This window comes from Rattus rattus, chromosome 4 (genome assembly GCF_011064425.1).
Source record: "Rattus rattus isolate New Zealand chromosome 4, Rrattus_CSIRO_v1, whole genome shotgun sequence".
Taxonomy (NCBI): domain Eukaryota; kingdom Metazoa; phylum Chordata; class Mammalia; order Rodentia; family Muridae; genus Rattus; species Rattus rattus.
This window is the reverse complement of record NC_046157.1, coordinates 6983869-7113527: the sequence shown is the minus strand read 5'-3', so window position 1 is coordinate 7113527 and position 129659 is coordinate 6983869. Positions and strand designations below refer to the sequence as shown.

At 46.1% G+C, this 129659-nt stretch overlaps 1 protein-coding gene across 2 annotated transcripts; it reads left to right on the top strand.

The window, feature by feature from the left end:
* The first annotated feature begins 10595 nt into the window (after nucleotides 1-10595).
* On the top strand, nucleotides 10596-68768 carry Etv5 (ETS variant transcription factor 5). 2 transcript variants are annotated; one of them, XM_032900012.1, is made up of 13 exons: nucleotides 10596-10758; nucleotides 14360-14482; nucleotides 14612-14699; nucleotides 14824-14871; nucleotides 14963-15013; nucleotides 38755-38884; nucleotides 39773-40060; nucleotides 50367-50626; nucleotides 52868-52927; nucleotides 58449-58517; nucleotides 58681-58850; nucleotides 64313-64414; nucleotides 66294-67310. In XM_032900012.1, exons 1-13 carry the CDS (start codon nucleotides 10747-10749, stop codon nucleotides 66513-66515), a joined length of 1623 nt encoding a protein of 540 aa, XP_032755903.1. In that variant the 5' UTR covers nucleotides 10596-10746; the 3' UTR covers nucleotides 66516-67310. The 2 variants fall into 2 exon arrangements, with proteins under 2 accessions (XP_032755903.1, XP_032755904.1); XM_032900013.1 differs by lacking the exon at nucleotides 10596-10758 and adding an exon at nucleotides 11423-11551 and having other exon boundaries at nucleotides 66294-68768.
* Nucleotides 68769-129659: the final 60891 nt, after the last annotated feature.

Below are 129659 nucleotides of genomic sequence, written 5' to 3'. Positions count from 1 at the left end.
ACATACTTTCAGGATAGTCTTTTATTTCTTTTTTAGAATATTTAATTTTATTTACGTGCATGTGCATGTGTGTGTGTGTGTGTGTGTGTGTGTGTGTGTGTGTGTGTGTGTGTGTGTGCCCTGAAGAGGGTATAAAGGTTATCAGATCCCTGCCTGGAGCTGGAATTATAGGCAGTTGTAAGCTGACTGATGTGGGTGCTGGGAACTGAACTCTGGTCATCTGGAAGAACAGCAAGTGCTGTTAACCTCTGAGTCCTCTTTCCAGCCCTTAGTGATAATAGCATGGTGCTCTGCTTAGAAAACCATGATTGGCAACAATTGTGTCAGACACTACAGCCCCCCCCCCCGCAACATGTCACACACTAAATACACAGTTGAGCCCTTTATCACACATTATATCCCTATCACTGTGCTCCTTTCCACATCTGCAGGATCCCATCGCCCGAGGGTCTTCTGCCTCAGGACGGACCCTACAGAGCGCTTTGCACTTCTTTTGGTTCTTTTTTTTTTTTTTTTTTTTTTTCCGGAGTTGGGGACCGAACCCAGGGCCTTTGCGCTTCTTTGGCAGTCTGTGAAGATGAAGAAGACACAAAGCACCAGGGGAGGAAAACCCTGAGATGCCGCTTTCTACAGGAAGCGTCCCTCTCAGAAGGACGGCGAGCTATGCAGGCGCCTTCCTCCAGACTCCTGTCTGGAGCGATTATCGCATTACCATACGGATTACCTAGTTACCATTCACATTTACAAGGTGTACACAAGGGCGTGAGTGAATGCTACCCACGTTCTCATCAGGAATGCGTGGGCCAGAACAGGTAAGTGGTGGATCTTGTAATGAAAAACTATGAAAAGCAGTGTAACATGTAGGGAGGAAGGGGAAAGCCCATATTTAGCGTTTATATCCTATCACGACACAGGCAGGCTCTGTCAGAGCAGGCCCTGAGGTCAGCCTCCACATTCAAGGTAAACATTCCTGAGGGGAAAAGTCCAGATGAAACTCAGATAAATATACAAAACAATTAGGTTCTGGAAGGAACAGGAAAGTGGAGGACGAGCCAGAGGGGGTTCCAGAAGGGCGTGTGCAGAGGTCTCCCAACCCGGATGTAACTTGACGGACAGGTGGGGCGGAACATCTTAGGATGCTCGCTCATCTTGCCTGGCTGCGTGCTCCAGGTGCACTGGGGTCTACGTGAGGGAAGCCAGGAGCCCCCACAGCCTCCTGCTCTCTTCAGGTAAGGACACTGGGGAGTGGTTCTCCTACCTTTTCATTTTTGCCAAGACCTGGATGGGGAGGGGAGGTGGGAGACAGAGGTTGGTCGAGTCCCTCAGGAAGCTGAGCCAGTCCTTTGAAACAGCACTGAGGTACCGTATGGATTCTCCCACGTGACTACAGGCTGAGGGGAGGCTTTACAGGCTTACCGAGCTCCGTTTCACCTCAGCTGTGACCAAAATGAATTTCATTTCTCAGGACCCGGGTCTTGCTGCTAGGAAGTGAAGCGGTTCCCTGGGTACACATATCAAGCCTTTGAAAGGCCCGGTTACCAGTACTTCATTCCTTTCCCACTATGTGGGCAGAACAGAAAGGCGAGTGCTAACCACAGTATCCTCAAAGGGCGGTCGCTGCCTCCTTTCTCAGGGTCAGTGTTTTGTGGTAGCAGGAAGTCGCTTATTCATAAAGTCATTCAATCTTTGGTGGCCACCGGCAAAGTACTGCATGATGGAGTTGCGAGGTCCGGACAAAATTGTAAGAGGGCCCCTGATGAACAAAGTGTGAAGCAGAGACTGAAGGAAAGGCCATCCAGAGACTGCCACACCTGGGGATCCGTCCCATATGCAGTCACCAAACCCAGTCACTATTGCTGATGCCAAGAAGTGCTTACCGGCTGTCTCCTGAGAGGCTTGGCCAGAGCCTTACCAATACAGATGCAGATACGTGCAGTCAACCATCAGACTGAGCACGGGGACCTCAATGGAGGACTGAAGGAGCTGAAAGGGTTTGCAACCCCATAGGAAGAACAACAATGTCAACCAACCAGACCTCACCAGAGCTTCCAGGGTCTAAACCACCAACCAAAGAGTACACAAGGACAGACCTGTGGCTCCAGCTGCGTATGTAGCATAGGATGACCTTCTCTGACATCAATGGGGGGGAGGCCCTTGGTCCTGTAAAGGCTTGATGCCCCAGCATAGGGGAATGCTAGGGTGGTGAGGCATGCGTGGGTGGGTGAGCACCCTCATAGAAGCAGGGGGGCAGAAATGGAATAAGGGGTTTCTGGAGTCGCTATGGCCAATGACCTTCCGAGATATCTAATGTACTGTCCTCCACTTCCATCAAGCCCTGTCTCCAGCCATGGCTTCTCCTAGCCCTACTGTCTTACTAGTTAGACATGTAAGAGGAATCAGTTGGCAGTCTGGGGAGATAGTGACTACTGCCAAGCCTATGCATGCTGATGTGAGCCATTCCCTCTACACGGATCACCCTTTCTGCCTTAATCCAGGGCTGGTCTATATGCTAGCAGTCTCCAGAGTCTTCCTGAGCCCTTACTGGAAATATTCCATGTGTACTGCCAGAACCCATCTCCATGCCTTTCTGATACTACCTGTAGCCAGTGTACAAGAGCTAGTCACTCCTGTGCCTTTCTCCCACCTCCCAGCAGACTGCTAGCTCTTCTTAGACAAGCCCCAGGCTGAGGATGCCAGCTCAACCATTGTCTATGTGAGAGGAAATGAAACTCACCTCTCCATGTACTCCCATGCCTTGTTCTCTTAGTTAGGGTTTCATTGCTGCGAACAGACACCATGACTAAGGCAACTCTTATAAGGGCAGTGTTTAATTGGGGCTGGCTTACAGTTTCAGAGTTTAGTCCATTATCATCATGACAGGAAGCATGGTAGCCTGCAGGCAGACATGGTGCTAGAGGAGCTGAAAGTTCTACATCCTGATCTGCAAGCAGCAGAAGGGCACTTTCTTTGCCAGGAAGCCAGAGAGAGGCTCTCTTCTTGAGCATAGAACCTCAAAGCCCGCCCCCCACAGTGACGCACTTCCTCCAACAAGGCCACACCCACACCAACAAGGACACACCTCCTAATAATGCCACTTCATATTCATGGGCCAAGCATATTCAAACCACCACACTTACCTTAGGAAGTGCCTCTAACAGTGATAGTCTGGCATCCTCTGACAGAGGAGGAACCATTCAACTGCTGTGCCCAGATACTCCTTGATCACTTACTGCTGGGGCTCTATAGTGGGTGGTCAGTGTGGAAAGGAGACAAGAGGACATGAATACAGCACAGTAAAATCTAACTTGTGGTTTTTGCAATAGTCGTGATGAGTAAATTTACCTGTGGAAACAGAAAATACCCATGATGCTATAGAATAAACCTTAGTAGAGAGTGATGATGGATATAGGCAAGAAAGAAACATTGGGGACTTTTCTTTGCATTCTATACCTTTTTAATAATAACATATTGTCAGGAGTCCCTGTTATTTCAGAGATAAAAAATAAGAATGAACCCTATAAATAGACTTTACTTGAACCAATTAAATTGTGGTTGATGTTAACCAAAGTCCACATGCAAACGTCTCACTAGAAAGTGCATAGCAACTACCCATTCCTCCATCAACACAGTAAATGGTCAGACCAACTACAAGCTAGTTATACAATGGGTTATTACATAACAAAGAACAGAACCGGGCATTTATACAATGGACTATTGTACAGCGAAGAAAAAGGATGAAGGACAACTACAAATGACTCCTCTAGACACAAAGTCGTGAAGCCAGACGTAAAAATGTGATGGGTGATTCTGTTTATAGGTAAAAAAAAAAAAAAAAAACAGATACAACTTTTCTACAATTTTTTTTAGAAGTTAAGATGGTGGCTACCGAGGCAGAAGAAGGGAGGAGGGTGTTTGCTGCCTAGAGGTGGAGTAGCTTTCTGTTAGGGTGAGGAGGTAAGCTAGTGAAGTTTTCTTAGCCTGCTGTCCTGGTTAGTTTTTTTGTTGTTGTTGTTTGGTTGGTTGGTTTTTTTTTTGTTAGCATAATATAATCTAGAATCCTCTGGGAGAGGCCCCTCAACTGAGAAATGCCTCCATCAGACTGACTTGTACACAAGTCTGCAGGGCATGTTCTTTTTTTTTTTTTTCCCCCTTTTCTTTTTTTAGGACCTGGGGACCAAACCCAGGGCCTTGTGCTTGCTAGGCAAGCGCTCTACCACTGAGCTAAATCCCCAACCCCAGCATGCTCTTTATTAACCATTGATGTGAGAGGGCTAAGTTCACCAGGGTGGTGCCACCCTGGGCTGGTGGTCCGAGGGGGTATAAGAGAGCTGGCTGAGCAAGCCGGGGGAGCAAGCCAATAAGAAGGTTCCTCTATGGCCCCTGCGTGTCCGTTTGTTCCTGCCTTGAGTTCCCACCTTGGCTTCCCTCAGTGTGTTGTGACTCAGGATTTGTAAGTCAAATAAGTGTTTTCCTCCCTGTGTTGATTGGGGCCATGCGGTTTTATAGAAATGTGTGAAGAATGCAGACACAGAGGTTCCCTACATTGGGAAAACTTATTTCATCCACACTTAAGAATCCATGCACTTTCCTATACAAAATAAAAGGTTTATAGATCAAACAGGCCACCTCAGAAACATCTACACCTTCTCTGAAAGACCCACGTGAGAGTCAGAAGCCAACCGTTCAGCCTCCCAGATATCCTGCAATGCATGCCATGGTGGCTCGGATAACTGTGGATTCTTGGGGTGCAGTGAGCCCCCGGTTCCTGCCATGAGACACAGCCAGGGAACAGGGAAGAAGAGACAGGCTGAGCACGTCAACAATTCTACACACCAGGGCTGGCCCAGGGTGGATTTCTATAGTGTTTTGAACCTTTAGGCCTGGGCTGGCCTCAGACTCACAGAGATCTGCCTGTCCTTGCTTGCCAAGTGCTGGGATTAGAGGGGTGGGCCACACTAGGCCTGGTTTAGCTTCTCGATGGGAATGAATGCATAGGAGGGAGCCGGAGAAGAAGGGAGGTGTTTGAGAAGGTTCCCATTTCAATCAATGCTACCTTCCCCCCAGAGTCAAAGCACACCAGACAGACAGTTAGCAAGAGACAATGAGGAAGGAGATGTTTATTTGTTTCTCATACCTACTGTGGTGGTATTAGATGGGGCAACAGATGGGAAGCCCGACTCAAGCTAAAAGGGCAGGGTGGATGTCTCATGTCAGGCCAGGTAATCAAATCCACTGACGGAATATTTCATCCACTACCAGTCCGTCATTGTTTAGTTCTTCATTGTTCAACTCAAAATACACGCAGCCCACTCACTAGATCCCGCAGAACGCCAGTCTCTCAGTAATGCTGTTGGGGGATGCTAAAGCAAGAACTCTCACAGCTCCAGGCAAACAAAAACAAACAAACAAACAAAACAAACAAACAGAAAAAAAGTGAACTACCCTGCTTTTAAGTTGGGAATAAAGTCTGAAAAGATCCCAGTAAGGCCCAACTGCTGCTCATATGAAACTCACCACCAAGGGCATAAAAGGAAGCAAAAAGCAGACTCTAGGGCAGTCAGAATAGAATCTGCCAAGTCCACACATCAAGTTCCTCTACAGAGTCACACCGGACCTCGCTCGGAACCCACGGACTCCTTCTCCACAACCACTTCAAACTCACTTGGTCTAAAGGTTTCCAAAGGGATGGGGGCTGCATGCATGGCTACCACGCCTGGCCTGGTGTGGGGTTTCTAGGCTGCCAGATCAGAGGCAGAAAACTTAAGATGAGCATAAGGTACCAAGGGGCTGGAGACTCCTTTCAACACTGCAAGTTCTGGTTGCCAGTAGGAGGTGCAGAAGAAGGGGAAAAACTCTAAAGAGCAAGGCACAGGTTCCCTCCAAAGCCTTGTAGCCTGAGGGTCCCTCGTGTGGGCAGGCAAGTCTTGTGATCTTCAGAGAGAGAGAGAGAGAGAGAGAGAGAGAGAGAGAGAGAGAGAGAGAGAGAGGGAGAGAGGAGGAAGCTTGGCATGTGACTGATTCCACAAGTAGGCATGTCTGCAGTTAGAGGTGGGGGATGGGCTCAAAAGAAAATCATGGGATTGCTGATCTGCAGATCCTGTTTCAGAGTGGGACCTGGTTATGAAAGGCAATGTGAAGCCATTTATGTATTTATGTATGTGTGTATGTATGTATATATGTATGTGTGCATGTATGTATATGTGTATACATGTATGTGTATATGTATATATGTGTGTATGTGTATGTATATATTGTATGTGTGTATGTATGTATATATGTATGTGTGTACATACGTACATATGTAAGTATGTATGTACGTACGTATGCATGTATGTATGTTTGTGTGTACGTACGTATGTATGTACTGGTGGAGGGGTGGGGCTTAAAGAAGACATCCTCTCCTTGCCAGAAGTCTTAATTTCTCATGTTCCCTGATTTCCCTGTGAATGATTGTTTCAGAACATCTAGGACTGGAGTGTTAGCAGAAGACAGGAGGGAGACTGTCTCAGGAAATAAGGCAGGAGAGGGATATGGGCTTCTCCCAGCACTCCAGTCACATGGTCAGGAACATGGCATTCAAGCTGCCATGCTGCTTCACATGAGAAATCACAGACTACATGTGTGCATGTTCCAGTGCATGCGTGTGCATGTGTGGAGAGGAGAGGACATTCATCAGTATTTAGGCATGGTGTACACCTTTCTTTCTCTTTCTTACTCATTTTTGTTGTTGTTTGTTTGTTTGTTTGTTTGTTTGTTTGTTTAGGACCTGGTCTCTGGCCTGGGACTCAGCACTTAGGCTAAGCTGACTCTCAGAGAGTCCCAGGGAGCTCTCCGCCTCACCCCTTCAGCACCAGGAATACATGTTTGCGCCGCAGTGCCCAGATTTCAGACATGTTTTTGAACATCTCACACTGAATCTCTGTTTTTCCAGCGGCAAACTGTGCTTTAGTGCTGCCTGTGAGAGGGGTCGGGGACACGGAATGGGACACTGCCCGTGGAGTGTCTGGGACATGGAAGATGCGCAGGAAACACAATTTCTTTTTCTGACGTGGGCTTCATGAACGTGTGTACTGCTGCTGGCCCAGGATAATTCCAAGGTCTGGGTGGGATTCCTGGAGCAAGTTTCCAGGGAACTGCTCTGGTGAGAGTGGCAGAGGAAAAGCCAGAACCCCAAAGGCGAGATGGGACATACCTCAGGAGCGTGCCAGAGGATCTACGTTCAGCGCCCGCGTCTCTCTCTTACTAGCTACATGCCCTTGAAAATAATTTCCCAACCTTTGTGTCTGACTTCCCACATCTAGCAATGGGAGACTGATGGTATCCATCTCACAGAGCTGATAGAAGGGTCAAGCGGGCTAATTTAGCCAAAGCCTCCAAATAGAGTCTGGTTCTACAAGGCAGGCAGTTGTCTTTAAGCCTACAGCTGTAAGGGACTGGGCTGCTCAGCCTAGTGACTAAATGGCGGGCTCTGTGGAAACCCTGTATGATACACTCACTGTATTAGTTAATTTTGGGGTCACTGTGACCAAATTACCTCAACTGAAACAATCGAAGGGAGAGAAGATTCTTTTGGCCTTTGGCTTAGTGAGTTCTGGTCTGGCTGAGCAGGAAGGGCGGGTGGCTCTGTCTATGGCCCAGGCGGAGCACACACACCAAGAAGTGGTGAGGATGCTGTGAAACCAGGGCCTACTCTGTAACGTTTAAAAGCCTGTCCCCCAGGACCTACTTCCACCACCTCCTAAAGATTTTTGCTGCCCTCAAAATAGAAGCTGAGACCACTTGTTAAGACACGAGCCACTTGAACCATAACACCATCCTGCCCTGTGCTGGCTCTGGGATATTTCTGTGCCTCAGTTTCCCTACCTACAGAAAGTGGAGGTGATCATTACGGTGCACCCCACTTTAGTGGGGGTACAGGCTGAAATGATGCTGCGTATGTGGAACTGAACACAGGACGGTCCCAGGAACTGTGGGATCTCACTGTCCCCTGGCTGGAAGGGGTAACAGGGTCCCTATTTGGTTTTTTGGTTTTTTTTTTTTTTTTCCTTTTTTTTTTTTTTTTTTTTTGGAGCTGAGGACCAAACCCAGGGACTTGCGTTTGCTAGGCAGGTGCTCTACCACTGAGCTAAATCCCCAACCCCCTATTTGTTTAAAGAGACATAGACAGTGGAATATTTTCTTTTCTTCTCTCAGGTCTCAGGGCACTTACTCCTAAGTCTTAGAAAGGAAGACTGACTTCTGGACCTTCCCCTTGAAGAAGACATCTCTGTACCATTTAGTGCTTGTCTTCAAATCCTTTCCTCCACACTATAAAAGAAGAAAGAAACTTGGGGTTATGTGCCTGAATCCCAGGGCCACAGTCGCCACAGCACTTCTAACTGAAACAGGATAGAGGGACAACAGGAGCACACCCCAGCTTGCTTTGGCATTTTGCAGGGGACCGTATAAAAAGCAGATCTCAAGAAGGAAGTGAGGGACCGTGTAAAAAGCAGGCCTCTAAAAGGAAGCAAGCACCCAGGCTTGGGGCCTCCTCTCTTCGCTCCCCTCACCCTCCACGTCTCCTTTAACTGACACTGCAAACTGAACGTGGAGAAGTCTAGTTTCTCTTTGTGACCGAGTTTTGCTACTGCCCAAGGACAAAGGCTAGATTGACACAAGAAGAATGTCCCAGGGGGCAGGTCTCTTTTTGTTTCCTTTCCCAATTCTGTTTCTCTCCTGGAGGGGAAGGAATGATAATTACAGCACTTGTTCTACAAATCCCCCTGTGTAAATATGTTCTTAAGAGCGTAGATCCCGCTCACTAGACAAGAACCTTCTTAGCCCTAACCTTAACTCTCATATCTGGCAGAGATAACAAGAGAAAGAGTGGGTGGGCACAGGGATGGAAAAGCCACAGAGAAGTCGAACCCATTCTGGCCTCTGGACTCTGTTCAGATGTCCTTGCCCAGTGGCTAGCTAACCCAGTCACAGATGGGACGCCTTGGGGGTGCGGGGGGCTCTGGAGTGTGACCTCTTCTTATCTGCTTTCAACAATGGACAGACTAGCGCGAGCCTTAGTTTCCCATTTGTAGAATGGAGATATTAATAGTTCTCACTTCGGAGAAATAGATAATCTGTGGAGAGTTGTGTGACCATGGGCCATCCAAGGCAACCCCTGTCGCATTCATCACTATAACATTTATTTTATTATGGCCCAGCACAGGATCTGGCTGAATATTTGGTACAACCTAGATGTTTGCTGGATGATTAAGTTACTAATCAACAAAAGCAGCCACAAACCATAATTCCCCACATATGATACTGTAGTTATCAACTTCTCTCTTTTCCATGGTGCTGGGGCTATAACCCAGGACCTTTGTCTTCTAGGCATGTTCTCAGTAATCTTCCCAAACTACCATAACCACCCAGGACTGCTGGCACAGAACTGCATTCCTGACAGTTAGGAGGAGGGGAAGAATAGAGAACTCAGGGTGAGTTTGGGTTACATGTTACGGCCCTGCCCCAAAAAGTACCAAATAAATAAATCAAGTAGGACACACAATACTCCCCTCATCCCTGTTAGCCCGTTTGTTGCTACACACCCTATACATTTCCAAATTTCTCTTCCCAAGGAGGAATGCAAAGCTTTGGTCCGAAGCAAAGGTCACAAGAGCCACACTCCAGGCTGGGAGTAGGAATGTGAAGGAACCACTATGAGGTGGCCTGCACTGGTCTTAGTGAGCCACGAGCTTTTAGAGGACTGGAACCCGAGACAGTTAAGCAAATGGGGAGTAGGAAACTCTTGTAGAAAATTCAACCAGGTTGGCCTGGGTTGAGAATAGGGCGGGATGGCGGTGGGGAGTAGACCGTGCTGGTGAGGGAGGATCTGGAACTAGTGTAGGCTTTACAAGAAGCTGCACAGAAACAAGCTGGGAACGCGGGTACGAAAGGACAAACTCTCCAGCCACCAGCTAGAATTGGTACTAAAGGAAGCACAGTGCTCAAGCAGGAAATTAAATATCAAGGAACTGCTCGTTAAAAGTTCAAAGCACCTGCCCACACTTCAACTGGTGCCCTTCCCTGTCTCTCCGGGCGAAACCGATAACTTAGCCCCCTGAGCCTGGGTTCAGGTCTCATCCCAGCATTCAAACTGGTCAAGGACTGTAATGAAGGGCCGGCTCTGATACACAAGCTTGGGAGGAGGGCAGACCACGGACACTAGAAATCCATACGTGGCGCACTCGTAGTGTAACAACTTGAGACCCCCCTTTGCGGAGGTTCTCCAAACTTTGACCCCTTGCTCCAGGGCTAGTACAGAACAGAACTCGCTCGCAAGCATCCTAATAGCATCCTTGGGAAAAGAAGAGAAAGGTCGGTGTCGGTGGCAGGAGCAGGACGAGGAGGTGGGAAGGGATAGAGGATTGTTTTATTTGTTTCCTGGAACACCCTGTTAAGAATCTCAGCAATTGCAGTCAATACCCGCTCCTTTGGCAAGCAACGCCGCTTCTCCCGGTTCCCAGCTGCACGGGATCTAATTCGCAAACACACCATCTTGCATTCAACACTTAAATGGAAAACAAGCAGCCCGGGAAGGAAGCAAGCGGTCTAACTGCTCGCACGTTTCAAAGGGATTTGTGCTTCCAAGGCCCTCTACCGGTCCGGTGCGGTCCGCGAACCGGATTTCTGGCTGTAGCCTCTTGCTTGCAGAGCTCAGAGCCAATTAGCCCCAGCAGACGCGATCGGAGTCCGGCCTTAGGCTTTGCCAACATGAAACATCAAGTAAGATCTGGAAAAGCTCATGTTTTAAAAGGAAGATAACTGCTTATTCTTTCCACTGGAAACCTGGTTTAAAAAAAAATTAAGGCCTCTCTTCAAGGTAGCTAAGATTAGAGGGCTCGGTTTCCGTTTTCTGTGTTTCTATGGGCCGAACGCCCAGGCGGGTCAGCGAGTTTCTGTGTGTGGAATGACGAATTCCTCTCGCCTGAGTTCTAAAATGATAACTTAGCTCGCTGCTGCAGCTGCGAACGCCTGGCGCCAATTGGCCCCCGCGCGGGGGTGGCGGGAGGAGCGGCGCAGGCCGAGGCCAGGGGGAACTTCGCGAGTGGCCCCTTTAAGAGCTTCACTGACTCAGCTAAGCTCCCCCTCAGGTCGCGTTTTTTATGAATGAAAAACGTCCTTACATTCATTATATAAACAAGCCGGTGCTGATTGGTCAATGGCGCCCAACGCATAAATTATGTAAAACAGACCTCTGAGGGCGTTGAGGGAGGCCGACCGTTAGCCAATGGGCGCCGCAGTTGATGGGGCGGCCCAGCTGGATTTGCCTGAAGACAGGGTAAACAAGAGGTGATGGGCAGCCGCGGGGACGGCCGCGGACCAATGGGAACGTGTGTGCTCTGGGCCGCGGGCCAATGGTGGCGGGCGGAGCCGGCGGGGGCCGGGCCAGTGCTGCAGCGGGTTGCAGGGCGGCGCAGAGTCCGGAGGCCGGCGCGCGGAGCGGTCCTCAGCCCCGATCGCTGCGGCCCAGCCCGCCACCGAGGCGCGCAGGCGGGCGCACGAAGTGACCGCTCAGGTGCGGGCTGGTTCTGGGTCCTCAGTTGGGAGTGCTTGGGATGACTCCCGGAGCTAGCCGCCCCCTCCCCCCGAGGCCCGGTTCGGTTCGGTTCCTGGGAGGCATCGGGCGGGGGCGGCTAGCGGTTCCGGAGCGAGCGGAGAACGGGTTTCCGCACGTCGCGGAGGAGGCACCCGGGGTGCTGGAGCGGTGCAGGGAGCAGGGTGCGGGGCGCAGGCTGCCGAAGCGGGGTGCAAGAATGGGGTGCGGGGCGCGGAGTTGTGGGCCCCCGAGGGCCCTGGGAGGCTCGCGAGAAGAAACGCTCCGCGACTCTTCTGTGGGAGAGGGGCGGGCAGCAGTTTCTGGGGTGCTGCTTCAGGACCCCGAGAGTTAAATGACACCGACATGTGCAGGCTGCGGGTGCAGGGTCTGCTTGAACTTCTGCAGGCCTGGCAAGTTGGAGTCTGGGCAGCGGGCCCGCAGCCCCCCACTCCCTCCTCTGAGGGCTTGAGGGTGTTGGGGCCGCTTGAGCCACGGCCTGGGGAGGACAGAACTGGTGCCGAACCGGCCCAGAGTGATGCTGGAGCCTCGTGCATGATTCGGGGTCTGCCTCGCAAAAGGGGTAGTGATTGAGTAGGGGGTGATGAGGGGAGGAGGCGTGTGGGATCGGGAGTAAATTAGAGGCGGCTGGTATCGCCCAGCGCTGCACCTCGTTTTCTGAATGTGGGTGACTTTATGAATGAAGCAGGTTTCTTTCTTGGTCGCTGAGCTCTGAGGCTTTTTTTTTTTTCCTCCCTTTTTTGTGAATGAAGCATTGAGCTTCCTAAAACGCTGGGGTGAGGGGCCTGCGTCGGAGGCTAAGCGTGCGTTGGGAGTGGGGGCGGGGGCGCAGCTGAAGGAGTTTTCATGAATGGAAAGGCTGGGAATTGGGTGGAAGTGTGTCTTGTTTTGTGAATGGGGCCCGACGCGAGGGATCCAGTTACAGCCTCTACCTGCGGTGGCGGCCGAGGCTCGTTCTCCCATTCATAAAACCATGCTCGCTGCGCGCCACGGGGAGGGGCCTCGATTCGGTCGCTGCGCCCAGTTAAAGTTTTCCTGGGGGCACCCGGGATTTGGGGGCTGGGGGGAGCGACTACGACGACACAAAGGAAGTGGTTTAAACTCCAGGATGAATCGAAGCCTCCCCTGCAGGCTTTTAAAAGATACTTTGAACACGTTGTTTCCAGCTCTTGAACTCTAAGAGCTGCTTAGAAGATCCTCGATGCTGCTTTTGGAATCTCTCAGGGCAGTTTCTTTTAACCAATTTTTTCAAAGGATATTTTTTGCGCATCATGAGATTCTAAAAATATTTTATCCTCTGGTTTCCTACACGTTGTTCTCTTAACCCACAACAGACATTTAAGAATTTCTGAGGCCACAGCTTAGGCAGATTTTTTTAAAAATACAATACAGAATTCTTTCATGCTGTCTACCAAGGTTTCTCAGATTTGGGTACTGGTTGGTGACATTGAAGGGAGGCCTCATTCTGAACGATGTTTGCACTGTGTGGAAGGCAAGCTGGCAGGAGTGTTTTTCTAGGAAGTTGTGAACTCTCTTTCCTTTGACTTTGAAAATATCTGATTACTTGGGCCAAGTGCTGGCTGTGAAGGGTTTTCTTGTATCCTGCTCACTTATGAAAATTTGATATGGCGCTCACAGCGTGAAAAACAAGTCAGATGGAAATGGCTCCTGTAAAAAAAAAGTTGCGTAGTTTGTGTACTACTTAAAAGAAAATGCCAGTTAGGCCTTTCTATTGTTTAGGACTGAGGCGAATGGATTCTTGTTATGCCCCCATTATTTTGACCTAAGTTTTTAGTTGGAAAATAAAGTGTTTGGAAAGGTGACTCCTAACCTAGCTAATTCCTACCACATTAGAAAAGTGTCTTCCCTCTTGATTTTATAACTCTCTTCCAAGCCCAGCTCTTGCCAGTGCTTGACTGTTTTTGTTGAAGATTTGAAGTCATTGTTAGAACAGAGTTTTCTTTCCATGGTTATTTTTGCACTGAAAGGTTTTTATGGTGTTTGCTGTTTTGTCTCCCCCACACCCCCAATCCCCAACCCCTTTTGCCTTTTGGTAAAGATATTTAAATACGTGCAAGTGGGATTGAGTTTCCTTTATCTCGTTTTTATAGATGCTTTATTTTAGAAGTTGACTAGACGGCAGCTAATCTTTGTAGGTTACCATGGAGATGCTATGTCATTTCAGGTATACACACCTGTTTGGACAGACGGTTTGGGTTTAAAAATAAAGACTTGTGTTTGTGAAGAAAGTATACCTTTGGTCAATTTGTTCCTGCAACTGTACTTAGTATTTTTACTGTACACCTCCAGAAAGACCTACAAAATGCTTTGAGAAACACCATGCATATTAGTGTCTTAATTGCCGATAGTTTGGAATGTGTAACACCCAATTTCTCTAGTTCTTGTCACAGAAAGTGGCAAATCTTAATTAAAAACTTACCTTTAAAAAACAAAACAAAACAAAATAATAAAAAAAACAAAAAACAACCCTGCAACAGATGTCTTAGAAAGTCACTTTTCAGTGCAAGTTAGTTGAAGGATTTGGTTGGTTGGTTTTGGCTTTTGTGGTAGACAGGCAGGCAATACTAAAGAGTGTGTGTGTGTGTGTGTGTGTGTGTGTGTGTGTGTGTGTGTGTGTGTGTGTGTTGAGAGAGAGATTGTTTAGAGACCTCAGAGGTGAGGAGGCTACACAGACCAAAAGGAAAAATTGTATAAAATGACTCCAGCCCACCCCCACCACAGTTTAAATCTCCCAAATCCGTGTTACAGGAGGATCTCTTTACCACCCCCAAGGAACTACTCCATGCTGAAGCCTTTCAAAGTGACATCAGAGACTTTGGAAGCACCATGGATGGCTTTTGTGATCAGCAAGTCCCTTTTATGGTCCCAGGGGTGAGTTGGCTTCCCTGTTGTTTTGTCCTTGACCCCTGTGGTGTGGGTCTTCCGACCTGGAGAAGCGGGTGAACCTTCTCTGCGCCTCTTTCCTGCATTCGAATCTCCGTTTTTTCTGGCCTCTTTCAGAAATCTCGGTCAGAGGACTGTCGAGGGCGACCTGTGATTGACAGAAAGAGGAAGTTTGTGGACACAGATCTGGCTCACGATTCTGAAGGTAGTGGCTGGCGCTTTCCGAGTGCGCTGTGGCTTCCTCAGATCACACAGATCGCTGATGTGCAGACTGCTGGAGAAGCACAGAGATGGCCCCATTTTGAGTCTTTTTGTTTGTTTGTTTACAGAGTTGTTTCAGGATCTCAGCCAACTTCAAGAGGCTTGGTTAGCTGAAGGCAAGTTTCCTGACTGTCCCGTTTTCCCGTGTAAAACATTTTACTGTACCTTAGCAAAAGGCAGAGATCTAAAACAGAACTCTCTTTCCAGCTCAAGTTCCCGACGATGAGCAGTTTGTCCCAGATTTTCAGTCTGATAACTGTAAGTACCTCTGTGTTGGTGACACATTTGTTCTGAAATTGTTTGGTCTTGGATTATTTCCATCTGCACTGTGTTCATTCTTCAGCGATAGCCGGAAGACTTGGACAGTGATGTGCATGCATTTTAATAATTCAGGGTTAGTCCTGAAGACGTGTCTCATGTTTTTATTGATAAGAGTTTCTGGCTCTGTTGAATGCGGGACTCAACGTAATTTCAGTAAAGCTTGTATTTACCTTAACAGCTTGAACTCCAGATTTTAAGTTAGGATACTAGCTTAGAGTCTGTGTCAAATAACTGCTTGTTTTTAGATTTGTCTGGGTGGGACACACACACACACACACACACACACACACACACACACACACTCACACACACTCTCAGTCACTCTCTATTGTGTGGGGTGTAGGTTCTTACAGAGCCCAGAAGAGGGCGTCAGGTCCCCAGGAACTAGAGTTACAGGTGATGATGAGTGGCCTTTTGTGGGTGCTGTGAACCAGACTCAGGTCCTCTGGAACCAGAGAAGCAAGTGCTCTCCACCCCTGAGCCATCATTCCAGCTAGCTCCCAGTGCCTACAAATCAACATTTGTTTTCAAATCCTTTTTTTGTTTTGTTTTTAAATGAAGTCTTTGGGTTCAGGATACAGCTCAGTGGTGTAGAACCTGCCTCGCATGAACAGTGGATGTTCCAAGCTCAGTCCACTAGCTGTAGAAGAAGGGTTATTTATAAAGTAAGGCAAAGCCAGTGATGAATCTGACATTTATTTTTTTTCCTTTGAATGGTACAGCACGGCATTTCCTGGAGAATTCCTGTTGGTTGTGGTCCCACCTAACATGTCGGTTTTCTTTCTTCTAAGCTAGTAAAGGGTGGGCCTAGAATGACTTGGTTTTGCTCTGGATTCTCACATGGTGGTTGGGCCCTCGCTGTTGAGTAAAGCCTTTTTCTGAATTGTCATTGGGTGCCCGTTCCTTAAGATGATAATTGCAGTGAGGAGTCCCACAAACTGCTTGGGAGGCTGGCAGGGCGTAGTTGGCTTTGTCCTGCTTGCCCTCCTCTTTCTGGGCTGTCCTCAACACATTCGGGGGCTTTATGGACCAGGCACAGCTACCAAGGACAAAGCTGGCTGATGAAATTGGAGCAGCACAGAGCTGCTCTAGAGAGCATTAGTCACTGGCGAATGAGCAGGTTTAAGAGCGGTCTGGAGAACGCTGCCTCTCTTGAGAGTTGCATCATAGAGAAATTCATGTCTCTTAGTCATAGTTTATAATAGCAGGCACCTGAGCCAGGCTGGGGTTTCATTTCTCATTTTGCACCAACGGATCCTTCTCAGCTCCGTTTTCTCCCTGGGGTGTCTGTGTGCAGAAAAATGTCACGGGGGGAGAGGGAGTATCTGGGTCTGTTTAAAAGCAGGGTATTCTAAATCTATTAGCTGAAGGAACAGAGGTTCTGTAATGACAGCCCTTGAGTTCAAGGCGGAGTGAAGCATTGAAACTTGGAGAAAAAAAAAAAAAAGAACGGAAAAGGCTGCAAGCATGGATGAATGGCTACCTTAACATGCTGTGGAGATTGTCTGTGCAAAGGGAAATGCTCGTTACTGCTCTTTGATTGCTTCGAAGTGATTGGCTGGCCTTTGAAAGGCTGAATATCGATAACCCGTGTGGCCCGGGTGGGGTGGGGGTGGGGGTGTGTTTGGATGATGTCGGAATCTGAACTCAGACTTGTCCCCCTCATCTTGGCAGTTTGGCTCTGCTTTTTCGGCTCTTACCAGAGCAGCCTGCCTGGGAGGTGGCTTTCAAGGCAGAGGTTCTTTGAAATGCTTTTATTACACTGTTTGTTTCTCTGGCCCACAAAAGTTAAAAGGGGAGGTGAGACAGCTGGGCTTAGATTGATTGCACGCTTTGCCCACTCTTCAAGGAGGGGGATGTCAGGGAGCAGAGTTTCCATCTGCAGAGATTCCTATCTGCGGGGCTAGGCGAGCGCAAAGAAATCAATACATGCCTCTTGGTGCTCTAGAAAGAAGTCCTGCTCAGTAGTTAGAATGTGCTAGGTTCTGAGATTAAAATACCGTCCCTTGAGTGCAGGTGCTTTGGGACCTCTCCTGCCTACCAAATATGATAGGTTTGTTTGTTTTATTTAGTTGCTCTTTTTGTTTTTTTTACTTTTGTTTTGCTTTTTGTTGTGACTGCTTAAGGTTGAGCTTGTCTTATTTTAAGGATAAAATGGATGGTTGAGGAGCCTTAAAAGGCCTCTTCAGTAATTCTCTCCCCTGACTCTTCTTGAGGTAGAGTTTGGGAAGGGTGGGGTCAGATAGACTCTAGGCTTGAAGCAGGAGCCTCAAGGATGGCCTGGCTAGCCTGGAGCTCTTCACTCAGGCTGTTGTGTTTGGTTATAATTGAGGTTCTGACTACTACGGGAATCCTGGAGGAGCTGGTAGAGCCCACAGGTGTCAGTCCACACACCTCACTTCCCTGTGAGCACTTTTCCATGTTCTTGTGTGGAGGACCAGCCCTCCTGGCTGTCTTCTGGGAAAGCCATGTTGGGGGGTGGGGACCAGTATGGGCCAAATTTCTAAGAGGTTATATTAACGCTTCCAGACTTGAATAACGTGCCTATAGACATTTGCCTGTAAATGTGATTTAAAGTAAGTTTACGGAACTGCCCAGCTTGCCTCTAGCCATGTCGAACTTACCTGTCTCATGAGTACACACTCAGTAATGGATGCCTTGCCTTATATTTTATTTATTTGTTTGCTCAGCGTGTGCGCGTGTGGCGCGTCCGTGTGGCGCGTCCGTGTGGCAGGCTTTCTTATGGTGGTTAGAGGATAATTTGTGGGGGTTGGTTCTCTCTTTGCATCCTGTGTGTGTGTCATCAGGCTTGGCGACAAGCACTTCTATCCTCTGAGCCATCTTGCTAGCTCCTTGTTGGAAATTTTAAAAATTAAAGTGCATCCTCTCGCACTCAGTTCCTCCCTCGTGATAGGGAGACCCCCCACACACTCCGTAAAATCACTTTGTTGCTACTTCGTAACTAATTTTTCTACTGTCTTGAATTGTGATGTAATGTCTGATATGCAGGCTATGTGGTATGTGACCCCTCCCCCCAAAGGGGTTGTGATCCCCAGGTTGAGAACTGCAGCTCTAGCGCCTAGGAGCTCTGTCAGTGCCCCCTGCCCCACAATAATCCATTGTTCCTAGGGTGTGACTTGAAGATCCAAGATTGAGCCAGGAATCCCTAGAAGGGATAGTTTGAAAATACCGACGTATAGTTTGGGTGAAAATGGAAGAATTCAGTGAGACAGACAGTAAAGGTTTTTTTCAATAATGATCGAGTCCTTCAGGAAAAGGCTGTTGTCCTGTTTAGTTTGAGGTCGCAGAGGTGGGTTTCAGGGAAGGGCTGGGGAAGCCACTGACCATTCTGCCCACATGCAGAAGGCGCCTGCATAGATGCGCATGTAAAGGTTTTCCATTTAGTTCTTTAAGTGTGCTTTAGTATATGGAAAGGTATAAAACGGTGTGTGTGTGTGTGTGTGTAAAATAGTATATCACAGACCACATGTTATGCACCCCATGAGCTCTGCAGTCTCTGTAGACATCTATCTCCACCCGTTTCCTACGTATTTTCACAGAATTCAGTCAAACCCACAGATAGGACTGATGTCCGAGAGTAAGTACTCTGGTACTATGCCGTGGAGATGAGGAAGCTGTCGTTTCTCTGAGCTGACTTCCTGGGTACTTCCTTTTTTTTTTTTTTTTTTTAATGAAGGTTTCGTTTTCAAGTCTTTTTTTTTTTTTTTTTAAATTTTATTTTAACATCTCATTTGTTTCCATGGTGGCCTTGTAGTAATTACCAGCATCTCGAGTAAACCGAAATAGTTTATGCTAAGGAAAGGGAGTGTTAAATCTCATTGTAGAGTCATAGCTCTGCACCGAATTCACAAACTTTGTATTAAAATTCAGATGACCCCATTTTCCCCTTGAATTAAAAAAGTGGGGGAGGGGTATGACTTTGGAAGTAGAGTAATTTCCCCGAGGACCAGCTAATTAACTGTTAAAAATCAGCTTTTCCTGAACTCGGTGCTGTGGAAGACTGGGCACTAGGGTTAACATTTACGTTAGCCCTGGGTCCTCAACCACAGATAGGACAGTGACCTGGGGCCCTTACCACTGTGGTCAAGCCACAGCCTGTTGGGAGGGGGTGCTGGTGGCAGCTCTTGCTGTGGCTGAGGCCTCTTGGAGCTAAAAGGAAGGCGTCCTGAATGTGTTGTTAGAGGAGAAGAAAGGAAAAGGGGCCGCCTGGCAGAGTCAAGACTGTTTCTCAGGAGGCTGGGGTACTGAAGCGGGGAGGGGGCGAGGAAGCTGATGGAGAAGTGTAAGGGAAAGCATAAAACACGGAGGAAAGATGACTGACCCCTCCAGGCCCCCCAGGCATAGGTGACTCTCAGAGAATTTACCAGCCAGCCCTTGCTGCCAACAGGGCCCTAAAAGCTCGGCGATCATTCCTAGCATCAGGAGAACTGTTAGTGACCTAAGACCATTGATCTAACCATACGGTATTTAAAACAATGTTTTTTCCTCTTACTCTTGTGTGTCCAGTAGAGCCCGGAAGCCTTTGTGGTTCTTTGTATTTGGTGAAGGGGGGGGATTAATCTGCCTGACAGGCCAGTCAGCCCTGTAGGTGCCAGGAGTAACTGAAATCCTGGCATCCATCAAGTCGGCATTTAGCCCCTGTTGCCCAGCATCCTTCTGCTTTACAAGATGAAGATGCAGGGACTATAAAAGCCGAGAGAGGTAGGTCTCGCGCTCACTGCTGCTCCTGGTCAGACCGTCATTACTGCATTACTGCGATACTGGCCTCAGTAAAGAGCATCCCTCAGGGTGAGGTGGGTTTGGGTGTGTGAGAGACCGTTCCTCATGCATTGCTTGAGTTTTGACGGCAGTGGAGAAGCAGCCTCCGGCTGACGTCCCCCTCTTGGGCATGGGCTGCCCTTGAGCAGCATGGGCCCCATCTGTGCCCTGGCACTCGCTGCTTCTCCATTTGGAATCCAGGGAGCTCTGAGTCTCGTCATGTTGCGGCTCCCGGTTCTTGGATGGGTGCCAGGCTCGCTGAGACCATTACCGGATTAGGTTGCTTTTTAAAAAATTCATTTTGCGAACCCTCATCAAGCTCATTTAACAGAGGCTTTGGTCGTCAGTTCCTATGTTGTCCCTTCTCCGGGCTTCTTCCAAGAGAATGGCAAACGCTAGAGCCCTTGGTGTGGGCACAGCCTGTGCGTGTGCACGCACGCCATAACTCTTAAGTCCATTAGGAATCAGGTACATAACGTGAGAGTGGCTTTACCTGGAGAAAACACCCTCCCCGCCTCAAAGGCCCTACCCACCAAAATAACGGTTGCTCTTCCTGCTTAGAAAGAGGATGTTAGAGGATTGATTGCTGCACAGGGGAGAGACTCTCTAGATAGGCAAAGATCTAGACCAGGAGTCAGACTCCTCCTCCCATACAGGCCAGGCGTGGTTTGTAAATTTGATATCCAGAAAGATCTCAAGAGAAGTTGGGACAGGCAGTGAAAAGCAGTAAACATAAGACGTTTGAAAATACATGTGCTGGGGGCTGGAGAGATGGCTCAGCGGTTAAGAGCACTGACTGCTCTTCCAGAGGGCCTGAGTTCAAATCCCAGCAACCACATGGTGGCTCACAACCATCTGTAATGAGATCTGATGCCCTCTTCTGGTGTGTCTGAAGACAGGGAGACTATAAGACTACTTACATTAAATAAATAAATCTTTTAAAAAAAAAATACATGTGCTCCGAAGAAAACAGTCTACAAGATCAAAATTATCTTATTCGAATTTCCTGAAGAACCGTTCGTTTCCCTGAAATCAAGTTTGGTTGTCAGACAGGTTCCATCCACTCGACCTCGGGGTAACTGCTGAGTGTTGGGGGGGGGGTTGGGGGGGCTAAGACACCAAACCAGTTTTTAAGCCTTGTACCTTGTGAAGTCTGGAGAGATTTTATCTTTCCAGTCCAGATCTGCACATTCTTCCCTTTCGCTGCCTGGACATCCAGGAAGGTCCGCTAAAAGCTTCAGGGCCACTCAGAAGCCAAGAAATTGTTGAAATTCCTAGTGTCTCCCAAGCCTGCCCTGGGGAAGAAGCCATTGGGCTCTCAGTGTTGGCTAAAGGGGGAAAGAAGTCTTGGTAAGGCCAGCTCTCAGACACAGATAGAGCTGCCCCTTAATCTAAACCAGTTTTCCAGGGCAGTAGACACAGGGATTCTCCCTAGGAAGCTACAGTGTTTCTAACCGGCAGTTCAGTAGACTGTTTATTTCTTTGCTCTTGTGCCTGAGGGCACTCCCCTGCGCCTCTTCTCTCAGAGATTTGCCCAACCTTGCAGATTGCAACAATAATCCTAGCCATTTGGATCCCGGGAAGGATGCAGACCCAGCCAGCGCCCCCTACTGCGTCTGAATTTCTTACATAAATACAGCATACTGGGCAAGCAAGCTTCTCCAGGGCCACAGCTGAGCCCCGGGCACTAGTAGTAGGTCTGTCCCAGTTAACTGGGCTGCAGACTGACTCCCCCTCTTGCCTGAATGGAGCATTCCAAATTGGTTGTGAATGGAGGGCGGGGCCCACTGGCAGACTTTTTCAATGAATAACCAGACCCCATTGTGCAGTCTGTGGAAAAACAACCAACTCCAACAACGCAGTGACTGTTAGAAATCTGCGTGTGATTGGCAGCTTGGAGAGCCTCCAGAATTAGTTTCCTTTGGCTTCCTAACTGCTCCCTGCTCTCCAAGCCTGAGCTTAATGGGGTATGAGTTTTCTTTTAAGGGCTGTCTTTTAACTCTCTCCCTACCAGGCTGATGACCTGGGCTGAGAGGACTAGTTATGGTGGATCCCAGAGGCCCTGAGTCTCCTTCCTTCCCATGCCATTTTCAAATGTAGTAGTCTGAAGGCAGCGGAGGTAGCATCAAGGGCAGGTTAGCATCTCCAGAGAGACTTGAGGATTTCATCTTTTTATTTCCTCTGGTGCTGTTACTTTAGCTGTGTAGTCTGGTCCCCCATCCCACTCCACTCCACCCCAAAATGGCCACCAGGTCTTCCAGACTCAACCTTTTATTCCAGGTGTGGAGGGTAGGTGTTGGCAAGCCACAAGCTAAGCTATCTGGCTAAGTCTTTCCCAGGAGCTAATAAAAATGTACTTCTTTCTACTCCATGGTCTCCCTTTCATTCTTGTCTGTGCTCAGAAACTATTAGTTTAAAATGTTGATTTCCAAACTTCAGCACCTGGCTACAGCCTACCCTCACCGTGGCCTCCCCCCCCCCCATTTCCCAAACACCAAGGGAAAGGAATGGCCTCCCCAGATGAATATCCAGGAAGTACCAGAAAGAACTCAACCTCGAAACAACTCCAAAGCCAGAGGAACCTCCTCATGCAGGAAGTGCTCAGGGCTTTAGGAGTACCCAGCTCAATACTGTGCTGCACCCTTAAATATCCTCCAGCATCTTGGCTAACAGCCAGCTCCCAGGACACCCTCAAAGAGCAGGCTTATCGTAGAGCACACAGTCGAAGGGGAAAAAAGCCTAACTAGTAGTGATCGGTGTGGTTTCCTCAGGATTTTAAAGTGTTCATCTGAGCGTTTGCCTTTTTGTCCTCAAAACCAAAATAAAGTTCTTTGAGTTTTGTTAGAGGGCTCTTTACCCCAGGTGCTTGCCTGGTTGTTGGCCCTGCAAGGCATCTCCTTTCTCCTAGGAGAGCAGACCTGGGCAGTTGTTGATAGACTGACAGAGTTGAAACCTTTCTGAAGGTGACTCCCTGCATGCTGAGGCGGTTATGGCCGATGAGCGATTCCCATACATACATACATACATACATACACACACACACACACATACACACATATATGTATTAATTGTAAATTATGGATAACAGTATATAAAGATATATATATATATATGAGAGAATGAGTGTTGTGTGTGTGTGTGTGTGTGTGTGTGTGTGTGTGTGTGTGTAAAGAAAGGATGGGTCTCTGGTATTGAAGATCAGATTCTTTTTTTTTTTTTTTTTTTTTTTTTTTTTTTTTTTTTTTTTTCGAGCTGGGGACCGAACCCAGGGCCTTGCGCTCATAGGCAAGCGCTCTACTGCTGAGCTAAATCCCCAACCCCGAAGACCAGATTCTTGAGCCGGCCCAAATTTCCTAATCTGAATCTTAATGGAAGGCAGTTGAATGGCAATAATGACCCTGTGTTACCTGGACGTCCTGACATTTTCCCATTGTCCTCAGGCTCTTGTTATCCCTTTCCTCCCTCACCAGCCTCAGAACCTTAGTTCTTTAGAGATGTTGAGAAAGCAGTGCAGGTTAGGGGGGAGGAGGTGTTGGTTAACTTGTCCTTTATTTCTATGAATATTAATCTCAGTCCCTGCTTCCCATTTTCCATTCCTGTTCCAACTGGAATTCCCTCTCGTCTTCATGCCTCCCACAGCAGAGGAATACTGTAGTGTTTCTGGGTTTGTTCTGCAGCCATGGAGCACAGACCGTCCTCTGCGTGGTCAGTGGTACCGGGTCAAGCCTTTGGAACACAAGCCAGATTCTCCATTCCTTCCCCCAGTGCGGCCTCCTCACAGAGGAAGTAACTACGTGCTCCCAAAATCTGTCCCAGTGACCTTAGGAAAAGAGGAATTCGATCCATTTGTTATTTTCTGTTTCCTCTTCTAGATGCATGTAGGGAGGTGTTCCTTGGTGGATTAGATTGAGCAGATGGTCTCTGTCTCTCAGAACATCTGCATGTGCTGGGAAAGCAGGTCTAGCATAGGTGTCTGGATGTCCTGCCGGTGGGCATTGAGAGCACCCATTGACCCAAAGGAGACCACTTTCCTAAAGGCGAATTTTAAATACAAAGTCGAAGACAGAAGAGTTTACACAGGCTACTTAGTTAATGCATTTCAAACACTTTCAGTTTCTTTTTTTGTTGTTTTTGTTTTTTGTTTTTTGGGTTTGTTGACACAGGGTCTCTCTGCGTAGCCTAATTTTAATATTTCTTGTTTTTTACTTAGTATATATGAGTACACCAGAAGAGGGCATCGGATCTCATTACAGATGGCTGTGAGCCACCATGTGGTTGCTGAGAATTGAACTCAGGACCTCTGGAAGAGCAGTCAGTGCTCTTAACCGCTGAGCCATCTCTCCAGCCTTAATTTTAATATCTCTAGCCCTTCACTTTGTGTCAGTTTAGATGAGAACTATATAAGATGAGAGAAAATTATTAAGACAGTAAAGCTTAAGGTTCAAGCTAAAGGTTCAGTTTGCTTCCCCGACTCCCCCAACATACTACGCTATGCCTTGGCCCTGCTGGGGCACTCCGCTGCGAACAGCTTCATAGCCAAGCTGGCTGAGGTCAGTACAACCTCACCGTTGTCTCATCAGCCACACCAGTGCCTGGAGTACAGGAGGAAGCTCTTTAGGCCTCTTTTTCTGTTGTATCTCATCCCGGTAGAGGTTGAATATGAAAATTCTTGGCATAGTTGTTGAAGGAAAGTAATAATGTGAAAACCACTCAGGTCCTTGGATGATGAAATTCAAGTCATACTGATGCTCTACCAATGCTCTAACTGGGCGCCAGTGCTGTGCCTTAGGTCCAGGTGCCGTAGGACAAGAAGCTTTTCTCGTCTTTCCTTCACTATGAAAGTGCTTTGGGGGGTTTTGTGGCCGATACGTTTAGTAGGTAATACTTATCTGCACAAAGTATTTCTTAAAGGGGTGTGTGTGTGTGTGTGTGTGTGTGTGTGTGTGTGTGTGTGTGTGTGTGTGTTGAGGCCGAGAGAAGGCAAGGGATCCCTGGAGGCTGAAGGACCAGGAGGTTGTGAACTCCCTGACTTAGCTGCTGGGTACCACAGTTAGGTTCTCTGGAAGAACATCAAGATCTCGTAACCACTGAGCCTTTTCTCCAGCCTACAGAGTAAGAGCCTGGTGTCTACCCCATGTGTGATCCCTACATCAGTCCAAGTATCCAAGTATTCCTGTATCCTGGTCCCCTTTCCTCCCTTCAAGTGTGACTTTCAGATAGGAGGTCCCTGGATTCCCACTTTTAGACGGCTAGAGCACGAGTTCTGCATCGCAGGTGTAAACACATCCTTTGAAGAGAAGGAACCTCACGGGTCCATGCTATCCAAGAGTCAGAGCGATGGTGAACTGTGCTGATAAAGAAGAGAATCTGAAACTAGTTCATCTGGTCCGGCTATCACTGGCTGGGGCAACTGTAGCCTTTGTCATTTAGTTCCGCCCTTATTTGATAACGGGCGTTCTGCTTGGACTTAATAAATGATACAGTTTGATATTAAGGGACAGAGGCAGCTGTTCAGTGTTGATCGATATGGTCTGTGCATCAAGACGTGCCTGTGCCCAAGGTGGGCTCCTCTCACTTCTGAGATCAACCGTGAGGAAGAGAAGAGAGGAAACATTCATTAATGTGGCGGGCTGTCTTTGAAACTCTCTATCGTTAGTACTGATAGAGTCAGAGAGGACAAAGCCAGTGTTCGCAGATCCGTAGCAACGTCTAGGAGATGGCCATGGACAGGACTGGCCAGTCTTTTCTACCACGGCTACTGTACCTATTGAACCAGTCTGACACATGCTGAGTCCTGGGTCACTGAGCTACAGCTTAGCCCCTAATCCAAGCCTTTCTGCCCCATCAAATGGAGTCTCTCCAGGCTGATCTGGAACTAGTGAGCTCATGTGTCTCAACCTCCTTTGCAGTGGGGCCACAAGTGCGTGCCACCTTACCCTTCCTCCCCTTTGAAGACTTGCTTTGAACAAAGGTCTAGAGTAGGCCAGTCTGTGCTTCCTTATACGTGGCTCCTTGACTCCAGCTCTTCCCTGAGCCCTCCTCATCCTTTGGGTGGATTGTCCCGTCTCCTGCAGGAGATGAGGTAGCCAGCTTTGAGGACCATTATTGCTGTTCCTAACCGTGCTTTTCCTCCAAGCTCTTCAGAGTATGGGAGGCACTGCGTTCTTGGCCGAATTTCTTGCTCTCTCTCTCTCTCTCTCTCTCTCTCTCTCTCTCTCTCTCTCTCTCTCTCTCTCTCGAGGGGGATAGAGGGGTGTGGGGAGCCTGGAGCCTGGAGCCACATTTTCCCTGGCCAGCCTGCATGGTTCTATCCCTTCTACTGGGTTGTACATCATACGTTGGCTTCCTAAGCTTGACTGTCACGGGCAGCATTTAGTTTCTACCTTCTGAGTTGATTTAGTTATAGAATGTCAGGTGCTCTAGCCAACTGCTGCCATGGCTGGAGATGGGGGAGGGGAAGGAGAATTTCCTGCTAGATGTTAAATTGTTGAGCCAAGCCTACTAGAAACAAACCTCTAAGCGCTTACACTCGAGCTCTCTCTATCTCTCTCTCTTTCTCTCTCTCTCTCACACACACACACACACACACACCCCGTTTCTACGTAGTCACGAGCTATAATAAACATTAAAGTTCCTGGAGGGTACCAGTTCCCATCTAACACCCCTTGTCGTGCCAGTGTCCCTGCTCAGAAAGAAACGCACATTGCCGTGTGACTGTAAAGCCCTCGTTTTTATCTCTTCCTGCTTTGATCATAGCCAAAAAGTTGTTCTGGGAGTCGGACGCTAGCTCCAACTCACAGCACCCCAGTTTCCATGTGCCCCTGCATCTTCACACCAGACATCTACCTCAGGAGGCAGTAAGAGCACAAAATAGTGTATCATGATGTCCATAAAATCAAAGTTAGAAGCGCTCTCCCCAGCCCATGCGCATCCCACAGCCTCTTGTCACTGAAGCTTAACTCCATACCCACCCATTCGGCACGTCCTGTGAGCCCAATACATCATCATGCATGTTACAGCTTAGAGCCACTGTGCCGTTGCCTGGAGTCTCTGGCCTAAATCTAAGGTCATCAGATAAGCAGACAATGAAAGGAAGATTTAGGAAGCATGGCGTCCTGCTCTGAACCTACCTCTGGTATGGGTTGACTGTTAAGCCAGGTGGAAGAAGCTCTTAATTCCTGTGTCTCGGGGGAGAGCCCCTACCCCAGGCAACCTCAAGGGACTGTCAGACTGTTCTGCTGACTCCGTAGGGCTGCTCAGCTCTTTAATCAGCTCATTTTTTTCTTCTTCAAAGTTCCAACTCGTGCATTTGGAAACATCAGGTGTTCGTTTTCAGAACATCAAAGCAGCCTCGCACTGTCCCAACACTTGGTGTGTTTCCACCATCCCACTTACAGTGAGTGACTTCTGCCCCGCTCACACATTTCCCCCAAATCCTTCAAGGTACCTAGTATTTTTAGATGAGAGCACCAAGATTCCTGGGCTTTCCCCAAAGGCCCTGGCTCTTAACTTTCCAAAAATTTGTTATAGCCCCATATGGTCTTATGAACAGAGACTCACTCGGTTCCTCCCGTAGCAGGGTCTGGCTCTAGTGGCTTGAGTATTTCCCTCTGGCTGACCTCCTCAGTCTTCGGTGGATCCAGTTCCCATGCCCGTGTAGCCTTGGCTCTCTTTGTTGCCTTTTCCATAGCCCATGCTTTTACAGTCAAAGCCTTCCTTCAGCTGATTTTTAATTACCTGGTTTCTAGGTCTGAAACCTGACATTTTTGGTCTTCCATTGTTTTGTTTTGTTCCAAGATAGGGTTTCTCTGTGTGGTCCTAGCTGTCCAGGAACTTGCTCTGTAGACCAGGCTGCCCTCTCCCCGATCCCCATCCCCAGTGCTGGGATAAAGACATGTACCTTCACCCATCCTGCAAACTCACATTTCTTTCCATCTGTACACTGATTCCTGAAGCTGCTTCTGCTGACTGCAGTGTTTCCTCTGCAGCGGAGAAATCTCAAAGTCAATCAAATGTTCCAGGAACTAACTAGCTCTATTGGTTCCTGGTTTGGCTGTTCTGTTATTCATTGTCCAGAGGGTACATACATATCACAGGGCCTTCTCTAGTTGGTCATTGATGAACTCTGCTTCCTTGTGATTTCTCCTACAGCATGAGGTCCTGAACCATAGCAGGAGGTTACAGCGAGTCCTTGTTGAGATGACGGACAGGACAAATAACCCGCCTAGCCTTGGTAGCAGTCACCTGTCATCTCAGCATTGAGGAGGCAGATGCAGGACGATCATAGAAAATTTGAGGCCTGACTCAGCCATATTATAGTTAGAGGCCAACTGAGACTACATAGTGAGACTTGTTTCAAGGAGAGTGAAAAGGGGAGCTTCAAAGATGGAGAGAGAAACATACATAGAATATGAATATGCAGTAATAATCAACAAAAAAAAAACTCCCTCACACCCATGGTTAATCACCAATCTAAATTTGTGAATAATGCACCCAGTCCTGAAGCAGCCTTTCCCAATGCACACAGATAGCAAACTCTGTCCCACAGCAGAATCTGTGCTCTCTCTACGTGAGGCTTCATGTGGGACAAATATATCTGTCCTTGTAGTTTCCGACTACACGATGAGCCTCCTTACAATCTCAGCCCTTCTCTGACGTATGCCCACCTCGGTACTGACTGGCCCAGGTGATTTTCCCATCTCCCATTAGTTGTGTGGAGCCTTGCGACCATACCAGGAGCCCACTGCCACCCTTGTTTCCTAAGATGTAAACACTTCCTAAGGTGCCATAGCTACTTTTTTGATGTGAGGGTAGCTCACTTTGTGGAACTGACTTGTGTGGAACACTCTATATAGCCCAGGAAGTCTCTGATTAGCACTTTACTTTCCTGCCTCAGCCTTCCATGTGCTGGAGTTGTTAAATACAGTTTAGAGCTTGGCCTCACGTCTTTCTATTCCCTTAGCCTGGTGCATTAAACTAGGCTAACAAGGGTCCTTAGTGATACTTAGGCCTCTCGACTGCAGCTCTCTCTCCTTGCCCTTCTCCTGGTCCCAGACCTGGTTAGCCTTTAAGCAGAAGGGGCCAAGCCAGGTATTTGGAAAGAGCTAAGGAGAGCTTCAAGGTAGAGATTCTGCTTTTTCAAAGTTTTTTTTAATGATCCCAGGCCCACAGTGGCTACTTTGTGCCCTCTTGGACTGTGGGCATGAAATCCGATGAGGTGTCCAGCTGGTCTGGTGGTCCTGGAAGTCTGTTGTGTGTATCTGTCTTCACGGAGAAGCAGTTCCTGTGAGTGCTTGTGCTTCTGAGTTGGACATATGCTTTCGTTCCTCCTCTGTGAGGCTCCATATGTGTATGACACTACCGATAGGTTTATTTCAGTCATTCTATACTTTGTACCAGGGCGGCAGAGAGTGGTGACAGTGGCGGTTTTCATCTTGTCCTCGCTAGGATATCTTCCTTACTTTTTTCGTAAGCGGGTGGGGACCCACAAAAGATTTGAGAACCAGTCTTAAGCATTAGAATATGATCAACGTTTGTTCTTGTATGATTCTAGATTCCTGAGGTTACCCTATGCTTCTAATCTGGTAATCCACCGAGGTTGGTTTTCTTCCTGTGTAAATGCGTGGGCTTCGAGGTTTTTCTGTTTCCTCCTGTGGAATGTGGTTGTGAATGTGTGTTGTGTGTGCAGGTGTGCCCGTCCACACACACATCGATGGAAAAACAGCCTTCAGCACGGGCTATCTTTCTCTTATCGCACCTTATTTATTTGTTTTTCTTGAGACAGGCTCTCTCACTGAAGAAGCTGGACCTCACCAGTTGGCTAGAGCTGGGATTGAAGGTGCGTACTGCCACACCTGGCTTTTTAAGTGGGCGCCAGGGATCTCAACTCAGGGATCGCCAGTGGTACGGCAAGCATTTTTACCTGATGAGCATCTCCCTGCCTCCAGGTTTGAAGTTCTTAACCGTTGGCCTGTTAGTCAACCACAGAAAAAGATTGGCTCTATCCCTTTCTTTGGGGAAAAAAAAGATACTTGTTTTCTTGGTTTATTTTTAAAAGCAGATCGCTACACACACACACACACACACACACACACACACACACACACACACACACGTTTAATTGTTTAGAAGCAGTTCATAAAAACTGACATTTCCCCTCCAAATACATCAGTAATTTCCAAAAATTAGGATAATTCTTTCCTATAATCCAAGGAACATAATGTCTTATTCCAAACTCTCCAGTTCTCCCCAAGGATTTTTTTTTTTAATAGTTAATATTAACTCTGCTTCTGATTTAGGATTAAGAGATTAAGAAGCACCCGTTCGTTGCATTTGTGTATGCCTCATTTGACTATTTAATCTATAACCATCTCCCCGGTTTGGTGTGTGTTTGTTTGTTTGTTTGTTTGTTTGTTTGTTTTTGGAAGCAGGGTTTCGTGTATCTCCACCCATATTTTTCCCTATAACACTGAATTTTTAAAAGACACTGTCTCGTTATATATCCTAGGCTGGTCTCAAGTTCACAATCCTCCTGCCTCAGCCTCCCAAGTGCTAGGATTATAGGTGTATGCCACAGCAGAGTGAAGTAGCTTTAGGGTTGCTGACCCCGTTAAGGGTGTATTTTAAAAGCGTAGAACTGAAAACAGCCTGTGGAAATGCTCACGTCATGTTTGGAAATCTCCTATACCGTTGATCCGACACTCAGTTGCACTCCCGTTACTGTGGTGAACTTGGAAGAATAGCACTGGATGTTGGTAATCTCCTCAGAAAGAGCTTGTACATGCTCGAGGAGAGGCTTTTTGGAAAACTCACGACAGATTTCAGCACAAGGCTGGGGACTTTGCCCAGCTTGCTGTGGGAGCCTGAGGACCTGAGGTCAAATCTCGAGCGCCCACGTAAAAAGCCAGGTGTGACCACACGTGCCTGTAACCCCACTGTTGAGGAGACAGAGGACTGCTGGGCTTGCTGGCTGCTACGCTAGCTCCAGACAGTGAGAGAGTCTGTCTGAAAGGGGTAAGGTGAAGAATAACAGTCTTCCTGTTGGTGATTCTGTAGACGCACGTGCGTAGATACCACACGTACATAGTAAATCAACCAAATCAATTCTAAAAAGTTTAGCATAGCTTGTCCAGTGGTTGACGTCGCTGTATTAGATTTGAGGGCGTGTGCTTACAGAGGTTAGCTGTATGAGATATGGAAATGGTACCCCGCCCTGCATGTATGTCCTCTCGTTCTGCTCTTGGGCCTTGATGCTCCCTAACTGTAACTGATAAAGCCTCTGACTTTTATTTTTTGAGACAGATGTCAGATAGAATGGGTATCGGCCACTCTGACAATGCCTCTTACTGGGTTTGGGACTCTTAGATGCCTCCTTTTTTCCAAATACCCCCTTTAAGTGACAGACTGCTTAGCTCATCTTCCAGTGCAAGGTGTGGTCTACTGTGCCTACGACCCGCTGGTGCCACTCAGCCAGTACAGTGTGTGTAGAGGGGATGTTAGTGTGTGTCACAGATAGCCATTGCACTCCGGAACTCACAGCAGCTTTGGATGTCTGCCTAAGACCTGCACAAGATCAAGCTAGGCAGCAGTTCTGGCTTGGATAAGGGAGGAGCCCATGAAGCCTCCCTGCCACCCGAGGAACTTTGGCAAAGATGGCTGCTGAGGAAGGGAGAGATTTTCCTTGGAGGTGTAGCCGCTGGTAGGGTACAGACCTCACACAGGAAGCACTACTAGATTTTGTGGGTCATTAGAAAGCAAAGCATGAGGGTGTGAGAGGCACATGGTGGGGGCGGTGTTAGGATAGTGGGAGGGGTGGCAGAGGAGCTAAAGGTAGGGTTTGCTCAAGACGAAGTGTGCGTATGAAGTTGTCAGGGCGTGCATAAGTGTAATGCCTGCGGTAGGTTTCTAATCTGCTCATTCCTAAAATGGAGAAATATTTCTGACTTTTCCGGTAGTATAGCTGAGAACCAAGCCTCCTCCCAGCTCTTTGCTAATTGGCTGTGTGACTTGTGTCTCCCTTCTGACAGTAAGCTCTGTGGGTCTTCTAAAATTCTTTGTATGCACATTGATACAATGTGTCTACCGATGTGCCAAGCTTATTTTGAGATTCATCTCTGTGAATAAATGTAACTGTTATGTATCCGTTCTAATCTCTGGACAGAGCTAAGGTTTTCCTAGGGTTACATTGAAGTATAGATAAATTTGAGAATTGATGTCTTTGTAATGTTAAACTTTTCAGTCCATGATACATCTTTCATTTATTCTTTTTTTTTTTTTGCTAGTGATTTATGGGAATCTTTCATTAGATTGTATTTAAGTAATTGATATTTCTGTTGCTATTAAAATTTTCATCGCATTTTAATTGTCTGTGGAGGGTGCACATGTGCTAAAACATGCATGTGACAACTTTGAGGAATCGGGTGTCCCCTACTGTATGGCTTTCAGGGATCAAATTGAGAGTTTCAGGCTAGTTGGCTGGCAGCTATGCCCAGTGAGCCTTTTCACTGGCCCTAAATGTATTTTCCTTAATTATTATTAATTGTATTCATTTTTATGTATGTTTTTCTTGCATGTATGTGTGCATACCACATGTGTGTTTGGTGCCCTCACAAGGTAGAAGAAGGCATTAGATCCCTGGAAACTGGAGTTCCAGAGGGTTGTGAAGCACCATGTGGGTGCTGGGAATCAAACCCAGGTCTTCTGCAAGAGGAACAAGTGCTCTTAACAGCAGAGCCGTCTCTCCAGCCCCCTAAGTATATTTTCTTATTTCATACTGCTTTGGACACTGGATGCAGACACTTGTGTTTTTTATTTTTTGTTTTTTTGTTTTTTTTTTTTTTGGGTTTTTTTGGGTTTTTTTTTTGTTTGTTTGTTTGTTTGTTTGTTTTTGGTTCTTTTTTTTCGGAGCTGGGGACCAGACACTTGTTTTTGTTTACTGAGCTTGTAACAAATGAATTTGCCCGGTGAACCCGTCACATTTTGTTCTTTGTGGTTTATATCATTTGTGTAGTGGGCCACTTGTCTGTGAAGAACGACAGTTTGATTCTTCTCTGGTCCCTCTGCATGTGTGGCTTTTGTTATTTTCCCTCCCTCTGTTAGTGAGGACCAGCTGGTTTGTTAATCCTGTGTCCCTTGCAAGGAATTTCCTCATCTCACAGGACCAGAAGCTACAAGGTTATAAGTTGGTCGATAGGTAAACAGTGCTTAAATTTAAAATGGTGTCGTGGTGAGCTGGAGACCGTGCTGAACTGTAATGCGTGCCCAGGTGTGGGCTTAATCAAACGTCACCATTTTGTTTTTATCTGTGTTTGGGTATAGATCTTTATTAGAGTTCTTGTAGTCAAATAGGAAGCTGGGGTGCGCATTCAGTGTTCTCGCCTCAGAGGTGGCTGTAAGAGAGGGTTGTCAAGATGCACATCTTCCAGTGTGTTGGCAGGTATCTAAATGAGCAGAAGGCTTTGGCCGACTGGACCGTGGGAGGGAGAATGGGACCCTGTAGGAGGAACACTAGAACAGAAGGCTTGGATTGGAAAGAACGAAGACCGTGGGAGTGGGGAAGCTTAGCTGCCAATGGGCACGAAGGAGGAGGATCCTGGCCTTTCGTGTGGTAGTGGCAGGGGAAGTGTTCCCTAGTGAGTTAGGTGTCCGGTGTGCCCCACCTGGAAAGTGCACGGTAAACAGGAGGCTACAGACCTGTGATTTGTTTGGCAAATCCCTTTTTTTTTTTCTTTCATGTTTTCTGATTTGGCTCTTTTCCATCTCTTTTCACCTGCCTCTAGGAAAATAGGGTCTGGATTTTCAGCCCATGGTGACCTTGATCCCTATCCTCCTAACCTTCTGAGTGTTGGACCTCAGCACATCCCACCATGCCCATGATTGACTGCATGGCTAGCTTTCTTTACCAACAACTCTGTCTCTGTCTCTGTCTCTGTCTCTCTCTGGTGTGCTCTGCGGGCCCCCCCCCCCATTTCATACAGCTCAGGCTGGTCTCAAACGTGCTATGTGACTGGGGATAGCCTTGAACTCCTGATCTTCCTGCCTCCACCTCACAAGGACTGGTATTACACATATGAGCTGCTATGCCTGGTTCCGACCCTTTTTCTAAATAGTCTTTTTTCCCCTCTCCTCTGATTACCTCTGAGACTATAATAAGATGCTTAAGAACTGCTTGGTTAGAAGTCCTGGAAACTTACTGTGAGATCGTAGCAAGCTCCAGGAGCTTTGTTTCCTAACTAAGGGGAAAGTGCAATAGCATTTTCCATTGGAAAGGAGGGGAGCTCAGGCATCTGCCACAGAGGGAGAGAGAGCTAGGAGCCTGCTCGGATGTCTCTCTCTTGATCTGTCTCCTTCATTCTTTCCCAGAAGTATTGCTTCCTCCAGTCTATTTTCCTTTGTTCAAGAGTACTTTGTGGGGTGGGGAGATGGCTCAGCACCTTCTGAGCAAACATTAGGACCCCAATTCAAGCCTCCAGCACCCAAGTAAAAAGCCAGGTGCACGCCTGTGACCCCAGGGTTGTGTATGACGTGTGGAGGGGTGGGGTGTGGGTTGCTGAGTGCCAGCCTCGCCCCAGGATCGATGAGAGAGTCCGACTCAGAAAAAAGGCAGAGTAATTGAGAGATCACTGATGTCCTTTCCCCTGCTCTCCACATGTGCTTACGTTCACACCACACGCATGTGAGCACGCACACGAGTCCTTTCAGCCAGAGATAATGTGATATTCTTATTGGTTTTAGGTTGGAAAAAAAATGTTTGCCCCCTATTTCTTTGTAATGGGCAAAGCAGGTTATGTCTCCCATTTCTGACCCTGTGGTAGAAGGCTGGCCAGAGTGTCCTGGAGCCTTGCCTCCCAGTCACAGCAGCTCTAAGGCTCCGAGCGATTCCCGCAACTCCTTTGAGTCTCAGGGTTCTATGGGTAGAGGATTGGGCAAAGTGGGCTAAGGCCCCAACAGCCTCTCAACCGCTTCTTTGAGAAAAACACTCAGAAAGTCAAATCGCCCCAGCGTGTGTGTGTGTGTGTGTGCATGCGTGTATGTGTGTGTGCATGTGAATGTGTATATGAGTGTATGTGTGAGAGAGAGTGTGTGTGTGTGTGTGTGTGCGCATGTGAGTGTGTATGTGATGTGTGTGTATATGAGTGTGTGTATGAGAGTGTGTGTGTGTGTGTGTGTGCGTGTATGTGTGTGTGCATGTGAGTGTGTATATGAGTGTATGTGTGAGAGTGTGTGTGTGTGTGTGTGTGTGTGTGTGTACCAGAGGACGATCTTCCTGTTGGTTCATCTAGCTACTGCTGAGAGAATATGGTCTCACAAGACCCGAGAAGGGTATTGGCGATGGTGAGGATGGTCCATATTTATCAGGAATTGCTGTCGAGGTGACTGGCTTTGAGGGCCATCTTCCATCCTTTGAACATTTCAGACTTCTGGGGTTTGAGGTCCTTCCTAAGTCTAATCCACTTCTCTCCTTTACAGCCTCAGACAGTCATTGTTTACCTAGCCCACTGTGGAAAGTCGAGCATTCTGTTAAAATTGTGCAGCTTCTTCGCTCCGTCCGGGAGGGTCTGTGTCATTTCCTTTACTAAGAGTGGCACAGCATGCTTCGTTTTACGTAGGAGGAAACACAAAAGCAAGGTGCCTTCCTTGGCTTTGTAACTCCTGCTTGTGTTGCCCAGTCTCTAACTGACACCCAGCAGAACTGTGGGGAATGAAATGAGCTTCTCGTTGCTCTCAGGCCTCACGTTCTCTTCCTGTCAGCATAGATCTGTGATCTCTCCAGATGATAGATGGACGTTTATAGCTAAACTGTACCTAGAATTAAAGAGTCAGTGTGGACCATGCCTTCAGCGTTAAAAGCTGGTCTGTAATATAATCAATCTATAACTTAGTATAATGGGGGTGGTGTGGCCTTTTATTTTAGGGGGGATGGGGTTGTTGTTTTGTTTTTGAGAGGTTTTGCCATGTATCCCAATCTGGGCACAAACTTCTGATCCTCCTACCCGAACCTCTTGAGTCCTGGTGCCTGGTGCCTGGCTATTCACCAAATTTCTTGAAATTTATAGGGAAAGTGCGATTCCAGTAAGAGACAGCCAGATGTAGAAGACACTGACTGAGGTAGAGACAACAGGCGTTGTAGATTGGTTGGCCTTGTCAGGAAAAGTGGTGATTTTAATAACAAGATTGTAACGATGAAGACATTCCTAAAGCCCCGAATGAGAAAACCGAATACTGCTTTGTCATCTACTTTCCAAATTTAAATAAAGCAATGATTACAAATGACAATTTTTAGACAAAGAATGGTTAGGCTTTGAAGGCTGCACATAATTTTTGTTTCGAGTGGAGTTTGGATACTGTTCTGATTGTTTTTTAACCAAAACTTTTCGACAGCAGGAAAGTCATGGAAGAAGAGGTGGTGAGGAAGCGGCCATCCTGGGCTGCCGGAGTTTCTCACTTACTAACAAAATGCAAACGCAGCTCAGCTACTTTCTGTGTCTGAGTATCTGAAACATTTGATAACAATTGACTCTCGGCTGCCATGATGTCACCATCAGAAACTCATGACAGAGACTCTAATATTAGACTTCTAAATATAATCTGCTAGTTCTCAACTTATTTCATGGATTCAGGAAAACACAGTTGGTATTATGTAAGAAAGGAATTATGAAAACCAGTCTTCTCTGGTCTGTTGGCAAGACAGCCTTTTCTTTTCTTTATATATATGGGGTGGGGGTAGACTGCACACTCGTGTGGGGCGCATACAAATGGTGGGGGCTTGGGGTACATACATGGGGTATGTATATACCCTGTATATACGTATATGATGACATTTGTGTGGAGATCAGGGGGCGACTTTCGGAAGTCAATTCTCTGTCCACCATGTGATGTGGGGGGCGGATTCAGTCCATTGTATTTGAAGTTAGGAGAAACCAGTTGTCTAGAAGATTGTTCAGTCTTCCTAGATAGAAAAGGATGACCGTGTGGCTAAGTCTGACTAGTAAAATCAGCAGATCTTAGCCAGAATCTTAGAAGTGTTTTAGAAGTAAACATTAAGTCAAGGAAGATTTGGGCCGTGGGGGATATCACCAGAGCACTGCCTCCTCTGGTTATGCCCTGAGCTTTGTGACGAGATGGTTAAGAGGTGGTTAAGGTGCTCAGGGAAGTTACCCACACCCTGCAGCCAGGTAGATATCCAGAGAGTAGCCATTTTAATATACTTACTAGAAGGGACAACCCTCGTGGTACAGTGTCTGGATTAGGGTTTTTTCAACTTTGGGGAAAGGGGCTTCTTTGAATTAATTTAGTATCTAGGTAAGGGACAGACTTAGCTTTCTGTACTCAAGCATGTGGAGGCACTGTAAAGCCTTCATTTTGAGAAATCTGTAGTGGGCTTCTAAACACAGCCCTGGTCATGTGCACTTAACCTCATGAATTCAGGAGAGGCGATTAGCATTGCCTTAGTCCATTTTCTGTTGCTGTAACAGAATAACCCAGACTGGGTGATTTACTAAGAATACATAAGTAAATGTGTGAGACTGTATGTATATACTTGTGTAGTTTGTAAAGTTGATTTTGGTTATGGTTCTGGACACCGAGGAGCCTCTGGTGAAGTATTTACGCAGAGCAGAGGGAAAGGGAAGTGCATGGGAAGACACAACACTGAAGCACACTGTAGAAGAGAACGGGCTGGAGTGATGACTCAGCAGTTAAGAGCACTGACTGCTCTTACAGAGGACCCAGGTTCAATTCCCAACACCCACATAGCAGCTTAATGTAATTCCAGTTTCATGGGGTCTGGACACCCCCACATAGACAATTGGGCAAAACACCATTGCACATGAAATTAAGAAAAAAAAAAAAGTGGAGTCCATGCTTCATCCCTTGTCATGACCCAAACATCTCCCTTCAGCACATTACATTGGGAAACAGATTGCAACCCAGTGAGTTTCAGGGGGAACAAACTATCGCTGGATTCCACAAACTGAAGGACTGCCTATGGAAACCTGCCTTCCTGATGGGTTGCTGGGAAAGGCCGGGAGCAATACTGTGGACACAAAGTCCTCCACAGACTTCTAGCTAGTTAACCTCACCCAGAGAGCCACTAAGTTGGTTTAATCCTTCACTTTGAAGTGTTTTGTAATTCCCCTAAACCTGAGTGGTTCTTACTCAGAACTACTATTTAGCAATACTTGAAAAAAGAGACTTTGAAAATCCTATTTAATTTGGAAAGAAGCTTCTGAATAATATTGCAGCCAGGTGGTGGTGGTACATGCCTTAGGGAGGCAGAGGCAGGTGGATCTCTGAGTTTGAGGCCAGCCTGGTTTACAGAGTGAGTTCCAGAACAGCCAGGGCTACAAGGAGAAACTGTGTCTTTTGGGGGGAGAGGGACAAAAACAGAAAGAGTGTAGCCATGGCCATTTGAAGTCTTCGAGAAGCTAAGTTGTGATGGCTCTCATCAGAGCTCAGGCTGTTGTCTCCTTCTGGAGACTGGATTCTCGGCGTCCACGCTTCTGAGGCCTCAGCTGGTGCCTTTTATTTCATCAACAGCCTTAGGAGTTTTAAAGACTTCAGAAACTGGGAAACAAGATTTTCACGACTACAGAGATAGGAATTGGGGCGGGGGCGTCACTCCTTTAAAATGCTGGGGTGATTTCTGACGAGCTTCCCTACGTAGCCCAGGCTAGCCACAGACTCACCCTAAGTGCTGAGGTTGCCGGCGGGCACCACCATGCCCTGCTAAGGACCTCTCATCGGTTTCTGACAAAAGGTTGCATATTTAGGTGGGGCGGTTTTCCTCGACCTTGGGCTGTAAGAGCAAATCAGCTCTCGGGGAAGTTTGTGGACCGAAGAGTGATTTGGTAAATGCCCTTTGCCTCCTTCCTCACTCCCTCTCCCACTTCTGATTTTAGTGGTGCTTCACGCTCCACCTCCCACCAAGATCAAACGGGAGCTGCACAGCCCCTCCTCCGAGTTGTCCTCCTGTAGCCATGAGCAGGCTCTTGGTGCTAAGTATGGGGAAAAGTGCCTCTACAACTATTGGTGAGTGTTGGGGTCCCGGCCTAGGGTGGGGCGGGAGGCGGGTGGGACGGAAGGCTCTGGAAGGAAGCAGCATCACAGAGTACCTAGCATGTACGCCATGGATGCCCTGTGGTGTGATCTAGGTGTAGCCCATTCCACTGGGCCCATTATATGCTATGCATGAAAGGCAAAACTTCCATTAAAATGCTTTGGCTCTACAGGGAGCCCCAGGTAGGCCAGCGAAGGCTGCAGGGAATGCTGGGCCCTTTGATCTGTGGCTTTGAGGCAGGTGATATACACCGTCTTCCTGTCTATCATATATGTTAATGTGAACTTTTAGCAGCAAGGAAATAATCTTAAAATCAGAATAAACAAAAAGGCCCCCACGCTTGTGCCCTTTACTTAAGAATATCCAGGCCCCAGGAATGAGGCTTTAATTTTAATCATTCTTTGCACTTAAAGGTAAACACAGATCTGTCTGGAACCAGCAAAGGCTTGTTTAATATAAGCTCTGTTGCCTTCCACAAAGATTTTTGACCAATTGCTGGGAACCCCTGGAATATTTTGGAGAGGGGACCAGAGAAGGCCCTTAAATTCCCAGCCTCACCCATCCACCCCTGCACACACATACAAAGAGAATTCTTTTAGAAGGAGGGAAAAAAGGAAACCGGAAGCAGAAGCTAAAATTATCTTGGAGAAAAATCACACGAAGTGTTAAACAAGTCCTTTGACGCCCTGCGTTTGTCACTTTTCTGAGGTACAAATATTCCCCTGGGCTGTAGCGATTTCACTGTGTTAATGATGTCATTTCCTGGCAACAATGGGCTGCAAACTGGTGTTCTGCTGGGCCTGGTTACTATGCAAATGCTTCTCTGCGGCTTAATGGAGCTTCTGTCTTTCTTTTTACAGTGCCTACGACAGGAAGCCTCCCTCTGGGTTCAAGCCATTAACCCCGCCCGCCACTCCTTTGTCACCCACCCATCAGAATTCCCTATTTCCCCCACCTCAGGCAACTCTGCCCACCTCAGCTCTCGCCCCTGGAGCCGGCCCAGTTCAAGGGGTGGGTCCTGCCCCAACCCCTCACTCGCTTCCAGAACCTGGATCACAGCAGCAAACATTTGCGGTCCCCCGGCCACCACATCAGCCCCTGCAAATGCCAAAGATGATGCCTGAAAGCCAGTATCCATCAGAACAGAGGTGGGTACCACCCTGCACTAAGTTTCTCCTCTCTCATGTCCTTTTCTCATCACGAGAGAGGAGCAGTTGGTCACGTTGGCCAGGGGTCTGTAAAGTTCTCACTCCATTGACTCTTCAGTGGAGTATGGATGTACTGTGGGTATGGCTGACTACATAGTACCCTGTTACAGAGGTTCTCAGAATGGTTTCTAGGATTCTTAGGAAGCCTGTCGACACGCTTCCAGCCAGGGTGGAGGGGTGACTTGCTCAGATGCACAATCAACCCACCACTTTCTGGGCTCCTGAGAGACTGCCCGTAAAGCTGACCTGTAGTGCATGCTGCTTTCAATCATGCTATTACATTCTATTTGCATCCGGGGAAGACTCTGAGTTACAGAAGCCAGTGTTATTCACATGTTAGCCTATTTCTACGATAGAATGAGCTAGAGAGGTTAGTGATAACACCTGCTTTTGAGGAAGAACCTTCCTGGTTTCCCTGTAGGTTGTTTCACATGTCTAACAGTTGAAACGTCTTGGTTAATTATCTGGAGTCCTTCGCTCATCAAACACAAAGGTAGAGAGGGATCCAGCTTTCGACCTTCATCGTGCTGGTCTGGAAACGCGGCCAGGTGTGGACTTACTCATTACATGTCAGATGCTCTTCATCTGTGTTGACAGTGACTCATCAGTGTTGTTATCGAGGACAGCAGGATGGGAACCACCATTCTGCTGGGTGTGGGCTGCACTCGGAGAAGGAAGGGCGCTGATGGGTTCTACTTGGCGTCTGTCTAGAGGTTTTTCTTGCTTCTGGTCCTGTCCCCACTTCTAACCCACAGGATGCAGTTGACTGATAGTCTTTCCCATAGTCAAGCCAAGAGCCACAGAGAGGCAGTTATGCTATGTAGAGCCCCCGAGGTGATCACCCATCTGGGGGCGCCTGAGATTTGTGATACGGCAGAGACACTGGTTTGTGAGTTTCTCTTGCCACAGGCTGCATCTGAAAGAAAACAGCCGCCACCAGGCTTTGGCGGTGTCATACACTCATAACCTTGTTCTTTGTCAAGAGAACCGATATTCTTATGAAAAAAATAAGACGTTTGGGTCAAAAGTGGTGAGCTTTTGCCGTTTTTATTCTGCTGGTTTGGGTGTGTGTTTTTTAAACAGAATCTCACTAGTTTCGTGCAGGAGTTGGTTATTAATGGGGGAGGGGAGGATGCTGGGGTGAATTTGTTCGGTATTTGAAATGCCTGGCAAGTGTAGCCATAGGGATATTGCCTTGTTAAGTCCTTTTGATTAGCACCTTCCTGTCTACCCTCGTTTCTTATCCTGAGCGATGTGACAGCTTGTATGAATTGGCCTCACTGGAGGAGACCAGGCATCAGTTGTAGAATAGACAAGTCTCCTGGCTGCCTACCCTCTAGAAAGGAGATTCAGGTCCCCAGGATTTATGACTATCTGCCCTCAGGTCCAGAGGGAAAGTGTGTAGGTGTCCTTTCCAGATGAGTCTTTTGTGAAGTGGCCTATCTGTCTTGAACTTCCTGCTTCTTTTCCCTTGACCTGTAGTAATGATGGGTGACAGAGACTCTAGAAACCTGGGGTGAAAGGTGAGCTAACGTGTAGGCTTCTAAAACGACACAGTAAGCAGTACTGAGGTGCTTGGGGCTCCCCTAGAGCACTGCAGCCTCAAGGCTGAGGGTGCACACAGGAGCACCCACCTCTTCCCACAAGGATGTGGAGATAAAAATCCAGATCCCAGTGGGGAGACGTTGCTCGGCCTGAAAAGTTTTCTGTGAGAGCCTGAGTCGGAGTCTCAGGCCCCTGTGAAAAGGCCAGGAGAAATCCCTAGGGCTTGCTGGCCAGCCTGCCTAGCGTGGGTGGTGGGGTCCAGGTCCAGTCAGAGACCCTGCCTTCAAAAAACAAAGTGGAGAGAGCCCGAAGTTGACCTTCTGTGTCTGCCCACGCTGTATGTTCATGCGTGTGCCCTTGTTCCGCTGGAGACTGAGTTGGTAGAGCTTCAGCGAGGCTGTCAGTCACTTAGATAAACTGAAGAGGGCTCTGCTTTGCCTCAGCCCAGCCCAGCCTGCCCTTGTTTAGTGTAGGTTATTCTGTAGGATAAAGGGAATACAGCTCTACAGCCAAAGCAGAAGTCAGTTGTCATTGTGTTTTAATTTTACAGTGAGAAAGCAAATCGTGTTCTGTATGCATAGGATTGTTTTTGAATTGCAAACAATCCACAAGGATCACTGAAAAGCTGAGCACCCTGGATGGGGCCATTTTGTCCTTGACCTTTGCTCCTCTCAGTGTCTTTGGAGTTCCTGCTTTATCTCCTATGGGCAAGATGTCTTTTGTTCCAGATAGGCCCAACCTGTTGAGACTGCATCTTTCTCTTTGGACAGGATGTTAGAGTGGCGGTCGCTTGCTGTGGTCATGCTTTAAACAGCTAAAATAAAACATAGTTGCCGTATATTCTTAGAGTTTCATGTAATCTACCTATATATCTCTTCACAACCAGTTTATTTTCAGAAGATAAATACTGTATTTGAAAGCAGTGTTTTATATTGGTGGTTCCTCCCACACGGTGTGGGAGGGGATCATGTATTTGGCGTGCTACAGCGTGTTCCATTTATACTCCTTAGAACTCTTTAGTTTTTCCTCTGGCCAGACCAATCTTGATGGTCATACTTGCTGAGAACTTAGAAGCTGTATTCTACCCTCAACACGTGTGGGGGGGGGAGTGTTTCGTTTTGGTTTTTTTTCTTTTCTTTGTATTGTATCTCAATGAAGAAAGCCTCACAATTTATAAAGAGGCTTCACAGAAAATTTTTTTAAAAAGTCCCCCATCTAGGAATTTTGAAATACTATGCCGTCTCCCACACTTGGCATCAAGAAAAACAAAAACTAAAGACAAAACTTAAGAAAATGTCCCTATAGTAGAAAAAAAGGCAAAACAAGGCTGCTTTTGCATGGTACACAAGAGCATCCGGTAACGGTGGTCAGTAACGGTGGTCGGTCACTGAAGGAAGGTCACCCAGGCATCAGGAGGTCAGCCCCGGGTGGGCCACCAGCACGGCTGTGTAGTCAGTACTTTGTGAAAGAGGAAAGTACCAGCTGGTTGAGAGCTGTCTTCCTGCTGTGTGATCTGGGCCTGATGCCTGACTGAGCTGTTTTCTCCAACTTCGATTGCATAGAAACCATGATGCTCGATAAGTTACAAGATTGACTTCCTCTTGGAGTCCATCCCTGACAAACTCATTCACTCACCATTGCCCTCCGGGTCTTGTGTGGTTACAGGAAAAGGGTTGACTGAGTCACGGTGTAACTCAGCTTGGAGTACAGACTACGCGTGTCCTCACCACATGTCTGGCTAATGACAAGCTTTGTGTGGGTTCATTTTGGGTCTAAAACCAAAGTGCTTGGATTCTTAATGCAACTTTCTGTGACAGACTAACTTTCTCTTAATAGTTGAAATAGAGAGTATGCTGACTCAGAAAGTTAGTTTCCAGCATCTCACTGTTTCTTGTTTGTCCATCTGTCTGTCTCTCTATGTATACATGTATTTCTCCTCTGTCAAGCTAATGGAGATTTCCTTCTAACCTCCCTGAAAGTTATCAGTGAATCAGTGTTGAAATTTGTCGGACAGTACTTTTGTCTATTAAAAAAAATTACCAAATTAATTTTTCCTTCTTCTGACCTTGTTTGTTGCTTAGTATCTTATTTTTGTTTATTTTTAATGTATGGGGTTTTGTGCTTGTGTGACACAGAATGTATATAGAGGTCAGAGGCCAACTTGCAAAAAAGTCAGTGGGCTTCTTCCATGGGGAGGGATCAATTCAAGTTGTCCGTCAGGCTAGCTGCAGACTCTTTGCCCCCTGAGCCCTGCCCTGGCTCTACAGCCGGTCGTCTACACTGCTGAACTGAACTGCTTTCCCTGACTTGTTTAAGAGCCCTGCATCAGATTCGTGATTGAGAATGAGGTGGTTTTCTTTCCGAAAGGGACTTCGCTGGGTCCAAAGATGAGGTCGAGCTCATCAGATGAGTAGAAGATGCCTGTATATTGGGACCGTTTAGAACTTTGAAGCCTCGGCAGACACCGTGGACTTCTTAGCAAATAACAAATAACATGGTCTCACCAATCAGTTGTTCTCTGTCTTAGTTTCGCTCCTTCTGGCCCATGTGGTTCTGTTTTCTGTAAATATCCACCTATTTACACAGCCAGCTACCTTAGTCCCAATTTCTTACACAACCCCCCCTGGAGATGTCTTGCCTAAGTTATGGTTTGTGGTGTTTTTTGTCATTTTTAAGTATTTGCTTGTCATAGCTTTAAACCTTTTACAATTTCTTTTTTTAGTTTCTAAAAACAGGTTTTTTTGATACATGGACTAGTATAATTTGTACTTAGGCGTCACTGACAGAGAATTGAAAAGTGGTTGTAGGAACGGTTTAGGGGAGGCAGGAGAAATGGCTGCATGGTTGCTGCTTCTCAGAGCAGAGTTCTGGTCCTAGCACTCAAGATAGGCAGCTCATAACTGCCCACAACTCCAGGATATCTGATGCCCTCTTACAGCCTACAATGGCAGCTACACAGAAATAAAAATAGTGTGTGTGTGTGTGTGTGTGTGTGTGTGTGTGTGTGTGTAAAACTGTTGACTTTAGGGGTGAGGAGTGCTAGACACCAGCCATGTGCTTCCTGTGTGCCCCACTTCCACAGGCTATCCCATGCCTAACTATTTTACTTACCCTTTTTTTTTCCACACTTTTTTTGGTGTTGTAGGGGGGGAAGTGAGGAGGGCTTCTGTATCTCATAAGCCTCTCCTTCTTCCAGGGGGGTCCTGGGGAACAAACTGAGACGGTCAGACTCGGCAAATGTCTATAGGGCTGGGCCGTTTCACTGACTGCATTTTAATTTTTAAACATCAAGTATGCACTACCCAAGTCTCACAACCTGAGCATCCTATCCCTAGAAGCCACGAGAAAGGCTTGAAGTAGGTCCTCAAATTTGTCCTCTGAGCTCTGCTCCCACAATCGTCATAACACACCTGCATAATAAAGACCAATTTTTTTTTAAGATTTATTTATATATATATAAATAAATATATATCTCCAGACACACCAGAAAAGGGCATCAGATCCCTTTACAGATGGTTGTGAGCCACCATGTGGTTGCTGGGGTTTGAACTCAGGACCTTTGGAAGAGCAGTCTGTGCTCTTAACCACTGAGCCATCTCTCCAGCCCAAAGAGCAATTTTTTAAACTTAACTTAAGCTCCAGTTGCTTCATTTTCACAGGGTTTACAGTGTAAAGGCCATCCTATTGCTTTACTGTTAGACATAGGCCTATTTGTGGATGCTGCCCCAGCCGGTGCCCTTGCAGCCTGCTGAGGCTGCAGCACCTTCCTCAGATGGAATCACTCAAGAATAAAACCCAATAATCTTGTCTCTTAGCTCAGATCTTACTTTGGTGCATATGGTAATCTCCTGACCCCAGGAGGTCTTTGTAATTGTTTCAGCTCCTGTGTGACTTTAGCTGGGAGACTGAAAGTCATGTGTGTGGAGAACTTGGACGAGCTGTGTCCAGTTACGTGCACTATCGTCTGTAATCTTTACAACAGGGGCAGGTGTCCTGGTCATCCATATTCTGCGGATGAGAAAACTGAAGGCTGAGAGCTGTTATGTAAAAGTCACGAGGGGAGGCAGTGGTAAAGACTGGCTTTTGGCTCAGCTCATTCTGATCTCAGAGCCAGGCTCTGGCTTCGCCTCTGCTGTTTCTCTGGTTTGCATCATGTTCTCTTAGCCGGAACAGTGAGATATAAGTGTGTGGTGTGGTTCTCGTTGAATCCCTACAGATCCTCTCGAAGGCCACCTCTGAACTGTCACTGACCTGCCAGGCACACACACACACCTTGTACCCTGCCTTGAATCTCCCCCGTCTTTCCCCTTTTATTTCTGTTACCATTGTGTTTACGCTGTGTGTTGGCAGCTGAGACCAAAAAGGAAATGCAGAAAAAGAATCTAACAGTTTTCATAACGTAAACCAAATGTTGGTGGCGTGGGCGTGCTCTTGAGAGGGAAGGCGCTAGCTATATAAATCTGACAGATAAATAAATAATTTTTCCTTTAAATAAACCGGCTCTCAGAAGCCTTGCTCTGTAGTCTGTCTCCCTTTCCTCACCAAATGTGAGTTCCTTACTCTCGAGCCGCACTGGGGTCACGGGTGGGATGGAGGAAGAGAGAGAGTGGGTCAGCCTAAGTTCTTTTGGGAATGCTCCCAGCAGCATCTCGGTGGCGGTGGTTGTTTGTGGACAACACATTCTTAGATACTTCAAAAAGATTGCCGAGAGGGGAACGAGGTTCAGTTGAAGGCCAGTGAGTAAAGTTCACAGGATGTATTTTGAGGACAGGGGCTGAATTACTTTATTAATCTCTGCAAATAGCAAACATGGCAGCAGGCCCCGAGCCACTCTCTTTTCAAGATAGGTTGGTCTTGTGACCTACCCGGAATCTCTCTGCTACTCCAGCGTGTGGTGCAGAGCAACACTGGTCTCTGAGATGTACCCAGGCTTTGGCTTCAAGGATCCTAGGACCTCTGCAGTACAGAGGACACGGGGAGGGGCGGAGGGATGAGACTGGGAGGTTCGTTGCTGGCTAGTGCCCATGTAGAAGCATCCTTTGCTAAAGAGGCCATCCCAGGCCACCTCTAGAGTTACCTTCTGGAAGACGAGAAGGTGAACACAGCGGAAGCAGGAGACCATTGGTCTCATTGCTGCCAAGGCTCTTGTTACCGTGCCAACAGGTGTGGGTCACCCTTGCAGGTGCTACCACCGTGCCATGGGGGGTTTGAGCAGTTAATAAGAAGAAAGCCCTGGGGAATCGCTGCTCTTCTGGAAGGCTCTCCTTCAGGTTGTGAGCTTGTGGCTGACGCCTGTATCTGAACTATCAAGCCCAAGCCTACGTTGCAAATATATCCTTGTCTAGAGACCCTTGAAAGTGTCACTTTAAATAGTAGCGACTTTAAACCCAGGTATACAGCTGCACCAGTGAAGACATTCACCGTGGTGGAATGTGTTCAGAATGTTGGGCAGGCAAATGAGAGAGTGCTCTGTGTCTGGGACAAAGGGACACCCATGTATAAAGTTGCTCAGGGATCGTGTTAAAATGTGGTGGTTTTTATGGTGCTTCTTGCCAGGAGGATAGATAGTAAAACCTCACCCAGGAGCACTTCGCGCTGTATACTGATCTTGACGGCTTTATCTGCGCCCAGATCTCTGGTTTAAGTCTTGATGTTCTAGAAATTTGTTAGCACCTGTTGACACAGATTGATACAAATCTAATTGATACAGTGTCGGGGTTGGGGATTTAGCTCAGTGGTAGGCCCTGGGTTGGGTTGGGTCCCCAGCGGGGGGGGGGGGAGTACAGTGTCTTTTGTTTCCTTAACCTTAGCAGCTCTGACTGGGGTAAGATAGACTCTCACAGTAATTTAGTGTGCCTTTCACTGATAGCTAAGGAGAGCCAACACTTTGGAAGCTCTCCTAGCTGCATGTAGTTGTTCTAGCCTACGTTTAATGGGATCATTTGTTTTCTTGATGTCCTGTTTAGTTTTTGTTCTTAGTTTATTCTATCTACTAATCCTCTGTCAGATGCAACCTAGCAGGTGGCCTCTTCTGCCTTTAACAGCTTCCTGCAGTACAAAGTTGAACTTGTCCCACTTTGATGGAAGGCCTGATTTTTCTAGATGATTTGAGTCTTCTTCAGAAATTCCTTACCTAAGCCTGAATCCTGACGAGTACTCCTTACTTTTTCTTCTAGAAGTTTCTTGAGTTTTGGGTCTGATGTTGAGATCTCCAATCCATTTGGAGTTGATTTGTGTGCAGGGTGAGAAGGAGGGGTAATGTTTTGATCTACGTGGAGTGATCGGCTTTGACCAGCACCATTTATTTGTCAAGATGTTGTCTTTTTTAGTGTGTGTGTGTGTGTGTGTGTGTGTGTGTGTGTGTGTGTGTGTGTGTGTGTGTGTGTGTGTGTGTGTGTGTGTGTGTGTGTGTGTGTGTATCTTGTCAAAATTCAGGTGCTATAGGAACGGGGACTTAATCGAGGGTCCTTCATTCTATTCCATTGATAAGTGTCTGTTTTTATTCTATTTAACATGCTGGTTTTTACTTCTTATGGTTACGGGTTATGTCTAACTTGAAATCAGGAGTGGTGGTAGTTCCTTCTGTGTTTGTATTGTATCAGGACTGTTTTGGCTGTTTGTGTTTCTTATTGTTACTATATGAGTTTCAAGATTTTTTTTTTTTTCAATTTCTGCGAAGATTGAGTTGGAGTTTTGATGGGGAGTGCTTTGAATCTATAGATTGCTTTTGATAGCATGGCCATTTTCACAGTACTAATCTACCCGTCCATGTGCCTGGCGGGTCTCTCCATCTTCTGGTATTGTCTTCATTTCTTTCTTCAGTACTTTTAAACTTTCATAGTACAGGTCTTTCACTTCCTTGGGTAGGCTCATCTCAAGGTAATTTTTGCCTCTAGTTAAAACCCTTATTACATTTATTTATTTATCTGTGGATGTGTACATCAGAGCTTGTGTGTAGTAGGAGAACTTTCCCACTGAAACGCTTCATCTCCACCAGTTCAGCTTGCTGACTCAAGCTCTCTCTCTAGCCCCCATCCCCTTCTCTCTTTCTCTTTCTCTGTGTGCAGGTGTCCACAGAGGCCAGAAAAGGGTGTCCGGCCCCCAGAAGCTGGAGTTCTGGGCAGTTTTCAACTGCCCAGCAGGGTTCTGGGAACTGAACTTGAGGCCTCCCTTTTTTGTTACTAGTAAATATTTTGTTTACTAGCAAACAAACATTTTATGTTTACTAGTATATGTATTAATATTTATTTACTGACTTTTCCTGTTGGTCTTAGTCATAGTTCTGTATATGAAGAGATACCATAACCGAAGCAACTCTTACAAAGCAAAGCATTTACTTGGGGCTGGCTTAGGATCATTGTGTCAGGGAGCATGGTGGTGGGCACAGAGTGCTGGAGAAGTAGCTGAGGGACTAGAGAGACTGGGCTTTTGAAACCCCACCCCCAGTGACACACTTCCACCAACAAAGCCACACTTCATTTTTGCTTTTGTTTGTTTGTTTGGTGTGGGGTTTTTTTTTTGTTTTTTTGTTTTTGTTTTTGTTTTTTTTGTTTTTTTTTTTCTGATAGGGTTTCTCTGTCCTAGAACTCACTCTGTAGACCAGGCTGGCCTCACAGAGGCTACCTGTCTCTTTGTCCCCAGTGTTGGGATTAAAGGCAGAGGCCACACCTCTTAATCCTCTTAATCTTTCAAATAGTGACCATTGCCACTCCCTGGTGACTGTGTGTTCTAGTCTGGGAGCCTGAGAGGGCCATTCTTATTCAGATCACCACATGCAAATCTGAGCTGGCGGGCGCCATTCTTATTCAAACTGCCACACTGAAGTACTGAGCTTCAGTTACTCTTAAAAGCTGGGGTGGCACTCACCTCTAATCCTAGCACTCTAAAGGAGGACCTGGAGTCCTCCCGACCCACATCCTGAGCCTCACTGCCATAAAAAGATAAAAATAAAAGCTGATCACAGCGTCAGCATCTCCGCTTTTGCGGGATTCCGTGTCCGGCATTCTCTGGTTATTACAGCTTCCGTTTTTTTCCCTCCCACTCATGTTTCACTTTGGTTTTTGTCCGAGTGTATCTTGATGGTTTCTGCCGTTTTTAAGTTACCTTGAAACATTTTCTCCCATCCCTGAAGCCCTATGTAAGTTCTCGTAACACATTTGTTTCATAGTGTGAAATCTTTGACCCATAACAAAATTTACGTTAGGATGTAGTATAAAACCCTTCAAATTTGAAGTGTTTTAACACGTAATAAAAGTATTGAGGGTTCTTGATTTTTTTTTTTTTAATTCAGTTTCTTTGATCTACCAATCAACTTCATTTCTTATAATTATGGTTGGTATTTTGATAGTGCGTCGGTCCCTGAGTCCATTGTTGGTTCTTTTCAAATCAGTTCGTGGGGCAGCGAGATGGCTCCACATTAAGGATACTTGGTGTGCGAGCCTCCATCCCCATTCCCAGGACCTATGTAATGATGGAAGACAAAACTGACTCCATAAGTTATCCTCCGACTGTCACCTGTGAGCCGTGCACAGCGCTACCCACTCACATGCATATACGTGGACACACACACACTGATAATAAACAGCTTTTTAATTTAGAAATTAATTTGTCTTTCTAAAACCAGATGTTGTGGCTAATCCCCAGTGCTGAGTCACAGTGAGTGTTGTATTAAACAATATGATTTTTTTTTTCCTTCTTCCAGATTTCAGCGACAGCTGTCTGAGCCCTGCCGCCCCTTCCCTCCTCAGTCAGGAGTTCCTGGAGATACTCGCCCCAGCTACCAACGGCAGATGTCGGAGCCTGTTGTCCCCGCAGCCCCACCACCCCTTCAGGGATTCAAGCAGGAATACCACGACCCGCTCTATGAACATGGGGTCCCTGGGATGCCTGGTCCCCCAGCACATGGGTTCCAGTCACCCATGGGAATCAAGCAGGAGCCCCGAGATTACTGTGCTGACTCAGGTTAGTATAAACTGGCTGCATTGGCTTCCATAGTCTCACAGTTGGCTATCTGACGAGTGTCGACTCTGTTGTCTATGCTTTGGGGAACCACATAAGTGCCTTCAGGAACTGAGGTTTTAGCAACATGGTATCCTGGAGTTCACGCTCAGCACTTCCAAAACCAAATAAACTACCCTCAAGGAGCGTAATGACTTGGTTAATGGTGTTCAGAAGTGTGTAAAACACACCCGAGGCAAATCTGAAGCCTGCTGGGCCCTCCCTTAGGGTGGTGCCCTCCGCTAAGTGTCCCGAGCACTAGGAACACAATTTGTGTGTTTGAGCTGTGTGGCTTTGTTTTGATACAGCAGACGCACTACAATCATAAGGAGAGAGTTCACCTCTTACACACAGTTCTGTGATTGAAATAAACGTTCTGAGAAGCACCTGCTGTCCCACAGACGTGCCGAGTGCTGGGCCAGATTCTCTGAGGCACTGTTTAGATTGGGCTGGTGCTGTATCCTGCACAGGCTGCTGGCCTACACGGGGAGATGTGCACCCTGTCACAGTCCCCGCTGTGTGCCTAGGAGCTTGAGCAGATGAAGAAGTTGAGGCTGTTTGATCGCCTTCCTGTGTCTGGCGGGGCCCCTGGAGGAAGGCAGGCCTGGGAGCTTGCAGACTGGAGATGGTAAACTTTGCAGCAGTGTTCCCACTCTTTCCTTCCAGTCAGGACTAAAATGACCTGAGAGTAGTCGGTAGGCTTCTACCTTTCACTATGGACTTTTCTTAAGCCCCTTTCGTTGGAACAATCAGAATGGCTCTTGTGGGTGGAGTGTGGGTATAGAATCTGCTCTTGGTCTTTAAGATAACACCACCGTTTGGATAGAAGCTAGTTTCCAGAAATCTGAGAAGGTAGGCCAGTCGAGGCTCTTGATAGCTTATACAAATAAATTGTCTCTGGATTCTTTTTGGAGGCTTTGAAACGTTTTTCTCAGAAGTCATGATGGCAGGATTTTTTCTTTAGGACTGGCGTTGACTTTAATTTGTATATTATATAATGCACTGTGTACTGTTAGCTTAGCTGTGTGTTTGTGTCAGTGTGCGTGCATGCGAGTGCCTCAAGCCCCTCTGGAACTGGAGCTACAGATGGTTGTGAGCTGCTGGTGTGGGTGTTAGGGATTGAAGCTCAGGTCCTCTGGAAGAGGAGCCATATGTTCTCTTAGCCACTGAGCCTTCTCTCCAGCCTGCTGGCATTGACATTTTAATTTGGCCAACCATTTTTTAAAACCTCCTCCCACTCACTTGAAGAAAGGCAGTCAACAAAGGTGTTCACCTCAGAAACATTCCCAGTGTGCACCCAGGTCATTTTCCTCACACGGGACCTGAAGAAGAGATCATCGCCTGAGTGTGGTTTATAGTTTAAGCATAACAGATCCAACATGGCGGAAACGTGCTTGCCAAACTACAGTACCCACCCTGCCAGTTGTCATCCTGGCTGCAAAGCTTTAGCTCCACTAATCCCTCTGGCCTTAAATGCCTTCGCTCCTGGCAAATAGAATTGGATTCGGCCATCAGTGACCAGAGGAGCAGATTGAGAAAGAGCTAAGACAATCGCCCTTCTCCTCCCCATCCGAAAGCCCTTTCGAAAGTCAGTTTCTGTGTTACCATTAGCTCGCCCACCAAGTGTGTTGATAACTGATTCTAAGATGAGTGAGAGCTTCATCCCTTCCTCCTGTGCCTCTGGATTTGAAAGGTCTTATTTGCGTGGTGGTGTATAGTGTTTGCTGTGTTATTTATTACCTTGGTCCATTTCCACAGAACAAGGCCCTAAATACTTGACCTTTGTCTTAGGTTGATTCTTAGCCGCTGTAATAAAACACTCAACCGAAAGCAACGTGTTGGTGCAGGGGGGGGGACTGGGATATTTGGCTTAGGGATTACAGACCATCACCACTGAGGGACGCCAAGGCTAGAGCTGCTGCAGAGACCATGGTGGAGTACTGCATGGCGGAGTGCTCACGCTGGCCTGATTTCCCACAGTGGACCAGGCCCCGTCCCATACTGATGATTAATTAATCAATAAAATGGCCCACAGGTGTGCCCACCAGCCAGCCTTATAGACAGTTGCTCAGTCTCAAGTCACTCCGACTTGTGTCAAGTTGACAAGAACTAAGCAGCACATCTAAGGGTTAGGACCCCGGCTGCCCGGCCTGGTCCGTGCTGTTCTGTAGGGACCATTGCTAAGCCGTTGTCTTTCCCTTTCAGAAGTGCCTAACTGCCAGTCACCCTACATGAGAGGCCGGTATTTCTCCAGCAACCATGAAGGTAAGGAGCCTGCTTTGCCCTTTAAAAATGAATTTATCTGGGGAGTGAGGCTAAAAATACACAGCACGCCTGGAAGGATTTCCTCCTTCCTCTTTCTGTCTTCTCTTCTTTTTTTCTAATTTTTGGTTTTTGGTAATACACACGTTTAGTTTAGGATTACCGTTTCTAAGCTAGGCCGTAAGGTCACAGTTAGACTTTCCAAAGCGCATGAGCATGAGAGCTAAGTGAGTTACTTTGTGCACGGGCTTTGAGTCAAGACTTTTAAGCACTGAGAAATCCTCTCATCATTTCAAATGTCAATGACCCTGGCTTTGCAGAGTTCATAGGACAATGTGGAAAAAAAAGTGGAACTTGACTGCTCTATTGCCAGCTACGTCAGCCTAAACTGGGCCTTAGGGCTTAGGTCAGGAAGGTTTATGTGGGTCCAGGGACATCTTAGGAAAGAAAATGACCGAGTTTCTGATTTTCACTTAGTCTGGGGAGGGGAGTGCTTCATCATAATGATCATGTAGTGGGCGGTTGTCGGTTTAAAGTGAGAGAGAAGTCTCTTTCCGGAGTTCTTCACTAGCCTTCAGAGCGCAGGGGAGGAAGATGGGTGGGGATAGAAGGTCAGTAAAACTATGCAGAAGTGAACTGCTTGCAAAACACTACAGGACGCATTCTCCAGTCGGACAAACTAAGAACAGCTATGAGGAGAAATACAAAGTGATCTGCCCACAGGCATTAATTAATGTCTTGATGGTTACTGAATGTATACAGAAAGCTGTGGGTCCTCACCGCCATTGGTGCCGCATAGCAGATAATCCTGCACAGCAGATATTTACATCAGGAGTCACAACAGTGGCAAGGTTACAGTTATGAAGTGGCAGTGAAATAATTTTATGGTGGGGTTCACTACAGTATGAGGCTCACAGCATTAGGAAGGTGGGGAACCACAAAACAGCTTTAGGGATAGGTGAGAAGGCTCGGTATTATAAACTGTTACACACTAGTTTATGTTATAAAGGATTTAGATCAGTCGTGTGTAATGGGCCCCTGACTGCAGATTCCTTACACCATGGGAAAAGTTAGGCATGACAGTGCCTGCCTGTGCTCCTGGAACTCGCTAGCTAGCAGCCGGCTATCCAGTTAGTGAATGCTGACTTCAGTTTGAGACCTTGTCTCAAAAACTAAGGTGAAGGTGGTGGAAACCACCTGCCATTGACCTCCGGCCTCACGTGCACACATACAGTTGCATACAGTGCAATCTTACACATGAGTGTTGTACGTTGTCTGTGCAAGTTCTTACGCACGGTTCCTTCAGAATCAACTAATTGATTGAACATCTGATGTACTCAAAATCAGGAGCACGAGCAGTGGGCAGAGTTGGGCCTGTGACCTTATCTTTCCTAATTGGACGAAGAATAATTAAAACAATCATGGTGCTAGGCTGGAGTGGAGCTTGTCAGTAGAGTGCCTGCCCGCCAATCAGGAAGCCCTGGGGTAGCTTCTCAGCCACGGAGGCCAAGTACCTATAGTCTCAGCACCCAGGAGGTGATAGTTGAAGGCCATCCTTTGCTACACAGTGACTGTAAGCCTAGCCTGGGATACAGCAAACCCTATCAGAATCAGAGTAGGAGTTAACAAGATGACTTAGGGATTAAAGGTGCTGCCGAGCCTGCCCACGTCACCATCAGGACTCAACATGGCGTGGGGGGAGGACAGTTGAGTTGACAGAACTGCTAAGAGCGTTTGCAGAACACATAGCCCCCACCTGAATGGGTGATGTTGGCAAAGCAGTCAGTCTATTTGAGGGGCCTTCGAGGTCTCAGAGGATGATGGTGATCTGAAAATCCTCGAGAGGTAGGCTCTCTGCCAGGCAGTATGGTAGGGTCTCAGAGTGGATGGATCCCCAGGAATATGTTTTAACTTCCTATCAAGCACGTCAGACACACCCGGCCATAGCAACATCTTACATCCGTCTGACCAAACCAAACCAATGGCACAGCTTCTCTTGAAACTTGGGTCTACGGATTCTCAAGAGCTACGATTCCAAAGCTCCACGGTGGAGCCCCAGAGGCCTCAGTTTTCGAGTTTGAAAAATCACCCTCAGTCTCAGGTGTGCCTTGGACCAGCTGAGGGAGCTTTTTAAAGTTTCCCCCGAGACACCCTAAGCATTCTTCCTAATGCTGAGACCCTTTTAGTACAGTTCATCGGCTATGGTGACCCCCAGCCATAAAATTGTTTTTGTTGCTACTTCGAAAGTGTGATTTTGCTGCTGTTAGGATTGTAATATAAATATCTGCTTCCTGATTGATCTGAGGTGATCCCCCATGAAAGGGTCATTTGACCCCCAAAAGGTCAGGACTCCTGGAATGAGAACCACTGCCAGAAGTGGTTAGAGTCCCAAATCCCAGTGTACCTGAGGCTGAGAGCACCTGACTGCGATGTTAAATTCTCGAGCATTGGTCGCTCCTTACAAGTGACTAGCATTGGTCCCTCCTTACAAGTGACTAGCTGTGCAGAGTGAGTGCCTTCTCGGGTAGGCAGCTTCCCCAGCTGCGTGAGACCAGTGCCGCTTACCCGCTGCGTGCCCTGGGATATTCTCAGAGCGTCCAGACGTGAGCAGGCGGGCTGTCTGCTGGGCTGCTGGCTGTGTCGACACAGCTGCACAGGCTGCTTCCAGATTCCTCGCCATCTCTGTAGAGGCAGTTGATGATGTCCGTCTGCAGCAGGCACACGAGGAAGGAGCAGAGCAGAGAGGGAGGCAAGCATTTTGTGTAATTACAACATTCAGCAGAGAGCATGCTCTTAAGGGAAATATTTTTAGTAAGATTTTGGGTTGCTTACTACACAGAGACCATCTTGTGAGGCCACCTCCGCCCTCCAACCTATCCCTTTGCCCAGTTGACCACACACACTGAAAAAGTAAATTTCAAAGAAGCCAGCGTTCTAAACTGCTCTGAATTATCTTGGCCTGGTTTTTCTCTCCTTCCTTTACAGTCTCGAACCACCGATGCCTAGGAAACGGTTGTCGAAACAAGCGTTTCTGATTGGCATCTCTGATTGCTGAGATAGCCACCCCGCCTCAGGTCCTCACCTGGAATCCTTGTGCGATATTTTTTGAGTCTTTGCGTTTCACTTTGCCCTTCAGACAGGTTCTTCCTTCCTACACGTTCATTTGAGCAATCAGATGGTGTATGGCCACAACAGAAATAACTGTTGGTGCAAACTCGACTGATTACCAGAAACATCTTCCAGGTGTTTCAGTGGCTGGCGAGCGGCATTAGCTAGAAACCACAAAATGTCCCCAAATGGCGTTCCTTAGAGTGCTTCGAAAACCAAAACAAGAATTTAATCTCATCCTGTGTGTGGTTGTGGATGAATTATCTTTACCTCGGGGCAGGGGTGCGGTGGGGGTGGGGTCGTGCGGAAAGTTAACAGGGCGCGATTGACAGATGTGCAAACTTGGAAGCCGCTGGCTTACAATGACTTTACAACAAGACCATTTAAAACAGCGCAGGAACATCAAAACCCATATGGAAGGTGGGAAATAGCTGAGCTTCTGAGCCGCAGAGCGTGACGCAGAAGGAATTATGTTTTGCTGATAATGTGAAGGGCACCAGGTTGTCATAAAAGTCAGCTCGCCAGGTGTTGTGCACACACCTATGTGGTCCTAGCACTTGGGAAGAGGTGGAGTTTGAGGTCCTCCCTGGGTGTGTGGCAAGTTCAGGGTAGCCTGTGCTACATGAGACCAAGTCTTAAAGAAGAAATGTCAACACGTTCTGCCTCTGTTGGGTATTGTATTTTCTCAGATACTAATTGAGTGCTTATCGTATGCAGGGTGTTGAGAGTACAATCCTTAGGGTGTGGCCCTTGTCCTTGAGAAGTCCCCTCTGTGACTGGCGGCATCGAGATTACAGTTCTTAGACTCATTCTGGGTTGGTGGAGTGTTTCTGAGGCAGGGTCTCACTATTACTGCTGCTGTGTAGACTAGGCTGCCTGGAACTCAGATCTGCCTGCCTCTGGCTGCAGAGGGCTGGGACTGCAGTGCCAGCCATCAGACCCAGCCCAGGATCATCATTCCTTCAACACTGCCCGCTCCCAGTCTACCGTTGTTTTCTTGAAGAATTACTTATTACACACTTGTGCCAAAAACTATACTTACACTCTGTTGTAAAGAAAGAACAGTGGAGCGGCAAAAAACAGACTGCACTGTTTGTTCTAACAGAACAAATTTATTAAAATAGATTTAACTCAACAGCAGAACCAGTGAGGAATCCTGAACACTATGGAATTAATTTGTTCAAAATCACATAACTAATTGGGGGGTCAACTTCAATTCCAATGCTAAACTGGTGCTTGTTTTTTTATTTTCTGCTTCCTTCTTTAAGTTGAGATGTACGCTCATAAGAACAAGGTCCTATCTACCCACACTGGCACACTATGAGGCCTGAACATTTGCTGGACTCAATAAGAAGAAAGTGTTGTTAAAATAATACTTCTCACATTGTGCGTATGTGTGTCTGTGTCTGGGTGCTTTGCCTGCATATATGGCTGTGTGCACTCTGCAAGCAGAAGCCAGAAGAGGACAGTGATTCTCCTGGAATTAAAGTTACAGATAGTTGCTGAGCTACCGTGTGGGTGCAGGGAACCCCTTTTTCTTTTCTCTTTCCCTCTTCCCACCGCTTTGATTTTATATGACAGTGTTTCTCTGTGTACCCTGGCTGTCCTGGAATTTGCTTTATAGGCCAGGCTGGCCTCGAACTCAAGATCTACCTGCCTCTGCTTTCCCGAGTGCTGGGATTAAAGGCTTGCACACTGCCACCCAGTCTCAGCTCCCACTTTTTGACCCTTTCACTCTCCCGTGAGTAATTCTTTCCTCTGTGTCTGGGGACGGTGCTGCTCTAAATCTTTGGGCCTGCATCTTTGTCCTTTCTCCTTCTGTGCTTCTGTCATAGCCAGGGAGTGTGTGGAGAGCTTGAATAAGTCCGTGAGGAAGGCTGAGTTAATGTTAGCTGAGAGAAAAGTGCCAAGACTGTACACGAGTGGAACGAAGCTAGCAAGCTAGGCCGACCAGAACAGACACTGCTCCCTGCAAACTGCGTACGACGTGGGGGAGCCTGCTGTGACTCTGGTTCCTTCTGCCCTCAGTGGAGCCCTTTTAGCTGGAACTGATTTCCTCCGACCTCATGGAGGCCAAGGTGGTGATGTCAGAACTCAAATACTATGAGTCCTTTAGAAGTCTCTGAAAATTCCGCCTGTCATAGGTACAACGGTAGGGCTATGGAACCAAAAATAAAACTATCTGGGCTGACGAGAGGTTTCCACAGGTAAAAGCACTTGTGAAAGCCTTACATCCTGAGTTTGAGTCTTCTGAGCCCCTGTGGAAGGGAGAAGAGGACTGACCCCAGAGAGCTCTCCTCTGACCTCCACATGGGTGCGCCCCAGACTTTGTGCACACAGGAGAATTAATAAAAAGTTGTTTTTTTATGTAAGTTAAAGAGTGCTACTATAGTCCTTTCTCTTTAAACCCTTTCAGGATTCACGTATGAAAAGGACCCCAGGCTATACTTCGATGACACTTGCGTGGTGCCGGAAAGACTGGAAGGTAAGGCGCCCATCCGAGACTCGGTGCTAAGGTGCGAGGGTTAGCCATTCCAGATCACCTCAGTCGGTTCCACCATGTTTGGTGACCAGTAGCTGCTGCTTCTTGTGCGAGTCCCTGAGAAACTTCAGCCTAAATGATGCATGCATACCCCTGTCCCACACAGGCAAAGTCAAGCAGGAGCCCACCATGTATCGCGAGGGGCCCCCGTACCAGAGGCGAGGCTCTCTGCAGCTGTGGCAGTTTCTCGTCACCCTTCTGGATGACCCAGCCAATGCCCACTTCATCGCCTGGACTGGCCGAGGCATGGAGTTCAAGCTCATAGAACCGGAAGAGGTGAGTCCGGGTGTCTCCATTACTTCCCTGTTGATAATGTATCGGGGCTTACAGTTTCAGGGGCAGGTAAGAGTCTGTCATGGTGGGGAGGCGGGGCAACAAGCTGTGGGCATGTCACAGGGCCACTTGTGGAGATCAGTTCTCCTATATGCGGGTCTCAAACTCAAGTTGCCAGGATGGGTAGTGTAAGTGAATGCCTTGCTTGACCCATTGAACCATCACACCAACCTTACTACATACTCAGATGCCTCTAACTTAGACAGATAGGATCACCAGAGATAAGTCTTAAAGTATTTAGTGTGTGTGTGTGTGTGTGTGTGTGTGTGTGTGTGTGTGTGTGTGTGTGTGTATTCGTGCCATGTGTGTACAGTGCGCACGGAAGCCAGGAAAAGGCGTTGGATCCCCTGGAACTGGAGTTACGGGTGTTGGTTTGACTGCGGGTGCTGGGATCTAACATGGGTCTCGTGCAAGAGCAGAGAGCCCTTAACCGCTCGGCCATCTTTCTAGCTGTCTCTCCAGAACGTAGATGCTTATTAAAAAGTATGCTCTGTCGGAGCCTGGTCGTTGTAGCGAGGGTTACTGTTGCTCTCTTGCTGTGACAAACACCATGATCAAAGGACACCGGGGTTTGGGTTTTGGTTTATAACTCCTATCACTGTTCATCATCCAAGGAGGTCGGCAGGAGCTGACACAGAAGCTATGAAGAAGTGTTGCTTACTGGCTTGCTCCCCCTGACTTTCTTATAAAAACCAGGGGAGCCCCCACTTAGGATTGAACGGGCCCTCCCACACCTATTAAGACAAGGCGATACAGCAGTTGTCCACAGCCTTCTTAGTGCTGTGACCCCTAATATAGTACCGCCTGCGTGGTGGCCCTAGGCATAAAACTATTTTTGTTGCTACTTCATAACTATAATTTTACTACTCTTATGAACCGTAATGCCAGTATCTGATGTGCAGATGGTCTGAGGCGACCCCTGAGAGAGGGTCATACACGAGATTGAGAGCCGCCGCTCTACAAGCTTGCCTGCAGCCCGATTCTTACGGAGGCATTTTCTCCACTTCTCCGTGACTAACTTGTGTAAAGCTGACGTATAACTAGATGGCACACCAGTAGTTAAAGGAAGGGCACAAACTTCCTTTATTTAATAGAAAAGGAAACCTTTTGCCATCTCTTTTGCTCAGAGCTATTAACAGAAAGACAGACCCACCTCCTTGTCAGTGAAGAGGATGCCACCGCTGCCCCGGCCTGAACACACACAGCATAGCGTGTTTAAGCCGGTTATTCACGTAACCCATTTCAAAGGGAGTAATTTTAATTTCTGTTTGGCTTAGAGTTTAAAAGGTTAAGGATGGGAAAGATACACATCCACACTCTCGGTGGCTGACATACCCTTCTTTTAATAGTGTGTGGTCAGACAGCCACCATCCCAGAGTAGGGTACAATGAAGATGAGAGGCACCCTCGGGAGGCACTCCATTAAGGACTGCAGTTAGCAGCAGGAGGGAACACCCTGACACTCGGTGTGGAAGGACGTGGTCTGAAAGTTGATAGGAGAAAGAGGAGGGGAAAGTAGACTAGAAATGGGGGGGGGACGGGGGACGACCGTGCACTGGTTTAAAATGGCAGGCTTCATTTAAAGTGGTATAAAACAGAGTTCTGAGAGTGAGGGCGGGGGAGGCTCCAGCGTGCATCTCCAGCACCCATATCTGTAATGCCAGCCAGTCAGGGAGTCGGGACAGGGAGGCCCCTGGAGCTCCTTGGCTGTCCAGCCTAATCAAATGGATGAGTCCCAGATTAGAGAGAGGGCCCGTCTGAAAGAATAAAGTTCAGAACAGCCCGGGAGACACCAGCTTGGCTCTCTGGGCTCCGTATGAAATAACAGCACATACACACTCGCGTGCACATGCAGATATAGTATCCCCGTCTCCTGTTTATCCCCAGAAAGGCTGTCAGCACGTAATGCTGCAGACAGCCTCTGATTGGGCTCTGTCATACAGAGAGGGTCAGCCTCTAGTCACGCTGCATAGCTGCTGCCCTCCCATAGCTCGCTCCCCCCCCCCTCTGCCTTCCTAACCCCTCACTGCCTTCCTATGACACACCCGGTTTATGTGAGGCTGGTGACGGGATGGCACCTTGACCATCGAGGGTGTTTGAAAGGAAAGTAAACCTGTCTGGCGAGCAGCCCTTATTGATCGAATTCATTCCACAAACAGGAGCTTTTATGACTTTATTGCCACGGCCTCGGGCCCGAGCGCAGGCTGTCCAGCTGCAGGTAAACCTGGTTATGAGCCTCTGTGAGGCCATTATTGAATCTCCCCATCTCTGCCAACAGTAAGGAAAAGGATGGACATATGGCAGAGGGCTCCGGCTTTCTTATTTAATGAAGGAGCTGATACTAACCCAGAACGCTCATAAAGTCACGTGTGTGAAGCCTATGGTAGTCCTGAGCCTCTCCGTTGACTGAGTAGCATTGTTGGTGTTATCATCATCATCATCATCCTCATCATCATCACTATTGCAATTTTAGTGCCGAGGTGGCTCGCTAAGTCTGCCTGTGCTGCAACCCACAGGAGTGGATTCTCTCCATCGTGGTCCTGGAAATGCCTCCCAGTGCCTCTGCCCATTGAGCCATCCTACCACACCCTCAGCCTCCTTTCTTTAGGAGTTGCTTTTTTATCCTCTGTACCCTGAGACTTATTCTTAAGCTCCCTCATACATACAGGGCCCTTTGCAATCTTGGGAGCTGCTTAGCCTTGGCCTGCACGGTGTCGTGAGGACTCTTGTCCTCATTGATATCAGGAAGATACCGCCAGCTCCTGGGAAAAGCTGTAAGACGTTGTCGTGGGGGAGCGTAAAGGGTGAAGCAGAGGAAGAAGCTGCTGGGGACGTAATTGTAGGCAGCTGTGTGGCTGAGTGGTGCACTCTGGGTAATTATCCACAATATCCATTACACTGTGCATGGAAATTGTGGTTTTAGAACTGCGTTCTGGCAGGCCCCCTAATCAAATGTCTTTTGATACTCATCCAGCTTAGCACCCTCTCAATTACGACTGACTCGGCTCTAATCTGGAGCCATTTTAACTGTGAATCGGCATCGGTGTGAATATTGGGGGCGGCGGGGGGTTGTATGTTGAACGTGTGGCAGGCAGATCAGTGATGCTGTGGGAGGTTTTAAAGGCTGGCTTGCTGGAAAGAGCCTCTCCTTGTTCTGTGACTAATCACTTGCTCTTTGAAGAGGAGTAGGTGAGTCCCCTGTCCCTTGTCCCCTCCCCCATCTGGCCTCGGCTCCCAAAATGTATGCATTCTAACTTAGGAACCAGAGAGGGGTGAGCTGCCGATATATGCTCGCCCGCCTGCTCCTCCCGACACCAAATAGGGGACTGCCTGAATCCCCAACTCATCACACGGGCCGAGTGGATGAGTCAGTAACCATAGCTACCAAAGCAGCCTTGAGATCTGCACATACACGAAACCTCTCCAGTAAGCCGTTGCATGCACTGACAGCAGGGAGAGGTCACCTTTCAAGCGGAGGACTAGGCAGAATTTGTTTTCTGCCACTGAGCGGAGAGACTGGCAGCTGCCTGATGTCCCCCGTCACTTGGGGCAGCCAGGCTGGCAGTGAGTTTCAGTGTGATTGCTGTCGACCCTGGTGGCACTGCGATCGACTTAGCAGGTCTCTCTTCTTACTTAGCAATATATTTCCATTGGTTTAAAATATTTACCTTTGAGAGGCAAGTCGACACACACCTCTAATCCCAACACCCCAGAGGCTAAGACGGGCTGTCTGAAACCAGCCTGGGCTACGTAGTAAGTTCCAGGCCAGCAACAGCTGCACAATGAGACCCTATCTGACATAAAAATGACCTCAAACCAGGATTTAGTTTTTGTAAAGTTTTGCCTTTTGGGCCTTTCTTAAAGATAGACTCGAGTTGATGAAAGTGGAACTTGAGACCCACGATGTCTGGTTACCTGAGAGATAACTAAACAAGTAGAAATTAAAGTTGCATGGGATTTCTGGAAGGGCAAAGTAGAAACCTGGTTGCTCTGGTATTTGCTAGAGGTCTCTCAAGAGTCCTGAAATCAGGAGGGGTTTCTGTCACTGCAGCCTAAGAGTTGATGCGGACTGCTGTTGTCTTTGCACACCTCCACTTTAACCTTTGGCTTTGTGGCAGTGTGCGTGTGCGTGCATGCGTCTCAAGAGCGAGTTGGGTGTTGATGGGTACATGCCTGTGACCAGGTACTGGGAAGCAGAGGCGGGAGGGTAGCACGTATGGAGCAAGCCTGGACTCCATAGAGAGAGATCCTGTCTCTAACACGAAGTTCAGAAAAGAACCAAAAAGGTGTGGCTAGGTGGACTTTTGAAGTGTGGTGGGGTTTTGTTTTGGTTTTTGTTATTGTTGTTGGGTTTTGGGGGTTTTTTGTTGTTGTTTTTAGGGGGTTGTTTGCTTTGGGTTTTGTTTTCTTTTGGTTTGGTTTGGTCTTAAGGTTTCTCTGTGTAGCCATGACTGTCCTGGAACTCTCTGAAGACCAGGCTGCCTGAGACTCACGAGATCCACCTGCCTCTGCCTCTTGAGTGCTAGGATTAAAGGTTTACATGACTATGCCCAGCCAAATTTTCTAAAGGGAACTAGAATGAAGGCCTCAGACAGCTTAGGTTTGCAGTGGAGCCACCACTCTCAAGCAGTCGCTGACAAGTCACTCTCAGGCAGGAGCACGAGCGTTTGCATGCTGGGAACAAAACTTGATATCTAGTAGACTCTAGTAGGAAATATCCTGCTATAATTCCTTTTTGCCCAAAGCTCCAATTACATCTCCTCATCCCTGCACCTCAAGTGGACCAGGTTGCTATAATGCACTTTAGAACCATGCAAGAAGCCCTGTTAATTTTTCATTAAATGGATAATGGTGCTGTGTGCTTTACTGCCCATTCTGCGGGTCTGCTGGGAGCCAAGAGCTGGATAGAATAGGCCATAATGATCTGAATCCCCCTTAGTCCGCAAGCTGCAGTAAGTAAACATCTCCCAGCCCCTCTCCAATCTTATTAGAATTGAACTTCTGCTCTGCAGGCCCATTAGCAGCTCACAAGCATGTTCCTAATGTTTCAGGAATGACCGTTCTAATTATTCCTTATTGACTGCTACAGAGACCATGGCACTTAATGGCAATATGTTAATGGTCCGTGAGTATTGGTCAATAATTCATAAATGGAGAAGTAGCAGAGAGCCCGTGTCCTCTGGGATGCCAACCAAGTCCTCTACAGTCTTACAATGTTACACGTCTTCTACCCCGGGTCTCACCTCCTAGGAACTGTGACCGAATCGTCACCTTTACTTAATATTTGATCTTGAGAGAATTAAATGCTTTCCTTTCCAAGTTAGGGAGGCTGATCATTAGCCAGAGCCGTTGAGTTACGAAATATCCGGGGAGCGTGTTTGAATCTTGGCTCTCCTGTCTCTCCAGGTTGCCCGGCGTTGGGGTATTCAGAAGAACCGGCCAGCCATGAACTACGACAAGCTGAGCCGTTCCCTCCGCTATTACTATGAGAAAGGCATCATGCAGAAGGTAAGCACCTACAGATGCTTAGAGTGCCCCGCCGCTTTCAAGGAAGATGTCCCTACCCTCTGTCATGAGGTCATTTACAGTAGCTAGAGGAAGTGAACCTCATAAGCGAATCTGGGATAGGAAAGAATCTGCCAAGCACAAAGAAAAGAATTGCAAGACAGAGTATCACACCTCTAACGCCCGCACTTGGGACGTAGAAACAGGATCCAGGAAGTCAAGGCCCGTTTCACCTATGTATCAAACTCTAGGCCAGCCGTAGGGTGTAAGCTCCCGTCTCCTAAAACTTGAAATCAGAAGGAGACAGGTGGATATTTAAAGTACCCTTAGGACTGAAGAGGTTGTCGACAACACTGGCCTCTCTCCCGAGACCTGACTTCAGATCTCAGCACCCATGTCAGGCAGCGAGCAGCCTTCTGGAACTCCAGCTCCCGCAGGTCCGATGCCCTCTTCTGGCCTCTGCAGACACTGTACACACATGATAAGCATACATGTCCTCAGGCTCACGTGTATACATAACGACAAAAAAAAAAAGGCTTTTTTAAAAAGTGCTTTTAATGCTGTTGAGCACGTGCTGACAGAAGTTGCTGTGGAAAACCCAAGAGGAAGTTGGCTTCTGCTTTTGTTAAACTGCCTCCGGTTACAAAAGACCCAAAGACTTAGGTCAGCTCCTGCTGTGTGTGTAAGGGGAGACACTGAGGAATCAACTTACAGTTTCTATTCCATACAGCTTGAAACCTTTAGTTGTTAAAGCACGTGCCACAGCATCTACACCTGTCATTTCAGTGAGACACTGTCTCAAGGGGTTAGAAGAATAACCTTGTTTCTCTTTTAAACCTATACAACCTGGAACTTAAGAGACCCTAAGTTGGTCAAATAGTAGCCGTGTCATTCAGTAAGAGGTAGAAGATAATATGTGTTTTTGAAAAAGCCACTGTAGAGTCCTTATTAGAGGAAGGGGTTAAGGGACTTCAGCCTTAAAAATCCCATTGACACATGGAAGGTGGGACTGAACGCACCTTTCTTAAATGCCCCATACATGCTATAGTTCCCCAGACTCTAGCCTTTACACCGTCGTGGAGCCCACACGCACAGGTTGTCTTTCCTTCCCCAGAATGCTTGGGATAAGAAGCATTTAATATTTTGAAGATGATCAATTTTTTTGGAGTATTTGCATAGACTCTAGTTAATTTTATGTTATTTTATCCACTACCACCAGTCCTCCCCACCCCACCCCCACCAAAAAAACCTATATCCATTAACATTGCGTGCCATTTTCCCACCAACCCATTTAATATTCTAAGATCAAACCTCAAACGCAGGAAGAAGGGTTTTGTCAGTTGTGTTTCTGTTGCATTAAAACACCATGACCAAGGCAGCATACACACACACACACACACACACACACACACACACACACACACACACACACACACACAATCTCTTGAATAGTACATTTGGTTCATTTGGCTCTTATGATGTGTGTGAACCCTTTGAAATAGCACATCTGTCCTGGGAAAATCGCAAGCTCCAGAGGTCACTGGAAATGTGGTCCGGTGCCTGTGCCAGTCCCATGGCAACCAGGCTGCCTAAACTGTCCGTATAGGCAGAATACGGCTCGCTGCTAAAGGAGCCTAATCCAGCATGCATTCGAAATTAAAAAATTCAAATGCTGTCTTTTAAAATCCTGAACTATGGTGTCAACAAACCCCTTGGCAGGGAATAGGTCCCTAAGATGCGATTGGAATAATCAGCTACTAATTAATCAGCCCCTTGGTGCCCGACTCCCTGAGAGGGTGGCGTCTTTAAAGTTCTCGTTTTCTTCACTGGAGCCCCATGCCGTGTTCCAGCTGAGTTGTGTGTGACATGTGTTCTCACGCAGGTGGCCGGGGAACGGTACGTCTACAAGTTTGTCTGTGACCCGGATGCACTTTTCTCCATGGCCTTCCCCGACAATCAGCGCCCGTTCCTGAAGGCAGAGTCAGATTGCCCCCTCAATGAGGAGGACACCCTGCCACTCACTCACTTTGAAGACAACCCTGCTTACCTCCTGGACATGGATCGATGCAGCGGCCTCCCCTACGCCGAAGGCTTCGCTTACTAAGTCTCTCAATGGCTGAGTAGCCAAACCCTAGAGCTAGCAGTCCTCATTCAGGCAAACAAGGGCAGTGGTTTTGTTTGTGTTCTTGGCTGTTCCTAAAGCTTGCCCTTTGAATATTATCTGGAGAACCCAAGCTGTCTCTGGATTTGACACCCTTAAAGACACACACCTTGGCTAGGGAGTGGGAACCAGGGGAGACGGAAACCCACCACATGGCTGGTGATTCTGAATCCGTTCCCGGGAAGATGCAGAAGTGGATCCTGCTTGCCACCGTGGCCAGTCTGTGCAGAGCAGTGTAGCAGCGTGTTCAGGTTAGCGCCCATGAGAGGGGACCGAGTTATGACAATCTACTTTGATCATGGACTACTAACTGCCTTCACCCAGGAGGCTTAGACTTGCACAATTCTTTGGAAAGAAACTGCACACCCATAGGGAAGTTGATAAGGCTGGGTTGGGGAGGCTCAGACCATTGAGGCTTGAAATTTGCAAAACTCTTGTAGCTCATTCTGAAACCGGGGAGGCCAGGAGAGAGAGAGCTGTTACTCACTCCATGGTTCTCCGACCACTGCTCCTCTTGGGCCTTCCAGCCCAGCGGTCACCATAAGTTGAACCGAGTCCTCCTCCTCCCAGTCACACAGCTGAGCGCAGAAGGCTTGTTTAGAGAGATGATGAACATGACAGTATTTTGTTTCGCTTCGATTGGGGGGTGGGGATCATTTTGCTTTTGGTGATTGTTTTGGGGGGAAAAACAGTTTATATAAACTGATTTTTGTAGTTTTGGTATTTAAAGCAAAAAAACAAAAAAACAAAAAAACAAAACCTTTTTTGGTAACTGCACTGCATCCCTTAGGTGGGGTGGTGCCCGCTTCAGAAGACGCTGCAGCCTGAGGGGCTCTGCTAGGGCTTCCCCTTCGCCACTTAGAGGCCTGCTTGGTGCTTTCTGCACCAGACAACCTGTTGAGTCATTTAACCTGATTTGTATATTTGAAGTGTGCAGGGCACCCTGGACACAGCTTAGAGTTCTCTGCGTCTAGTTCTCCATGCTCGCTAACTCCTTCTCTGGGAAGCAGATGTACATACATACTACATACATGTCATGTCCATGTACATACTACATACATGTCATGTCCGTTTAACAGCTGGTCACCTGCTGGGAACCCAGGCATCCGCCTTGCTTTCCTATTTCAGTTTTGGACTTTCAACCCTGCACAGTGGTTCCCTGGGGTCCGAAACTTACCTGTCACTTACAGGTAAAACAGCGCTAGCTAGCATTTCTGGCTTCCCACTACGTTTTCTTCTTCTTCTTTTTTTTAATTTTTTATTCTGATTGCTGTATTATATTGGGAATGTTCTAAGCAACCAAACTAAAGCTGTGTAAAAAAAAAAAAAAAAAAATGGGTTTGGAGTGGCGGGAAAGTCAGCAGGAAGCGCCAGTGCTTCTCTGCCTGACTCCTTCCTTGTTGACAGGAGTTCGCTGTCCTTGACACACTCCACTCGTCCTGTTCCTCACGCGAGGGACACAGAGCTGACTGAGCAAGCGTGGGACATTCTTCACTGTCCCGCGAGTGAGGCACTCCACAACCTCCTCATTACCTGTGGGAAGAGGCTCACAGGAATGAGGGGTTACGTTTTAGAGCCATGAGAACCTAAGGTTTTCTTCTCGAAAGCTAGTCAGCCCACAGAGGTGTCAGACCTGAAGCTTGGGCCTTAATTAGCATTGTGCTCTGAGGAAAGGACTCTTTCCTAAGCGTATTTATAGCTTTCTAATCTACACACAGTCTATACATAGATGCGTATTTTACCCCAGCCGGCTAGAGATTTATTTGTTGTAAATGCTGTATAGATTTTTGGGGTTCTTTTTTGTTCTTCTCTTTACTTATACTGGTTTGGGGTTTGTTTTAGTTTTCTTTAATGAATTTATGCTGTTTTCGGGGAGGGGGGTTGAGAAGAATCTTCTGTAGCCTGAGCTGCCCCTCCCCTGTAGTGATGGGCGCTGTGCCATCAAGGGACACCGGACAGTAGCGCCACTTTGCATTCCCACCGGACTCATTGTACCTCCCGGAGAGCCGTCCCTGTCAAGGCGTGGGGGCCTCTTTCATGCATTTGCTTCTTTTCCAGAGTGTGGACATCTACAGTGCAGAAAGGCTTCAGCCTGCCAGTTGATTTGAACTACTTCCCCTGCACAGGGCTGTGTACATCCTGCCGAGCTGTGTTATATTCTGTACTGTGTACAATAAAGAAGATCGCTTTCCTTTACCCGCTCCTGAAACCGGTCTCTTTTTTTCCCCCCTCGGTGTTTTGGTTTTTCGCATAAGCAAGAGCTGCTGGGTATTCACCTAACCCCTGCCCCCATCTTCAGCTACCGAGCCTTATTAATGGATGATGGAGTTAAGTTAGGGCTGGAGATCTTATCCGAGGGGTTTAAAGGCAGAGAGAGATAGATACTACACGAAATCCAAGGTGAGCCAGCTACCCCAGGGCCACGAGTCACTCCCCTGCCCCCCTTAAAGCATGGTTTGTTTGAACCTCGGAGTCTGAAAAGAATAACTAAGCAAGACTTTTATCAGTTTCTTCTAACTCAGCCCCTTTGGTTGATAATTTTGAAACTGCTGAGCACAAAAACCATTCCAAGTTTTTCTCCTGATAGGTTCTGCTTTGGACAAGTTGAAAACGTTCTTTTTTTTTTTTTTTTTTTTTAGATTTATTTATTTATTATAGATGAGTACACTGTCGCTGTCTTCAGACATGCCAGAAGAGGGCATCAGATCCCATTACAGATGGTTGTGAGCCACCATGTGGTTGCTGGGATTTGAACTCAGGACCTCTGGAAGAGCAGCCACTGCTCTTAACCACTGAGCCATCTCTCCAGCCCCCAGTTGAAAACGTTCTTAACGGTCCCTCAAAAGAGCTACCTTTTTTTTTTTTTTTTTTTTTTTTTTTTCCATGTAGTGGTAGATAATCCTCTATGTCCCCCACTCTTGGGGAAAAAATAAACAACATGTAACACATACGTGGAGGGGAGCCGTTGGCAAAGTTGTGTAGCATCCCATGTGCTGGGTTCCTGTTTCATCCTGGTTATCTCTCTTTAACTTGGGGCTTTCGAGACTCCTGTTGTAGGAGAGAAACAAAGTGAAGCCTTTCAGGGCCTAGAACAGAAGGCTTTCTGCAAGGTATCAGTTATCTTTCTTTCACTGTCTTACAAGCCCTGAAGTGTAGAAACATCCAAGACTGAATTGGTACGCGGCCGGCCGCTTAATGGGAGCATGTGGGGAGGTGAGTGAATTCCACATGAACTCCATTAGCTTCGACAGATGAGGAAAGGATGCTTGGGGAAAGCGAGCAGGGGGTGTGGGACAAGGGGGCTCCTCAGATTCCTGACGATAAAACTGTCAGCTCCCCATTGTTCTCGGGCTCCTTCTCTAGCCTGGGCTCACCCAGATCATTAGCCTAATGCCAGGGGTCACTTGACACTTGCCTGGCTAGTATTGGGTGCTGCATAAGGAAGCCAGAGAATGAAGTGTCTTCGTGGTGTCCCCTTTCACGAGTCAGGTTAGGGGAACAATGCCCATTCAGCTGTTAGATGACAAAGAAGTTGGAGGACAAAAGACTGGTTTTGAAAGCCAGGACTCCGTCTAAATTGTAATGGGTCTGGGAGTTGGGTGGTGTGGAAGGAAGACTCAGTCGTTGAAGAGCTTTGGGAAGGGCAATTGGCTGAGCAGTCGGGCAGTGGAGCACAATATATCTCAAAGATGGAAGCCAAAGGGGCAGGGCTGAAAATGTCACTAATACAAATGTAAGATAAACACTGGCTCTCTGGTGTAAATGTTTTGGGCTTCATAGTGACAGGGACCCATGGTGGGACATGGACAAGCAGTCGTGTCCTAGTTCTCACGTAGACCTTGTTTAGAAAGGGTCCCTTACCATTGCCCTTCAGTTCAAGAGTTGGCTCTTAACAGCCAGCCTTCAGTTTGTTGACCTTGGCAGTGTACCTCAGCTAACCATTTGATAGCACTTTACAGTTTGCAGAGCACAACGTTCTTAAATGGGAACACTTGGTCGAAGTCAAATCTGAAAATAGGGCTCTCAGCCTCCAAAATGTTTCTCTTCAGAATGTTCATAGTGGTTGCTGTGCAAATCAGGCTGGACTCCGAGGCTCGGTGTTTGGGTTCTGATCCCGGCTGTGGGATCTTAGAGAGCATCCTAGGTCAGTGAGGTAAGGTGCCACTTCCCTTACAGGGGAAGTTTCCCAGGGAGTGGAAGGAGGGGGTTGAGACCAAGTAGTGAAAAATATCAGTTTCTCTTATACAGTGCAGTCCTCCATTCAACCATGTCCATTTTCTAAGCATCCACTGAGTCCCTAAGGGACACCAGTCATTGCTGAAGGCTTTAGAAATAGTTTCAAATTAAAGTTGCTTGGTGGCACGGTAATACTTATAGGGACCCCTCAAATGTTTGGTGTTCACTTCCCAGCTCATACTTAAAACAACAGTCAGGCCATCTTATTCATGACACCTTGACTAGGTTGTCGACTAAACCTTTAATTACCCCTATTGGTTGGATGTTAACCCGAGGATATTAACTCTTTGGGGTGCCCTCAGGGAGCCATTGGCAGACGCAGCTCACTTAGGTGGTCTCAGAACGTCTGTGGCGTGTCCGTCTGTTGTGTTAGCCTCTAATACTGAGCAGGTCTCTCCTGGAAAGTCCTTTGCATCACTCAGTCAGGTGTCAGGTGTCACTTATGCGAAAGACAGCTTGGCTATGGGGAGAATCACAATGAAGCCCAGCCAGCCCCTAAGCAGCTCTCCTGCTACTCACAAAACATTTCTCTGGACACAGAACACTGACTATCACGGCCTGGCAAGTGACAGCCAGCATTCCATGGTAGGTGCTGCTCTGGGCTGTGTAGCTGAGGAAAAGTAAGCAAACACAAATCTTTATGTCCTGGACTTAGTGGCAGAACAAAAGGAATAACGAGTGCAGGCATTTGCCAGAAGATGCTAGCTACTGCGGAAGGAGTGAGAGGAGACGGAGGTGTGGGGGTGCAGCTTTAAACCTTGAGGTTAAAGGTTAAAAGTTGAGCCAGTTGAGCAAGGACTCGAAAAGACTCGTAGTGGTTAAGCGTCGTCACGTGGCTGGCAGACGTCTTTATTTTTTTTTTTTAAACTTTTATTTATTTATTATGTATACATCATACAGCTTTCTGCCTGCGTGTATGCACCTGCAGGCCAGAAGAGGGCACCAGACCTGATTATAGATGGTGTGAGCCACCATGTGGTTGCTGGGAATTGAACTCAGGACCTCTGGAAGAGCAGACAGTGCTCTTAACCTCTGAGCCATTTCTCCAGCCCCGGCAGACGTCTTTATTATGAGGAAGTCATGCCTTCAGCTCAACTTCCATTGTATCCATGTTTTGTCTGTCTGTTTCAAATGTATGAATGTGAAGTGGTCCCCGTATGCTTGTTTTTACCTAAGGCACGTGAGAAAAAAATAAGACTTTCTTTCTCCTGCCTATAGCTGCCTAGACTAAGAATTTACCTTTGGGCTTTCCAGCCACTAGATATTTAATGAGGTATCAAAATGGCATGTCCATGCGTTGATGCTAAAAAATAAATAAATAAAAATAAGGTCTATTTAATAATCAAAGTATATGTTTTTTTAAGCCTAGGTTCGTTCTCTTCCTGTCTGTGTCTGTCTGTCTGTCCTCTCTCTCTCTCTCTCTCTCCCCCCTCCCACCTCCCCCCATCTCTTTGCGCGAACTGTTTCTCTTCTTTCTTCCCCTTTCTCTTCATGGTGAAGGGCCAGGACCGCAGAGCGAGGAAGGCCAGTGGCCATCGGCAGCACATGCTCCTGGGACACCAGTATCTGCTTTGTTCTAGGTTAACTGTTGGAACTTTTCCGAGCTGGAAAATGACCTCATCTGATGTTTACTTCAAACAGTGTTCTTTTGACTTCTAAAATTGCAAGGAAGGAAGCGAGAAAACCAAACCTAGGCGGCTGCTTCACCCAGGTGAAGGGGCAGGGGGAGCCATATCTCGATGCAGGGTTAAGGGGGACCCGGTAAGTGTCGGGCAGTTGTTGGGGCAAAGGGGATTTAATTACAGCTGCAAGGTTTGGGGCCTAGGAAAGTTGACATTGCTATGAACTGAAACTAAGAAAGAAATGATTTCTGAAGAGAAATGATTTGTAACTAGGGAAAAAACAGGCCTTTACCAGGGCATATTTAACTTACGCGACCATTAGAAACCAGGTGGGGGACTGGAGAGTTGGCTCAGTGGGAAGAGCATTCTCTGCTCATGCAGCGCTCGAGTGGTGTCTGCAACTGTCTCTAACTCCATTAGGCACCAGACATGCACACAGTGTGCACACATACAGGCAAGACACAATGCACATAGTGTGCTTACATACAGGCAAGACACATGCACATAGTGTGCATACATACAGGCAATATACACATGCACATAGTGTGCATACATACAGGCAATATACACATGCACATAGTGTGCATACATACAGGCAATATACACATGCACATAGCGTGCATACATAAGGGCAAGATGCACATATACACATAGTGTGCTTACATACAGGCAAGACACACACATAAAATAGTTAAATTAGAAAAAACATCAGCTGGGACCTCAGCTGAGATGCTGGGTCTGGAGTTTGGGGGAACTTCAAGCTTGGGGTAGAAATTAGAAGTCTAAGCCAGACATGGTGGCACACAGCTTTAATCCCAGCACTCGGGAGGTAGAGGAAGACCTCTGTGAGTTCGAGGTCAGCCCGGTCTACAGAGTGAGTTCCAGGACAGCCAGAGCTACACAGAGAAACTCTATCTTGAAAAAACCAGAAGAGGAGGAGGAGGGGGAGGAGGAAGAGGAAGGGAGAGAGGTGTGTGTGTGTGTGTGTGTGTGTGTGTGTGTGTGTGTGTGTGTGTGTGTGTGTGTGTGTGTGTGTGTGTGTATGGGAGTGTTAATAGCTGAGATTCACATGTTCCAAGGCTGGAGACCATATGAACATCTGTGATCCATGCTTTTGCCAGAAACCATGTAGAAGTCCATGCTCTATGCTTCCACTGCCTGTAAAAGACAAGGAAGCTACTTTTGCAAAGGTATCCATGACTGCAGACTCACGGTTGAGAAGTACAGTCATAGAAGGCTCTGTGCCAACCCCTACCTCTACCCCTTCCCTACCTCTCAGAGTAACAGCCCAGACAGGAAGCCATCGAAGAGAACTCTCAAAAACTGGGATAGGGATGCTGAAGTGTAGCCCTGACAGTTGGTGGCTTCTAGCAGGTGTGTGGGTAGGGAAGAACTCCGTTTTCTTCAAGGGGCCCCCGGGAGTTTAACTGGGATGTCCTGGCATGTTCTAGCATGTTCTAGCTGGGCAGTGTGAGGAATCAGACATGTGGTCTGTCTGTCTTTCATGGGGGTGGAGGGGAGGGAGGTCACATGAGTGGAGGGTAGACTTGTGTGAGCACTGGGATGTATGATCGGGGTGCATTATGTGAAATTCTCTAATAATCAATAAAAATATATTGTTGGAAGGAAAAGAGCTGAGGCTGAATGAAATCACAGGGGAAGGAGCATGGCGAGAGGATCTGGACCTTTAGATTCTTCACGACTAAGACATTGGAGAAACAAGAGTCGGCAAAGGAGACTGGGAAGTGTGGGTAGCAGAAGAAGTATGGCGGAGAGGACCAGGGCTGGAGTATGGAGAATAGTCTGGGTTGACTTGCAAGAGCCATTCCTTGCGATGGCAGATCTAACCGCTCAGAACTGCTGGGATTCAGAGCTGAAATTAAGACCAGGGGAAGCCCCACGGATTTCAAAATCTTGGTTTGAACTGAACTCAGCCTCTTGCAAACCCTGCTGCCTCCAGGCATAATATCCGAATGAGTGATCAGCTCCTCACTGACAAGTTCATAGAGTAAAAAGCCAGTCGAGGAGGAAGGGGCGGGGTGCCGTTCTAGCAGGAAGGGGCGGGGTGCCGTTCCAGCCCCATTCCACCGCTTTGGGGTTCTGTTTATTCTTGTTTTATTTTCTTAAGGTGCATCCCTATTTTTGGATCATTAAAGGTTTGTAATTACCTTCTTCGTATTTTATAATTAGCGTATGTTCTTTGTGGAAATTTTGAAAAATCTGTAACTGAAATATAAAACTACTTTGAATATTTAAATTAGAGATTGCATTTAACACCAGTGTGCTTCTTTCTAGGAGCCATTTTTAAAACACACAAAGCTGGGCTGGCAAGATGGCTCAGGGGAGTGAAGGCTCTTGCTGCCAAGCCTGATGACCTGAGGTAATTCCCAAAAACCACCTGGTAGGGGAGAATCAACTCCCAAAAAATTGTTCACTGTCCTCCGCGCTGTGCTGTGCAATGTGCCCGCCAACACATACGCACACTGATTAACCGACTAATTAACTTTTTAAAACACAAAAATTGGCCATTACTACATGGTACATAGTTCTGTAGCTTATTTCTTAAATAAAATATTAAAAATATAGACAGGGAGAGGGCTCACTGGGTAAAGCTCTCATACAATCTTGAGACCTGAGTTCAAATCTCCAGAAATCATGAAAAGTTGGGTATGGAATCACTTGCTTTTGTAATCTCAGCAGAGACAAGGGAATCTCTGGGAGCTCACGGGCCAGCAAGCCTGACGCACAGGGTGAGCAGTATAAGTTAGTCACAAGAGGTTTGAGCCAACACTCAAGGTTATCCTTTGATTTCTACAGATGTGCTGTAACACATGTGCCCTCGTGCACACCTGTAGACACATATATACATACCTGTAAAGACTTAGAGTATGGGGCTGGAGAGATGGCTCAGCGGTTAAGAGCACTGGCTCTCTTCCAGCGGTCCTTAGTTCAATTCCTAGCAACCGTAAGCTCACAACCATCGATAATATAATCTGATGCCCTCTTCTGGCATGCAGGTGTACATGCAGATAGCGCACTCATATATCTTTCAAAAAAAATTAAAGTATATTGTTGTTCAATACCATTTTTAATAACTGCATGCTATTCCACAGAACATATCCCCAGGACCTGCCGCACTTCCTGGGGATAAAGGTACCACGAAATGAAACAACAGCTGCCAACATCTGCTAACTTCACCTCCTGGGAATCTCTCAGCTGTCTTCAGTCAGTCCGTTACTCAGTCCCCTGGACTACTAGGCCAGCACTTAGCAGCTCACACCCCCTCCTTCTTGCCTCACCCCAACCTCTTTTCCCAAATGTACTGAGTGGTTTGTTTTTTTTTTTTTTCAAGCTCAAGGTATCCCCATGGACGGAGAAGTTGTGATTGCACAGCCAAATGATGCCAGTCTGTGGAGTGTGGATAGCGACCACACAGAGGTCTTTGTCAATCTTAAAAATAGAGTGAGCTAAAAGCATAAATGGCAACGATATTGTGTAATTCTATTTCTGTGAAGTCTCAAATAGATGGAACTACAACGTAATGATAGAAATCAGAAAGCCACAGTGGGGCTGTAGGATAATGGGCCATATTCTGGTTTGGGTAATTGTTACACACACTGTCAACGTTTACTGAACTAAGCACCCAAAGTCTGTCTTAACTGTCCTGCTCCAACCTGGACACTCCCTGGCCCCACAGTGTTCCAGTACCTCCATCCCTGAGCCCCAACCACATGACCACACCTCACCCAAGGAGAAGGAGAAGATACTCCGTGACTCTTCCGAACCCTAATTAATCAGTCCCGTGTCTGCTGCTTTCAATGGTTACTGCTTTTTAAAGTACAAGTCCTCACTGTCTAATTATTCACCCATTTGCAAGACTAGCTGATTGTTTCCCCAACGGAGAATAAACTCCACCAAAGCAGAACGTATCTGTCTGGCTGACTGTCTTATCTCTAGGACAGAAATTCCTAACTGAGGGGCTGGAAAGATGACTCGGCAGGGAAGCACGTGCGGCCCTTCCAGAGGACTTGGCTGGGTTCAACTCCCAGCACCCACAACTGTCTGCGACTCCAGTCCCAGAGGGCCTGACCCTCTATTCTGCATATACGAGGCACACAGAGAGGTGCAGGCAAATTACCCACACACGCAATAAATAAATAAAATGTTCAAAGATATTTTTCAAAATATCTAGCTTGGTGAGCCTGGTAAAGGAGTATTGTTGTTCCCACCGATGTTGGGATGTGTTAATTCAGGGACTTTGCCTCTTCTGGTTTTACCAAGCCCCTGCACACATGTGGCGTACACACACACACACACACACACACACACACACACACACACACACAAATAACATATTTAAGTAAATGTTTTTTAAAATTAAATATATTTGTTTGACAGCAAGACTTTTTATATATATATATATATTTTTTTTTTTTTTTTGGTTCTTTTTTTCTGAACTCGGGACCGAACCCAGGGCCTTTCGCTTCCTAGGCAAGCGCTCTACCCACTGAGCAAAATTCCCAACCCCCGACTTTTTATATTTTTAAAATCCTTTTAAAAAAAGTTTGAAAAAAAAAAAAAAAAAAAAAACCAAACCAAATATATAACCAACTCCGACATACAAATTATTAAACAAAAATTTCATAAGTGAATCTTTCAGTGAGATTAATGGAACTGGACTTGAGCGTCAGTTCTATTTCTACTTAGCAATTTTGAGTGAAGTCATGAAAATATCCAGAGGGGCGGAGCCACCTGCCATGGTTATTTTCCTTCTGCTCACTTAGTAGTAGGACGGTAGCCAGACACACAACTTTAATATACTTCCCAGCATTCTTTGCAATGCAGCTGTGCTTATTATTAATACATGGCTTCTCAACTCAAATTGACCACCTTTTTTTTTTTTTAATCTCTGAAATTGTTCTGGGTCCTTCGAACGTTTTCCTTTAGTGACTGGCTCTGTCAGGAGAAGATGTCAGAGTGACATTAGAGAAAACGGATTCCCTTCCTGTGCAGTAAGCAGTCCAGCTGCCCCAAGACTTGGCTGCTGCAGTACCCAGAAGGCAACAGATTTTGAGCCACGGAGAGCTTCTGACTCCTGCAGAGCTCACGGCCTCTCAGGTGCCCACCTCCTGCCATGCGCGGTGTCCGGAAGCTCCCAAAACTTCCCTCCCTGGCAGTTTTAGAACAAGAATCCATTGATTAGCTTCCCCCCCCCCCAATATCCAACATGGTGGATTTCTAGCAAATTTCACTAGCAAAGCCCTTTTTGGCCTTCAGTCGTGCCCTCTTGTCAGTAAAGGATTAACTCCTTCTGCATTGTCTAAACATGACACATTCCACAAAGGCTTGGCCCCTACCTGGCTCCAGGAAAATAACCTTTAAGCCCCTGGGGATAGCCTGTGTGATAAGATGGGCTTCAGTCACGGGAGACCCTGGGCTGCACCAGAGAACCTCTGCTGACAGAATGATTTTTGGTGGGGTCTTTAAACTGTGTGGCGAGAATCATAACTAAGGCCAGTTATGTGGACAGCCAGCCATGTCTACGTGCTTAACTCCAATCTCCCCCAGAACATCACTAGACTTCTGTGATGGACAGCCCTTCATCACCATTTCTACACATTGCTGCTGAAAGAATTAAACGCCGTTTGACTCCACAGGGAAAGGACAAACGGAACCTTGTACCTGGTCCCAGAGACACTGTGCTATCTGCCTGTCCCCTTTGCTGACTTCAGTCTGTATCTTTTTAGTTTACCAAGCCCAACCCTTTCTGTTACAGCGCTTCTGGGCGTTTTGAGTCCCATAAATCGCAGAACCCATTGATGACCTTTAACCTTCAGATATGTTCTCCTATAAAGTTTGGGTCTTGAAAACAATGTGGATGGAGTCTCTTCTCAAGCACCCTGCTGCTGCTCCACTTCTGAGCCCCGCTTTCCCTAGGCTTGGGGACTGCAGCTTCAGCTCCTCAGGTCCCTGGGAGCTTAATAAGTCTTTCTATGAAAGAAACTTCATCCATGAAAGTTACTCTGTGGTTTTTCAGTTTAGACCCAGATGGATACAGTGGTCATGTTATCCACTTCTCTCTAATTAAAGATAAGCAAAAACAAGATGTGTTATCTATGGTAGAGGGCTATTAAGACGCAAGTGTGCTTCCTCCATATGTCTTCCATTTGGACATGGATGATGGCTAGACCCCAAGCGTTGTGGAGCCCTGAGAGGGAAGAAGTCTGGGCTTCTTATTCACCACATGCTCAAGAGCCAATTAAGAAATAACAGCAGTTCAGCTCACCCTATCTAACACACTTTGTTCACTTAAATAAGTACTGGGGAACATAAAGGCTCTCTCTCTCTCTCTCTCTCTCTCTCTCTCTCTCTCTCTTTCTCTTTGTGTGTGTGTGTGTGTGTGTGTGTGTGTGTGTGTGTGTGTGTGTGTGTGTGTGTTGCCTTCATGTATGTCTGTGAACATGGTGCCTACAGGTCAGAAGACCTCAGATCCCATTGAACTAGGATTACAATTGTGCCCCACCATCTGGGTGCTGGGAACTGTGCCCAGGTCCTCTGCAAGAGCAGCCAGTGTTCTTAGCTGCCAAGACAGCCATCTCTCAGCCCCATTGTGTGTAGATTTAATAGAAATGCTACTCCAGGGTTGGACGTCTTCTCCAGTTATAGGCCAAAATTCACCTACAGTTTTTTACCACTTTATTTATTTGTCTGTTCGTTTTTATTTATTTTGCTTTGGGGATTTCCCATAGACTGGACAAGTACTCTGTTACTGACCCGTATCTCCAGCCTCAGGGACTGCTTTTAGTGATGTACCAGTTCTTAACTCTTTCAGATCCTCCTTCATTTCTGTTGAAACAAAAAACACTGGAGTTCTGGGAAGTATACCGAAGAGTCTTCACCAGGACTTGGTTACGTGACTCTACATGTTTGGTTGTCAAGGGGTAGGTTGCCAGGCAGGTCCTATCAACATCCACGACACTTGTGAGAAAGGCAGACCCTCAGACCCCATCCCAGACACGAGGACCAGGAACTCTAGGGAGACACTGGACCCTGCAGAACTACTTAGAAGTCTGAGGCAGGATGGTGACAAGTTTGAGGCTAAACTGAGCAACATAGAAATACCTTGGTTTGAAGAATAGATGATGATGATGATGATGATGATGATGATGATGATGATGATGATGATGATGATAATCTGGAACCCTGGGGTGAGGCCCAACAACCTGTGTTATCAGTGATTCAAATGCACTCAACTTTGAGAACATTTTTCCACACATTGTGCTTATATTTCCATCTCCTAATCCCTATTCAGTCTGATGGTTTCAAAATCATCTAAATATTAAAATGTTCATTCCAACATACCTTTGTCATTTGTATTAGTTATCTATTGGTGTATAAAAATGCCAGTTCCAGGGCTAGGTCCAAAGGAAATGGGTAAAGGGCTTGCCATCCAAGTATGAGGACCTGAGTTCAAATCCCAGCACCTACATAAAAAGTCAGACAGCAGAGCACCTGCCTGTGATCCCAGCCATGGCGAGAGAGCGTTTGTGGCCAGGCAGGCTGAAGAGGTGAGTGCCAGGTTAAGTCAGAAACCTTGTCTCAAAAACTCAGGTAGCAAGCAATTGAGGAAAACACCCAGTGCAACCTCTGGCCTACATACATATGCATATATATGAGCATGCATGTGCACGCACATACGTGCACACACACACACACACACACACACACTTGCACATATATACACACACAAAACCAAACCTGACAGGACTGGCCTCTATGCTCACAGTCAATGGCAGTGCCAGCTGCCATCAGAGGCCACCCTCAGCTCCTGGCCAGGAGGCTTGACACCACTGCTGCTCGCTTCTTTGAAACCAGCAAAGGCCACTTTCCTAGCAAAACTAGTGTTGTTATGCCAGGCATAGAGATGCACACCTACCATCCCAGCACTCAGGAGGCTGAGGCAGGAGGATCATGGGTACAAAGTGACACTTTGTTTACAATTTTCAAAAAGTGAAGCCAGACTGTGGTGACACATGCCTTTAATCCCAGCCCTCAGGAGGCAGAGGCAGGTAGATCTCTGTGAGTTCAAGGCTAGGCTAGCCTGGTCTACAGAGCTAGTTCTAGGACAGCCCGGGCTATACAGAGAGACCCTGTCCCTTAAAACAAACAAACAACGACAAACCAGAGGAATAGAGAAGAAGAGGAAGGGGTTGGGGATTTAGCTCAGTGGTAGAGCGCTTGCCTAGGAAGCACAAGACCCTGGGTTCGGTCCCCAGCTCCGAGAAAAAAAAAAAAAAAAAAAAAGGAGAAGAGGAAAAAGGGGGACCAGAAAGAGAAGAAAAGGAAAGGAAAGGAAATAAGGGAAGGGAAAAGTCTGGTCATCAACGATGATGACAACAACGACGACGATGATGACATCATCATCCTCATCATAGAAATTGTTATAGAAGACAGAGCTTCTCTGGGCAGCCCTGTCTTCTAGCAGCGTTATATGTCTGACGTTTGAATGGAGGTCTCCTTTTCAATGGCTTGATGTTGGTCTTACCTATGACTGCTGATCTGGAACAAGCAAGATGGACATCCATGTTTCCTGTGGTTGTGCCATCTGCTGGATGAGCCACTCTTGCTCAAGGTGTGGCTTTTCTAGAGGCTCTGGGGACAGTTCCCTCTAAGGACTTTCCTCTTTGTAAGGCTGTACACTGGTTAGAACCCTGCCTCAAGGGTCTCCACGGCTCTCTGAGGGAGAGGGCAGGTGACTTAAGCCTCTTCTGAGGAAGAGGGCAGGTGACTTAAGCTTCTTCTGAAGAAGAAGGCAGGTGACTTGAGCCCCTTCTGAGGGAGAGGGCAGGTGACTTGAGCTTCTGCTGAGGGAGAGGGCAGGTGACTTAAGCCTCTTTTGAGGAAGAGGGCAGGTGACTTGAGCTTCTGCTGAGGGAGAGGGCAGGTGACTTAAGCCTCTTCTGAGGAAGAGGGCAGGTGACTTAAGCCTCTTCTGAGGAAGAGGGCAGGTGACTTATGCTTCTGCTGAGGAAGAGGGCAGGTGACTTGAGCTTCTGCTGAGGAAGAGGGCAGGTGACTTGAGCCTCTTCTGAGGGAGAGGGCAGGTGACTTGAGCCTCTTCTGAGGGAGAGGGCAGGTGACTTGAGCTTCCTCTGAGGAAGAGGGCAGGTGACTTAAGCTTCTGCTGAGGAAGAGGGCAGGTGACTTGAGCTTCTGCTGAGGAAGAGGGCAGGTGACTTGAGCTTCTTCTGAGGAAGAGGGCAGGTGACTTAAGCCTCTTCTGAGGAAGAGGGCAGGTGACTTGAGCTTCCTCTGAGGAAGAGGGCAGGTGACTTAAGCTTCGAGGCCCTGTTGTAGGAGATTCATCATCCCAAAGTCCTGGATGACTTTGGAGTTTCAGGGTCAAAGCCTTGACTGTTTTTGACTTCAGCCTCCAAGCTTTGTTTGTTCAATACCCAGGATAGTTGTGCCAGCATGGAGGAGGAAATGAATTTTAGTTTTAACGTTTGTATAACATGTAGGCTCAGCTCAGACAAAAAACAAAGGCAGTTTTAATTAAATACTGATTCTGTTAAGACTCAGTTTCTCCAGTAGTCAAAAGCCCGAGAAGCTTATTAGAAACATTAATAATTGTCTTCATAAATGTAAACGCTATTTTAAAGCTGATTCTTATAAATGTTTCCAAGGATAAACACTAAGAACACTTCATGGTTTAAATGGAGAAGCTGATTTTTAGACTTATAACCTCAGGCTGAATTTGACCTTGAGGATTTTAGTCACCTTTACTCATGCCTAAGCTCTACCTTTCCCAAACCTTCCGGGCTGTGCTGAGGCTTCTGGTTTGCCATCATCTTTACTTTTCCATTAAGAGAGAGAGAGAGAGAGAGAGAGAGAGAGAGAGAGAGAGAGAGTGTGTGTGTGTGTGTGTGTGTGTGTGTGTGTGTGAGCATGGGTGTGTGTGCAAGTGTGTGTGGTGTGGGAGTGTGTGTGTGTGCGTGTGTGTGTGTGTGTGTGGGGTGTGTGCGCTCATGGGTGTGTGTGTGTGTGTGTGTGTGAGCATGGGTGTGTGTATGCAAGTGTGTGTGTGTGTGCATGTGTGGGGAGTGTGTGTGTGTGTGTGTGTGTGTGTGTGTGTGTGTGTGTGTGTGTGTTGGGGAGGATTGGGGGGACCAAAAATCCAGTCACCTTAGGATAAAAATTTTATTTTATCACATAATTTTTCTTCCTTTCTTCCTCCCTCCAGCCTCCCTTCCTTCTTGCCTTCCTTTCTTCAGTTTTTTTTTCCTTCGCAGGATCACGACAGCCTTGTCTGGCTGTAAGTGCATCTGAATCCACTGCTTCTGACTCACGAGGGCTAGGACTAAAGGCATATAGTACCAACCACACCACCTACAAATTCCTTTCCTACCCCCCCCCAATGCCCTTTTCCTTCTAAGTTTTCTTACTGAAGATGCATCCTCATAGCCTTGCTATCTCTCCTTTCTTCTTCCTGCTCTTTTTAACTTTACCTCCTTCCTTAAGGAGACAGGTAGATAGTAAGACAGACACAGCAAATTTATCGTCTTCTCTTAAAAGATGAATCTAAGGGTTGGGGATTTAGCTCAGCGGTAGAGCGCTTGCCTAGCGAGCGCAAAGCCCTGGGTTCGGTCCCAAGCTCTGAAAAAAAGAAAAAAAGAAAAAAGAAAAGAAAAAGATGAATCTAAATTATGTTTAGGGGGTTGGGGATTTAGCTCAGTGGTAGTGCGCTTGCCTAGGAAGCGCAAGGCCCTGGGTTCGGTCCCCAGCTCCGAAAAAAAAAGAACCAAAAAAAATAAATAAATAAAATAAATAAATAAATTATGTTTAGGACAAGCTAAGATCGCTTGCTCACATTGTCAAACTGTATGTTCCTGTCTTAGTGTCTTAGGCAGACTTCACTGCCCCTTGATTTTTTTTTAAAGATTTATGTATTTATTATATATAAGTACACTGCAGCTGTCTTCAGACACACCAGAAAAGGGCATCGGATCCCATTACAGATGGTTGCCAGCCACGATGTGGTTTTGCTGGGATTTGAACTCAGGACCTCTGAGTCAGCGCTCTTAACCACCGAGCCATCTCTCCAGCCTGCCCCTCGGATTTTTTTAAAAGACTCTTTTTGTGTGTGTGTGTGTGTGTGTGTGTGTGTGTGTGTGTGTGTGTGTCTCACAAGAGTCTGAAAGTTCCATTGTTAAATTTCCACAAGAGTTTGTGGTAACGAATGGCCTTGGGCTGTGCACTGTTTTAGTTTAAACAAAAGAAAAGGCAAGGCACAGAGATGAAACTCTTTATATGTTAACCGGGAGAGAGCTGCTACACAGCCAATGGCTACTTTTGCTGAGACCCAAAGAGGAAAGAGAGTCCAGTGGAGCAGGCTGGATGGGAGACTGGTTAGTCTATCGGTGGCAGGCTGGGCCCAACAACATTGTGCTTCAGAATAGGTCAGACATGGTTACTCATCGGGTGCGCAGGTCCCCGCTGGCTACCTCACCCACGGGAAGAATGTTCTCTGAGGGACAGGAGTAATTTGCTCTCGAGTTTCCTGAACTCTTGACGTTCCTGAACAAGTGTGTGAGGGAGGGGCTGTTTCTGGGTAAGCAGGAAGACCGATTGGAGAGAGCCCCACAGGCAGAGGAAAAAACACAGCGAGGAGATGGAGAAAGGGAGGGAGCTGAGGGTAGAGCTGTCAGGTGGGGTGGTGTGCTTCCTGTCACCGTCACAGGAAATACAATAAAAGAGTGGGACACCATCACGCACTCATGTAACGCCAGCATTCAGGAGGCGCATGAGGCAGGAGGACCATGAGTGAGCCGGAGAACACAGAGTTAGACATTATAAATAAATAAAATTGCCGAAGCAGGAAAACCCCATGCAGATGGAATATAATTAACCTACCAAGTTACCAACACAAGATGGCAACGGGGTGGGGGGTGTCTCATTACGATTACCCAAACTCTAAAATTGACTCAAGCTATGGGTTACTATTTTTTTATATTTTTTTAAATTTGTTTTATATGTATGGGTGTTCTGACTTCAGTGGTCAGAAAGACACACTGGATCCTTTGGAATTGGAGTTACACACAGTTGTGAGACATATTTAAGTGGTGGGATTTGAACCCGCACTGGTCTTCCGGAAGAACAACCAGAGAACTTAACCTGAGCTCTATCTCCAGCCTTTTGGGCTACGGGTTATTATTAATGTGGCTGGTGAGGCCAAAGGGAAGGTACCTCTCTGACTGATGGGTGTCCCCATGGGTTGTGAATTCTGGCGATGAGCTTTTGGGAATAATGCAATTAAGTTATTCATTTAAAAAGCCAAAATAGCCTTTTAATTTCATCAGACACTGTGATTAAATTTTCCATGCATTTAATGAAAAAGAAAAGTATATGCTGCTGAAACTAACTAGCCAAGCAGCTAGCACGTAATCTTATTTTTTGTTAATAGGAGGTGCAGAATCTTGTTATGGTCCGAACTGACTATCAGCCGTAATTAGAGCAAACATTTCCTAACATGAGCTGATAGGCAGGGCTGTAACTGAATAGACACACCATGTGTGTGACCACGAGGTGTGTCATCTAGCATGTACTTGGTGAGCATCAGTGAAGGATGCTTTCACTTTGCTTGCAGACTTGTAACAACTTCAAACTCCCAAGATGCAGAGGAAACTATCAGAACCCTCACAGCCACTTCTCTGAAAGTCTTCCAAGCTCTTATCTGCTCACCTCTTTAATGAAGTTCAGCTCCCAGACATGAAGGCACGCTCAGGCTTACTGTTCAGGTGACAGTCTTGCGCTGTGCTTGTCTGGTGCTGGGATTCCGGGTCAGCCTTTTTTTGCTGGGGATACTACAGAAGTGCTGGAGTGTGCTTCCCATCATCCCACTCCGACTGCTACAGGTGGCAGCACTATCGTGAATGCCGGCATTGGTTTTGGCTATGTAAGTACCTGTTCCTATTAATCCAACCGAGGTGTCCAGCGACAGATGAACACATTTTTTTTTCAATGTGATACAGATACATAATATTATACTATCTAACCAAGTTTTCAAGTATTTCTCGTGTGTGTGTGTTTGTACATGTGTATGGGAGGGGGTGTGTGGATAGAGGTCAGACAACTTGAGGGAGCTGGTTATCTCCATCATGGGCGGGGAGGGGTGTTCCAGGCATCGAACCCTGGCCATCAAGCTTGGTGCAACATCTTTATCCTCTGGGTCACCTGACCAGCTCCAGCCATTTTTTTTTTCCTAACTCGTAGAACCTGGAAATCACAATGTCACCTGAATTAAGCCAGGACAGAAAGTCAAGTGACACAGAATTTTCACTGATAATGTGAACTCTGAAGAAGCTGAGCTCAGAGTGAAACGGTACCTACCAGAGGCCAGCGAGGGCAGGTAAGTGTTAAACGCTTGCAAAACTGTAGCCAGATAAGGAGAGCATTCTGGTATTCTACCCCACAGAAGAGTGACTCTAGTCACAAGCACTATAGCTATTTAAAATAGCTGGAAGAAGATTTTTTGAACATTCAAATCACAAAGACGTTGACTGCTGGAGACGACGGACAGCCTCCGCAGCCTGAGTCACACACAGGATATTAACGTGCTGAGACAGCGCGCTGTACCCATGCAGATGAACTGTTTTTCTCCTGGCCGCTTCTAAAAATAGCAGAAATAGATGAATAAAATAACTTTCTTCCCATGGGCTTAATAAAAGCCCATTCCCCCAACTAAATATCGCCCGATGGTTTTCATCAGCCTCTGATGTACTCTGCCTGAATAATATTTTAACTGTCCTTACAGCACGGGGCAACCATGTTGGCAGCTGGTACGGCACAGACAAACTCACATCCGAATGCCACAACATATTACGTTATAGCATAACAAGATGTTATGCTACAGCAAAAGCATCATTTCAAATAATCGGCTTAGGGCTTGTGAGGGCATGGCTTGGTTTTCAGAGTCTTCTGGGAGTAGGACGTATGCTTGAGTTGAGAGTCTCAGTAGCAGAGGCTTAGATAACTACCAGAACTCAGTGTCTCCACCACAGAAGTCTCTGCTTCTCACTGTACTGGTGTCTGCCTGAGCTATACATAGCAGTGGGGCCAGAAAACGTGGGCTCACACTTCCACAGCTCCAAACCCCACAGAGAAAGACGACCTCTCCTGAAATGTGGCGATAGAGGGTTAGAGCTGAGGCTCCTTGACTCTGATTAGCTTAGCCTGACCTATAGCCCAGCCCTAAACCAATCACTGTGCTCAGGGAAATGATGCCAGAGTTTATTTACAAACCTAACCCTGAAACAGAAGTGGGGTCAGTTCCAAACCAACCCTGTGGGCTAAGTAGAGGTCCCCCAGGCAAAAGAAGAGGTGCTGTTAATGAAAGACTTGAGCAGGTGTGGTGGCACACGCCTATCATTCCAGCATTTAGGAGGGAGTGTAAGAGGATCTGCACAAGGACGTGGACTAAAATGGAGAATGGGATCGGAGGTAAGAGGCAAACCCAACCGATGTCTACTACAAAGGATTAGCCCGTTAAACATCTCGAGCCATTTAAAAGGCTAAGGTTGTGTGGGGTAGGGGGTGAAGCCAGAGTCTACATCACATTCATTCTATATCCTCATTTACATATTGATACTAAAGAAAGAAGAAAAGCAAGTTTTACAGCCCTAAAGAAAAGTGAAACCATGATATATGCAGGAAAAATGGACAGAACTCGAAATCATTATCTTCGGTAGAATAAGCCAGTCTCAGAAAGACAAATGTCAGATGCTTTTTTTCTCATATGGAATAACTAAATTTCAAGTTATATAAAAACACCCGGGGCTGGAGAGATGGCTCAGGGGTTAAGAGCACTGACTGCTCTTCCAGAGGTCCTGAGTTCAAATTCCAGCAACCACATGGTGGCTCACAACCATCTAATGGGATCCGATGGCCTCTTTCGGTGTGTCTAAAGAGAGTGACAGTGTACTCATATATAATAAATAAAATCTCAAAAAAAACCCAAAACAACCTAATCACAGGTGTTTGTAGCTCATAAAACTAGAAAACTAGAAAGGTGACTGTGAGAAGAAAGGAAAGACCTTAAAAGGAGAGGGAAACAGGGCAATACAATGGCTATCAAAAGAAAGCAGAGGGGGTGGGAAACTAAGTAGAAAAAGAAAGGAATCAGAGTGGGTAGAGGATGGGGGAGGGGTGACATGTGTATGAGAGATAGCCTGTTATTTTGTATGCCAACCTAAAGTGAATAAGTAAATCAATGAGAACATAATATCATCATTTTTATAGATGCTAAAAAAAAGCATTAAATTAAGTTTACAGAACAAAGATTTAAGTCACTAATAAGCAGTTAAGAGCACTTGCTGGGGGTTGGGGATTTAGCTCAGTGGTAGAGCGCTTGCCTAGCAAACGCAAGGCCCTGGGTTCGGTCCCCAGCTCCGAAAAAAAGAAAAAGAAAAAGAAAAGAAAAGAAAAAAAAAGAGCACTGGCTGCTCTTCCTGAAGACCCAGATTCTATTCCCAGCACCCACATGGTAACTGGATACTGTCTATAACTCCAGTTCAGGGGACACACCCCCTCCTCTGATCTCTACTGGCATATGGTGCACATACGTGCATACAGGCAAAATATTCATGCACATAAAATAAATACTGTGACGTATTTGTAAACACGGGATATGTGAGGCTCTAAAGTCACTATTATAACAGAATTAACCCAGAGTAAGAGTCAGTCAGTAGACACCAAGTGAAAAGTTGGAGGTTTGACAAGATATTTTTTAAGTCTCAGAATTACTCTGTACTGGATGCTTTTGTGTGTCAACTTGACACAAGCTAGCATCATCAGAGGGGAAGGATCCCCAGTGGAGGAAATGCCTCTATGAGATCCAGCTGTAAAGCATTTTCTCAATTAACGATCAATGGAGAAGACCCAGCCCATTGTGGGTGGTGCCATCCCTGGACTGTTGGTGCTAGGTTCTATAAGAAAGCAGACTGAAAAAAAGAAAGAAAGGAAGGAAGGAAGGAAGGATGGAAGGAAGGAAGGAAGGAAGGAAGGAAGGAAGGAAGGAGGAAAGAAAGAAAGAAAGAAAGAAAGAAAGAAAGAAAGAAAGAAAGAAGAGAGAGAGAGGGAGGAAGGGAGAGAGAGAGGGAGGGAGGAAGGAAGGAAGGAGGAAAGAAAGAAAGAAAGGAAGGAAGGAAGGAAGGAAGAAAGAAAGAGAGAGAGAGAGGGAGGGAGGGAGGAAGGAAGGAAAGAAGGAAGGAAGGAAGGAAGGCAGGCAGGCTGAACAAGGCATTGAGAACAAGTCATAAGCTGCACCCTCCATGACTTCTGCATCAGCTCTTGCCTCCAGGTTCCTGCCCTGCTTGAGTTCCTGTCCTGGCTTCTTTTGGGGATGAACAGCTCTGTGAAAGTGTAAGCTAAATAAACCCTTTCCTCCCAAGCTTGCTTTTTCGTCACAGTGTTTCATCGAAGCATCATAATCTCTAAGTCACTCTCCAAACATTTTCATCAATTATGATGGACAGAGAGGTGTCTTTACAGTAGGAAACCTAGATAGCCCTAAGAAGTCAATGTAAGATCATTGGTTGTCAGGGTTGGGGATTTAGCTCAGTGATAGAGCGCTTGCCTAGGAAGGCCCTGGTTCGGTCCCCAGCTCCAAAAAAAAGAACCAAAAAAAAAAAAAAAAAAAAAAAAAGATCATTGGTTGTCTCAGCTCAGGTTGCTACAGCAGAACACAGTAGCCTGGGCAGATTACGGACAGCTGACATTTATGTAGTTCTGGGATTTGGGAGTATGCGATCAGGGCACACCACGGTGGTGTTCTGAAGGCTTTCCTCCTGTGTTGTCCTGAAGCAGACTGTCTTGGTGAGGGTTTCATTGCTATGAAGAGACACTGTGACCAAGTGAACTCTTCTAGAGGCAAACATTTCATTGGGGCTGGCTTACAGTTTCAGAGGTTCAGTCCAGTATCATCATTTCAGGAAGCACGGCATTCTGCAGGCAGACACAGTGCAGGAGGAGCTGAGAGTTCTCTATCTTGATCCAAAGGCAGCCAGGAGGAGGCTCTCTTCCACATTGGGTAGAACTTGAGCATTAAGAGACCTCAGAGCCCACCCAGACAGCGACACACTTCCTCCAACAAGGCAAGTGACTCCTGACAGTGTCACTCCCAGTGCCTGTGGACAAAGCACATTCCAACCACCACATTCTACTCCCTGGCCCCCGTAGGCTTGTTCAAACGTGAGTCTATGGGGTCCATACCTAGTCATAGCATAATGAAAAACACATTTAGTCCAACTTCCAAAGTCTCCAAATGACAGTCTCTACAATGTTAAAAGCTCAAAAGTTAAAGTTTAAAGTCTCTCCTAAGATTCGTACAATTGCTTAACTGTAATCCCTATAAAGTCAAAATAAAAAGACAGATTACATAGTTCCAACCTCTCAGGATATGCATTGCCATTGTAAAATGTCATAGTGAGGAAATACTGGGTTAAAACAAGACCAAACACCAGCTGAGCAAACTCTAAACTCTGCATCTCCACGTCTGATGTCCAGCTCCTCTCAACTTGACTGCAATTTCAGCGACACACTTCTTTCTCTCCGGTTTGGTCTAGTCCCTGTTAGTAGCCTTCCCTCAACCGGTTTCCCTCTGATCTGACGTCTCTAACATCTTGGGGGTCTCCAAGGCAACTTTGATTGCACAGCTTCTATTTCCAATGTTTGGGATCCACATATGATCTCCTGGGTTCCTCCAAAGGGCTCGAGTCACATCCTCAGCTCTGCCCTCGGGTACTCTGGGCTCTGGTTGACTCTACTCCACTGTTGATGCTGTTCTTGGTAGTCATCCCACAGTACTGCCGTCTCCGATATGCTGGGGTTTTCTGCTGTAACTGGGATTCGCCAATAGCCTCTCGTAGGTTATCCTCACGGTGCCAAGCGTCAACTCCTTTGCATGACCCCCTTCAGTCCTGGGCCTTCAACTGCACCTGAGGCTGCACCTTCACCCATGACCTTTCATGGCCTCTCACAGTGCCAAGCTCAACTGCTCTCCATGACCCCTTTATACCTTCAAAACCAGTACCACCTCGGTGATTCTTATCCATTTCGAAGTCTGGCATGATCTCTATCTCTGGAACTTCTTGTGCTCTTAGAAAACATTTCCTAGAAGATTTCACCTCAGTGATGCTGGCCTCTTCTTAATCACCTCTACTTTCTTCACTCCAGCTGACCAGTCCCAGTAGTCTCTTCTACCCTTGACTCTAAATCCAGAGCCACATGACCAAAGCTGCCAAATTGCTGCTTGATGGGGCTGGACCATGCCCCACTCCTCCCCTTGTTCTATTGCATCATCTCCAGCTTTCTGTTTTCCAACCCCTTCACTGCCTAAGCTTGGCTGTCCTGGAACTTGTTCTGTAAACTGATCTCAAATTCAGAGGTCTGCATGCCTCTGTCTCCTAAATGCTGGGATTAAAGGGGTGTACCACTATACCTGGACCTAAGCTTTCTTTACCATTTTACCAAAATCTTTACAGGTTCTGGATTGTAGCTCATTCCTGATATGGTAAATCTGACAACTGAGAATAACCATCATGATCCATCCCTTGTCGATTTGACACACAATCATTTCCTCGTGTCCAGATGAAAACAAGAACCGGGTCATAAGAAACACCATGGTATAGCTCCCTTTCATTCAACTGCAAAGACATAAACAATGGGTTTTAGCTCCACTGGGTTTTAGCCCAAAGGGGCTTTCTGGTGCCCCTTTACTCTTTGAGCCATACATTTTGTATTTTCCTTTCTAAGCTTGCTATGCTTGATCAAAACACATTAAGACCGAACCACAGGACAACGTCTAAACTAGGCTTTTTGAAACCTCCTTTGTGATTGCAATTAATCTAAAACTCTTTACCTTAGTTAAGCAGACTCTTTGGACAAGGGCAAAAAAGCAGCCTCATTCTTCACCAAAATATCACAAGAACAGTCTCTAGGCAACATACTAAACTCTTCTTCTTTGAAACATCTTGAGCCAGGATCCCAGAGTTTAAATCACCCTCAGCACCAATGTCTTCCACATTTCTACTAGGATGGCCCATTAAGCTCCACTTAAAGCATTCCACTACTTTCCAAATCCAAGGTTCCAAAATCCACAGTCCTCCAAACAAAAGCATGGTCAGGCCCATCAGAACAATAACCTATTTCTGGTACCAAATTCTGTCTTAGTTGGGGTTTTTACTGCTGTGAAGAGACACCATGACCACAGCCACTCTTATAAAGGCAGACATTTAATTGGGGGCTGGCTTACAGTTTCAGAGGTTCAGTTCCTTGTCCTCATTGCAGGAAGCATGGCAGTGTACAGGCAGACATGGTAAAGGAGAGGTTGCTGGGCGTTCTATACCTTGATCTGCAGGCAGCAGGAATAGAGAGAGACACCGGGCCTGGACTGAGCATTTGAAACTTCAAAGCCCAACCCCATGGTGACTCACTTCCTCCAACAAGGCCACACCTCCTAATAGTGCCACTCTCTACAAGTTTATGGGGCCATTTTCATTCAAACCACCAGAGATGGTCAGGATGTCTGCATGAAAGGTCAGGAAGCATTCAATCCATAACAGTAAGTGACACAAATGAGTATCTAGTGCCTCCCAACACTAGCATTGAGGGAAACACAGTGTAGTTCCCTGACTCTACTAAAGAGAAGCCAAACTATGTTCCAGTCATGAGGAAACCTCAGGTGTGCCCAAACTGAGGGAAGGATGAAGGGGCTGGGGGAGGGGGAGAGAAATGAAAAGAAAAAGAACCACTGGGCTCATAGAGGCTGAAGCAGAAGAATCCTGAGTTCAAAGCTGACTTAACCTCTATTCCTTAACAAAGCCACTGTTAAGAATTACGAAGTAGGGCAGTGGTAGCCCATAACTCAATGCCACATCTAGGGAGGCAAAGCAAGTAGATTTCTGTGAGAGCTCTGTGGATCTCTGTGACACCAGTCTGGTGTACGAAGCGAGTTCCAAGACACTCAAGGCCACACAGAGAAGCCCTGTCTCGGAAAAAGAGGAAGAAGAAGAGTGAGGAGGAGGAAGATCACTAAAGAAAGAAAGACACACACACACACACAGAGAGAGAGAGAGAGAGAGAGAGAGAGACAGAGACAGAGACAGAGACAGAGACAGAGACAGAGACAGAGAGACAGAGAGAGACAGAGAGAAACAGGAAACACAAACTAAGCTAAGATCTGTTTTAAATAAAAAACTGGAACATAACAGTCAAACATAAAGCATGATCCAGAATAGTTCTTTGCTGTAATGATGTTATTGGAAAAGTTCATAAACCATTTATAGTCTTCTGTGGGTAGATAATATTATATTGACAAAAAAGTTCCTTAATTCTGATCACTTGTGGGGGACAGGACTGAAGAGACATCTGGCTAGGCTTGCTATGTGGTTAAGGGCACCTGCTGCCCTTGCAGAGGACCCCGATCCCTCCTTTTCCAGACCCATGAAGGGCAAAGGTGGAGGGGTGAGGGGCGAGGGGTTGCTCATAACCCTCTGTAGCAACTGCATTTCCCCAGAATCCGACACCTTCTCTGGACTCATGTGCACATACTCACACAGACACAAGCACATATACAGGTAATCTTTATAAATCTTAAAGAAATACTCTGATGTATTTAAGGATAAAGAGTCATGTGTACGACAGCCCGGGAATAACACACGGATACGCACGCACACAGGCACACACGTTTCTTTTTATAAGGGGAGGGGCATTTGTAGTAAAATGAAAATATTAGGTAAATCAGGGTTCAAAAATAGGTGGGAACTCTACTGTTCTTGTAAAATTCTATGAGTATGAAACTATGAACAAGTTAAAGTTACAAAGACATTGGTGTATAATTTTAAATCACCTTTTATTGCAATGAGGAGAGAAATAAGTTGCTCTCAAAAGATTTTGGTTTGGGGATTTAGCTCAGTGGTAGAGCGCTTGCCTAGCATGCGTAAGGCCCTGGGTTCGGTCCTCAGCTCCGAGGGGGAAAAAAAAGAAAAAAAAAAAGATTTTGGCGTGAGGGAATCAAGAGAGGGTTATGGAATATAGCTGTCATGAACGTAGATGGGGGAGTTATGTAGGGGGAGCAACAGGCTTGGGGAAGAAAGACAGGGCAGATAGAGGCAAAGAAGAAAACACGGTGACAGATACAGGTGAAAATACCCCCACCAAAACACACCGCTAACCCAAAAATAACTAAGAAAAGGGTTTCGGTCAGGTTTTGGCTTTTTAATGAGGGAAGCTTCAGCGTAGAAACAGATTGAGGAAAGAAAACTCAAGTCAGGAGAGTAAGGCTGGCAGAGTAGAGAAACAGGACAGGAGGCTGGGGATATAGCGCCCTTGATAGAATGTTCGAGTAGCATGGCTTTTCCTCCTACTGGGTTACTACCTCCAGTAGAGATGGGAGGGTTTGTGCCCAGTGCCACTGTATCCTGTTTGATGGATGTCCCTGGGAGAACGGGGCGGGGACTAGGAGGGGGGAGAGAGGGGAAACTGTGGTCGGGATAAAGTATGAGAGAAGAGTAAAAATTTTTTAAAAATTGCTTTCCTCTTTAATGAATGGAAAACTGACATATAGGGGGGAAAAAATGAAGACGAAGCTGTTGGGTGATCATGTGGCAAAGACGATTCCTCATTCAAAAACTAAACCGATCCCTGCGGTCTTTTTCAGATGAGAGCACAGAGAAGTCGGTGCCCAGGGAGTCGGCGTAGCTGGAAGCGTCGGGGCTGAGTCAAATCAGGAGAGGAAAATAAAGGAAGGAGAAATTGGAACGTGCTCGTGAACACGAAAGCAGATTCTTCCCTTCCAAGAAAGAGACTGGAGCCCCGGTGGGGCCCGGGAGACAAACCCAGCGTCTGCTTGGAGAGGAAGTTAGGCAAATGTCAGCTTTTCTCAAATAGCCTTGCCCAGAAAATGTGTCAACAAACACCCAGCCAAACTTCACGGATACAACGCAAGGCAACTCGGCCGAGAAACCGGGCAAGCATCTCCCGAGGGAGAAGCGCTTGGATTGAGTTAAAAATACATTAAATTCACAGTCACTCGAGAGCCAAAAGCCCAGAGAATAACTCTGGACTTTGGCTTTGAACTCCTTCGATTTCCTTCAAGGACGGTGTGTCCTGAGGTGTTGTTTTGTTTATTTGTTTGTTTTAAAAGCGTTACCTGGTCTGCCTGAGGCAGAAGAGGGATGGCCCTGAAATGGGGAACCGGATTTCACTTTTGAGGGGAGAAAGTGTGCTGACTGTAGTTCCAGAGGGAATTGTGGGAGTGGAAACCAGGTCCAGAATGCACCTCTGCAGCCTCGCAGGCAGCTGCAGCCAGCAGTTTCGGGTGAAATCGGGCTTCTTTTTACAGGAGCCTACAAGATGTCCTGGAACCTTCGGAGATTTCGGTCAACTCTCTCCAACCACAAGTACAAAGACTTTATAATAAGCTTGAAAGTTGTTTCAAAATAACGCCTTTCTTAAATATGTAAAAACCCTGAGAATATACAGATGTGCCAAAAGGACATAAGTATTTCCGGTCCCCTACTACCCCTCCCCCACCCCAAAATGAGCATTTTGCAGTGTTTATTAGATTTTAAAGTGTTTTAGTTTTAGGGTTTAAACCAATATTAGATATTTGGGTTTTTGAGACAAAGTTTTGTTCTGGATGGATTTAAACTCAGTTTCCTGCTTCAGCCTCCCAAGTATTCAGATTACTGGTGTGCTTTTTTTTCTTTAATGGTTCAAAATAAAAATGATGTCAAAAAGATACTGCCTGAGAAGCTTATACTTCCCTAATATTCCCTCATACAAGTATAAGCACAAACATGGAGTCTTTTTTCTTTTCTTTGTGTGTGTGTGGGAAGGGGGGTCTTTTTTTCCCTGGGAGAGGGTTTTTCTCTGTAGCCTTGGGTGTCCTGAAACTTACTCTGTAGACCAGGCTGGCCTCAAGCTCAGGGGCTACGACTGCCTCTGCCTCCCAAGGCTGGAACTGAAGGCTTGTGCCACCGCCACCCAACACAAATTCTTTTCTTTAAAAAAACATTTAAAGTCAGACCTGGTGACATATGCCTTCATTTCCAGCACGTGGGCAAGTAGAAGCAGGCAGATTTCTTGTGAGTTCAAGGCCAGCCTGGTCTATCTTAGTGAGTTCCAAGCCAGCCAGAGCTACAGACACCCTGTCTTAAAATACAATGTGATGATGATGATGATGATGATAATGATGATGATGACGATGACGACGACGATGATGACGATGATGATGATAAAAGATTTACTTTCATTATTTTTGATTATTGGTTTGTTGGAGACATGGTCCTGGTTGACCTGAAACCCTCTAAGTGGACCAGGCTGGTCTCAAACTCACAGAGATCCACATGCCTCTGCCTCCTGAGTTCTGGGTTTCAAGCCATGCACCATCTCATCCAGTTTTTACTAGTTTATATCTGATTATTTGTTTGTTTATTTTGTTTATTCGACACAGGGTTTCTCTGTGTAGCCCTGGCTGTCCTGGAGCTCACTCTGAAGACCAGGCTGGCCTCGAACGCAGAGATCTGCCTGCTTCTGCTTCCCATGTATTGGGCCTACTAGCGCCGCCACCACCACCTGCCTTAGTTTTTACAGTTTTAATTATGTGTAGGTGTATGTTCCTGCACGTGGGTATGTGTACAAGAGCGCGAGTGTCGGTAGAGGCTCAGGTGTCAGATGTCGTGGACCCAGTTACAGACGGCTGTGAACATGGGTCCGGGAACACGGCTGGAGCTCTTTGAAGAGCAGCAAGTTCTCTTAACCACTGAGCCATCTCCAGCCCCAAATATTCCCTTAAAAAAAATCAGATTTAATTGTATGTGTGTGCATGAGTGGTGAGCATGTGTGCTTGAGTGTGTGTGTGTGTGTGTGTGTGTGTGTGTGAGCGCGCATGTGTGCACGTGTGCCATAGTGGTTAGGGGACAACCTTCTGAAGTCAGTGCCCCCTCCCCTTCCGCCTCCTTCTGAGGCAGGGTCCTCCTGTTGTTTCTGGTTCGCTGTGTGGACTTCAGACCTTCAGCCTCACTGGCCCATGAGCTTCTAGAAGGACACGGATTCTGACCTCACGCTTCACTACAGAGTGGCTCTGGTTTGACAACGCTGCACCCCAGTGCATGCCCTTTGCATGTGTTTACGCAGACAATGAATTTTTACTGACATTAGAGCCGGCTTCTGTAACACACATTTTTTTTTAACTTAAGGATTTGTGGAGACATTTATGCTATCGTTTTCAAAGGCTATGGTGACAGGGAAAAGCCTTGAAATATTATTATGGCTCTCTGCCTCTCTCAGGATAATCTTGGGGATAGAAAGAAAAATACTCTGGTCCGTGGAGTGCAGAGGCCTCGGTTGACTTCAGGCTCAGCCAGTGAACTCGTGTGAACTTGGGTGCTGGGCACAATATTCAAATGCTTGTATCTCACTCATGTTCTAGGACTGTCATGGGAGTTAAAGGAGATGATTAGGAAGCAATCACTCGATAGGAGGCTATAAAACACTAAAATATCTGTAGACTGTATACACACACATACTCTCACACATACATACACCCTTACACACTCACACACACATACTCACATATACACACTCACACACATGTTCTCTTACACACACTCACACACACATACACAGACTCTCACACAGCCACACATACTCACACACACATGCACACATATACACACTCACACACATGCTCTCTTACACACACTCACACACACATACACTCACGCACTCACATATACACACTCACACACGTGTTCTCTTACATACACACATACATACTCACACACTCACATACATTCATGCACACACACACTCACAGACGGACACACACACTCACAGACGGACACACACACACCTGGGTGGTTCTTATGTTCTAATAGGGAACTCTATTTGGTTACTTTTCTTTTCAGTAAACACCTTTACACAAAATTTTTGTTTTCTAAAAACATTTCTACTGTTGTGCATTTCATATAGATGAAGAAATGAGGAAAAGTAAATAGTCAAAAAAAAGATAAAATTGAAATAACCCATAACTTACTTGTAAAAAATCCCTCCAGCTATTTCGTATGTATGTATATATGTATGTGCAATCTATACATGGTTCATATTTTACATAATTAGTCTTGTCCTACCACAATATAAATAACCTTTCTAAACTCATAACAATAACCTTCACCATTACTAATAGTTTGGTTCCAGTAGTAAACGTACAGCGCTCTTCCTAGCCATTCTATGTTTGCTGGATACTTAAGTTCTCTGGACACTTTTGCTATCGTACACAATCTTAGGAGGGCATTGCCACGACCAAATACTCATCTAACTCGTGCTGGAGAGATGGTTTAGCAGGGAAGAGCTCCTGCTGCACTTCTAAAGCCCTGCGCTCAGATCTCATCATCCACAGGCGGCTCACAACTGCCTCCACCTCTAGCTCCGGGGACCTGGCGCCCTCTGCTGGGCTTCAACTGCACCTGCACACGGGCGGCGCGCGCGCGCACGCAGAGACGCGCTCACAAACGCGTACACACAATCACATCTTTAAAAACTCCCATAACTTGAAGAAGTCAGATTAGAACAGGGGAGTGTGTTTTCTTTCCTTCACTCAACACAAGCTCTTAAGCTCATCCCGTTTGCTGTGAACAGCACAGAGGTGAGAGTTACAGACACAGACAGAATCAACACAGAAAGGGCCGCCAGGCAAGGACAGTGAAACGAGCCTACTGAGCCTACTACGTTTTGAGCTCCCTGACCTCCCTAGGGTTCCTCATGTGCCTGGCAAGGCCTTTCACAACCCTAAGTCTGCCTCATGAAGCCTCACCCCACTCCCCAGCCCACAACGACTCTTTCTTTGTGTTGCAAACATTTACTCATCTGTCAGGCTCTGTGGTGGCCTCCTGGTGCTCCTGCAGATTGGCCTAGAGTCCTGCCACGCTCTATTTGTGATCACCTATTTGTCATCCTACCTCATGCCCCGCCCTCACCAGAGGCTTCTTGGAGTTGAAGACTGTTTTTTGCTTTATTTCCAGGAAAATCAATATTATGTGGACCACTCTGACTGAGCACAGAGATTGAACTGCGTGTGCTTACAGAAATACTAAATAAACAATGGAAGGGTCTGGAGAGATTGCTCGGCTGCTAAGGGCCCTGGCTGCTTTTGCAAAGGACCTGGGTTTGGCTCCCAGCACCCACACGATGTCTTACAGCTGACTCTACCTCACTTCCAGGGGACGTGATGTACTCTTTTGGCCTCTGAAGACACTAGGTACATACATAGTACATATGTGTACATGCAGGCAAACACTCATACACATACATGTTTTTTAAATCTTTAAAAATAAATAAAGCTACACGATTGGCAAAGGTCTGTTTATAAAAGATCATTATCAGAAGTCCTGGCTCACGCACTGAGCTAGATGTTTAAATAAATTTTCATTGATTGATTGATGGATGATGGATTTCTTTTGTATGTGTGTGTATGTATGTTCAGGTCAGGAATGTGAGTGTGTGTGTATGTATGTTCAAGAGTATGAGTGTATGTATGTATGTATGTATGTATGTATGTGTGTGTTCAAGAGTGTGAGTGTATGTGTATGTATGTTCAAGTGTGTGCACACATGCATGTGTGCATGTGTTCAAGAGTGTGAGTGTGTGTGTATGTATGTGTGTTCAAGTGTGTGAGTGTTTGTATGTATTTGTATTCAAGAGGGTGAGTGTGTGTGTATGTATGTGTGTTCAAGAGTGTGTATGTATGTATGTATGTGTTCAACAGTGAGTGTGTGTGTATGTTCAAGTGTGTGCATGCATTCGTGTTTGTGTGTGTGCGCTCGCATGTGTGTGTGTGCGTGTGCGTGTGTATGTGGCAGCACACACACCACAGACAGGGTGTAGAGTCAGAAGAGAACTGTCTACAGTTTGCTGTCTTCTTCCTCTATGTGGGGCCGTAGACTCGAACTCATCAAACTTGGCAGCAGACTCCTTTGTCCGCTGGGCCATCTTGCTGGCCTGACTTTTGTTTTTCTCCAATTTTGCCTTTGTCTCCATTCACCATTGAAGACCCAGACTTCATGTTTCCACTCGCATAAGCAGCCAGGGGGAACTGGGGACTCGCCAGGGGAAAAGCTAAAGGCCTAATGTTCTTACAGTAGGGCGGACTTTACTAAAGAAGAATATTCCACGTCATGAATTCTATATTGAATATAAAGTAATACCTATTTCAACCAAGAAAGCAAGCGACAAGAACTTACAAAGCTTTTACCCCACTAGTACCAAACCTTCACAGCCTAACACTCTCCAGTAACTGGTTTAAACCTTCAATTATTCTGCGAAAAAAATACATTAATCTAAATCTAAGAAGTATATAAGCAATTCAAATGTCTTTCCAAACAGTTATATCTGTAGCAGAAAATGCATGTGATGGGTGTGTGCCATCGTGTAGTGGCAGCAAGCTAGGAAGTAGGGGACTCCAGAACATGGGGGTCCCAGCAGCCAGCGTTCCCGGTGAGCAACACCAGTACAGCAAAGGCAGCGGCATTAAGGAGTGGTGCACCATAGCCCCCAGGAAAACCATCAAAGACCATACTCACAGAAATGACTCAGTAGGGGTCACAGGGTGAGAAGGAACAGGGGAAGGAGGGCGGAGGGCCAGGTGTACTCCCATCGGGTGCTTGGGAGGCTGAAGAAGGAAGATCTCAGGTTCAAGGCCAACCTGGACTAACAGGATCAAACCCTGTCACAAAGAGGGAGAGAGGAGGGAGTGGTGGGGAGGGGAGACGAGTCTGTGGATACATGATTGTAGGCTTCTGAAAACGAAGCCGGGAAGCCTGCTAAGAGTATACAGACTGTGTCTCAAACAACGACAATGAAAAGTACAGACTTTGGTTAGTGTATCTGTGCTGGTTCACCAGTTTTGACATTTGTCTGTCATTGACGTGCCCCGTGTAATAGGAGAAGAGTGGAACAGGATCTGTGGAAAGTCCCTTTACGTCTTCATGATTTGCCTATACATTTTAAAAACTTCCAAAAATAAAGTCTGCTGGGAGAATAGCAGGGATAGTTGTAGGCTTCACCGAATATACATACACATATATATATATACACATACATACATATATATACATATATATGCAGGTATTCTCTGTTTTGCTGGTGCTTTTGGAGCATGGGCTAGCCTACACTCACTACGTAGCCCATGTTAGCTCAAGACTCACAGTACTGTTACTACCTCAGCCTCCCGACTTCAGAGCTTACTATCCAAAGTATTTTTTCTCTTTTTTCTTTTTTTCGGAGCTGGGGACCGAACTCAGGGCCTTTCGTTTGCTAGGCAAGTGCTCTACCACTGAGCTAAATCCCCAACCCCCCAACCCCCCAAAGTATTTTTTAAAGGTCTATTTACATCCATGAGTGTTTGTGCTTGCCTTTTTTTTTTTTTTTTTCTCTTTTTTTGGAGCTGGGGACCGAACCCAGGGCCTTGCGCTTCCTAGGTAAGCGCTCTACCGCTGAGCTAAATCCCCAGCCCCTGTGCTTGCCTTTATATCTGAGCACCACCACGTGTATGCCTGGTGCTTACCGGCCTGAAGACCGGGCTGGGTTGCTCAGTTTGTGAGCGGTCAGACGGGAATCAAACCCAGGTCCCCTGTTAGAGCAGCCAGTGCTCTTAACCACTGAGCCATCTCTCCAGCCCCCAAAATCATTTCTTGAATTAAAAAACTTAACTTGCAGGCCGGGCACGGTGGCAAATACCATTCATCATCGCACTCAGGAGACAGAGGCAGGCAGATCTCTGTGATTTGAAGGCCAGCTCGATCTCCAAATCCAGTTGCAAAGCAGTCCTTTCTCAAAAATCAAAGAGCAAGCAAGCAAACGAACAACTTAGTAATTAGTATGTGTTAAATTTCTCTCCCATCTTTTCGGGCTGTTTTAACATATGGGAAGGAACGTCCCTTCCTCACTGTGTGCAGCTCAGCCTTGTGTCAGCATCAGCAGCTTCTACCTGCTGCTGCCCCTAGGACAAGTAACAACAAAAAAAGGGTCATTCAGGGGCACAGTTTAGGAGATCCTGATCCATTACCAGGTGCCCCATTGCACGCAGGCCTCTGGAGGCCCCCCCCGACAAAGTGGCAGGAAGCCTGTGGGCATGACACTCTGCTAAGCTCTCCTGGTGAGGCAAAGAGAAAGAGGAAATGGCAGACCCACACAACCCCTGCAAGAGCACCTCCCCCAGCCCCTCAGCCCCCCCACCCCCCAACCCCTGACACCAGGCCCGACTTACAGGCAGCAGGGCTTCCCAGAAATACCACTCAGGGGCCATGTGATTAATAACTGCATCTGGGGGTTGGGGATTTAGCTCAGTGGTAGAGCGCTTGCCTAGGAAGCACAAGGCCCTGGGTTCGGTCCCCAGCTCCGAAAAAAAGAACAACAACAAAAAAAAAAAAAACAAAAAAAAAAAACTGCATCTGTGTTTGATCCAGAGTATAACACACATCTTACTTGGAGTTAGTTTTAAAGTGTATTAACAGAGCTGGGTGGTGGTGGCCGCACATACCCTTAATCCCAGCACTCAGGAGACAGAGGTAGGCAGATCTCTGAGTTCGAGACCAGCCTGGTCTACAGAGCGAGTTCCAGGACTGCCTGGACTACACAGAGAAACCCTGTCTTGAAAAACAAATAAACAAACAAAAACTATTAAAAAGCATAATAATATGTATTAACAGATAAACGTGAGCTGTTCCAGTAGAACTAAGGATGGGGCTTCAAAGGGCCTCTTTAGAACTCGGATGAGCAAATCTGCTCACTTATCCAAGAAATATCGGCTGTGCTGCTGGGGAAAGCATTGACACTCTCTCCTCCTGTCTGAAGTGATCTGGAAGCCCGTGGCTGGGAACTGTAGTTCTCAATGCTAGTTGGACTTTTGAAATCACCAGGAAAGCTCTTTTTAAGAAAGCTTTGGTCTTTTCTGGGCCAATTAAGTCAGAATCGCTACCTGGATTTGGTAGAGCAGTGCCTGTAATCCCAGCACTAAGGAGTCTTAAAAAAGACGGAGGAGAGTTCAAGGCCAGCCTGGGATAGGCAGTCTGTCTCAAAGTTTCCAAGTGTTCTTGGAACTTCTAAGGGTTCCAACTCTCCCCCAAGAGATTCTAAAGTAAAATGTAGGCAAGACTGAGAAACCGAGCTCTAAAACGGGTGCCCCATGGTCTCTGCCATCAAGGAACGGGTCCCAGGAAGCCTGGGGAAAGGAGCAGTGGCGGCATAGTTCCTAAACTGAAGCGGAGAGGGTGCTGGGAAAAGTGGGGGCGAGGGGCGGGTGTTGAGAGCAGCGGTGCGCAACAACCCACGCACTGGCTCGTTTTAGAACAAATCGGCTCTTCTCAGACATATGTACTGGAGAAGCCGCCTCCTGGAAATTTCCAGAAACAGCGAGAGACTACTCCTAGCAGAAAAGCATTCAGCTTACATTCTGTTTCTCAATGCCGAGAATCTCAAGGTTGTGAGGTGCTTAAGGGTCACCAATCACTGTTCTCTTACCCCTCCTCCTTCTCCTCGCCCTTCCCTTTTCTCTGTTCCCCATTTCCTTCTTCCTCTCCCAGCTCCCCCATCTCCTCACCCTCACAGGGCCAAGAGCTGTGAGCATGTTCTCTCGTGGAGCATTGGCACGTGCCATGCAGGTATTTGACCTACCATTTTCGCACCTGAAATAAAACTCTGCATAAGGAAACATGGCTAAGAGGTAAATCAAGGAAAAGCAGAAAATTCAGAAGCCAAGCCCTGGGCAACTCCCCTTTCCCTCAAACCTCTGAGGGAAGTCATTGCTCTCTTCACTGAGGAGGAGCCTGGGCTCCAAGAGTTATTGAATGGACTCTCAGGACCAGTTAGCTCACACCGGACAGGGCAAGAACTTAGTCCATCTTCACAGTGATTTTGTTCCTGTTTTCAAATGACCAGCTGAGGCAGAAAATTGGCTGTAGGAGATCATTGATCAGACATTCTGCAGTCTAAGTGGAGAGTGAGCCAGAGCTCTCTCCACAGAATCACAGCTGTCTGTGTGTCTGGGAGGCGCCATCTGCCCCACCCACAGCAGGGAGGGCTCTGGAGAGCTCTCTGTACTATCTTTGCAGCTTTGCTATAAATGTGAAGTTATTCTAGAATGAAAATTTTATTTTAAAATGGCACATAAGGTCGCACCACACACACACACACACACACACACACACACACACACACACACACACACACACATGATAACAGTACAGTACAAGGGAGGTTGAAGTAGGAGCCTCGCTGTGGTGGTTTGAATAGGCTTGGCCCATAGGGAGTGGTACTGTTAAGAGGTGTGACCTTGTTGGAGGAAGTGTGTCACTGTGAGGGTAGGCTTTGAGAACTTCCTCCTAGCTTCCTGGACATCAGTCTCTCCTGAGTGCCTTCAGGTAAAGATGTAGAGCTCTCCGCTCCTCCGGCACCATGCTTGCCTGGACGCTGCCATGCTTTCTGCCATGATGATAGTGGACTGAACCTCTGAAACTGTGTACCAGACCCAACTACATGTTCTTGGTCATGGTGTCCCTTTCACAGCAATGGAAACCCTAAGTCGCTCACACTGACTTCCAAACCAGACAGAGTGAATTCCAGGCCAGCCTGAGCCACATAGCCAGACCCTGTCTCAAAAAACACAAAAACAAAACACGATACAAACAAGAGAACAAGATATAAAGCATTATACTTCTCTTTTTTTTTTTTTTTTTTTTTTTGGTTCTTTTTTTCCAGCTGGGGACCAACCCAGGGCCTTGCGCTTCCCCTAGGTGGCGCTCTACCACTGAGCTAAATCCCCAGCCCCAGCATTATACTTCTCAAGACTTCTTATATAAGTAAGCTGTTGTTGTAAAAAAAAAAAATTAATGAGGCTCGTTTGCTATCAGTTCCCGTGAGCCAGATCCGCTCATTCCGGCTGCTACCCTGACATGAGGTCGGAAAGCCGCCCTCCCCTGGCTGTCTCCCTTTCAGCTGCCCTCTCCGAGAGTTAGCCCTAGGCCCCTGAAACACATACACACATCTCGTTCTGTGGGCCCTGAGTGTTCTCACTGCGCTCAGGCAACAACAGAACGAGATCCGCACGCTCCAACCGCCCCTCAGCCGTTTCTCTCCCACACTGTCCTCTTTCGCCCGGTAAATCAAAGCTCCAGGGGCAACTCATTAATTTTTACCGCAACAATAAGCAATTTTAATAAATTAACAAAAAGTAAGATTAATTTATTAGGGGCTGGAGAGATGACTCAGTAGTGAAGAGCATGTGCTGCCCTTGCTAAGACACAGCCCCGTGTTCCCGTCTGGCAGAGTAGAATCCTGTAATTGCAGCTCCAAGAGATCTCATGACTTCTCCTGGCCTCTTCAGGCATCTGCACACACCAGGCCACACTTACACATAACACACACGTGCGCACGCAGCACGCATGCACGCACAAGAATAAAGAGTAAAATTAAAATATTTTAAAAGGTTTTTTTAACGTTGGCCTTTTATCTATGTATTTCAGCATCTGTGCTGAACATTTCAATCCACTAGCACACGTATGTTTCGTTATGGGACAAAGGACAGAGGTATATACTTTACTCAAAGCAGACCTGCCTCCAGGCTTTCCTAGTGTCTTAGGGTTTTACTGCTGTGGACAGACACCATAACCAAGGCAACTCTTATAGGGACAACATTTAATTGGGGCAGGCTTACAGGTTCAGAGGTTCAGTCCATCATCATCAAGGTGGGAGCGTGGCAGTGTCTCTGAAGTCATGGCGCTGGAGAAGCTAAGAGTTCTACATCTTCATCTGAAGGCCACTAGCAGAGTACTGGCTTCCAGGCTTCTAGGACAAGGATATTAAAGCCCAGGCCTACACACCCACTCCAACAAGGCCACACCTCCAAATAGGGCAACTCCCTGGGCCAACCATAAGCAAACCATCATACCCAGCATCCCTCAGTCCCTACCTGACATACCCTGCTCCCAATCTGAACTTTCCAGCCCAGGGGTTGAGCTGCCCTTCCCCCAAAGGTTCTTCCCTATATAATCCAGATGTTTTGCTCAATCCCTCTCTGTCTCCTTCTTTCTCTGTATGCACATGTACTCTCTCTCTTTCTCTCTCTCTCTCTCTCTCTCTCTCTCTCTCTCTCTCTCTCTCTCTCTCTGTCTCTCTCTCTCTCTCTCTCTCTCTCTCTCTCTCTCTCTCTCTTTCTCTCTCTCTTCCCCATCTCCTCTCTCCTTCCCATGGTGACTTCCCTGGCCTCCTTCCTTGGGACCAGTGAACTCCCCCTTCTGAGAGCAACTTCCCAATAAACCTGCATTCAATATAAACTAATCTGGCTTGAATTTGCTCATTTCACTGGCAGAAAAATAACTTATCAACACGTGTGTGTGTGTGTGTGTGTGTGTGTGTTGTGTTCACTTTTTAGAGCAGCTGTACAGTCTGCGTGACTCAAAACAACAGAAATGCACTGTCTCACAGTCAAGGTTGGAAATCCAAAGCCAGGGTACCTGTGGACTACAGGGCCTGTGTGGTTCTCTCTTAGCTTTGGGTATTGCCTAGTATACACAGATACGCCAATCTGATCCACTGGCACTGATCACTCTTGGATCACTGACACCCTCTGTTTTCCTTTGTTTCTTCTTTTCCTACAAGACCAGCTGCATTGGACTAAGGGCCTACCATACTCCAAAGGACGTCATCCTAAGCTTTAACCGCACCTACTCCCAAGTAAAATCACATTCTGGGGTTCCAGAAAGAATGTGCATTTGGAGGGAAGTTTTGGTTGGGATCCTAGTGGTTGTTCTTGGTTGTCAACTTGACTACACCTGGAATTAACTAAAATCCAGATATAAAATCTAGATATACCTGCGAGGGGTTGTTTTCTTTCTTTCTTTTTCTCTTTGTTTTTTGAGAAAGGGTTTCTCTGTGTAGCCTTGGCTGTCCTGGAATTCACCCTGTAGACCAGCCTGGCCTCTAACTCACAGAGATCCACCTGCCTCTGCCTCCCAAGTGCTGGGATTAAAGCAGCGCGGCACCACCACTGGTCTGGGATTACTTCTTAATTGAATCACTTGAAATGGGAAGACCTCCCTTTAACCCGGATCTTTTGAGGCGGGAAAACCCAACTTGAATGTGGGTCATGCCCTCCGATGGCAGCCTACGTAAAGGACGTGAAAGAAGGAAGCTGTATCTTTGCCTGCTTGCCCCTTGTGCTCAATGGCAAGTCCACTCCTTCGTTGGCATTAGAGCCTACTTCTTTGGGATTCCAGGATCTACTGAAGACCGGCTAAGACGTCCAGCCCCATGTGCAGTAGAACCCCAATAGTCGCTGCTGAAATCGACCCAGTGGCAGCAGCGTTCCTCATTACCCACCCTAACGTTCTGAGTTCCTGCGCACAGGTATATGTTAATATGCCTTAAATAGCTCGTTGGCTGAGCCACTTCCTAACCTCCACGTGGTTGATGTACTTTTTGATAATTTCAATTTGTCACTCACTAAAATGTATATTTTATCTTGACTGCCCTGGAGCCAGACATGTAACCCTCCTAGGGGCCACAATCCCTGACTCTTACGTGATAGCTATGCTCTTTTTTCTGCACCTCTCAGGCCTGGTGTCTTCTTCTGCCTCCCAGGTTAACTCCTTCCTCCTCCCCCATCCCTTGTCCAGGAATCCTAAAAGCCCCGCCTCTGTCTCCCTGCCCAGCCATTGACCACCAGCAACTTAGTTTACCAATCAAAACCAACGGGGGGCAGGGACCTTCAGCGTTTTATGTATGGATTCTTGTGCAATATCGGGGACCCAATTAACATAATACAAGCATTAGACAAAATCCACAAATAGATTTTGTCTGTTAAGAAGGCCTTTTCTTTCAGATATACACTGGACATAGTATAACAATTATGTAAGCTATAAGGTATGATATACGCTAATAATGCCCAGTCCATCAATTTTGTCAATTTTGGTATATTGCTCTAACATTGATCCTAACGTAAAGAGTTACAATTCTATACCTGAATTATGTTTTGATTTTAACCTGTATTACCATCTGAAAACCACCTTTTTCAAATCTAGATCGTCTTCCTTAATGCTAAAAACTTAAGTTTGATTATGAAATTATGACGAGTCTTCAACCCCATCAGAGATCCAAGAATGAATTAAACATTACCTGAATATAAAGGAAGCATAAAAACATAGCTTCCAAAATTTAAACAAATTGTAGAGACAGCTGGCTGGACAGTCCTCAATATTCCTAAAACGTTAGATCATCTGTCTTCAGCCTTCTAGCCCAGAACCGTCTGGGCTAGAAGGAATTGTGAAGGACTAGTTTACCCTGTCTTGGCAGAGCTAAGCTGTCACCTTGCCACAATTGGAGCAACTCTATATGGAGGTTATGATGCTTGATATCTTCTTTGAACTGTGAAGGGGCTACTGTCAGGACCAGATATGTCTCCTAATCAAAAGATCTACTGATAAAGTGGTTTTTGTGGTCTGAACAACTACTGTATTCTTAAACAACAATGGGCTCTCCACTGGTAGACAGCCATTGTTGGACCAGCTAGACCACAGCCGGTAAGCCATTTTAATATATCCCCTTTATGTATCTAGATAGATATTTATGTATATTTATCTGTCCTTCAGTCTGTTCCTCTAGAAAACTCTGACTAATACAGATTTTGCTAATGGAAGTGGGGTTTGAATAACAGAAATATATGATGAGTTTTCTTTTTCCTTTTTTTTTTTTTTTAAGTATCTGGAGTAGGTTTGCCAATCCAATGACACCTACAATTATTAAAGCCTCTCCTACAAGCTTGGAAAGTAGTGAAAGCCCATGGCATGAACTATTTTACAGATTTATCAAGACAATGCATTTGATTATCCTGATTCACCAATCATGAGAAGAAAGGAATTTTGTGATTCTGTATATCAAACGTTTGACAGTTGTAGAAAAATAAGGAAAACGATGCTGCTGGCTGGTTGCTCCTAGCGTCTCTGGATAAACTGACAAAAGGAAAAGGATGAGCTCCACGGTAAAGTTAAACAACTTGTAGTATCTCAGAATACAGTGAAGGACAGTAATGACTTCAGTGATAAAGTTGACCAGCTCTAAAAGCACACAGACCTTCTAAAGTATGCCCTGGAAGAGAGTCTCCTCTCCAACAGCCACAGAGCTCAAGTTGCAGAAAAACCAAACAGAAGTCCTCATTATAAGGTTGGCTGAGGGGTTGGGGATTTAGCTCAGTGGTAGCTCAAGGTCCTGGGTTCGGTCCCCAGCTCTGAAAAAAAAGAAAAAGAAAAAAAAAAAAAAAAGGTTGGCTGAATTGCAACAAAATTCAAGTCCCAGCCTCAGCGTGTCTGTGGTTAAAGTAAGGATATTGAGCATCCTGTAACTTAGGATGGAGGGGTGTGGGAGGACCCTAATAAGGCTGAGAGCTTCGAACCCTTGGGTTTTCAAGGGTTTAATCTCAACGTAGGAAGTGGTCTCTCCACCTGAAGGAGATGCCAGGCAAGACAATAGTGATGTCTCCCAGGGTCCAACAGTAGTTGCCTCTAAGGCAAAGCAGGCTCTTAGAGCAGAAATAGAAAGTGTGGTCTGTAAGGAGGTGCACTACACCACTAAGACGCTTAATGAGTTTGCTGATTCATTTGAGTAGGAGCCTGGGGGAATGTGTGTGAGAATGGATTTTCAGGGTAGGAGATAACAGTGGGAGGAGCATAAAGCTGGATTAAGTTGATTGACATGGGCCGTCTCAGTGGAGATTCTAGGTTTAACATGGAAGCTTGCACAGAGAGAGAAAGAGAGAGAGAGAGAGAGAGAGAGAGAGAGAGAGAGAGAGAGAGTGAATTTTGTTTGAATAGTTAGTGAAAGCATTTATCAAAAGATGGCCTATTGAAAAGGAGACACCTAGTATCCTTAGTATGTCTTAGTGTTGAGGAAGGGCTTTTGAAGCTCAGGGAAATTGCAATGCTAGAGTGGGTATGTTTTGTTTAGAACCTACCCCTTCACGATAGGAAGGCCCAGAAGACATACCCTTCACCAATCCCGTAAAACACAAGATGGTGAGAGGGGCACCAGCACACTCAAAGGGTTTCGTTCTTTCCCTTTTCCTTTGTGCCAGACCTCAGGGTAGAAGATGTTGCTGCTCAGTTGGATGAATTAAATGCAAATGGGTTTAACTGGGCCCTAAAACAGCAGTGGCCAGGTATTGAATCGCCAGAGAAAAGGTGATCACAGTTATCATAATGGGAAGAATAGACAGAACAATGTTCTAATGGCCTGACCCGTAATGGTCAGCACAGGCAATGTGATCTTTATGGTGGCATGACTCAGATAACCCTTTGGTACCAGCTGATATGGTGTTTCTAGGCATGAAATAGATAAGAAGCCCACTGCATTCTTGTTTGATGTGCGTGAGAAACGTTCTCTGATAAATAAAATAAAAGTTGCATTGGATTCTTGCAAAAGGAAACAATTCCCAAGCTTGAGCCAGGTCCTCCTGAGGAAGGACTTTGATAAATGCCTAAGAGTTTTTGCTGTTAGCCTTTCTCCAGTCCTTCTGCGGAGGGATCTACAGTCTTTTACAAGGGCGACTGTATGCTGGGGGGAAAGGAAACATATTCTGGGGTCTATTGGATACTGATTCAGAATTGACACTGATTCCAAGTGACCCCCCAGGAAGTATTGTAGCCCTCCAGCTAAAGTGTGGAGCTGCAGATTATTGAGGTCAGGTGATTAATGGAGTTTTGGCTGAAATCCTACTCATAGTAGGTCCAGTAGGTCCCTGAACTCATCCTGAGGTCATTTCCCAGTCCCAAGATGAACAATTGGAACAGATGTACTGAGAAGTGGCAGAGCTGGGAAGTGGTGGCACAGGCCTTTAATGCCAGCATCAGGGAGGCAGAGACAAGGGGATCCTTTAGTTCCAGGCCAGCCTGGTCTATACAGTGAGTTCTAGGACAGTCAAGGCTACACAGAGAAAATCAGTCTCAAAAACAAAAACAAAAAAATCAAACCAAACAAACAAAGGCAGAATTCCCACAATCCCCTACCCTCAGGACATACTCACCCTGCCCCAAGGTCTTTTAAGCCATTTCAATATGCACTACAAGTTCAGAATCTCATGTAAATATCAACTCAGAAAGTTTTCAAGTTCATCATCTAAATCGGGATGGCTGGGACTTGGGACATAGTACATCCTGGGCAAAATCTTTCTCCATCTGGGGATCTGTGAAACCAGGAAATAAATGATCTGCTTTTGAAACACAATGAGCGAGCAGCATTAAGCAGACATTCCTATTTCAAAAGGCAAAACTAAGAAGGGAAAATGTAGTCACCGATCCCAAGCCAGACAGATGCAGCCTTTGCTACAATGGCCATTTACTTGTTCTTTATCTTTTTATTTTATTTTTTTATTTTGAGATAGGGTCGTGTTATGCTGTCTAAGGTCTTGAACTGCTGGCCTCAAGGGATCTTCCTACCTCAATTCCAAAATGTAAAATATATATACAGAAATTGACCTGGTGGTGACACACGCCTTTAATCTCAGCACTCAGGAGGCAGAGGCAGGTGGATCTCTGAGTTCAAGGCCAGCCTGGTTGACAAAAAGAGTTCTAGACAAGCTAAAGCTTACACAGTAAGTCCCTGCCAAAAAAAAAAAAAAAAAAAAAAAAAAAAAAAAAAGGAGCAGGGGACAAAAGCAAAAACAATATCTTTATTTACAAATAAGCAGTTGTGATTTTACAACATTGAAATATTGAAAATTGGGATGGGTTGTTGCTCCTTTGGGAGGGTGCTTGCTGAATTCACAATGCCCTGGGTTTGATCCCGGTACCACATAAATTGGGCATAATGGCACCTCTTGTGACCCCAGACCTTGATAAGTAGGGATAGAAAGATCAGAAGTTCAAAATCATCCTCTGTGCATAGAGAATAAGAGGCCTGCTTGGGAGTTAGTCTAAGTGTTTCATTAAAAAACAAAACAAAACAGCCCTATCTATGTATCTATGTATTCCAATAACTCACACAATAAATATACTTTTGGAGTTAGAATTAGGTAATAATGTTTAAGTTCAAGTATCTAATGAAATCTTTTGTTTTTGAAAAGTCAAATCAAATCATAGTTGGAACAGTAACTGTAGCAACGTTCCGGAAGGCAGCCAGCACCCCTCTGGTTGGCCCAGGCATCCTCTGCACACGACTGTTTTTATTAACTGGGATGCAGTCCATCTCTGTGTAACTTTATGAAATGTGTTTTGGCTTGGAGCACAGAAAACCCATTTAGACATTAATAGTCTAGTTGCGAGCTGTGTTACTCATTCATAAGAGTAACAACAGTGTGCTGGGATTTTTTTCCCCCAGCATTTCCCCCTTAACTTTATTGGCTAATAAAAATCCAAACACTGAATCTTTTGCCCAGAAAGTGGCACCAAAGCAAAGCAGCTGCCCACCCAGGCCCCAAGGCGCTCTCCTAAAAGGACCTGAGTGCTGGCTAAAGCCCAAGCAGAGAGAAGGCCTATTCTCCAGCTGTCAAGCTCCTCACAGGGTCAGTCAGGAGCTGTTCCCAGTTCCTCCTGGGGGAGGAAGGAAATCCACCCCTCCTCTCTCTACTCAAAATTCCTCTCTGATATTCAAAATGGTGGAATCGAACTGTAGAATGGTGTCCCTGAAAAAAAAAAAAACAAAAACAAAACAGAAAACAAAAAACAAAAAACAAAAAAACGGTTACAGGAAGACACTTAATGATCTCATTTACTTATACTCTCGAAATGCTAAACCATAGAACCAAGAATGTAGTAATGACCAAAGGCTAGAGGGGGACAGGTAAGAGGGGATAGGGAGTTGCAGATCAAAGGGTTCATTTCTGACATAAGGGGCAATTCACTTTTGAGATCTACTGTGTAGAAAGGGGAGGTTGTGAAGTTGAAATGTATATTATTTTTATTTTATTTTATTTTATTTTGTGTGTGTGTGTGTGTGTGTGTGTGTGTGTGTGTGTGTGTGTGTGTGTGTGTTACTCTACACAATGGGATCTCTGCACATATGAGTGCAGGTGCCCGTGGAAGACAGAAGCATCAGGTTTTTTGTGGAGCTGGAGTTACAGGTGGTTGTGAGCCACCCAATGTGGCCAATAGGAATTGAACTTGGATCCTCTGGAAGAGCAAGAAATGCTCATAAACACCGAGCTGTCTCTCTAGTCCCACTAAGTACATATCTTTTTGTTTTGTTTTTCGTGACAAGGTTTCTTGGTGTTGTCCTAGCTGTCCTGGAACTTGCTTTGTAGATCGGGTTGGCCTTGAACTCATATAACTCTGCTTGCCTCTGCCTCCCAAGGAATTAAACATGTAAACCACCATGCTCGAACCACGATTAAGTACATTTCAAAGTTGGTAAGGGAAAAAAATTAAATATTCTCACCCCCCCCCACATACACACCCAACACACACACACACACACACACACACACACACACACACACATCTTATTTGTAATATGCTTTAGCTCAATGGACGGGCTCTTCTAAGCCTTCCTTGGCTAGCACGCCCTTCTTTTCACTCCCAGCTCAACACCTCTAATTCTGCTCTTTACTCAGTTACCCAGTTACCTTCTCTTTGTTCAGCACCCCAAATCTACCCTCAGCTGAATTATGTTTCTAATCTCCTGCCTGCTACCCCAGGCTCAGTCAGGGAAGGGTCCAATGGCCACTCCACCCTAGATCTCACATGGCTGGTGGCTCTCTCCCTCCAAAGCATGGGGAATGTTTCTCTTCCTTTGCAACTGCCTGCGTTGCCTGCAGGGGTGGGGGTGGGGTGGGGTGGAAGTGGGGAACTGGAAGTCCCACCTATTCCACACAGCTCATTGGCCACTAGCATCTTTATTGATTGATCAAGAACCAATCGGAGAACAGGACCTTCAGAGTTCACTTGCAGTTTCCCATCAAAGCATCAGAACCACCCCGTTTAAGATGACAAGTATGGGGGTTGGGGATTTAGCTCAGTGGTAGAGTGCTTGCCTAGGAAGCACAAGGCCCTGGGTTCGGTCCCCAGCTCCGAAAAAAAGAACCAAAAAAAAAAAAAAGAAAATGACAAGTATGTTAATTGTATTGTTCAAATTGTTCCACAGTGAATGCACATATTAAAACTAGGGGATTTAGCTCAGCCGTAGAGCGCTTCGGACTAGGGGATTTAGCTCAGCGGTGAGCGCTTACCTAGGAAGCGCAAGGCCCTGGGTTCGGTCCCCAGCTCTGAAAAAAAAAAAAAAAAAAAAAAAAAAACGTTGGGACTAGAGAGACAGCTCAATCAAGGAAGTGCTTACCACACAAACAAGAGGACTTTAGTCTGAACTCAGCACCCACGTAAGAAGCCAGGCGAGGTGGTTCACAGTAACCCCAGCACTGGAGAAGCAGCAACAGGATTTCTGGGTCCTACAGCCTAGCTCAACTCTAAGTTCAGCGAGACATTTTTGTCTCTAAAAAAATAAGGAGGGTTTGTAAGATGGCCTGGAAGGTCAAAGTATTTAATGACCAAGCCATTCAACCTGAGTTCAATGCCCAGAACCCACAGAGTGGAAAGAAAGAACAGACAATGGATTCTCACGAATTGTCCTCTGATCTTCACAACACACACACACACACACACACACACACACACACACACACACACACACTGTTTATAAAAGCATTGTAAATATAATTATTACTTGTCAATTAAAAATTTAAAAGTTGTGGCTGGAGAAATGGCTCAGTGGTTAAGAGCATTGACTGCTCTTCCAGAGGTCCTGAGTTCAATTCCCAGCAACCACATGGTGGCTCACGACCATCTGTAATGGGATCCCATTCCCTCTTCTTGTGTGTCTGAAGACAGCTACAGTGTACTTATATACATAAACAAATTAATTAATTTTAAAAAAATTTTTTAAATTTGTGAGTGTGTTGTTGCTGCTGCTGCTGCTGTTTTTATGACTTTTGAAACAGTGTCTCACTATGTAGCCATAGCTTGCCTGAAACTTGCTATATGTACAAGTTGGTCTTGAACTTAGAGCTCCATCTGCTTGTGCCACCACACCTGGCTTAAATTTTTTTTATTTAGATCATCAATGTGGCTTATAAAGTAAAGATGCCTATTGTCTAAGTCTGGTGACCAGATGTTGATTGGTAGACTCCATGCTAAAAGTGGAAGGAGAGAATCAGCTCTGCAATGCTGTCCTCTGACCTCCGCACCTGTTGTGGCACATCTGCCTGTCCACACATGCAAATCGATACAATGTTAAAAGTTAAGGTCTTCTTAAATAACTTCCCGGGCTTGAAGGTCACTCCAAGCAACAGCTTGTAAAGCCAAGAGCTGAAACAGCTAGTCTCAGATAGTTACTCTACACAATGGGATCTCTGGCCTGAGTGCAGGGGTGGCATTCTGAAGGCCGCAGAATTACCATTAGGGACGTTTTCTAGAAACAAAGACACACCGTTGCCTCCTCTTCAGAGTTAATTTAGGTTCCTATCCTAATGAATTTACAGCAGCTACATGCCACATGCGATCATGCTAGGAAGCACTCCAGCTCAGAAGGGAAAGGGCTCCTGAGCACCCACTCTCACTGAGGAGCTATGAACAGTTGCTGGCTTACGGCAGGAGTCAGTTTCCTTTAAGGATGTGGCTCCTATGCCCAGTGGGTGGTCAAAAGTGTATACAAACAGCACAGTGGGTTACTTTCTAAAATAAGAAAGAGGGCACAAAGTTGGTGGGCTAGGAACATGGGGGTAGATTTGAAAGGAGTTAGGGAAGGAGTCTGGAGTGAATGTGGTTAAAACATATTGTATGGAATTTTCAAATAATTAAAATTTTATTTTTAGTTAATCAAAGGCCTAAAGTCACTCTCTGGAACACACAGAGTCAAAGGAGAGACCCTATTTCTCCCACTTCTGAAAGTTATCCTATGATAAACACGCACGCGCGCGCACATACACACACACACACACACACACACACGCGCGCACACACACACACACACACACACATTAATAAATAATGTAGGGGCCGTGTAAGAGTGTGGTGGTGTGCACCCCTTTAATCCCAGCACTCAGGAGGCAGAGGCACGCAGATCTCTGAGTTCAAGTCTAGCCTGTCTACACAGTGAGTTCCAGGATAGCCAGGACTCTGTAGAGAGAGCTTATCTCAAAAAAGAGAGGAAGGTAGGAAGAGGGTTAACCCAAATGCACCTGTCGATCATTTGTACGGCTGTCTGTTCTAGGAACGATAAGAGATAGTACAGGGGCAGTAGAGAAGGCTGGGCAGTCAAGCACACTACTGCTTTTCTAGTAGATCCAAGCTGGGTAGTTTACAGCCACTCAGAACTCCAGCTCTGGGCACTCTGGCACCTCTGGCCTCTGTAAACACCTCACTCATATGCACATACTGTCCCCTGTACCGACACATAATTGAAATGAAATAAAAATCTTAAACATATATCTACCTAGGTGTGGTGGTACACACCTGAATCCTCATATTCTTGAGGCAGAGGGAGGCAGGTCTCTGTGAGTTCCAGGCCATCCTGGACTATCTAACATGTGCCAAACCAAAGGGAACAGATTCCCCTGAAGCTGGAACAAATACGAGCTGGTGAGCCGCCCAGCTGGGAAGCAAGCTCCCATCCTCTGCAGAAAACAGCAACCCCTGAGCCATCTCTCCATCCCAAGCGCAGGTTTCAGAGGAATCTTTGGGATCTCGAGGATCGTTACTCTGTGATCACCATTGCTTGGCCCTTCTCTTCACGCTTCTCTCTTAGCCTCCTTTTTGTCTTCCATCTGCTTTAAGGTCTGCTGGACTTCAGCCACAGCTCAAATGTAGTGTGGGTATCTAGCATATGGACCGCCCTAGGGTTGCTTTCCAACAGCACAAAAGAACAAGGTCTAGGATTCTTTTCCCCTCAACCCCTTCTTTACCCTCTACTCATTTTTGTGAGTCTGAGAAAGATTTTTTTCTATCAAAGGTAGTTGACCCACCAACAGCCAATAGGCCATAAAGCTACAGCAGTCACGTACATGACCAAGGAGCCTCAGATCTAGAAGCGGGTTTGTAACTGTGTTGCAAACCACTGGAATGGGCCTGATTTGGGGACACAAAGTGAAACGATGCATCCAAGTATCTTCTGGTGCTGGCTACCCATACACTTTCATTGCAAGCAGTCATGATTCCGAAAGGGCAGGCTTGAGAGAAGAATACTGGACCACCCTGGACTTGACCCAAATTCATTTGAGACTTTATTTATCTTTTCCCTGCTGTCAATAATTCTCCCAAATGTTCCAGTTTTCTGGTATGGCTTTTAGAGGAATTAAATTTGAATGGCACAAAATTGTATAATTATGTTACAGCTCCATTGCAATTATTGGCAGATCCAAGTCGGCTACACCATTATTAGGTAATGATGATGAAGAGGATGATGACAGCTCCCATCTATATTCTGTTCACCATGTGCCAGACAGAGCTGAGCAGCTGAGGAGACGATTGGTCCACTAGCCTGATACTTCACATGTCCTACTTATTCAGCATTTAAAAAAAATCCAAAAGTTTCCGAACCACAGAATTCTGAGGCAGAGGAGGCATCTATAGACTATACATACTGATGAATAGGTTCATGTACTACATTGTGGCAGCAGGCAGAAGCCCTTAAGCAGGGCACTTCCTAATACGCCAGTCTACCTACTCCGTATTAGACGTGTAGCCATTCAAGTACCACACCTGTCTTCTACTCATTCAATTATCCAACCCCCACCCCTGACTTTATGCCTGTGAGTCAGGCATCTATTATGTAACACAATGCTACACGGAGATAGCAGAGAAAGGCTGCTGGGGAGTGGGGACGTCATTTTCCTTTGAAGATGTAGTCACTGGTGGCCCAGGGTTGCAAGGGTAGCACTGACTGGAAGAGGAGGGGAAGAGAAGTAGTCAAGGTGAGAGAGACAAGGCACCTGTAAGGTCCAAATAAAGTGAAGGGAGGAGTCAGGGGTGGATAAAATCAAGATACATTGTATATACGTATGAAGTTGTCAAAGAATAAATTTATTTTTTTTAAAAAGGGAGGGAGGGAAGCAAGCCTAAGTTTCCCTAGTCGTTTGATAACATTGAACTCTTTCTTCTAGTAAAATCCTTCAGAGGCCCATTTCTAAACACAAAAGAAGAGCTCAGCTGGCTGACGGTGGGGAAACTTTTGGAAGTATCACCAGATTATGCTCTGTAGCCCGTGGCACTTTAGGGAGTCTGGCAGCACAATTCTGACCCTCAGAAGAAAACACAAGGTCCAAACAAGTAAAAAACATGCATCCTTAGTCACACAGCCAGTCAGAGGTAGAACACCAAATCTGTCAAAAATAATTCAATGTTTGGGGTAGTGGTGGTGCATATGCCTTTAATCCCAGAGTTTGGAAGGCAGAGGCAGGAGGATCTGTGAGCTGGAGCCTGATCTATCTAGAAAGTTCCAGAATAGCAGGGACTTCACAGAGAAACCCTGTCTTCAAAAATCAAAAAAACAAAACAACAACAACAAAAATCAGTGTTTGGCATTTCTCTCCACTGAAAAAACTGGGACCAAAGCAATAGCTCAGCTGGTGACGTGTTTGCCTTTAAGCGTGAGGACATGAGTTCAGTCCCCAGCACCTACATAAAGTAAAAGCAACAGGTGTGGAGGCACATTTGTAACTCCAGAGCTGGGGAAGCACAGATAGGCAGACCTCCGGGCTCACTGACCTAGATTACTTGTAGACAGTGCCAAAAAAGGGACAATCCCTGGTGTTGTTCTCTGGTCTCCACAAGCACAGTTACCCATCTATTTCAAGCCCCTTCATTATTCTGTGCTATTCAAAAGCAGACCAACAGTCTCGGCCAACAGTTTTTTTGTTTTTGTTTTTAAAGACTTATTTATTTTACGAGTACAGTATCCCTGTCTTCAGACACACCAGAAGAGGACATCAGATCCCATTACAGATGGTTGTGAGCCACCAGGTGGTTGCTGGGATTTGAACTCTGGAAGAGCAGTCAGTGCTCTTAACCACTGAGCCATCTCTCCAGCCCTCAGTCAACAGTTTTGAAAATGTGGCTATGATGTTCAAAGTTTTATGACAAGGCTCCCGGTGCTGTGCCACTCAGATAGGAGCAGAGAAGGACAGGCTAGAAGATGGCTCAATGGTTAAGAGCACCGACCCTTCTTCCAGAGCACCCAGGTTAGAGTCCCAGCACCCATATGGTGGCAAAAACCTGTAACTCCAGTCTCATGGGAGCTGACACCTTCTTCTGACCTCTTCTGGGCACCAAGCAAGCACAGGTTCACAGACACACAGGCAGGCCAAATACCCATACACGATAAAAATAATAAATAAATCTTTAAGAGCACAGTGGGATCCAAAGGATAGAGGATTTGCAAAATGACCTGGGAGTTGGGAACTACATCGGGAGAACAGAGGAGTTGTTAAAATAAGATAAGAACGAAAGTTTATATTTAGACCTTAGAACGGTCGGTCTGCCAGCAACGTGAAGAACGACGTAGAAGGAAACAAGATCTCTAAGGAGGTCTGGCTGTTGGCCTTCAGGAGAGGGTACGGCTTGAACTTGGATAGCAGAAGAGCAGGGGAATTTCAGGAGAAATTGAGAGCACTTAGCTACAGATTAGATTTAGGTGATGAAGGACAGAGAACTATCAACAGCAACTCCCTGGTCCGGGTTTTTGTCTTAAATCGGGTAGTGCGGTTTACTGAGGAAACGGAAAACAATACGTCTGCGCCTAAAAGGCTGTGCGTGAGCCTTCAGAGCGGCCACACAGCCTCCTTGTGGTGGTCTCTACATTAGGCAGCTCTGTCCTTACAGTCATTCATCAAACCCTGTGCTGAAAGGGCATGGCAACCTCAAAAGGATTACTGAGAACTCTAAAGCTACACGGGGAAAACATACTATGCAATATTAGGTAGAGTAATAAAAATGCAAATTAAAACGGGGGTAAAAATTTATGCTTATTAAATTGGCAAAGTTTTTAATTAAAATCTCTAAAATTACTGCGGGTGTGGAAGAGCTGGCTGCCTCAGACCTCGCTGGTGGCAATATAAACCGGTACGAAACTCTTTGGAAGGTGTTTGGCAAAATGTATTGAGAACCATAAACCAGTTTGTATCCTGTGACCCTGAAATTCCACTTCTGGAAAACCATGCTAAAGGGTTTAACTCCAAACAAGAGGAAAGCACTCCACATACAAAGATGTTTGTCCCTGCGGAAGTTAGAAATAGAGGCAATCAATGATAAGACACTGGCTAAATAAGCCATGGTGAAAATTATTGGCTCACCTCGCGTACATAATTAAATCTGTAACTACCAATGCCAAGGACCAGCCTTGGCTTAGAGAGGGGTTCTTAAGAGAAGGGGTGCTTGAAAGTGACGAAAAGAACAAATTGAAGTCAAAAGAAGCTGACAGCCTTGTAGTTTGCTCAAGATGGCTTCCTAGACAGCTCTCTGTACATAGCTCTTGGTTTCTTGGTTGGCTTGAGATAACTTTCTGCTCCAGGCAGCTCCCTGTTTGAGACAGCCCTCTGTTAGAGACAGTTCTTTCATGCTAGAAAAAAAAATTTAAAAGCTTTCTGGATAGCTCATGAGTTTTCTTACCAAAGTCAGAAAAGGCTAGAAAAAAATCTTGAATTTTCTAGAAAAAAAAAAAAAAACTAAAAGAACTGCATTGCTCTCCAAGCAGTTCTCTCTGGGTAGCTGTTGAAAAAAAATTCTAGGGGTTGGGGATTTAGCTCAGTGGTAGAGCGTTTGCCTAGCAAGCGCAAGACCCTGGGTTCGGTCCCCAGCTCCGAAAAAAAAAAAAAGAAAAAAAGAAAAAAAAATTCTAAAAGAGCTGTGTTAGTTCTCTAAGTAATTACTGGGATTTCTAACCTTGGCCAGAAAAAATTCTAAAAGAACTATGATAAATTCTAAAAGAGCTGTGTTCACTCTCCATAGATTTTTCCGACCAAAATCAGAAATCCTGTTAGAAAAAAATTCTAAAAATTCTTAAAAAATAACTGTTAGCTTATCTGCTAGCTCACGCAGACCAAAAGCTCAGTCTTTTATTTACATATCAGTTCAGTTATTTATTTCAAGTTCCTTCTTGACCATCCCATGAAACAGCATCCCATGACCTTAGCCCTTTGACTCTTAGGAAAAGGACAGCAGGTACATTTTAAAAAAAAAAAAAACCAAAACATTGCAAATGAATTCAGAGATCTGCCTGTCTTTGTAAGTACAGACAATAAACTAGGTAGGATCCTGTCCTGAGATTACCATTCCAACTACACCTGGACTATTCACTCTGTCCCAAGTTGACTTTGAACTCAGGAATCTGCCTGATTTTGTATTTTTCTGAAAAGCTGGTTCATAGGGCAGCTGCCTCAGTTTTGTTGTCTGTTTTTTTGTTGTTGTTGTTGTTGTTGTTGTTTTTTATTTTTTAGGTTCGTGAAGCCCATCATATAATTTATATTGCATCCTTAAATTTGCATAGTTAAGAAATTATATATTTTTGGGGTTGGGGATTTAGGTCAGTGGTAGAGCGCTTGCCTAGCAAGCGCAAGGCCCTGGGTTAGGTCCCCAGCTCCGAAAAAAAGAAAAGAAAAAAAAAAGAAATTATATATTTTTGAACTCATGTTTTCAGAGTTCTTTCCCACAGCCTTCAGAACTATCTTGAAGGTAACAGCCTTTACCATTTTTGATAAGAACATAGACACACTTCACCTTTTCTGACTTGTGCTGTCTCTGCTTATTAGGGAGTCATTAACCTTGGCAAAGAGGACATTTCCCAAAGGAGGAACATAAAGCAAAAATACACAAATAAGCCTTATGCCTATCAACTTTCAGCACTCATGAAAGTCACGCCCTGCTGACTCTCTTTAAGGGGCAGGAAACCTTATCACACCATCTCTTCCATGTGGTCAAGCAGGACTCAGCATACAAATACTGCTCAACAATGAAGGATGCTTGTGCTAGCATGATAAGTCTATAGGTACAACATACGTTGTCTTAGTCAGTGTTTCTATTCCTACACAAAACATCATGACCAAGAAGCAAGGTGGGGAGGAAAGGGTTTATTCATCTCACACTTCCACATTGCTGTTCATCACCTAAGGAAGTCAGGACTGGAACTCAAGCAGGTCAGGAAGCCGGAGCTGATGCAGAGGCCATGGAGGGATGTTACTTACTGGCTTGCTTCCCCTGGCTTGCTCAGCTTGGTTTCTTATAGAACCCAAGACTACCCACAATGGGCCATCCCACCCTTGATCACTAATTGAGAAAATGCCTTACAGCTGGATCTCATGGAGGCATTTCCTCAAGGGAGGCTCTTTTCTCTGAGATAACTCAGAGATAACCCTTGCTTGTGTCACAAGACCAGCCAGTACGTACGTCTACTGCTATATCAGTTATGTAAATTATTTCTATAAGGAAAAAGACTAAAAGGCAAGGATAGTAATTAGTAATTATGAGGTAAGAAAATAAATCCACAGATAACTGCAAAGTTTTTCTGGATAGATTTTTCTGAGATGCCAAATCTTTTAAGTTTAGACTTCATTTTAGAGAACCTGACCTAAGTTTTAACTCAGGTAAACTAAGAGGCTGGTACCTAGCATTGTTTCCAAGTTGCCCCCTAACAAAACCAGACCCCAGCTCCAGTATCTAGGCTAATCCCCAACAAGTCCAGAGTCTCCAGGTTATATCCTCAACAAGACCAATGTGTCCAGGTTACTTCCCCAACAAACCTATAACCCGGATTACAAGCCCACCCCTTGTCTAATGACCACCAATGGAGAGGGAAGCAGAAGTTAAGTTTATGATACAACTCCCAGCACTAGACACTTACGTTAAAGACCACAGTAGCTTTCCAATTAGAGGTTTGCACAGTACTCCCTGCTTGCTGCTTACTATAAAGTCTTGCTCTGGTAGACACATTTTGATGCTTCCCCACCACCAAAACCATCCTGTGTGATGGCGGGGCATTGGGGGCCGGGGGGGCGGGGCGGAAGCTAGCTCAAATAGCATAAAGACTATGCTATGAGTTGCCTCAGATTGGCTCCTGTGTGTGTTTTGAGGGATCACTAACATGTCCCTGGCACAATGTTTCCAAATTTTATTCTGTTTAAAATGTTTGTGTAATGGCTGGGCATGGTGGTGTATATTTTTGATCCCAGCACTCAGGAAGCAGAAGCAGGCAGATCTCTGTGAGTCTGAGGCCATCCTGGTCTACATAGAAAATTTCAGGCCAACCAGTACTACAAGAACCAAAAGAAAGTAAAGTAGAAAAATTTATCTTTGTTGGATACAAACAAGTATGTCAATGGGGGTGTGGTGGTACACACGTTTAATTCTAGCCCCAAGGAGGCAGAGGCAGGAGGATCTCTCAGTTCAAGGCCAGCCTGGTCTATACAGAAAAGCCCTGCTATGAAAAACAGAAACAAAACCAAACACATATGTTCATAGACTCGTGGACCGTAAACGGAATGAAAAGTAAGTAAAAGAAACAATCAGTTTGCCTGAATTGAAATATCATTTATGAACATATATTTACTTAAATTTCTAAATCCTCACAAAGTCATGCTCATTTCTTAGGGCTATAGCTGGTTTTTTTGAGCCACCATACCACTTGCTTTTAGATCCTGGTCCGCAGTGTGTATCTCACTGGTGGTGGTCGCTGCAGTGCACCCGAGGGTGTGGGATTCTGGAGCTCTAGTGTAGATTCTGAGAATTCGCATGTCTAACAACTTCCTTAAAGATGCAGATACTGCTATTCTGGGGAACCTTGGGCTTTGTTTCAAACAAGAGGTTAGTCCTTGAGAATTCCATATATGCACATATGATGTGTTTTGATCAAATCCCTCACCTACTCCTCCTGTCACTTTTCCTTTCCAATTTCAAGTGGGTTTTTGTTTGTTTGGTTGGTTCGTTGGTTATTTTTAACATACTGAGACAATCAAGGGTGGCCTATATGTATATGGAGTGGGACCAACTGGTGAAGCATGGTCTACATCCCTAATGAAAATGGACTCTCCCAGAAGCTATCAATCATTAACAGTTTCTCAGCTAGAGGTGGGACTTCATGAGCCCCTCTCTGATCCATACTGGGATTTTAGCTGTTTTGTGCAGGTCTTGTGTGCACAGTCCCCAATGCACAGTTCATGTGTACTAAGGCCCTGTCACTCCCAGAAAATACTGTTATGCCACACAGGCCTCTATTCTCTTTGGCTCTTTTTTTTTTTTTTTTTTTCCTGGAGCTGGGGACCGAACCCAGGGCCTTGCGCTTGCTAGGCAAGCGCTCTACCACTGAACTAAATCCCCAACCCCTCTCTTTGGCTCTTAAAATCATTACTCTTCCTCATCCGCAGTGATCCCTGAGCCTTAAATGTCCCACAGTTTCTTATTCTCTGCATCTTAATATTTGTGGTTTTCTATATTAATTGCCATCTACTGCAAAAAGAAGCTTCACTAATCTACGGTATAAAGATAAGACCATATATAATTTACTGTATCTACTGGAATAAAAGTGTTAGATTCTTCCACGATGCCTACGATTTAGCTAGCCATGTGGTTTGGGCCCAATTAAGGGTACTAGGCATTAGTTTTGTCTTGTGGGGAGGACTTTAAATCTAATGAGAGAACGGTTGGATATTCTCACAACACAGTACCATTATTGCACCAGTGAAAGTATATTGGTAAGCTCATGGTTAGTATAACTCATAGGGTTCACATAGGGTTCACTTATAGGATTTTTATTTGATAGCCTATGGTATCTGTAGGAAGGCACTGCCCCATTATAGGAGACTCCTATATTTAGCCCCACTTAAATCCATTTTATATATGTTTATATATGTGTGTATGTATTTATTTAAGGAAGCTTCTGCAGTAGTGGGTTTCCATAGGGGTTTTTCAAAGGTCTTTGTTGGAGTTTGGTTCTAATGCTTTGACTCAATTGGGAATCTGTGTGTCCAAATGCTAAAGGACCTTGTCCCTAATTGGCAATCCCTTTATTGATCAATCAATAAAGATGCCAGCAGACAATGGGAAAAGGGAGACAGGGTGGGACCCTCAAAGTTTTGAGGGATAGGACATGGGGGTGGGGGGAAGAGGGGCAGAAGGAGAAATCACCTAGAAACGGTGGGTTACGAATGGACGAATGGACATAGGAGGCCCAGGGGATAAAGCCAACCAGCTATGTGAGATTTCCAGGAAGTGGCCACCTCCCTGATTGGGCCTAGGGTAGCAGGCGGAGGATTAGAAGTGCCCAACCATTGAGCTACACGGCATATTAAAAATAAGCTTGTGTGTGTGTGTGTGTGTGTGTGTGTGTGTGTGTGTGTGTGTGTGTGTGTGTGGTGTCTTCATTCACTATTCACTGATCCAAAAGATTCTCAGGGGAGGTGGCTGGAAGTGCGAGCCTCCAGGAGCACAAAGCAGAGTAGCTAAAAATTCACAACAGGTCTTGGGTGCTGGGTCATTACCCCTCCTCCTCCCTGCAACCCCACCCCCATCCACACTTCCTGCTCTGTTATTCCTCTTTCCCATTTCATACTACCTTCATTCTCCCCCATTCCCTAGAAATTCCCTACGGCCCCTTAGTACTTTCTTGCCATCTGTGGATACTCCAATTTAACGCACGCACACATCCAGAGTGTTTGAAAACTAGTATCTGGGCTAGAGAAATAGCGCAGCAGTTATGAACACAGACTGCTCTTATTAAAAGATCAGGGTTCAAGTCTCGGCACCCACATGGCAGCTAATAACTGCCTGCAACCCAAGTTCTAAAGGATCTGACAACTTCTTCTGGACGCTGGGGGTACTGTACGTATGTGATTCACAGATAAAATACCCATACGCACAAAAGAAAAATAAATAAAAACCTCAAAGAAACAAAAACTAGCCTCCATATTGTCTATGAGAACGATGTGGTCTTTTTGAGTCTAGGTTACCTCACTTAAAATGGTCACTCCAACTCCATCTATTTGCCCGCAAATTCCATAATTTTATTTTCTTTACAGCTAAATATGATTTCATCGTGTATATGAGCTATATTTTTATTATCCATTTGTCCATTGATGGACGTCTAGGCTGATTTTGTTTCCTCGTTATTGTGAATATAGAATTAATGAACGTGGATGAAGAAATATCTCTGAAAGCAGGATATAGAATGCTTTGGGAACATGCCCAGAACTGACATATATAGTGAATCATATGGTAGATCTATTTATAGCTTTCTGAGGAAACTCTACACTGATTTCCATAGTGGCTGCACCAGCTTGCACACCCCCTAGCAGTGATTAAGTGTTCCCCTTCCCCATATGCATGCCAGCATTTCTTGGCATTTGTTCTCATTTTTAAACTTAACCATTCTGACTGGGTTAAGGTGAAGTCTCAAAGTAGATTTAATTTGCATTTTCCTGATGACTAAAGATGCTGAACATTTAAAAAAAAAATGCTTCTCAGCCATTTGTATTTCTTTCTCTCTTTCCTTTTTCTCCTTCTTTTAAGAATTCTCTGTTTAGTTCCATGCCACATTTTAAAATTGGGTAATTTGTTTTCCAGGTGTTTAGTTTTTCAAGTTCTTTGTATGTTCTAAATATCAAACCTCTGACAGATAGAGCTGATAAAGATTTTTCCCACTCTCTATGCTGCTTTAACTTTCAAATGATGGTGTCCTTTGCTGTAGAGAAGCAAAGTTTAATGAAGTTTAGTTTAATGAAGTTCCTGGTTTGCTGTCAGCATCAATGCCTGCCTTACTGGGTTTCTGCTCTGAGAGGCCTTTCCCATCCCTGTAAGCTGAACCAAGCCACACATTCTTCTCTGTAGACTTCAGGTTTCAGGCCTTATGCTGAGGTCTCTGATTCATATGGAGTTGAGTTTGTAAGGTGAGAGGTAGGGATCTAATTTCCTTGTTCTGCATGTAGCTGTCCTGTATGGTCAGCCCCATTTGCTGGGGGCTTTTCTCTAGTTTGTTTGTTTGTTTTTGTTTTTGTTTTTGTTTTTTTATCTTTATCAAAAACCAAGTGACTGTAGGAGCATAGTCTATCTATAACTCAGATTAAAGTACGTTTAGGTTCCTAGTTCTCTTCCACTGCCAACGTGTCCTGTCGGTTGCAGCACCATGCTGGTGCTATTACTAAATTGAAATCAGACATGGTGACACCACCAATCACTCTTTCATTGGTCACGATCGTTTTGTCTATTTTGTTAGTTAGGTTTAGACTGCTGGGAAGAGACACGTGACCAAGGCAACTCTTATAAGGGTAACATTTAATTGGTTCTGGCTTAGCGGCTCAGAGGTTCAGTCCATTATCATCATGACAGGAATCATGGCAGCACACAGGCAGGCACGGTGCAGGAGGAGCTGAGAGTTCTACATCTTCTACAACCATGCAAGCAAACTGTTTCCAGCCTGCAAGGTGGAGTGTCTCAAAGCCCATCCCCACAATGACAACCTTCCTTCAACAGGGCCACACCTACTCCAACAAGGCCAAGCTTCCTAACAGTGCCACTCCCTGGGCCAAGCATATTCAAACCACCACCTCTATCCTTGTTCTTTTGTGTTTTCACTCAAAATTTAAGTTTGGTTGTTTGGTGTTTTTTTCTTTTTTTTTCCGATGTCTGTGAAGAATTGTGTTAGAATTTTGAGGGAGGTCGCACTGATCTATAAATTGCTTTTGGGGGCTGGAGAGATGGCTCAGTGGTTAAGAGCACTGACTGCTCTTCCAGAGGACCTGAGTTCAATTCCCAGCAACCCCATGGTGGCTCACAACCATCTGTAATGAGATCTGACGCCCTTTTCTGGTGTGTCTGAAGACAGCTACAGTGTACTTACATATAATAAATAAACAAATCTTTATAAATTTCTTTTGGGGTGATAGCAGTTTCAAAATATTTTTCAGATGGATCCAAGAGTACAAAAGTTCTCTCCATATTCTGATCTCCTCTTCGATTTCTCTGTTTGGTGTCTTAAAGCTTTCATTGTGGGGCTGGAGTGATGACTCAGCAGTTAAGAGCACTGACTGCTCTTCCAGAGGACCTGAGTTCAATTCCCAGCAACCACATGGTGGCTCACAACCATCTGTAATGAGCTCTGATGCCCTCTTCTGGGGTGTCTGAAGACAGCGACAGTGTGCCTATATATAACAAATAAATAAGTCTTTAAAAAATAATCTTGAATTTATAAAAATAACTTAGAAGTACTGGTCTCTTTTTATTTTAGGTAGTAATTTAAGGAGTATTGATGTTGGTTCCTTGAAAGTCTGAGGAGATTTTGTACTAAATCCATCAGGCCCTGAGTTGGTTGTTGTTGTTGTTGTTGTTGTTACTTCTCCTATCCCATTGACTGTTAAGTGTTTATTTAAATTAATTACTTCATCCAGTTGAACTTTGATAGATCATATATATTTAGAAATCCACTGATTTCTTTTAGATTCTCTCACTTAGTAGGGAGAGGGTTTGTTTTGTTGAGATTATAATTACATTACTTCTTTCTTCTGTTTCCTCCCTCCAAGGCCTCCCAGATACACCTTTGTAGTGGAATTCTCCCCTAATTAATTGAATAATAAAGATGACAAGAAGACAATCATCTGGCGAGGAGGAGGAGGGGTTTTCTGGTTCGAGAGAGGGAATACAGGAGGAGGGCACTTCCTTTTTTGGACAATGATGGGAGCAAAAGCAGGCAAAATGTAGGCCGGGGATTGTTAGATCTGGTGGTGGAACCCACGAAAATCTGCCACCAGAAGATTTCTAACATAGACTAGTTAATGAATTTAGGACGATAGATTTCGCGCCCAGGGATGGTGTTACTGGCGTTTTCCATTTTCTGGCAACTCAACTGAGCTCCAGGGGAAAGGTAACTGCGGCTGAGCTCGGGTTGGCGAGAGGGAGCCCCCGGCTAGCCACAGAAATTTGGGGGTGCTGGGCGATTTGGCAGCAGCTAGCCACAGGACTGAGAGAGGGATTTCGGAGCTCTAGAGAGGCATCAGTGGGAGAGGCGTTGACAAGGGGAAACATGCGGTCTTAGTACTCGGTTGCGAACTGACTAAGACCGCAGTCAGTGCCAAGCCAGCGATAGTGTGGATTGATTTTCAGTTATTACACGCAACACACCTTGCTGTGATGGTTTGAATATGCTTGACCTAGGGAGTGGCATTATTAAGAGGTATGGCCTTGTTGGAGTGGGTGTGGCCTTGTTGGAGTGGGTGTGGCCTTGTTGGAGTGGGTGTGGCCTTGTTGGAGTGGGTGTGGCCTTGTTGGAGTGGGTGTGGCCTTGTTGGAGTGGGTGTGGCCTTGTTGGAGGAATTGTATCTCTGTGGGGATGGGCTTTGAGACCCTCTTCCAAGCTTCCTGGAAGTCAGTATTCTCCTGTTTGCCTTCAGAACAAAATATAGAACTCTTGGGGTTGGGGATTTAGCTCAGTGGTAGAGCACTTGCCTAGCAAGCGCAAGGCCCTGGGTTCGGTCTCCAGCTCCGAAAAAAAGAAAAAAGAAAAAAAAAAATAGAACTCTTAGCTCCTCTAGCACCATGCCGGCCTGGTGTCTCTTCACAGCAATGGAAATCCTAACCAAGACGCTTGCTTTCTTTTAAATTCATGGCCCCATTGATGCTACATGCATATATATGTATATGTATACAAGGTCTCATCAGCCTTCTCCCATCCACTTTGACTTATCTATTGTGGTCTGACCACCCCACCCCAGCATCGCTATAGCCGTTCAGTTCCATGTCTGACAGTCATTGATACAGAAAAATAACTTGTCTCAGAACAAGGTCAAGTTGATCACTTATCGTGTCCTGTTCTGTGTGAAGTTTGTTAATCTTAAGAAATCCCAAAAGGGGGCTGGAGAGATGGCTCAGCGGTTAAGAGCACTGTCTGCTCTTCCAGAGGTCCTGAGTTCAATTCCCAGCAACCACATGGTGGCTCACAATCACCTATAATCAGGACTGGTGCCCTCTTCTGGCCTGTAGTTGCATACATGCAGGCAGAAAGCTGTATGATGTATACATAATAAATAAATAAAAAAATTTTTAAAAAGAAATCCCAAAAAGTTTTACATAGGACGGATCAAGTTAAAGGTCAATATGAACTATTAGGGCTGGAGTCAGAACTGACCACCAGGCAGAATTTTCTGAACCTACATAGGAGTTCACGGTTTTTG

Coding starts and splice junctions, on each gene's coding strand:
- Etv5 (XM_032900012.1), top strand. Junction 52,928..58,448: donor TTTCTCCAGCAACCATGAAG/GTAAGGAGCCTG, acceptor AAACCCTTTCAG/GATTCACGTATGAAAAGGAC. Junction 58,518..58,680: donor GGTGCCGGAAAGACTGGAAG/GTAAGGCGCCCA, acceptor TGTCCCACACAG/GCAAAGTCAAGCAGGAGCCC.